Source organism: Crocuta crocuta, unplaced genomic scaffold (genome assembly GCF_008692635.1).
Source record: "Crocuta crocuta isolate KB4526 unplaced genomic scaffold, BGI_CrCroc_1.0 scaffold78, whole genome shotgun sequence".
Taxonomy (NCBI): Eukaryota; Metazoa; Chordata; class Mammalia; order Carnivora; family Hyaenidae; genus Crocuta; species Crocuta crocuta.
The window spans coordinates 3,662,811-3,797,898 of record NW_027532617.1 but is presented as its reverse complement, the minus strand read 5'-3'; the positions used below and the strand labels follow the sequence as shown (position 1 = coordinate 3,797,898).

The following is a 135,088-nucleotide window of genomic DNA, read 5'->3' as shown; positions in this document are numbered from 1 at the left end:
AAATCTATTATTAATATATAATAGGTTAATATATAAATGTATATTTATCAAATCTCTCTATGTTTATTTATAATATATTCACTGGTCACTACTAGTCTCTGAGTTGAGGTTGCTTGGCATTCTTGTCAGGTGAAGCTTATTTTCTAGTAGGGTTGGCAGAAATCATTTATGAAGATGATATTCTCTGACCTCTTATGTGTTTAAAATAGCTTCTTCTATAGACCTGGAACTTGAAGGAGGGCTTGAGTAGAAATAAAATCCTTAGTTCATACTAAGAGTTCAGAATTACTTTGTTCATCCCAAGTTCAGATTTTACATACAATTACTGAACTAAATTTACTTTTTTGTGCCAAAGCCTATGTGGAATCAAGTGTAAAAAAAAAAAAATGAAAGAGGAAAACCTCATTGTGGCAGTACATGTTTTTCTTTTTACTTCCCTGCATCAGTCAAACTTTTAGCAATGTCCTAAACTAATTTTACTGCCCCATAAATCTACATAAATGTCCTATAACAGTATTGCACATTTTGTAAATATCCTTCCAAACTTTGGTTATGTTTTTTTCAAATTAAATGGAATACCTTTAGCTGTCAAGTTAATAAATTTGGATTGCCAAAACCCCTTCAGCTTTTGAAGCCCTTAGACAATTGCAATTAAAGAAAAACAAAGATTACAAATAAGAATTACATTGGGGCACCTGGGTGGCTCAGTCAGTTGGGTGTCAGACTTCAGCTCAGGTCATGGTCTCACGGTTTGTGGGTTCGAGCCCTGCAATGAGCTCTATGCTGACAGCCAGCTCAGAGCCTGGAGCCTGTTTCAGATTCTGTGTCTCCCTCTCTCTCTGACTCTCCCCTGCTCACACTGTTCTCTCTCTCTTTCAGAAATAAATAAAACATTAAAAAAATTTAAAAAACCCAAAAAACCCAAATAATAATTACATTGAAATTTATCCCTACAAAGCAAAAGAGGATATATAAATAAATAATAAAGATTAGAGATGATTATTTTGTATATTAAAAATCATACATGGGGCACCTGGGCGTCTCAGTTGGTTGAGGATCCAACTCTTGATTTCAGCTCAGTCTATGATCCCAGGATCATGGGATACATCCCTGCGTCGGGATCCGTGCTGAGTGTGGAGCTTGCTTAAGATTCTTTTTCTCTCCCTCTGCCCCTTCCCCCACTTGCACATGCTCTCTCTTTCTCTCTCTCTCTCCCTCTCTCTAAAAATAAAAAATGAAACAAGCAAACATACATGATGTTTATACTCTAGAATGCATTGCACACAGTTATTTGAAGAGTGCAACTTTCCTAATGTTACCCCATATTTGAATTGCACTATAGGCAGCAATCCCAACAGAAGTAATTGTGAAGCAGGTTATCTTATAATTTCTCATTTAATTATATTTTAACCTTTTAATTCACATCTAAGGTAATGTCCTTATTAGCTTTAATAGCCTAACAAAATGGGAGGTGAGATTCATATTTTGTGCTCCACCTCACAATCTTGTGGCCCACCATTTTCCTCCAGTCATTGTGGATGTAACCTGACATCTCATCTATCTGCATCACGTACCTTTCTCTGTCTAGTCCCATGCTTCTCTGGTGCCAATATTTGAAATGCCTATTAGCCATTCTCATGCATACCGAACTTGGAAATGGGAGGAATAAACATGCAATGGTGCAATCCTTGAGCAGTTCTTAGATGGGGACTGGTAGATAAATCTTCCTGATTGTGTCTCAGGTAGACAGTTACAAAGTATATTCTACAAGACTTCTTAGAGGAATTGACCCCCAGCTACTCACTGCAGTAATAATATTGCTCAATAATTTATCCCAGGTGTTAATTTTATTCCTTCCCTTGGTTTCCCAGTTTCTTATTCCTCTTCTTTGGAATAATTTCCTAAAATTATCTGTTGTAAAACTATCTGTTTAGAAGCTTTTGTCTCTAGCGCTGTTGAAAAGACCTAGGCTGAAAGAAATTAAAAGATGTGTGTCTTTACTCAATATCTTTTTAAAAATTAAACCTTCAAAAATGAAATTTATCGTATCTCAGAATTGTATAGACTGAATGCTTTCTATTAGTAGCAAAAGAAGAGACAACTTTACAGATAGGAAGTTTGAAGCTAGTGTTGATTAAGAATTGATTTCCTTGTACAGTAGTTGCTGGCATTTCCATAATGTTACATTTCCTACATTTCTATTACATTTCTACAATGCTGGCTTTTCCAAAGAGTTTCAATTTTCATTAAACTTTGGCTCTTTAGATGGTGACTATGAGTGCTATATGACTTGTTCAGATTTGAATAACCAAAATATAAAAATTTGTTGCTGACTCATTTGTTACCCACTTTTCTATAATCTTATTAATACAGAAACAATTACTAGGACTTCCAGTTTCTACAAATTTTATATGCATGGCCCTGATTTTGGAGTATTACACATATTTTTTTTTTCTAAAGAGAAAGCCTATGTTAGTGAGAAATCATATGTCTTCTTTCCTTTCAGACTATGAGCTTATGAGTTTGTCAAAGTGGATAACAAAGATTGTTTTTAAAGAACATTAAGACATATAAATACACTTTAGATAGCCAACTAAAATGTAAGATCCTTGAAAGCAGGGATTTTTGTGTCTTTATTCACTATTATATCCTGAACACTTAGAACAGTGACTGACATAAGATAGGCACTCAATAAATATTTGTTGAATAAATTGAATGAATGAACTTATATTTGCTTATTAGGAAAAGAACTAAAAGACAAAAAATCCAAATTTAAAAGATGGTCAATTACAACTGAATATTTTCTTTAGCCTGTAGAATTTGGAGCAAAATTGAACAAAAATTTAAATACAGAAATTCATTTAGAGATATTTATATTACAATTATCAAAACAAGGGGTTCCTAGGTGGTGTCTGACTTTAGCTCAGGTAATGATCTCACCATTTGTAAGTTCCAGCCCCACGTGAGCTCTGTGCTGATGGCTTGGAGCCTGGAGCCTGCCTCGAATTCTGTGTCTCCCTCTCTGTTCCTCCCCCACTTGCACTCTCTCTCAAAAATAAATAAAAGATTAAAAAAACAATTAAAACAATATTAGACTCCAACAAGATACAAAGTCCATGTCGACTGAAAAGTAAGTTTGCATGAAAGCAGCAGAAGGAATACTTTTAGGTTGATATCTATTTCTAAAAAACAACTATGGATATGGACTCTAGGTCTTGCAAAACTTAGGCATTGTTATAAAATGCAAATATTTTTCCACAAGATGGCAGCAAAGATTTACTTTAGAATCACTGGACAGACTCCGTAGTTATCCCAAATGATGTATATCTTTAAAAGCTACAATGTTTAAGGAAGTGGGGGATACTTTTTTTATTATTCCTTGGAAGTACCACTTCATTAGGTTTTATCATTGATACCTAGGGTTTCTGTGACTCTTTACGCATGCTCTGCTCTTTCATACTCTCCACTGCCATTTTTTTTTACATACTTCCAGATTAATCTTAAATTACAAATCTAAATGTATCACTTCTTAAGTTAAAAAAAGGCTTCAATAATTTCCTAAGCCATATGAAATAAAGAATAATATTTCTAGTTTATGTAAAGATACAGCTGCAACAAAGTGCTTACCTGGGGAAAAGTTTAATTTGGGGACTGGTGAGGCACAAAAGAGAGATGAAAGTGAGAGATGTGTTTGTCCATGGGGCATCGAATTCAGGGAAAAATTCTGGGCTTGAGAGAGCAGTTTGAGAATCAACATGCAAGTATAATTGAAGGGCATAGAAATATAACTGGTGAATTTTTTATTGACTCCCCAATTTAAAAATGTATTCATCATAATTATAAAACACATTTTTAAAACTGTAGAAATGAATAATGTTAAATCCACTAGAAAATATATATATATTCAGACTTACACATAAACACAACTTATGCGGTGCTTGGGTGGCTTAGTCAGTTAAGCATCTGACTCTTGATTTCTGCTCCGGTCATGGTCTCACAGTTTCATGAGTTTGACATGGGTCAGTCTCTGTGCTGACAGTGTGGAGCCTGCTTGGGATTCTGTCTCTTTCCCTCTCTCTCTGCCCCTCCCTTGTTTGTGCACTCTCTCTCTCAAAAATAAGTAAACAGATTTTAAAAAATGTAAACACAACTTACATGCTCATTCTCTGAATATTTGTCTATGTATCTATAACAGATCATAATAAGGACATAACACACAACCTGTTCTTGTAACTGCAATTCACTGAATAAGTTGAGATGGGGAAGCTGGAGGGTGTGACAGATGAGACTGAAAAAGACTGGCTGTATAAAAGGAAAGGAAAGCTGTCTAAGAATCCAGAGAACAGTGACATGTATGACAAGAACTGAATGACTTTTAGGAATGGAATAATTTAGTGTCAAGTTCTACAGAAATGATTAACTGAGAAGAGAACTAAGAACAATCAATTGGATGTGGCAATTAGTATCTGGATGGTGACCTCTGCCAGAACAGCTTTAGCCTGACTGCTATGTGACAATGAGGGATGAGAAGAAAGGAAGGGGTGGCAGTTGTTGTGAACTTTTCCTGTGAGAAGATTCACTTGAAATGGAAGAGAGTAAAGCATGAATATAATTGGTGAAGAAATAATCTGGTGGGCAAAGAGAGGTCTAAAGTATAAAAAAACAGAGAATAACTCATAAAACAAGATTCTGGAAATGGTCAGATGTGATAAAAATAACCAAACCAAACCAGACCAAACCAAAACAAAACCCAGGTGAAGTATTTGTTTATACATGAAAAGAATTTTGTTTTGTTTTGCTTTTTCCTAGTATGGTTAAGTTTTTAGGTGTAGGAGTGAGAGTTCCATTCAAGGATCTCAACACTATGATCTCAATCTTTTATGAATACACTTCAGGTGGCTTATACATGAATGAAACTGAATTATTTCCTCTTGCTCTGGTATAGCTATCTAACGATTTCCTTATTGGTTTCTTTACTTCATTCTCTCTTCTCCAATCTCTTCATGTTAAAAGGTTATACATTCTTTAAGTTCCATAACAAATTATTCTTCCTACTGGAGCTATCCTCACCACATGATCTAGTTCAAGTGTGACTTTTCACTATCTGAAACTTACAAGTTAGTCAATGTTATCTCCAAGAACACCACCAATATAGATAGAATACTGGAGGAAAGCAAGGCAAATATAAATGGCGGCGGTAATTCAAGAAGAACCTTCCCCGTGCATGATCTTTCCTGATCTGAAAACAAGAGAATCTTACAGGTAGTGAAAGGGGTTCTTTGCTTTTGAATCTGGCTCAGCAGTTTTAGAAATTATATTCCATTCTCTTAAGGTTTAGTTCAATCCACTGACGTTTTAAAGCACAAACTTCACTCCTAATATTAAACGTAAAATATAAATTAAATTTGATTTGTCAATGAGGAAATGTTTAATTTTTGCTTTCAGTTTCCAAAAGGTGGTTTGAAAATTTTATTAAACTGTTTTCATAACATACACCTTATTAAGTTTTTAACATTTGATCCATTGATTGTTTTTTGCCTATATAAAATATTATTGTTTATAAGATATGCTACTTGAATTCTCTTTGGTGACCATTATTTCTACCAAATCCAATGTGTTTGCATCAAATTAAATATATCCCAATGTTACACCTAGAGTTTTATCTATTTACAAATGTATTTGTCTTGCTTATTTGTACCAGTCATATTCATCAGAATCTTAAATACTGAAAGTTTATATTCATTTGTTGGCTAATCTTAGAAAAAAATATATAGAACAATTGCTTTCAGATAGTTTAAGATTAAGCCAATGTCAAGGGCTGGTTTGTTGTAGGAATAAGCCAATTCTCTTATTTTTTTTCAATCATTTTGTGTCTTAGCAATGTTTCTATTTGATTTTTATTTTTATTTATTTATTTAAAAATTTTTTTAAAAAGTTTATTTTTGAGACAGAGAGAGAGAGAGAGAGAGAGCGAGCGAGCAGGAGCTGGGGAGGGGCAGAGAGAAAGGAAGACACAGAATCTGAAACAGGCTCCAAGCTCTGAGCTGTCAGCACAGAACCTGATGCCGGGCTCGAACCCATGGACCACGAGATCATGACCTGAGCCGAAGTTGGACGCTTAACCAACTGAGCCACCCAGGCACCCCTCTATTTGATTTTTAAACTATATAGTGTACTTTTTCTTTTCTTAGAGTGTGCAAAATAAGCCAGCTTCAGAGATATCATTTAAGTAGATATTTAGAAGTCATATATTTGGTCAATTATCTGTGGTCCTGAATGCTCAGGCTTTTTTCCATTTCCTAGAATAACTCAGGGAATATAATAATTTTGTGGGAAATACTATCTCATGAGTTGGTCATGAGATAATTGAATGAGAAATTCATAAAAATCAAAGCAGAATATGTTTGAGAACTGAAGAGAAATATATTATAATACAAGAATAGAAATTTTAAATAAATATAGTTTCAGGAAAAATGTTCTAATACTAAAATCATGCTATGAAATATCCTCCCATGGGAAATGTGAACACTTCAGTTATTCAAAACCAGCCTGGAAACAGCATTAAAAAAATGTACCCTTGGGAGTAATTTTATATAGTGGTTGAGCTGACTAGGATCCTAATAGGCCTTTACCATATCTACTTGGTATGACTTAAATAAAACAGCAACTTTTACAGTATTTGCCATTGGAAAGTAGAAATTTAAAAATAATGTGACCAGTGCAGGTAACATGATTCTTTTAATAAAATGCGGTCACATTTTACTAACCCATCAAATATTAGGAGTAATGATGATTTTCAAAGGAGTTTGGAAATAAAAAATGTTATGAAGTGTTGTCAGGCTCTATTACACATTTTTATTCACACATATTACTTCTCTGGAAAAATAATTCTATAAGCTGAAAAGTGGAAAAGCAAGGGGGCTAATATAAGAAAAAGAAAAAAAATAATGGGGAAAGCAGAAAACATCTGCTAAGAACTCTGACGGACAACAGACTTTAATGGGACCAGTTCCAGCATATGTAAGCATATATTTTTATTCATTGGCAGCATTGCCATTTTCAAGATGTAGTATAAAGAGTATTTCATTGGTTAAACTTATGAGTATATGTTCCATAATATTTCAGTTCATTTTTCATCTTTGAAAATAGGTAAATAGGCCTGAAAAGAACTACTTAAGCTACAAGTCTAGAAGTTTAAAGTAGTTCTATCAACATGTATTTCCATAACAGAGCATTCCCTATTTATTAAAAACTGAAAGTCCAAGGCTCTTTAAAAATATCAAAAGTCATCAAAATAACGTCTAAATATATGCTTGCTTAAACTTCAGTTGAGCTAAATATGATTTCATAATTTTTAATAACAGCTGTGAACACGGGGTCATTCTGTTTTCTTTTTTAATTCATTACTAAATATGACAAGAACACTTCAGCGCTTATCCTGACTCAGGCTCTTTCCATTAAATAATTCCCACAAAAACTGAGATGGGTACTTTATTATTCCAAGTTTTCAGATTATGCAAATGAGGCATAAAGGAGTTCATTAACTCACCTAAGTTATCACAGCTGGCAGGTTGCAAAGATCTAATTCTAACCTAATCATTCTAAATCCAGAGCTCATGTTCCGGGGGTCTGTCTAAAGTGTTTAAAATGAGCTTATTTAATAGTATCTGGGCATTATAGAATTAACACAACAGAATACTAATATATTTTGTAGCAGTCTTGTAATTAATTGTTATTTCTTCGTAGTAAGTGTTCTTTTGTAGCTGCAGTTAAGTCTTATTTTCACTCCTATGTGCCTAATACAATGTCATTATATAATTCTGTGGATACCTAATGCATATTCATTGAATAAATTATGTCTTAAAATTTCACACAGAAAGTTGCTCAGATAAAAAGCAGGGGAGAAATATTTGAAAGCTACTTTTATTTTATGAAGTTTAAAAAATTTTTAAAATTAAATTCTGGAGTATCTCGGTGCCTCAGTCAGTTAAGTGTCCAACTCTTGATTTTGGTTCAGGTCCTGATCTCTTAGTTCAGGGGTTCAAGCCCTGCATCAGGTTCTGCGCTGAGAGCACAGAGCTTGCTTTGGATTCTCTCTCTCCCTTTCTCTCTGCACACAACCCCACTCCACCGCTCAGGTTCTCTCATTTAAAAAAATGAATTAAAATTTTATTTTGTGATGATTGAAGATTCACATGCAACCTTAAAGAATAATACTGAGGGATCCCATGTATCTTTTACATGGTTTCTCTTCACATGGCAATATTTTATAAAACTTATAGTATAGATACTATGCTTAGGAAATTGTGATACAACCAATTCATGTTCTTCAATTTTCCCAGGTTTACAAGTATTCATTCCATGTGTGTGTACGTGCATGCGTGTGTGTGTGTGTGTGTGTATTTAGTTATATGCAATTTTGTCACATGTATCAGTTCAGGTAGCTAACTGCCATCCCAATCAAGATACAAAACAGTTACATCACTACCAGAGTACCTGTTATACCCTTTAAACGCTCTCCGGCTCCTCTGCCTTCCCTAATCCTTAACAACCACTAGTTTAGTCCCTATCTTTATACTTTCACCATTCTAGAATGTTGTATGAGTGGAATTTTATAGTATAAAATCTTTTAGGATTATTTTTTTTTCCACTCAGCATAATTCCCTGGAGACTTATCCTAGTAATTGCATGTATCAATACTTCATTGCTTTTTATTGCTGGGTAGTATTCCACAGTATGTATGTGCCACGATTTGTTTGACCTTTCATCCACTGAAGTACATCTGAGTTGTTTTCAGTGTTTACCTACTACAGGTAAAGCTGCTATGAACATCTGTCTATAGGTTTTTTCATGAACGTAACTATTCATTTCTCTGGGATAAATGTCCATGAGGGCAACTGCTGAGGCATCTAGTAGGTGTATGTTTAGCTTTATAAGAAAACTGCCAAACTGTTCCACAGTGGCTGTGCTAATTCACATTCCCACCAGAGATATATGAGTGATCAGTGTCTCTGTATGCTAGCCAGCATTTGGTACTGTCACTATTTTTAATTTTAGCCATCTGATAGGTGTGTAATAAGAGCTCATTACACTTTTAATTTTCACTATCCTCATGGCAAATCATGAACATTTTTTTACATGCCATCAGTTTATCTTCTCTGGTGGTGTATAGATGGCCAATTGTATTTTATCCTTTGGTGACACATCCATTAGTCTTTGTCTATTTTCTCATCGGATTATTCTTTACAGTTGAGTTTTGCGAGTCCTTTAATCATCCAGATACTTATTCTTTGTCATTTTTATATTCTAAATACTAGTCCTTTCTGTGGTTTGCAAGTATTTTCTCCCAGACTGTAGTTCATCTTAAAAATCTCCTAACAGGGTCTTCTGTAGAACAAAAGTTTTTAATTTTGATGAGGTTCAATTTATCCATTTTTCTTTTATGGATTACCTTTTGTTTCTACTTACATTTCCCAAAGTCAATTCTAAAATTTTATTAATTGTTAACATAGTATGTGAGTTTTTATCAATATAAAGAACAATAAAATTAAGAAGTATAATAAAAAGCAGTTGAATACTAATATAATAATCATAAATGTAAATTGGGTATTGAATTTATAAAGCAGTTATTAGGTTTCAGATGGTCTTCAAATGATATAGAATATGCTTTATTAAATATCTTAACATACAAATTAAATATTAATGTTAAAAAATCTTATAGACAATAACCCCATAAATATGGGCACAAAACATCCACTTAGGAAATGCTGATCTGAGATGTTTCTATTTAAAAGCTGGCAGCATAGTCTTGTGAAAATAACATCTGCCTAAACATATCTGTAGACTTTTTGAAAAAACCGGTATATATATCTACAGTAATGCTTTAGTACAATTATTTTATTCTGAATGATTCACATAGAATCCTTGTGATCTAGAATCTGATTTCTCATTAGTAGTATAATGTCCTTCAAAATACAATGTACTTTGTATTATTTTTTCAACAGGTATTCACTGAATACCTGCTGCATGCTAGGATTGGAAGTGAAAATAAAATTAATGCTTGGTCCCTGCCCTGGAGCAATCTATTAACCAGGTTAGGAAACAAAACATTCACATTAAATTTGTATTATCAGTAGCTAGCATTTATCGAAAGCTTACTATTTTCCAGGTTCTTTACTTGTATTTTTTCTATTCCAGATTCTTTACTTGTATTCCATCATTTGCTCATACAAATAACCTTATAAGGTAGGGACTATTATTTTTCCTCTTTTACAGAGGTAACTAAAGGGCAGACAGTTTGAATAACCTGCCCAAGATCCCACAGCTAATAAAGGCAAAGTTACCATTGAAGTTAGGTAATCTGACTCAACAGTCTGTGCCTTTAATCTTCTCTTAATATTGTTTCCTTAGAAGGGAAATAATATCATGAGGATGACTGACCAGGGCCAACCTTTAGGTCAACTGATTCTATAGTTTACATTTTACCATCTTATACCCCTTTGCTAATTCAATCAGTAGATTAACACAACCATTTTTGGAAATTATATATTTGGGGAAATTATTTGTTCACTATAATGGCCAAATTGGATTACATATTTGGGAAAACTCCTGCTATGTAAACACTTTCAACTTTTTTTGAGGAGTCTCTTTCAGAACCACTCCCTCTGTTTTGGACTGCCGTTGGTTGGACTGGTAAAAGCATTGCATTCACATGGAGGTTTTATTTCCTGACTGGCCATGTTGAAACATAAAAGGAATCAGGACAACAAGGTATTATGTGATCAAATAAGCCTACTAGAGTTAAAAGTTATTTGGTTTATACTGATATATTTAAAAAATTTTTTAATGTTTTATTTATTTCTGAGAGAGAGAGAGAGAGAGAGTGAGAGAGCAGGGTTATACAGACCCCAAAACAGGCTCCAGGCTCTGAGCTAGCTGTCGGCACAGAGCCCAATGCGGGGCTTGAACCCACGAACCATGAGATCATGACCTGAGCCGAAGTCAGACGCTTAACCAACTGAGCCACCCAGGCGCCCCTATAGTGACATATTTTAAAGGTTATTTCTGTACTTAAGTAAAATTTGATTGTTGACACTTTAAACATTCATGAGACTAGTCCAGTCAGGAGTAAAAGTAGTTTTTTGTTAGTAACTTCAGCAATAATTATTAACAGGACTTGATGAAATATTTTTCAATAAGTATACTTTTACTCTAAACATTCCAAATATAAAATTTAGTTAACCCTTTTTCAGGGATGACACAGTAATTTGGGCTTTTCCTTCCTCTAAGTCATTTAACTTATAGCACATCACTATAACTTATAGCACTATAATATTATAACATGGTTCATGGTTTAGTTGTCCCCATAACAACTAAACCATGAAAACCAAAGTGTATACTAATTCTTTGCTATTTCATGAGTTAATATAATCAGCAAATTTTAGTGAGGGTTGTTTTTATTTGATTCAGAGTTGCATCCTCTCCACATCTTAACATTTTGAAATTGAGATACATTGTATAATCCATGTTGAAAAAATTTTAAAGTAACATCACTTATTATGGGCTTGTGATATTGCCATTTTCATTACACTATTGGTTTTTCTTTTTAAATATAATTGACACACAGTGTTACATTAGTCCAGGTGTACAACTTAGTGATTTGACAAGTTTACACATTTTGCAAGTATAGCTACCATTTGTCCTATTACATTGCTATTACAATATCATTGACTATACTCAGAAATACTCCATGATTTATTACCATGATACACTCTTTCGATAACTGGAGGCATCTCTCCTTCACCCATTTTGCCCAACCCTACACTTCTCCCCTCTCTCAACCATCAGTTTTTCTCTGTATTTATAGTTCTGAATTTTCTTTTTGTTTATTAATTTTTTAAGATTCCATTTACGGATAGAATCATATGGTATTTGTTTTTATTGGTCTGACTCATTTTACCCAGCATAATACCCTCTAGTTCCATCCATAATGTCTCAAATGATATAGCCTCATTCTTTTTTATAGTGGTGTAATATTCCATTGTGTATATATATCCCATTTTCCTTATCCATTCATCTGTTGATGGACACTTAGATTGCTTCCATGCCTTGGCTACTGTAAATAATGCTACAATAAACATAGAGGTGTATGTATCTTTTCAAGTTAGTGTTTTTTCATTTTCTCTGGGTAAATACCCATCAATGGAATTATTGGATCCTATGGTATTTCTACTTTAAATTTCTTTTTTTTTCAAAGCAAGAATGAATTTATTAAGATAGCCTTTATCGGTAAATTTTTCATTATGTGGATTTGAATTCCATTGTAAGTTTGGCACCAGACTGAACACTGGTCATAGCCAAAATTTTCTCCTTAGTGTTTAGAAGCCTGAACAGGTTTTCTTTCAGATTAAAAGAAGGGGGTTAGGGGGTGAGAAGAAGAAACTCTATAACAAAACCCTATTACCTTGACATTGGGTATGCTGAATGCAACCTGGCCTAAGTCACTACTATATCCTATAGAATTTCAGATAATGAAAGTAAATTTGCCTATGGCAAAAAATTGTAACCTAGGTGAGATGCAAATTTGCAAAAATTTCATCTCTTTGGTGTGACAAAGCAACATTCCCTCCAGGTAGGTTCTGCTTCACTCATCAATGTTGACTGAAAGGCAGAGAGAGACCAATTTGCAGGTCTCTGCTAAGATAGATTATTTGATTTTACTTCCTTAAAATATCAAGCTAACAAGATTTTATTATATCAAATGTTTGTACAATTTCCAATGTGAAAAATTCTTAAGATACATTTATTAAAGTCTCATTATAATCTGTGAAGATAGATCACAGACAAAAGAGACATAAGACAGTGCTCCCAACAAAATTAGCCTTTTGGATTTTTGATTCCTAGTGTACTTTGCGGAAAGGAGTAAATGGAACAAGTTTCTCCCCTGAAGAGAATTTCTCAGATATAGCCATAACCCATATCAAGTGAGTTTAGACCAGCTAAGTGAGCAAAGAATTCACGAGCAAGTTACTTCCAAATCTAAACCTCAGGATGGGCTGGGTCAGGCCCCAGTAACCTGCATTCAGTGGCCATCATCAGACTTCTTGGGCGTTTGGTTATATTCAACGTGAAATAAAAAACACCTTAAGTCTTATACCAAAATATAGGCTTTAACTGGGAGTATGCTTTTAGTTTAAAAAAAAAAAAACATTTTGGGGGGAAAATCAAGTTTGAGACACAGTAACACTTACTTTGGCAAGATGGCAACCAAAATCTAAAAAGCATAAGCTACTAAGTATCCATATGTAAAGGCATTAAACAAACCATATTGTCAGGAGAAAATCCACAATGAACAAAAAATACAGTCTGCTTAAACATTTGAAAAGTGTAATTAAACCCTAAAAATGAGAGTTGAAAAATTATGCTCAGTTTTTGCTACAGATTAAGTGCACCTTTTCCTCTGCCCCTAAATAAAGTCAGAGCTTACTATATAATCACACCTTAGTTTCAGAATTTTCTCAGTATAAAGCAACAGCTACATCCACATAAAATGCTTATTTGTTAATGTAATAATTCCCCTGGCTCATTCAATGTGCAATGCACATAACTCCAAAGACTACAATTTGGGGTAAATATACATGAACTGAAAAAACACAATTCAAGTTTCAAAACCTGCTCTTAAAATTATTTATAGAACACTGAGGTCATTTTTACTTCTCAGTAAGAGAAAGATGTCATGCTGCCATTTGATTATCAGTCCACCTTGGCATGGGAAGAATGTACATTACCAGATGCCAATTTGAGGGACTGAACACTCAAAAAGTACTTAATGGCTGATGAAGATAATTATAAGTAAGCTTATGTTTACATTCTGCTGAAGATATCTTTACAGTCTCAGCATCTAACAATATCTCACAGGCTCCAAAAATCCTATCAGGTTTATGATGGTGCAGTATTTTAAGGAGGAGCCATTTCAGCTTAAGTCATTCAGAACCAAAATCCTAAGAATGACCAAAATCAAATCTTCACTCAGCTGTATAAATGTGATCCAAATGTGTCCACCATTAATTTTTCAAAACAAAAGATGCTATAAATAAGCAAACTATATCTGCTCCCTGATATGTGTATGGACTCCCTAGATGTCTTATTGGGCTTAATTACAGACCACTCAGAGCAGCACATTTTTAGTAGAAAGTGTAGCATGATGTTAAGCCATTTTAGCTTTTGCACATACATGTTGCACTTCTGGCTGATGATGCATTAAGATTTGCAGCATTACGCTTTTAAGCTGGGTTGCACCCACGCCTTTAATTGGCATCAATATCAATGTCATCATCCTTGTTGTCAGACTTCACAGCTTTAGGTACACTGGCAGTCTGCATACACTATGTCAATATTCTCATCTTCATCATCATCTTCACCACCTCTGCTTCCTTCAACCATTTTATAAATGTTTCTGCTTTAACACGAATCTCTTTGGCAAGGTCTTTTGAAACATATTTCTTAGAGGCCTTTTCTGACCAACTGATGATGACTTCTTCTTCCAACAGATCTGCCTCATACATCTCCCTCAGGATATGGGGAATCTTGGAAATGAGCTGAGCTTGATGCATTGCTACCACACACTCCAGACCATGAAGAAGGTACTGCTGAGCTTTTTTGTTGTTGTGACAAAATTATAGGAAATGGCACCTGTATTTCTTAATTTGTTTTCTAATCTTCTCATTAAAAAGAACTTCAGTCAAAACAAGAGGACCCATGGCTTTTACATCCAATCTTTCTGCTTCAGCAACAATTTCTTTGTCCAGTGAGTCAATATACCTTCTTCTTTCTTTTTCTTAACAAAATCAAACAGGATATTGACCCGCTTTTCAACAGTCCTTTCCAAATCATCACTGAGTATCAGAACTTTCACATGGTCACTTATTTCATCCATTCTGCATCTCTGAGCTTCCTGAGTTGTATCCTCCCCCCAGTCATCCTCCTCCTCTTCCACAGCCTGTGGAGGAGGACTGATCTCATTTGGTGGTGTTGGTGGTGGGGTCTCACTGCTGGACATGGAACCATTTTCCTTGTTTTTGCCCTTCCTGTTTTTCTTTTTCTTTTCTTTCCTCCCTGTACCACTGTCACAATTCTCAGGTGAGTTTCTGAGAATGAACATGCAGAGTTTATGATGTGTGTCAAGCATGCCATGATAGTCACAGGCTTTACAAGAGTTACCTATTGTTTGCTTCTTTGGGTTGACATGCAGATCTGTTTCAGGATTCTCACACTCAGGACAGAGAACAAATTTTTTAATGAATCCATCCAACATATCTTGCAGCTTATTCGCCTCATAAGATCCATTGACAATGTAACAGTCATTCTTAACATCAAACTGGGTCTGTGGTCCCAGCTCACAACCAAAATATTTGGTGGGATACACTGGAGGCCTATTAAATGCCTTTGCAATGTCAACCATGTTCTCGATAACTGTCTTGATACCATTTCCTTTGCCCTCAACCTTGGCAATCAGACAGGGCATCTTGTAGCGATAGAACTGGTCTGGCCTACTGCAGTTGACATGACAGACATTTTGGCTTATTAGTGGCTTTATCAGTAAGGTGAAGAGATCTTTGATTGCAACTTTTTGGTATCTTCTGTCTGGAGAAGAAGGGGTGACATAAACGACTGCAAGAGTTCTTGGTCTCTGACATGAAAAAATTTTCGTCACTGAGGCTGTAAGCTTCTTGCCTATTCGCTATGTTTCCCCAATACAGGTACCAGTGGCTGCTCAACAGCTCGTTTTCATCAAATAAAGACATAAACCCAACACTGCTCGCCTGGGACTGGGATGATGTGAGGCGCGCGGGTGAACGGGAGTCCGAGAAAGGGCGGCGGAGGCGACGGTGGAGCAGCGCAGCGACGCCCTGGGTCCACACACTTCAGTGCCAGGGGCCTGGCGACCTCTGGAATACTCTCGCTACCTCTGGAATATTCACGCTCTGACTCTATTTTAAATTTCTTATGGAACTTCCGTACTGTTTTCCACTATGGCCACACCAATTTACATTCCCACAAATAGCACACAAGGGTTCCTTGTTCTCCACAACTTGTTCTTGCCAACTTGTTTCTTGTCTTTTGATTTTAGCCATTCTAACAGGTTTGAGGTGATATTTCATGGCTTTGATTTGTATTTCCCCGATGACAAGTGATGTTGAGCATGTTTCACGTGTCTCTTGGCCATCTGCATGTTTTCTTTGGAAAAATGTCTAACTGGTTTCTCTTCCCAGTTTTTAAACATAATCCATGTTGCATCCCAAAACTTTTGTAAAGCAGTAAGTTGTCACGCGGTCCTCCCTGCCTGTGAACTTAACTATGTGTAGGTGAATATTTATCTAATTATAAATTTAGCTAGGTTACTTGCAAATTGATAACCAAACAGAAGATTGAATTTTAATTTAATTTGGAACCATAATTGCAGGCCAAAATTCAGAAAAATTGTTACATTGGGATGCAGCACTGAGGTGAAAAGTATTGGGTTCAGAAGAGCAGAACACAGATCTGCAAGATGAGAATTTATAAATTGAGCAAATATTTGTTGCTGGAGCATTATCTTCATATTTTTAAAGCATCAACCAAGTGACTTCTAGTACCTAATTAGAGAAAAATACACAAGAATATAAAGATGAGTTTCATTTTCTCATTGAGACATTTGAAAAAGGATTTCTGGTCATACTCCAGACAATGCAATTAAAGACAGGAGAAATTGCCAAATCCCCTGGAACAGATCGCAGAATTTTCAAAGCTAGGAAAGGTTGGTGTGATGATTCATACATCAGGAAAATCTATGTCGCAGATACTGAGCATGTAACTTTCAAAGGCTTCCAGCTGACTTCCAAGAGAGGCTGTTAACTTCCAGAGATACTTAAGTATTATAGGGAGAAATGGAAACCTTCAATTTAACTAAATAGGAAATGCGGATGGAATCTTGATATTCTTTGATATGCCAAAAATTATAAAGTCAATCCTAAATGTGCTAAAGCACTCAGGATCATGAGCATAGAATATAAAAAGCAGTATTTTCTGTTATGTAACTGCATATGCCTGGAAGCAATTCAGGAAAAGATTTGGATCCTGAATTATTAAGAACATTTGTATATTCTCCAGGGGCAGGAAGTCTTATTAGACAGCTGATGTCTAGAGGCCTCTAGCCTATAAATATTGGACATCTCACTTGTCTCCTAAATTCGAACAACAAGAGCAAGTACTAGCTAAATGACAAGTAAGAAGGGGATGCTAAGAGGAGAGAAGTGAATAAATGGCCTCTAATATTTGAGAGTCTGACAGAAGAGACAGCAAAAAAGAAGCTGACATAAGGTAAGCCAAGAGAAGGGTGGGGGAGGGGGGCACCAATGGAATGTGCTATGAAGGAGGGCAGGAAAAATTTGTCTTTCTAGAAGGAGGGAGTAACCAACCGTTAAATGCTGCTGAGATATCGAGTAGGGTGAAAGCTGAACCATGTCCCTTGAATTTAGTAACAGGCAGCTAATGGAAACTGAAGGAAAGTGGTTTTCATGAAATAGCAGGGCAGAAGACAGGTTAGATCGGTCTGAGAAGTTAACGGGACAAATAGTAGAGACTGAAATTAAATAACTTTTCTTGTAAGTCTAAGTGTGTAGAAGACATGAGCTGAAGGAGCCTTTGGGGATAAAACCTTTTTAAAACATTTTGGATGAAAGAATTTAAAGTTATTGGGAACAGGGTAATTCACTGTGGCTCAAATCAACTTATGACTCATTAGTGTGTTGTAAAAGTAATTTAGTGAATGGGGACCAGCATTAAAGAAAAAAAAAGGGGGGGGGAAGAAGACAAAATATTAGTGTATCATTCATAATAAGGTACTCTTATCTTAAGAAATTTTGTTTTGGGGGCACCTGGGTGGTTCAGTCAGTTAAGCCTCCGACTTCAGCTCAGGTCATGATCTCCTGGTTTGAGTTTGAGCCCTGTATCAGGCTCAGAGCCTGGAGTCTGCTTCGGATTCTGTGTCTTCCTCTCTCTCCCTGCTTCTCCCCCACTCACACTCTGTTTCTCTCTCTCTCTCTCAAAAATAAATAAACATCAAGAAAAAGAAATTTTGCTTTGCTTATTTGTATAAATTGTCCACTGCAATCCATAGTAAGAAATATTTTGTATATTTATACATGATACTTATATCTAGTGTATATATTATATGACACTTAAATATAGTATATATGTATAATAAGTATATATTGGGCTGCAATATAATATATATTTCTTATTGTGGGTCACAGACACTCTGAAAGCTAAAGTCTTAAATGTTGGCACACCTTCTGGAGAATGTGAGAGGGAGAGGACACAGATTACAGGTAGAGGAACTGGCCTTCAAGAGGAGAAGAAACTGGTACTTTTTTTTTTGTATTAGGAAAGCAGGAGGAGATGATTGGTATAAATGCAGGTTAATGATACTTGACAGCAGAATGTTGGAAGGAATTCCTTTTTGATGTATCCAATCATTTTAGTTAAATATAATGGAATAATCTACTGAGAGTAAAGAGTAGAGAAAAAGTATCCTGGTTTGTAAATAATGGATGAAATACGAAATGTTTGTTACAGAAAGTAGATTGAGATGATTAGAGAATGATATTAAGATTATGTATTTATTGAATTCATAGGAGTGCCCATCCATTTAGGAGTGTTCAGGTATCTGAATGTAGATACAGACACAGGTAATAAAGATTGTTGAGTTCAGGGTTAGGATTCTTCTCACTGGAGGCTTTGAAAGAATGATTGGACAAGGGAGGTTAGTGTATTGGTACCAAAATAACTGAAATGAAAGATTGTAGAATCAATAAAAAATATAAGGAGTTTGATATTTTGGAATAAAAGTGAAAAGGTCAGTGGAGCTGAAGGCTCAAAGACACTGAAGAACAGAAAGGGTTAAGGCTCCTGAGCAGGTGCATGGGCTTTTCACCAGAGAGTAAAACGTCTGTGATTTTGGAAGTGGAAATTATTTCAGTGGTAAGTTTTCAGTGGAGATGGCATGAAATACACCATTAGTGATAAGGAAGTCATGGGGCCTTTAAAATATGATGTTGGGTAAATTGTCCACATGGATATTGAATTTTCTGAGATGATGGCAGGAATCAAGGAGAAAAGGGCTACTCTGAGCTAGGTACCAAGATCTTTAGTGAACGAGATGAATTGGCCAAGAGGTTGGTAGATGAAAACAACAAGGAATGGGAGTTCTTAAAGGTGTATGGAAGAGCTTTTGTGGATCAAGGCAACAATGAGAACTTGAGCTCCATTTCTAACCTGTGAACTATCAAGAAGATAGTATTGCCCAAGACATCAGTTCTGGATTCAGACTGCCTGGATTCCCTTGATGGTTTCATCTCTCCATATCCTTTTGTGACCTTGAGAAAGTAATTTAATTATCTCTCCCTCAGTTTCATACCTCTAAAATACGGATAAAATTACCTACCTTGTAGGAGTGTTGTAATAATTAAGTGAAATAAATTTATGAAATTTATTCATGAAATAAATTCATGTGCAGTATAGGTCAGTGCTTGTACATAGGAAATGCACAATAAATCTTTCTGTTATTATTGGCTATTATTTTCTAGAATGTTTGAACAACTTCTGTTTGGGAGAGCTACAAAATGTTTCTCAATAGTCACCTAATTTTTTAAATTAAAGTAATATTTGGGGAAGCTGCTAATGTTATAAGGATTTACTGGTTTTATAGGAAGAGTTCCAGAAAGCCCAGTAGAATTATTTTGGAGGCAAAGAAACTATGAGTAGGATGCTAGGTGAGGGGACAGATATACTAAGAATCATAGACATGAGAACAGAACTAGGGACAGTTTAAAGAACTTAGGTTCACAGGGACATGGCCACAGTGACACACAGTTCACACTGATTCCTCACAGAGGCCAGGATAGAGGAATGGATATGAGGCATTAAGTGCATTTAGTACCAATAGTTTTTTGAGTAAGGAGGGATATTTTGGCCTTGCAGAATTCACGCATATGTGATCTGGAAAAAAGATCTTATAGGTGTGGAAAAGGTGCGATATCTCCTTTCCTTCTAGTGTCATCAACTACAAAGAGAGCAACTGTTCCTAGCAAAATGGGTAAATGAGCACAAGCCACATGGTCTCACATGGAAGTAAGAGAAGATGCACATTGGCTATAATTCCCCAACGACCCAAGTGGTATAATTACCCCTCATCCAATCACTGTTGTTTCTCTATTTTCATAAAGGTCATTATCATAATCTTAAACTAGTACATTCTTCTGTACTTATTTGTTTTATTTACTTGAATTTGAAGTCCATGAGAGCAATGATTCTATCTCTCATATTTAGTATGGCATCTACATGTAGTCACTGTTTTTGTCAAATGGAGACTACCTCTTCTTTCAGTCCAGGAAGCTTATAGACACTAATACATGGAGTTACTTTGCCTTATAAAATATTATATTGCTGTGCAGTACCTACTATTTGATGTAATTTGCCATTTGGAATTTCTTTCTTATGATCCCCCCCCAAAAAAAACCAAAAAACAAAAAAACACCAAACCGGAATCATTATGAGTCACTAAGCACCAACTAATGGTTTTGTTGTATAATCGTGTAAATAATTATATTCTGTCTAAATTTAGAATTACTTCTGTGAAACTTCACACATTTTTCCTTTCCATTAAGTCTTCAGCAAGACAGAACATTTGGTTCATCCAAAGTGCTGTCCTTGAAAAGAGTCAGGAAGTTTGAAAACTTACCAATGCACTCCTCACTAAACTGGCCTCTGCAGCCCTCTTTGACTTTCTTTCACAGCCCTCAAGATGCAGTGAAATTTGTTGCAGGATTAGAAAGGTTCAGTAGATTCTTGAAGAATTCAGAATCTTTGGCATTTTTCTGGGAACAAATGGTCAATTGGAAAACCTTTCTCAGTAGAAATGAACAGACATTTTTGAAAGCACAATTTTCTAAATAGCAATAAAGTGGTAACTTCATATAGACGTTTGCTTTAATAGTCCTAAGGGATGGCAGGTGTTCTTTGACAGCAAAGACCATAGTCAATAGTTTGAAATTAAGCATCTACTAAGATTCTTCTTCATGATTCATAGTTTGTTAAAGGATTATAATGAATGTGGACATTTCTATCTTTTGTTTTATCCTCTGCTCCTTTTCAGTTTACTCTGTTGGAATTTCTTAAGGCTTAACCTGGGCCCTGCAAAATTATCTTTATTCACTCCTTACCTGTTCCAATTTCAACCTGTATATACAGTTCATATACTCTCCTAAGATTCAGATTCATGTATCCAATTGTCATCCTGACATATCCACTCAAAAGGGCTGACATTCTCTCAAATTAAACAAGTGCAAAGAGATTTATTCACCAAGCCTAGTTCCTTTATCTTTTCCTCACTCTATTCAGTACCACCATCCACTTACCCTGTCTCATAAAGTAAAAATTGAAGTATTTTTCTTCATTATTTCTATTTCATCAGGAAACCCAGTCAAATCTACCTCAAAGATATGTTTGCCGTATGCCCACTCCTCTCTATCTCCTTTCACCCATCTAAATCAAGTCACCTACTATCCCTTTCTAGTTACTTTAATTGTCTCCTAACTGTGTTGGTTCCAGGTTTAGAAAAGCTCTCGTTCCCGGAGAAATATCACTTCTCTTTTCCAATTTTTTGCTTTCATAAAAGATTAAGGTAGGGCTCTCACGAGCCTGGCCTGGGTCCTATGAGCATCCCAGAACCAGGTGCTGGATTAGGCAGAGAAACACTGCTCTAATTCGTCGAGAGCAACTATGTGGAATTCTGGTTCAAGTAGGGTCAGCCATACCCAATCCACAGGGACAGAGAGATGGGAAAGATAATTCCCTAGAGGAACATCAGGGCATTATTTCCAAGAGATGAGGAAATGGATGTGGGGAAGGCAGAAACAATGTAGGTGTACCACTTTCACTGTTGCCTTCCTACAATGTATTCTCCATATATCAAATCAAATGCTTATTTTTAAAACTCAGGTTCTATCATTTCACTACCTTGTAAACTCTGTTCATGGTTACTCTTGCATTTAAAACACATTTCTAACCCCTTGTAACGGCTGCAAGCCCAGGCAGTATCTGGAACCAGCCTACTGTTCAATCTTATTTCGTGCCACTTTCTCATTCATCCCCCACACTCTTCCATGAAAGTTATTTTTATAGCAAAATTCTTTTCCCACATCAGGGCATTTGCACTTACTGTACACTTTACCTGAAGATATCTTTTGCCTCGTCTTGCTCTCCTGTTACTTCTTATCCTTCATGTCTCCATTCAAATGTCACTTACCCAGAGAGGCTTTCTCTGCCTATTAACTCCTACACTCTTAGTTTTCTACCATGGAGCCTCTTTCTTGGATATGCTTCTCACAAACTTTAAACATTAGTTGCTATTGTCTATCTTCCCAAATGGCATAAAAGCTCCAGAGGAGAAGGGTTATATTACCTTTTTTTCATCATAGACTCAAAACTTAACACAATCACTCTAGTCAATATAGTCTGAATCATTAAATCCTTAGGGCTATTTATGCCATTGTTCATTTTGTATATTTATTTACACATCCCTGGATACCCACAGCACTGTATCAGCTACTATAATATCGATGTTTTTGCCACTAATCCTCTGTAATGCTTCTTCTATATCAGCATCAACAAAGTTCTTTGGTCAATTACTTAAATATCTTCCTATCATTAAAAAATAGCTTTATTTATAAATATATATTAGTCTTATCTCTCTTCCTGTAACATTACATTACATTCCTTCTCTGCAAGGGAACAGATCTAATTTTATCCATTTTTAAATCAATATATCCTCCAGTTACTGTGTCACATAAGCTTTATTTTTCTGGTTTCTTTACATTTTTGATCCTTGTAAGGTCTGAATAGGCTATATTTACAGTTTAGGCCATAATTCATGAAAATGTAAGATAAAGTGATAGCATAGTTTTTAAAAATACCAAATGTAGAAGGAACAGAACACAAATGTTTCCATTTGTACCTTGGAATAAAGTGAACTAAGAAGCACATCAACTAGCAATATTCAATGTACAGACAATATTTATCTACAAATATGTCAGGAAGAGGAGGCTAGTGATATTTTTTACTAGACTTAACAGTATAATTACAAAATTATAATCATGTAAGGCTATGGCCATTCCATTTTTCAGGCTTAAAACTTTATCACATACTTCTGGCATATAGAGCATATACTTTTTATTATGTGGTGATACAATTATTAGTAAAAATTGAATAATCAAATGTTTTAAAATGAGGATTAAATACATTGCCTAGTATTAAAAATGTTTAATGATAAATCAGAGTATTAATTATTTTTCAGAAGTGGATTATGGATTAACTTACAGTCTTTTTTGACTTAAAATATAATGTGAAAGCTACCACTATAATGTAAAATTGAATGTTATCATTAACATTTGTATTATGTACATTCTTCAGCTAGAAATCAAATTGTTGTCAGGGGCTTTGCAACAAACATGTGGAATCAAGTCCAGTGTGGCATGATTCTGTGGAAGGATCAATAATCAGTAGTCTCAACCATGTACCAAGAATTGTTAGAAGCATGGAGTTAGGCACAGAAATTAAAGGACAGACAGGTATTGTGGAGGAGAAAAAAAGGTGATTAGCTTCACTGATATTGAAAATGTCTTTTATATGGTACGTTTTGGCACACATTTTGTGTTTTAAGTACCTTTCCACTCCTTTCAAAAGCAGTCATAAAATTATTAGGAGGCAAATCACCTGTCTGTGGTCATTACCTGAATTCTTTCATGGATCCTTACTTCCTTTTATAGAACTGTGGTTAGGGTTTTTCAGATCTTGTCAATGACAGTACTATAGGGCCAACAATTGGTGATTTTAAGGGATCTTCAAGAGAAAATTTTAAAAATTATGCAGACTAATTTTTAGAGCAATTTTAGAACTATAGGAAAACTTAGTGGTAGGTATAGAGACCTCTCATACACCTCCTCTCCTCTTGCAGAACTTCTCCTATTATTTTTCATTATTTTTAATGTTTCCTTAATTGTTGTACTAGAGAATTGGCAGAATTCAAATGGGACCTCCATAAATAAAATTTACTCTAAACATCTCTACAGCTACAAACTTTAGTGTAGAGATTAAAAGTATGGTCTTCAGTATCAAATAGTTGCATTTGTGCTCAAATCTTATTTCTGTTGCTTCTTAACTTTGGAAACCTGAACGAGTTTCTTAACTATTTTGATCCTTAATTCTACTATCTGTAATGAAGGAGTAACAATATCCACCTCATGGGGTTGATGTGAGGATTAAATTAGATTATGTAAATATAGCATTGATACAATATTATTGTAGTAAAGAGTAGGTACTATTATTTTTATTACAAACGAACAAATGTCATTGTTTTACAGCAATGGTGTGGAATTTGAGAAATATTTAAAGAAAAGTTTAGGGGCGCCTGGGTGGCTTAGTCGGTTAAGCGTCCGACTTTCGCTTAGGTCATGATCTCGCGTTTCGGGGGTTCGAGCCCCGCGTCGGGCTCTGTGCTGACTGCCAGCTCAGAGCCTGGAGCCTGTTTCAGTCTGTGACTCCCTCTCTCTCTGACCTTCCCTGCTCAGGCTGTCTCTCTCTCTCTCCTGGAAATAAATAAAACATTAAAAAATTTAAAAAAAAAAAGAAAAGTTTAAGGATACTTAATTCATGGCAAAAAGATAAAGTAAAAGGTAAAGGAGAGCTCTGGGCTTTGGAGTGAAATTGTTCAAATCTCAGTATTACTACCTATAACTGGGTGATTCTGAACAAGTAGTTTAAATTACGTGATCCTCTATTTCTTCAGCTTAAAAATGGAAATATTGTCACTTATATTTTGTCTTGAGAATTAAATGAGATAATACATCTCCCAAATTGTGTGTAACATCAATGGCCAAACTACATAATTATACTTCTATAAGGAATATGCATATGTACAGTAACCTTTCTGATTGTGTGCGGTGATAAAATAGAAATATGAGAAGTGTAAGCTATTTTATATCATTCATTTGGGTGTTCAACAAAGCTTTTGACAAATTTCTGTACCAAAAGTTACTTACATATGAAACTCCTAATGGATTTCTAATTATGATTTTGTCATAACTGACTTTACTAAGATATTGTAGGTAAAAAGAAATAGCCACATCTCTGCGCAGACAGTCGTCCTGCCTTATACCCTCTCTCTTTCACTCTATCTATATTCAAAGCGCTCCACGGTTCTCAGCAGTGCGATCTTGGGTTAGTTAGCGATCTTTCTATGTTTTCACAATTCAGCTATAAAATGTTTATTATGGCAGCACACTTAATAATGTGATTACATATAAAAGATGCGCGCGCACGCGTGCATGTGTGTGTGTGGTGTGTTTGTGTGTATGGACATACATACAAAGCTCTTGCATGGCATCTGAAAGGTGAACAAGCTAACAACCAAACAAAGTATAGAATTTAGTTGGGAGGAGAGATCAGAGTTCTCTTCTCCCTGACGGTGGAAGGTTTTTCTTCTAGCTTTTGTGCTGGATTGTTAAAGCCAAGTGCGTGCTCTGCTTGGAAAGCTCTCTGTTTAGAAAAGGTCAAACAGATCTATGGCGGGGCCAAGAGTAAAGGAGATACGGAAAAAATGTGTAGAGTTGATCTGTCTAGGATTTAAGAATGAGAGTTGAAAAGGTTATTGCTTTGCAAAAGAGAGTAAATAGGGCTTGTAGAGGCTTAGCAAGGAATTAAGAATGTGCACCCGGGTGGCATCTTTGACATCATATTTCTTGTCTTGAGAGAGCCGGAGAAATATTTGAGGGAATCAAATTTCTGGCTAATGATTACCAATGGGGTTGTAGGTTTTGTTCCCCAAGGGATCCAAACTAATTTAACACTTTTAATGACAATACTTGATAACATATGTTGGTTTTTGCTCTGCTTTGTTTTACAAACAGCACTAAATTATGAAGCAGGGTAAAATCTAAGTTCTGAGAGATTTAGAGGCAGATGAAGAGGCTGACTTTTCTGTAGGTTAATGTCCTGCTCCAATTCTTACCAAGCTTAGTGACAGAGCTTGGGTGAGTCCATGGTTTTCCCTGCCGACTGATCTTCTCAGGGCACCATGTTGAAAAGCAGTAGATGGAGTTCTATGCTGTGAAATGCAGAAATACATCCAAACAATAGTTACAAAACAGTAAACATTAAGATTTAAGTAAGAATTACATTTTCAAAGAGAATCTTTTACAAGTGCTGGTAACATTTGAGGAGTGGCCAGCCACAAGTGCTTTCTGATTGATCTGCCTTTGCAGGACTTGGAAGCAGGTGATGGGGAGACTTCTACACAAATGGGGTTAATGAGTGGACTGAGTCCTCTGCCTGTCTTTTCAGCATGCTAAAAGTTTCTCCTTTTCTGTCTGGAAGCTACACATTAAAATATATAGCTCTAAGTCATTCTAATAAGATCATCTTTTTCTATTTTCCAATTGGTTGAATTGTTTGATAGCATTTAAAAATATATACACCTATTTAGTGAGCCGTGCAATTTCTTCCATATTGAACATTTTTGGGACTATATGACAACAATATGAACTTAAAGGCACTTACATATTTAAAGTATATACAGCATGTATTTACAAAAATCTAATACTTGTTTAGATATGCAGAAATAGATAAATACATGAGGAAAGGGAGTGAACCATAAACTCTGACAAATCATGAAAAATGACGGTTTCACATCAGTGCATTCTTGCCCAGAATATGATTTTTTATTTCTTAAAGCACAGCAATATATAAATATAAAGAGAAACAGTAAAAGAAAAGGCAAAGTATTGAATGCTCTGTAAATGAGATTTTCATAATCTACAATGACAAATACGAGAATAGTTGCTGAGGGTGGATGATTGGCATTCCTTTAAGTGCTTAGAGAGCGTCTTATTTTACAGGGAAATAAGCTTCCAGTATGTTATTGGATTTATTATTATGCTGGCTTATTTCCCACCTAGTATGTTTACATGGCGCTTGAATTTCAGTTTGCGTTTAGTAATGGGTTTAAGACATTCTCATTTATTATCATTCTGATTTTTCTGGGTATAGCATTTGTTGATAAAAGCAGAGGAAATGGCATATCAACAACCTGCAACTTTGTCAGGGTCAGACAAAATTAGTCCTCAAATGTTCTTGCTCACACTGAACAAAACAGCATTTTTTTGTGACCCAGGTGATTGATGTCTCTAGTCACCTGACAGCATCTTTTATGTAGAAAAGATTATGTCCTCCAGTGCCTCCCTACTCAGTCTTGACCACACCACCAACTTTTAACTAGTCTGTTTTTGGAATCTTTAATTTCCCGATTCTTTGTTCTTCACATCTTATCTAATCTTCCAATGTCCAACCTAAGGTATATCATAAATGTGTACATTTTAAATGTCTATTCCCAATCTTCCAAGCATTTGGATAAGATATGGCCATAAGTTGGCCGGATTAACACTGAATCATCCAGTTTTATCTCCATTGTTAAGTATGGTCGGTTCTAAAGAAATCAAGAAGGAATGGGCACTTGAATGGCTCAGTTGGTTAAGCATCCAACTTTGGCTCAGGTCATGATCTCATGGTTTGTGGGTTTGTGCATTAGGATCAGTGCTGACAGCTCAAAGTCTGGCACCCATTTTGGATTCTGTGTCTCCCTTTCTTTCTGCTCCTCCCCTGCTCATGCTCTGTTTCTCTTCCTCCTTCAAAAATAAATATTAAAAAAAATTTAAAAAAATCAAAAGAAATCAAAAGGGAACTACAATGTATTGGCTTTCTACCACGTGATTGAGTTGATACTTAACATATATTTTTAACCAATTCTACCTGCATTACACCCATGAGATTCACCTCCTTCTCTTTTCTTCCACTGCTTCTACTCAAATTAAGTATTTCAATTATTCTTGGATTACTGGCTTATTGAAAAAAAAAACCCTTAATAAATTGTCTTATTTCCAGTATATCTACCTGAATTCATTGTAGATGTTGCTCTCATGTGGCTCTTTCTAAGCTATAGTTCTTATCGTATTATTAGATTATCATATTATGCTCTTGTTCAAAAATTTGGAGTGGCTTGTACATTGTCCCATGGTAGATTGCAAAGAGGGGTGAGCATATTTAAGAAAACACAAGATGATGCATTATGATATGGGAGGAGCAATATTAAAACTTTACTTGTATTATTATAGTAATAAGGAATATATACTTAATAAATAAGTGAATAAATTTAAAAGTGTGGGGTGAGATATTTTTCTAATAAAAGTGCATGATTATTAATATTGGAAACCACTACTGTATAGAATGATATCAGGCATTCATTTTCTCTAGAACCTTTACCTCAAATATCTCTTTGCATCGTATTATTGTTCACTCTTTATTAGAGTCAAACTGAGATGCATTTTACCACAGAAAATCCCTACTTTCCTTCTGCCTAGAAAGTTTCCTTTCATCTGCAGGCTCTCATCTTAACCATTTTTCAATTTCCAGCTCAGAGGCTAATTCCTTTGTAAATATTTTAGTAGTTAGAACAGTTTGATTATAAATAACAGAGAACCACTCAAATTGGTATGATTAATAAAGGAAATAAAGGCTTGTGCCACTGAAAAATTAAGATAAAGGGAAGGCTTCAAGTGCATTCTTCAGGGCCCAAAGCCATTTATCCATGATAACCTGGGCTCTCCATTCCTGCACATGATCATTCTCCTCAGGATGATTTCCTTAATGGTTACACAATGTTGCAGGAATTCTAAGCCTTACATTTGCATTCCACATCATGTAGAGAAAGAGAGAACTGCCTCCTTCCCCCCCACCCCAATTCAATAAAAGTCCTTGGCTTTACACTGAAGTAACTTAGGTCATCTGCTCACTCATGTGGCCAGAGAAATGATGATTAGTTTAGGTCAGTCAGGGCCTATTTTTGAGTTCAGCTAGTCAAGGTCTACCCCTGGAACTGGCAGGTCATTAATTTCATGGCTGCTTCATAATGGAGATAAAAACAATGTATTCTGAGTAGGTAGACAACAATGTCCACCATAAGCCTTAAGTCATTTACCAGCTAAAAGTAGACTCTTCATCTCCTGAATTACAATGACATTTTATTTATGTACTGTCTTTTACTCTCATTTTTTCCTTGTATTATTGTAACTTTCTTTCATATTTACCAGGCTTTAAGATGCTTGAGGGGCAAGTACCTATATCCGATTCATCTTTTTATCTGACTTCCTCCTGTCTAGCATCTAGCAGAGTGCTTTGTTAATTTATTATTATGTAGAACAAACGAATACATAAATGAAAAATAAGCACATGATTGAATTATTATATGTTTCCTTTCATTAGAGCATTTCCAAGCAGGAGCTTGGAATATATGTTTCCTTTCATTAGAACATTTCCAAGCAGGAGTGCCTGGGTGGCTCAGTCGGTTAAGCATCTGACTTCAGCTCAGGTCATGATCTCACAGTTCATGGGTTTGAGCCCCAAGTCGGGCTCTGTGCTGACAGCTTGGAGCATGGAGTCACCTTCAGATTCTGTGTCTCCTTTTCTCTCTCTGCTCCTCCCCCACTCATGCTCTGTCTCTGTTTCTCAAAAATGAATAAATGTTAAAAAATTTGGAAGATTTCCAAGCAAAGTGTGATTCAATATATTCAGATATGGAAAGGATTTATTCATTAGAGAAAACCTGGATATAATCATCACTGAGAAAACTTCCATTTCAACAGCTTATTTATTCAAAATTTGATCTTTGGAGAGAAGGAGGTGTCTTTTAAATGGCTTCTTCTCAACTACATATGTTTCGTAACCCACAGTTAGTCAGTCCATGAAAAAATGTGACTTGTACAGAAAAAAACAAAGGAGTACAAAGTGATTGGGAAGGATGGCATGTTAGCCTGCCAAATATTATGCCTTTCCGTACAGTAAGAAACTTGACCTTGGACATTTCTTGCTTGCATTTAAGTGAATAATAATCACTTAACACTAGTATAGACAAATTAGTTGACCTTCTTTTGAAAATATAATTTCTTCTCATCAGAATTTTAATTAAATGAATAAAGTGTTTTTAAGGTTTTTAGTTTTTGAGCTTCTAGATTCATGTTGGATGAAGATTTTATTTCACTTAATATAGAAGCTATAGTTAATGAAAATTCTTTTTATATAACTTCATTTATCAGAAATCACCTCCTACCCCAATGCTTCATTCAAGCACTAAATATTAAATCCAAATTGATCTCAAGAGCCACAGACACCATGGTCTACCTTAATGAATACTTCATGCTGATGACTTACCATCAAAACCTGGACCCATGATTTGCCCCCATTAAAGCAGCTTCTCTTCTCTTAGCTGTCTTGGTAAGTGACTTTTTCATCCATTGAGTTGTTCTTTTCAGAAACCGGGGAGCCACCTTTGCCACTCCCTCGGTAGAGGGATCACATCCAATTCATTATCAAATCTTGTCAATTCTGGGGCACCTGGGTGGCTCAGTAGATTAAGTGTCCAACTCTTGATTTTGGCTTATGTCATGATCTCGTGGTTCATGAGATTGAGTCCTGCATAGTTGGGCCCTGNGCCTCCCACCCTCCTTATGTGCTGTCTGTCTATCTGTCTTTCTCTCTTTTTCAAAATAAATAAACTTAAAAAAATCTTGTTGATTCTACTTCCCATATTTACAAAACGTGTCTTGAATGTGTTCACTTCTCTCAACCTCTATTGCTACTACTCCAGGCCACCATTTTCAATTGCCTGAACTTAGAAAAATAGTCTTCTAACTGGTTTTCCTGTCTCTAATCTTGTCTTTATTCATTCCAGTACCCATGCTTTCACCAGAATATTAAAAAACCCCACTAAAGCATTTAGTAGCTTTCTGTTACTCTATATGTAAACTTATAAATTCTGTGAAATTTAGACAATATAGTTCAAACCTGTTTATCCATCCTCATCTTTGACTATCTCTCTCTCTTTTCTTTACTTTACTCCATCCACACCAACCTCTTGGTTCCTGAAATACACAAAATTCCTTTGACTTTGTAGCCATTGTACATCCTGTCTCCTGCATGTGAGACATTCCCTTCACCTATCCCCTTTCTCCCCTTCTCTCTCCTTCCATCTTTCTCTCTCTGTCTCTGTCTCTCTCTGTTTCTCTGTCTCTCTGTCTCTCTGTCTCTCTCTCTCTCTCTCTGTCTCTCTCTCTCTCTCACACACACACACACACACACACACACACACACACACACACACACAATTTTTTCCTAGCCTAGCTAACTCCAACCATCCTTCAAGTCTCAGATTGTATGGCATTCTCATTTGTTAGGGAATCTTTCTCAGAACCTTTTACCAGTTTAGGCTAACTCCTCCTGCTATAAACTCTAATAGCCTTCTGTACGTTTATGTAATAGCATGTATAATAATCACATTAAATTATTTTGTGCAATTATTTGTTAAATATATGCTTTCTCCTTCATACTATAACTATTATGATGGCAGGCACTGTGTCTTTTCTGTTCATCATTGTATCCCTATTACCTAACACAGTGCCTAACCTTTAGTATGAACTCAATAAATACATATTAAATGAATGCATAATAAAAGAATGTATAATGGAAGAAAAAGATTTATTGAATGATTCTATTTGTCAAAGCACAGCTCAAAACAAAGAAGGATAAGATGTGGCCACCAAGGAAAGGAAAATGTGATGCAATAAGTCACAGCAAAAGTGTTGTCCAGTTGAGTTTTAAAAAATGATTTCTATAACATGGTGATTTTTCTCTGCTTTTTACCTTCCAGGCACTGATCTTGACTTTGCTCCGTGTACAAAAGTTCATAAACCAGCATTTTTTTCTAGCCTTAGCCTCTCTCCAAATTAATCTCTATGTTACTCACAAATTTGTACTGATTTTTTCTTTGTAATATCACTACATTTAAAAAAAATCCCATTGGCACTACCATGTTGCAGAGCACAATTATCTTTAGTCTTCTGCAAAAGTCTCCTAAAACATCTTCCTACCCTTGATCCACATAGCACTGTGATGCCAGATTAATCTTTGTAAACCAATTCTCTGTTCATGTTACTCACAGGTCAGAAGTCTCTTTTGCTCTTTGTCATTCTATAAAATAAATAGAGGCACTGTACTTTGGCATTCATGACCTTAATTCAAAACTTTCTGTTTGCTATGAACACTCCATATATTTTCCATATAGTCTCACCTCCACAATTGTGTTCATTCCTTTTTTTCCCTACTTTATTTGCTTTTTACCCCAAAATATTTCCTGACTACTCCTGTTGACAACAATCCCCCCTTTATCTCAAATTTGTTCTCATCTACATTCTGGGATAATCACTTGATACCATATCATAGTTTATATCACTTATTTTCATTTTAACATAACCCCAACTAAATTGTTAATCATTGAGACTTTTATTGTAGCCTCATCATCTTGGATGGTACCTAGTAACATAATTGCAGTCTCTTATAACTCACTGTAGTGCCAACATTTACAACAGAATTTAGTACATAATATAGCTTAATGAATATTTATTGCTGCTGCTGCTGCATATTACTTAGAGAAGGAGAGGTGGGCAGGATGAACAGAAGGTCTTGTGAAATGCCAAACATGCAGAGTATTACTAGTAGAGAAGCTAATTGAATTCATCAGCCTTGAGATTCCTAACAGTTTGTTGGTATCAGCATTAGCTGAATTGTTCCCTGACGCAAGAGAGCATGAGGCAAGGGTATTTTAACAGAAAGAATGGCATGACCAAAGGCTCAGGGGAGGATGGAGGGGTGGAGATAAGTACAAGAGATTGACTCACTTGATAAGAAGGAGAGATTGCTCACTCTATGGAGACCATTATCTTGTAGGGAAAAAACAAAGCTGTGTGTATGTGAAAAAAGTATCTTGAAAATCTGAATAAAAAGAATTTTTCTTCTTATACCAACCTATCTTTTTTTATTTTTTAAATGTTTATTTATTTTTGAGAGAGAGAGAGAGAAAGAGAGAAAGAAAGAAAGGGGAAGCACAAGTGGGAGAGGGGCAGAGAGAGATGGAGACACAGAATCTGAAGCGGGCTCTTATATTTTTGAGAAACTGAGAGAAATTTGGTCATGAGAATAATAGAATTGGAGTATTTATAGATTTTAGCAAAATAGGTAAGAAAAACTATACGAACTGAAGAAAACCTGAGCCCAATCTCATATTTTTCCATCCATATATCAATATATCTGTCATTTGTTGACAGATAAGTGAACTAATTTTTAATATTGCCATATTATAAATACTGTTGCTTTATTACTTGTATAATTTGGATTTTTTTCTTTTGTGGTGAGATGATGGTATTGATCAATATTAAACTAGAAAGGAGTAAAGAAGTTAAAATCCATGGTACTCAATACTTACCATAAAAATATCTTTTATATTGTTAACTTTGGGGATAAGAGAGTATGTATAAATATAATAATTATGAAAGGTTATTTCTTGGTTAATAGATGTTTAGCACATCTAAATTATATATATTGGCTTCTTAATGATAAACCAATATCTTGTCCCGATATTCAGAAGAACATCTAAAAATTTGATATACTCTGTTCCTTGGTCCTTAATATAATTTAATTTACATATTTACATACTTTTTAGTTGTTACGATGTTAATCTGAGTTAATCTTGAATATTAAACTATGCACTCTGTAAATAATGTGGTTATGTTTTAAGATTGCTTTCTCAGTGTTTTTTTTTAAAGTTTGTTTTTCATTGGTCCTAGGCCTTTGCTGCAGGACGTACTAAGTGATGAAGAAGCTGGTTATGGAAAGTATGCAAATGGGTTGTTTCCATTTTGTTTTGGTTTTGCTTAAAGTGTGAGCTTGGGGGCTTCCAAGGCATTCAAGTTACCATGCTGGCTGCTTTTGCACAGACATAAAGTATCTAAGATAGTTACAGAAGCATTCACATCATCTTAATAGGTCCCCATCTTCCCCTGTAGTGACCAATGTTACTTGTGATGACAAACTTATATTTGGTATCAGTAGCCTAATTATACATACACTCGTCACTTTCAAGAATATAACCAGGAAGGGCAAAGTAGGGGAGTAAGGTACATGTGCCCATAATAGTCCCTTCCCCAAATTCAGCTTTTTTCTTTGTGATCTGATGACCTCTCAATCACTTTTATTATTTTATTTTTATTTATTTATCTATTTATTATTTATTTCTTTATTGAGAAAAAGAAAACAGGCACAGGGGAGGGGGAGAGAGAGTGAGAGAGAGAGAGAATCCCAAGCAGGCTCCACAATATGGAGCTGGGTGTGGAGCTCAAACTTTAGAGCCCTGAGAATCATGACCTGAGTCAAAATCAAGAGTCAGATGCTTAACTGACTGACCACAGAGGTACCCCCACTTTGGGTCAGGAAATAGACAGTATAACATCATTTGTGTAGGTGGTAATACTATGTATCTGGGATGTGGTCATATGAAGTTGACAAGTCCCTTCCTCAAAGGTGGGATGGTAACAAAGTGAGGCAACCTTGGAAATATCAGAGACTTCTCTGAAAGATGAATGAAGTCTTCTATGGCCTCCTGCTTCCTTGTATGTGTACCAAAAATGTAGAAAAAGTGTCACAAACACTCATTGCTAGTTGAGTAAAATATTTTTTTTGATTGATTTTAAGAACTTGGGAAAGAACTGGAAATGTACATTGCATTGCATATGTAGGGGTCTAGTTGGGAGTATGAGTATTACAGTCTGGAAGGTTGAATGCATTGAATGCCTGTTTAAAAGGACTTAATGGCCCTAGAAAGATGGATCACTGTTTCTGGTTGAAATTACATTTTAATAGAATTCTGACAAAAACAATATGCATTTTAACAAGTTTCATGAAACAACATTTTTAACATACAAAATAAATAGCAAGAATGATAGTAGTGCTTGAATCAGCACATGTAACTGGAAAGTTCTAGAATATTGTGAGACGCTACAGGATGTATACATCAGATCCTGGCTTTATGTTTACAGTAGTAAAGCAGGTTTTGAGATTTATAATCAAGGTCTCAGAAATATAAGATACATACTATTAAAACTGGTTATCTGAACTGTGGGGTTAGGTTACATAGGGGAGAATATAGTGAACAGATCACGTAGTGGGAGAGAGATGAATTGCATGTGGATTATCATGGAACACAGAGTTGTGGTCTAAGAGTAATGCTTTAGATATTCTACTTTTCCTGCTGTATCTCCAATATCTCTACATATGTCTATATCAGGAGTTGGCAAACATTTTCTCTGAAGGATAGATGGTAAATATTCTAGGCTTCCTAGGGTATATGGTCTCTGTTGGAAATCCTGCCACTGTAGCCACAGACTATGTATGATAAAATGGGAGTGGCTGTGTTTCCACATGACTTTATTTACAAAAATAGGAGACAAGCGCATTGACTCTTGTTTGCTGACACTTTGTCCAGATTCTTACTTACCAAGTCAGATCTTGTCTGGATCATAACATTAGCCTCCTTCTTATCTCTGAAAAAAGTCCTTATTCATTTGCTCGAGAAATTCTATAGAACAGGTAATACATACCAGACACTGTATCGTACAATGCAGATACAGTTGTGAAAAAGACAGATGATTTTCTTTTCTCTAGGAATCTAAGAAACACTAGTAAATAAACAAAGAAGCAAGTACACAAGCCAATGAAAACTTATTTTAAGAATTATAAAAGAACCAAATGCCGTGATATGAAAGAAATTAATTGGAGGTAGGAGCTCTACTTTAAATAATGGCCAAGGAACACTTTCTGAAGAAGGTGACATTAAAGCTGAAACCTGAATGACAGGAAAAAAAAACAACAACAACCCAGCCATATCATAAGGTTGGGGAAAGAGCATTCCAGGAAAGAGAATAAAAAGTATAAAGGCACTGGGGTAGAACGATGCTTGATACATTCTGAGAATAGAAAGGAAGCCTAAGTGCCTAGAATGGAGGAAAAAAGAGGTATAAAATGAGGTTGGAGATGAAGACGGCATCCAGATCAAGAACGGCCTTGAAGGTCATGGTCATGTGTGTGGAATGTATTCTAATTGCAATGGGAAGCTGCTGAAAATTCATTATCAGTGAGGTAACATGATCTTAGGTATACTTTACAAGAATATTCTGGTTGCTGGATAATCAATGAAAGGGGAAGTTTCTGCAATGGCTCAGATGAGATTCTGAGAGTGGTTGTAGTGTAGAGAGTGTTTAGTGGCTGGATTTGAAATGCATTTGAAATAGAAAAATAGGAATTGCTAATGTATTGGATATGGCAGTTAGGAGAAGAGAAGAGTCAAGGAGAACTCCTGATTTTTGGACTGAACATCCAGGGGGCTGCTGGTGAGAAGTACTGAGATTGGGAAGAGGGGAGAGAAATGGATAGGAGGGGAGTGAATCATGAGTTCTGCCTTGGCTAAGCTGGGTTTTTGAATGTCAATAAGCATTTAAGGAAAAATATAAAATAGGATATAGGATATGCTTGTAGTTCAAGGGAGAGTTCTGGACTAAAATTTCAATTTTAGTGGTGTTAGCACATGGATGGTATTTAAAACTTTGGACCAGGCATCTGCTTCTGGCCACACAAAGTAAAAACCTGGATATACACATACACCTAAACAAACAAACAAAAAATAAGAGAAAATGTTTTAAAAAGTGGTTTTCAGACATTGAACAACAAGCATCTGAGAGAAGGAAAACAAATGAAGTCAATCCTACTATTGATCTAACTTACTGCCTTAAGAGAATTTCTAGGACTCAGTACAGGGAGAGGGAACCCAAACAGAGCCTCACGGTTTCTCTGAGTTGAGAAAACAGAGTTGAAAATGCAGAAAGAAATTTATAGGGGAAATGTGCAGGGGAGCAGCGGGCAGGACAAAGCTCTAAAAGTTGAAAAGGATTCCCCTCAAGTCTTCAGTGTACTGAGTACTGATCAGCACTTGAGGTGAGTAAACACCCAGGCCTGGAGAAATAGTAACAAAGTCTTTGATACTTCTTTCTCCTTCTAGAAGGTAGAACTTACAGTGGAGAAACCTGGCAGATACTTCTCACGTGATTAAAATTAACACTGTCATAATAAGACATACTGATATCATAGACCCTTGATCAAATGTGATGAAAAGCACACCTCTCCTTTGTGGTATTATTTCCAAAAATCTATAATGCCAGTGCAATTATGAGAAAACATCAGACAAACACAAAGTGAGGAGCATTCTACAAAGCTTATGACCAGTGTTCTTCAGAAGTGTCAAGGTCATGAAAAATAAGGAAAACTGAGGAACTGTCACAGACTAGAGGGGTCTAGAGATACAATAACTAACTCCATTTTGGTACCTTGGAACAAAAATAAACCGACCATCGTGGGAAAGCTGGGGAAATTCAAAGTACATTTGCAGTTAATAGTACTATAATGATGTTAAATTCTCACTTTTAATAATTATCCCTTGGTTATATATGATAGTAACATTAAAGAGAAGCTGAATGAAGGGCATGAAAGAACTCTCTCTACCATCTTTGTAACTCTCCTGTAAGTCAAAACTTATTTCACTATAATTTTTCTAAAAGAGCAAAATTAAGTAAGACTCTGGAAACAATAGAGCAGAAGAGAACTGACACATCACTGGTTGCAGCCTCTCTAATTATCCACACACAGAAACCTCAATGGTATTCACTCAGTCCTTTAATATAAGTATATTGGGGAATATAACAGGCCAAGCACTATGCTATGATTGGTGTATAGAAGTAAATGGAAGGTATGTGTTATTTTAGTTGCCAAAGAGAATTATGAGTGTTATAATTATGGGTATTATAAATACAGGTAGATTGAAGAAGTTTGAATTTGCAATGATGATGAAACTGAGTTGGGGGCTCATCCATAAGTGCCACTAAATCATCTGCAGAACTTGATTGTCTTCAAAGTTGATGTGTAATGGGAAAACCAAGGTTTCAGATAAATAACAAAACTACAAATGAATAGTTATATAGTTGTATACAACTAAAATGCTTCTAATTTCTAATGTTTGTACAATAATCCTTTTTTTTATTGGACTTTTATGATCCTATGCATTGTGGGGTTTTTCCTTGCCTGAGTGAGTTTTGGTTTGATCGGAGTCAGAAGCATAGAGAAAGCTTGCCAAATCTTCCCAGGTATAGACTGAACGTTCTTGATGTATTGATCAGTATTCATGTTGTGAAATCAATATCTGTGTTTTTTTCTGTAGCACTTCCATTATTCTTATTCTGTGCCTCCGATTAAGGAACACACTCAACACATTACTTTTCTATTTTTCTTCATTCCTTTGTGAAAGGTAATATTTAGAGAGATTATTAAATATATTAAAATAAGTACACCGAATTTTGAAAGAGTGAAGAAAAGGTATTTACAAGATCTGTATGACTCTGGAGTCCTCCTGGGATTTTTTGCTGGCAGCATAGCCTGTAAATATTTAATATTTTCCAGAAATTATCCTCAGAGGCTCAATCCATTAACTCAAGCGCATGGTACAAAAACAGATTTGTATACAATCGACAGCGCATGAACAGAGGAGGGAAAGAAAATGAAATGGTTTTTCTATCAAGTGCCAGGATTTAGAAATCTCTGTGTTCTATGGATTCTGCTCAGTGCTTGGTAATACTGCAAGTTCTAAATTAAATTTGTTGAAATTAGCGGATGAATGAATATCAACCAGAGTTTCATTTAAAGAGCTTAAAGCATTGCAGCCTTTTCTTCGTCTCTGGCAATGTCCTTGGTAAAACTATTACAATACCTGGTGCTGTTTAACTATTTCAGAAATGTTTCCTATATACCAGTAGATGGCAGTCCCTCTTCATTTCTCATTTCTTTATTGAGGAAAAAAAGAAAGCAAGGGATTGAAAAAGAAAGGGATGGAAATAGAAGCAGATAAAGATAGACATTTAAATTCAGCACATTGCGTTTAAATTTTATGAATGGATTTTTAAAAGTGAATTGTTAAGAAGTAGGGAAAATTAAAAAATGTTTTAGGTTAATTGGAAATAAGAGATCAAACACAGTTGACTTTGTGCTAGCTCATCAAATTTCATACCGATGTGTTACATTTTGATTAAATGACAACTGTATTTCTTTCTGAAAATAAGCTCATCAATAGCCATGTGGAATATGTGGTTTTCCATGTAAATGTCAGCCAGTTTCTTGTCATGCTGAGTACTCAGGTGAGGCAGGCTTCAATTATTAAGGTTTTGGGGCTGCATTTTGTTTTCAGCCTGCTACTTTAGGAAGTGCTTAGGGAGAGCCTCAAACTATTTTTATCTCCAAAATGCTTAAAATTTGTTGAGCGGCTCAGGATGCTACAGACATCCGGACAAATGCATGCCCTGGCGCCGAAGCATAATATGGAAAACTGTCCCAACAGGAGCTCATTAGACATTTCCACAGAGATTACCAATATGTGAAACACATTGATGCATTCAAATTGCATTTCTGCTACAGTAGTTGCTAGGGAGCAAACTGAGATCACCATTTTCACTTCCTTTAGAAGGTATCTGTATTTGAAACCTAAATCATGGGTTCTAGAATAATTTGCTCAACCTCTTCCCCTCATTACATTCATCATTCCTCCGTCTCCTCCAGCCCTCTCACTCTGACCTTCCTCCAATGGGAAAAAAAATGACTAATGCCTGGGGAACAGAATTTCAACTACTGGGTCCAGTTTCTACTCGTTTTTTTTTTTTTCTTTTCTTTGTATCCTCCTATTTAGTCCATTCCACAATTTGTCAACAGGTAAAACCACCATAACCTTAAATGAGTTCTAATTCATATAACCTTTGTTAACTAGAAAATACAGGTCATGGTAAAAATACACTTGTCTTGAAAAGGTGTATCTTCTAACATATTTCTTATAAAATTCATTCCTCTCAAAATATAAATTGCTATATGGATAGTTTGACTAATTTTATATTGTAAAATTATGCCCAGCTTTATGTCTGTATTTAGTTGCTATATTTAGGAGATATATAAAACCAACTATCTAGATACAGAGAATTAGGAGATGACAAGAATGATATAAGCAAATTGCAAAAGACACAGGAAAACATTTCCTTTTCACAATGAATATATGTTTTCCCTTGACCTATCTGGAGATAATAGTCAGAAGGCAAACAAGTCAACCACTGCAGATGCATACTCTATTATAATTTTTGAAGACTGAGTATGTTTCCCCATTAGACGTTGAAATGGTTGAGGGAAAGAAACGTTTACATTAATTTATTCATGTAATCATGCTTTTGTCAATCACTTATTGCATACTTAATATATGACACGTTGGGAATAAAATGACAAAAAGCTGTAAGTGCTGCCATTAAGAAGCTTACAGTAAAAAAAAAAAAAAAAGCTTAAAGTATGTAAAGGTAAAACAAACACTTAAAAAAATAAGGCTAGTAGTCAGAGGTGCCATGATGAAAGCATGTATTGACTCCAGTGGAATTACAAAAGATAGTGCCTTTCCATTTGCTGGGATGTAACACAGAGTGATGGAAAACTTCACTTGAGAGGAACTCGAACTATGTGGAAAGATGTGTAGTTCATCAGATTGCCAGACTGCTATGTAAAATATTCTATACAGTTGGACCAGTGTGGAAAAGGGTATAGGGTTGTTTATTTGAAAATTGGAAATTTGTGTGAGGCAGTACAAAAGATAGGGCTGTACTTGTAGGTAAGGATATGGTCAGGAAAGCTTTTAATATCACATGATGGAATTTGGACTTTATAATGTGGGTACTTGGAGTCAGGAATGAGTTTTATGCAGGGAAGTGACAAATACTATGTACAATTATTTTTTTCTGGGAGGCCAACGCCAAGAAAACAGCAGGCTAGTGCCTCAAGACTGCTTCCCAAATAGCAGAACTATTAGGTTTATATAAGGAAAATGTGAGACAAAGGTTGCTGGGTATGTACAGGTAGGCAGCTTTATTCTGACAAAGGCTTAGTGGAGAGACTCAGGGATGTGAATTTGGCAACAAGAAGGTAAGTTGGGACACTTTGCAATATTTCAGTCAGAATGCAGAAGATGAAATAATTCCAGGAAGATAGGTAACAAGGCCAGTTTTAGATAGATTTAGATTGGGGTGCATGGTGGGTTTCCAAGAAGAGACAAATAGCATTTGGAATCAAGGGAAAGCTCTAGATTAGGACTGTGGCTTTGGGAATCTATCAGTATGTAACTGATAGCCATGTATATGGAGTTACTGAAGTTATATATATAGATGAGATCATCTAGAGACAGAAGAAAGAAGGGAAGAAGGATACAACATTGGGAAATGTAACATTTAAGGTGTAGCTTGATAAAAAAGAAACTCTAACATGAAAAATATAAAAAGGCAGGAATGGCAGATAGAATAGATTTATAGAAGTGAAGGTAAAACAAGCAGTCAATATGACAAATGCAGCAGAGGCAAAATTGGGTAAAAATTGACAGAAGTCTATTGAATTTGGCAATTAGAAAGTAATGAGGGTCCTTTACAGAGTGGTTTACATGGAGCAGCAGAGTATAAGCCTGGTGCTTGAAGGTTGGAGAAGGAATGGAAGGTGAGGAGAAGGAGATAAATATGTAGATTTTCCTTTTAAAGAACTTCTCTATAAAGAGAAGAAAGAGATATAACCAGAATCTTTCATAGGACCTGGCACTGAGTGGGTGTTAATGTATGTCTTTGGAATTGAACTTACCAAGTATACTTTGTCTACACTACGATCTTATTTGCAGACATAGTGAGTCATGTGATATCCAGAAACATTCATGTTCAGTAATTGGAGGTCATTCTTTTAGGACACACACCTGTATAATCAGGTGGAACGACCAAAGTGTAGTTTGGTCAAAGATAAAAAGCTCACATCCTTTATGGGGACACAGAGTTGAATTTATAGTCCTACCTTAAAGAATTATTTGAGTTCGCCACATGGATGGGGTTTTTCCTTGCCCAGTATAGTTTGGTACTATAGGCTGGGGGCAGGTTTCTATGGACTATCTAAATAAAACATGAATGAGAGTGTAACAAGTAGATGGAAGTGAAGAGGGCTATTATATTAACTCATAAACTGTGAGAGCTGGACGAATCCTCAGAGATCATCTGATCACAGGTTTTTCAAAACTTTATGTTTTATTAACAGAATCTCATTTTACCAGATAAGTTCACATGCATAATTCTAAGACACAACACTGATAAAAGTGGGATTTAATTACTATAAATTTATCTTATAAATTTAGATTTAAAATAGCTGTATTTTGGAATTTAGTAAGACAATAGGCTGTTTTGATGAACACAAATGTCTAAAAATCTGAACGTGGTAGTTGCAATTATATTAGTCACAATGTCCAATTTTATTTCTATATTTTGCTTTGATTGTACTGCTCAGGGAAAATCCTGGATCACATAGATAAGTTGTTGTAAATGTTAACTATTTTTTAAAACAGATCATTTGGAACCTTAGGACACTCATCAAATAATCTATCTAGAAGGTCAGGGAACCTTAACATTTGTCTATTCATGTGTGGATAATAATTAAGACCATTATGAAGCACTTTCTCAGTGTATTATAATGTATGAAGTCCTTTGAGGCTTAAATTTAACTTAATAATGGCTGACTCTCTCATAAATCTTTTACTGAATGATTATTGTACAATGGGCTACAGACATAGAGATGAATAAAGACACAGCCTTTGCCCTTAAGAAATTTACAGTGAGGTGGGAAAATTAGATTCATGAAAATAAAGCATCAAACCATCAAAGATGGACTAAAAGAAGCATGCAGCAATGTATAGACTACAGTGGAGAAACCAAAGAATGACAGAGCAGCTCTGAGAGGTTATGGAAGTGAGTTCTAGGAAGCTTCCTGGAGGAGGTGACATTTGTACTGTTGTGAAAGATGGGTAGTATTTCAACAGGTCAGCAGACGTAGGGAGAAAACTAGTAGCTGATAATTTTGACTAAATGATTGAAAAGATCTTCCACCATTCTGTAACAATTGCTGGTAGGGTAAAACCTTGATTTGTGAGCATAATTCATTCCAGAAACATCCCTGTAATCCAAAGTACTGCCTATCAAAGCAAATTTCTCCACAATAAATAATGGAAACTCAGATGATTTGTTCCACACCCAAAAATATTCATAAAAAAATGATTACAGTACTGTAATACAAAATAAAGAAAATACAAAATATACAGAACAATAAACAAATTACCCTGCACTTACCTTTGAAAACCTTGGTGGCTGGTGTGAGGGAGACAAGGGAGAGGAGGGCTATTGTGTAGGACAACTTTCACTATCACTAATGGAATCACTGCTATCTATTGGCTCTGTGGAATCTTTTTCTGCATGGGGGCCACTGTATATGCTTGCATGATGTTGACTATAGTACAGTATTAGTAAACTCTTATCATATACTGTATTTAATGTAACTGGCAATAAGGCAGCAGAGGAAAGGGTCTATATCTGCAAGTAGCCTGACCTAGAACGAACTAAAGCATTCCTTAGCTTACTCTTCTGGAGAAAAGCAAATGACTGTCTATAGGTGCTTTGAAGTGACAAAAAATACACTAGTTCCAGTCGTGGGCACCTTCCAACATTCTGAAAAATCACTGATTTCTGTCAAACACTGTAGCCTGAGACCAAGCATCTGAACATGGGAGATGATCATCCCCAATCCTGGAGCATGCGCACGCAAGAGAAACAGAGAGAGACAGACAGACAGACAAAGAGAGAGACAGAGAGAAGAACCATTGGCTCACCTGTGATCATGTGACATTTGGCCTCATGTACCACTTGTATTGCGAGACATCGCTTGTTTATCAGGTTAAAATTTATTAGAAATATTTGTTCGTCTTGCGAAACAGTCACAGAATAAGTTACTCGCAACCCAAGGTTTTACTGTATTTTGTCAGAGATACAAATGTGAATTAAGAAACGGTTCTTTTACACTAATAAAGTCAGAGCATGATATTACTATGACATGATATAATATGCATTTGTTGTACAAGTTACTACACCATGAAGAAAGTATGGACCAAGCAGAAAAGTCCTAGCATTGAGTGATACTTAATTGTTCATGTTGTCTGAGTGCTTTAGCATGTATTCTCTGTATGTGAGCAGACTTGTGCAGGCTGGATTTGAAAGAAAAGGCCAATCATACAGCATAAGCTTTATAGCTAATGACCTATTTATAAAAATTCAGATACATGTAAACACAGAAGGAAACCAAACATCATTTTCAAAGCTTATACAAAGACACATGAATATACTGGAGATCAGCAATAGGTAAAACTTTGGCTTATAGTTCATTTTAATGTTCACTTACTCATTTCTAGTTGAAGTATCTTAACAAATTGAAATATTTGAATATTTAAATATTTGAAGAGATATTTGTACACTCATGTCTATAACAGTGTTGTTAATCATGATAGTTAGTAGGTGGAATCAACCCAAATGTCCATGAACAGATGAATGGATAAACAAAATGTAGTATATACATACTATGGAATATTGTTCACCCTGAAAAGGAAGGAAATTCTGACACATGCCACAACATGGTTTATGAACCTTGAGGTCATTATTCTAAGTGAAATAAGCCAGTCACAAAAGGATAAATTCTGTATGGTTCCACTTATCTGAGGTGGCTAGAGTAGTGATACTTATAGAAACAGAAAGTAGATTGGCGGTTATCAGGGTCTGGGGGAGGGGAAAATGGGGAGTTTGTTTAATGGGTGTAGAATCTGGACATTGCAAGATGAAAGGTTCTGGAGATTGATTACACAGCAATGTGAATGTACTTAGTACTAGAGCACTGTGCACTTAAAATAGCTAAGATGGTAAATTTTATGTTATGTGTATTTTACCACAATTATATATACACATAACTAGAATACAATATTTATGGAATCCCTGCAGCCACTCTGGAATGCAGTGTAAAAGCCATGGATTTATCAGCTTTGAGATGGAACTCTAATTCAGAGCACCTGACCACTTTGCCCACATGTGCCTAGAGTGTTGGGGGTGGAGCAGGTCTAGGGCTTTTTCCTCCTGACTCTAAGTCAGAGTTCTTTACACAATAAAATACTTTCTTTTTATCCTATTTCTATAGGATGAAATAGCCTATTTCTATTACTAGCACTCATACACATAAAGGAGATTAGTACCTAATATGTCTGTGTTGACCTTTGCTTTGTTCTAGTAGATGGAAAAAATACCATGTTTGATTGTGCATTTTGAAAAGAAAGCCAGTAAGATACAGATCCCAAAGAGATATTTAGACTTAAAAGGTGCATTAACTTCCTCCCATACAAATAATTGAGACAAACAGGAGTTTCTTTTAAACTTGGATGTCTTAAATATTATATGATTTCACTCGTAGTGTAATTTTAAAGAAACACAACAGATGACCATAGGGGAAGGGAAAGGAAAATAAGATAAAAACAGAGAGGGAGGCAAATCATAAGAGACTCTTAAACACAGAGAACAAACTGAGGGTTGCTGGAGGGATGTTGGGTGGGGGGATGGGCTGATGGGTGATGGGCATTAAGGAGGTCACTGGTTGGGATGAGCACTGGGTGTTAAAAGTAAGGAATAAATCACTAAATTCTACTCCTGAAACCATTACTACACCGTATGTTAACTACCTTGGATTTAAATTAAAAAATAAACTTTGATGTCTTGATTTTTTTGTCTTATTATAGGTTGGGCACTAATATATTTGTTTGATTTCTCTCAGGTTAAACTGTGGACATAAACTTCTATTACAAAAGGAATGAACAAAAATATGGATTTTATATAAAGCCTGACTTAATTATCGTTCAAGAGGTTTTATGGCATTTTAGAAATGAGTGGCACCACTTTCTACAATACTGTGTCTTGTAAAACTAAATGGCAGAAAATTAAAAACAGATTGAGAACATGTTTAAACTTTAAAAAAACCCTTATACTCCAACACATTTAACCAAATATAGATTAACTCTGGGAAAACCTATAACCACTGCAATTTGCTTAAGTTGTGTTCACATGCCAACATATAACCAGAACAAAGCCTGCAATTATGCAAGTAGTAAATGTAACAGCATTCCTTAAAAATCAATTGTACATGTCACGGTATAATAGTATGTACTTAATTCATTTCATAGTTATATCCGCAACTATATTTTGATTTGGAAAGAAACGTAAGGTTTCTTTTTTATATAGTAATTAAGTACCTGCTAAGTGTATTAAAATGCATGAAGTGCTTTGAGGCTTAAAGCTAACCTAATAAAGGCTCCTCCTCAAATGGTTAGTGGAAAGATGAGGCATCATTAGCAAATATTCTGTGGTAGCTTAGTGAACAATTCTGTCAGTGCCTCTCCTTCCCTCAGTTTATCTTCTACATTTTTGTTTGTTTGTTTCTTCTCCTGTTCTTCCACTTGCTGTATTTTACCCGTCTATCCTTTCATTTGATACTCATGTACTAACTATATAATTGGTTTACAAATGTTCTCATTGTTCTCAGTGAATGAGTGTATGAGACAATGAAGTATGTGGAGAAGCTAAGGGCAGGAAGAGTGACAAATGGTAGATTAATTTTGCAACATGGCTGAGAAGATTGAGGCTTTTGATTTCAGTTGTGGTTTAAATATTGGGAATTGAACAGAACACTGGGAATAGATGTTGAAGAAATGAATTTGAAAAGGGGCATTGAAAAACAGATATTTATTTTAGCCTGGAAAATGTAATGAAGAAATAAGAAAGCAATACTTTACCAAATGTAAAGAGAAAGACTCAATTCATGGTTTTCTAGAAAAATTAATTTCAACAAGAAACAGATTTGAGAAATATATATTTCAAAACATCTGATTCTAAGATTATTGTATATAACCTATGCTTCCTCAAAATCAAACATCTATTTATTTTTAGAACGTGAGTTTCCTGACACTCTGATAAATCTGCAGTTCCCATGGGGTGGTTTAGGCTAAGGTATTTTGGTTAATAGAAAGTCTGTATTAACTGAGGCTTGCCAAATAGCTCATATTTTTCAGTGGATCCTAATGTTTTGAAACTCGTAACAAATAATTAAAATTTATTAAGTGTCTCCAGTAATTACTGATCTCTTAGCAAGCCTTCAAAACTGAAAATTTAGAATTAGGATTCTTCAGGCCTTGTTTGGTATTCCATCATTCCTTAAAAGTATATCAAATTTAATTAGAGAATCATCAATATATTTTTAAAGAGGGCTGCTTTATTAGTAATTATAAAATGGCTTTGTAACACACTCCTTATTTTAATAATGGAGTATCTTTGTAAAACACTGCATACATTCAGCTCTGAACATCTTAAATGCAGTCTTAGCTCATTCCTTTTGAAATCTTCAGCATGCTTCTTTGCATATAGTCAACTATTTTCAAAAACACTGAATTTGTGACTTTAGGCTTTTCTTTTCAACAGAGGAAAGAGTTTAAATTCCCAAAAGGCTACCTGCTAATGATATTTTCTCAATATGATACTGTGTCCAAACAGGATCAAGAAATATCTGGTCTTGGGGTGCTTGGATGGCTCAGTCAGTTAAGCATCCCACTCTTTCATTTCAGCTCAAGTCATGATCTTGCAATCTTGAAATGGAGCCCTTCGTCAGGCTCCATGTGTGGAGCCTGTTTAAGATTGTCTCTCTTTTTCTCTCTTCCCCCATCTGTACCTTTCCCTCACTCTCTCTCTTTCTCTAACTCAAAAAAAGAAAGGAAGGAAGGAAGGAAGGAAGGGAGGGAAGAAGGAAATAAAGAAATATTTGCTCTTATGTAGAAAGATACTGAAAACGAAACAAAAGAGCCCTTATCCTACATTGCTCTAAGCTGCTGAAATCGCTACATTTGAAGTTTCTAGTTCTCAGCCTCAGACATACTATAACACAGCTGAGGACAATTTGGATAAAGTAGAGGCAGCTTTTATTAGTAGAGATCAGAAACTGTAAGCTTTAATTTGACCTTAGTTATAAAAAGAATCTTATATCTTGAATTGGATAACAGACCTAGTGAAGAAAATAATGTTGACTTTATTGTCTTCTCAGGTACTTAAGTGACATGTGAAATTGTCCTTCTAAGCAACATAAAAGAAAGAGAACAAGAAAATATTTATTTTCCTTAATTATATTAGTTCTACAATTAAGAGTTGCATTGGAATGTAGCCAAGTAGGAATCAGTTACTTAAGTAAAAATCTATACATACTCCATTTCTTATCATGATTATATGAGCTTCTCTCTTTTGTTTTCTGAAAAGGAGAGAACAGTCTAAGATATTCAACTATTTATGAACTTTTTGGTTAATCTCCCAGAAATATAATATTTATATATGAAGTTTGTGATGATCAGTAACCTTATAAAATGTTTGTTATAGGTTATTGTATTTGCTTACTTGCCAATATTTCTTTTTACAGAAAATTGAATTTAGTTATTTATGCAGTAAATGAATTTATTAGCCTTGGGAAAATTAACTTACTGCTCTATAAATGAACTCCACCATCATGTAATAATTCAATACCATGTGTGGGTTCTCTGATTTAAAAGAATGTTTTGAACAGCTTTACTCTGTATCTACCAAAAATTAGTGTTGCCTTTGACCGATTTAATTCAAATACAGTCATAAAGCCTGGAGACTTGTGTGACAATAGCTTAAAATATAAGACTTTCAGTTAGAAAATATAAAATCTGAGAGTACTAATCACCTAACAGTAAAAAAAAAAAATATGAAGACAATGGATAATGTTAAGATTGACTTATTTACTTGAATAACTCAAACTTGAAAGAATAAACTCAAGACAAATGAAAGTACATAACTAAATTCTAAGAGATGTTAAAGGCTTAAACATGAATTAGGTTAAAAAGATTTTAGTTAAATTGATGAAGGATAAAGTCAAGATCAAGGTAGGGAAATATCACTAAACTTTTGAGTTTGTATTAAGGGAAATTACTCTGCTTCTTTACCAAAACATCTTTAGATGTTACCATCAGAGAAGCATTATCTACAATTTGTCAACAGGTATAATTGTAGATGAATTATTCTGCCTAGTATTAGAAATCTGTACATGTAAGTAATTTACTAAATGTTTGCAATTAGATGATGACATTTACAACATTTAAAAAAAATTCTAACTTCTACCATCAAACACGCTGTTACAGCATGTCCCTTTCCTGTTTCATTTAATCCCATAACTTTCTGGTCACTTTTGGGTAAAAAAACAAAGTCCAAAAAAAAATACAGTACAATTTAAATCAGCTGAACATTTTAAGCTCCTGTTCTTCCCTTTGCATAATAATGGCTAACCCTCAGTCTGAGGGTCTTGGTGTGAAGAAGAACATAATCAGCATTTTCATTCCTCTCCTGCCTTTTTCTAGGATCAGGGGTGAGGAAATGAGCAGAAGTCATTTTACTTAATTAGTGCTCTTGTAATCCTCTTGGCTTTCAATGAGATGGGTATGGCTGGCATCTAAATGGTGACTTCTTCCTGTGGAACATGTATAAGATCACTGGGGGTTTTGGAGAAGGTTTTCCCATTGAACAGTTTCATAATGAGGAACCTGATCTTTTCGGACCTTCCTTCTCTATCCTCAGAGACTTATGATTATACTATGATAAAAAAGAATACATTCTGTTTGTGTGAATATCATTGTAACTAGTATTTATTTAATGGTTGAAAGAATTATATTGTTCATCTCTTTTTCTCATAGACATATAAGGGCCAATAGAGTGTATGGGCACCTATGGCAAAAAGAGATGAAAGTCATACATAGTTCATGTCTAAAACAATTTTTGTTACTATATATATTGTGTAGTGCTCAGCACGAAAATAACTTTCCCCTTCCCTCAAAAAGAGCCTACTGCTAAGGGGACTTAGAATGTGTTTTCCACTTAAAGACAAATACTTTACTTTGAAAAATAAAATATGATAGCTTATTAAAAATTCAGTTTGTTAAATCTGATTGAAGATTCAGTCCAAAGCCAGTTTGAAAGACGCACATTTTAATTTTCATGCCATAGCTTTTTTATTATGTATTTATTTTATGCAGCTGTCTTTCAGTGTTCTGACATAATTAAGCAATTGTTGATAGGTGTGTTGAATTTAGTAAGACTGCCTTCCTTACTGAAATGATCTATTTCCGTTGAGATGCCAGTTAAAGATGATCTCACCCTTACTGACACATTATTAGTGATGGGCTGTTAAGGGAAAGTTGATATTTCCTTATACTGTTTATTTTGCTTCTTTATATATCATTCTGACCTTATTTACTTTGCTCTTTGCACACCTTTTGTTTTCTTTGAAAAGGACATAGAATGTTCATAAAATCAGATATGAACTATGGGGAGAAATCCAAATATGAGTTAGCTGTTTTATAACTAACAGACTTTCTCTTCTAAAAATATAAAAATTAAAATTAGAAAGCCCCCCTTTAAGGTGAAGATTTTCTCTTATTCATGGCAACTGTTTATTTTGTCTTTGAGCTACTATATACTTATAAAATGCTGTTAAAAATTTCTAATGCATTATTGTTATAACAATTATTATAACACAGCATCTAACTGAAAATATTTTTCAAGTTTTTAATCTACTTAGTGACCTCTTTAAATAATTTAATTCATTCATTCATCCTTCTATTCTATATTTTTTTTCTAAACACCTGTCATATGCCAGCATTGAGCCAGATCCTGGAGATGTGCTGATAGCTTTGAGTCTGACTGTGGAAATAGAAAAAGAAAAAAAATGTAAGTATAAACTAGAAAATTAGACATTGTGATGAGTGTCTGAAAAAAATAAGCACAAGGCTCTTATAGCACTTAGCACCTTATAAGTTTGTATGACAAACTCACCAATCATTTGATGTCAAGTATACAATACATGTATACATTCTCACTCCCTTGGCAAATCACTATAGTTTACTTAAACTTTTAAAAACATTCAGTCAAATACAGCTTTTCAATTTTGACATCTGTATCATTTAAAATTACCCAGAGGCATCAGTGTCACCTGGGTCTTGTTAGAAATACACATTTTCAAGTCCCACCCCAGACCTATGGACTCAGACATTCTGGGGTGCTGCTCAGAAGTCTGTATTTTAACAAGTCCTCCAGTTGACTCTGATGAGCATGCATGCTAACATTTGAGAACTACTGATATAAACTTTTTCTGGAAACCCTCCCTAAATGCTCCACAACAGCGTTTAAGTATATAGGCTTCCCATGTATACTTGCAACACAGGGTCAGCAAGCTACAGCCCTCAGACCAAAATCAGCTTGCAGTTTGTATTCTCTCATAAAAGTTATTGGAGAGACGCCTGGTGGGTTGGTCAGTTCAGCATCTGACTTAGGCCCAGGTCATGATCTCATGGTTTCTGGGTTTGATCCCTGCATAGTGCTCTGCACTGATGGCCTGAACCCACTTGGATTCTCTGTGCCTCCCTCTCTCTCTTTTCCCCTCCCCCACTTGTTCTGTCTCTCTCTCTCTCTCAAAAATAAATAAACTTAAGAAAAGCTATTGAGGAAGGCACTTGTTGGGATGAGCACTGGGTGTTGTATGTAAGGGATGAATCATGGGAATCCACCCCTAAAACCAAGAGCACACTGTATACACTATATGTTAGCCAACTTGACAATAAATAATATTAAAATTTTTTTTTAATGTTTTATTTATTTCTAGGAGAGAGAGAGAGAGACAGCGTGAGCAGGGGAGGGTCAGAGAGAGAGGGAGACACAGACTGAAACAGGCTCCAGGCTCTGAGCTGGCAGTCAGCACAGAGCCCGACGCGGGGCTCGAACCCACGAACCGCGAGATCATGACCTAAGTGAAAGTCGGACGCTTAACCGACTAAGCCACCCAGGCGCCCCAATAAATAATATTTTTAAAAAGTTGTTGGAATACAATAACTTCTGTTTGTTTATATACTGTCTATGGCTCTTTTAAGCTACTGGCAGAATGCTAATGAGCCTCCAAATCCTAAAATATTTCCTATCTGCTTCTTTTCAGAAGAGAAAAAAAAAAAAGACTGCTTCTTGCTCTAGTACTGTAGCATAGCACTTATCACACTAAATTACCATCGGCTGTTTACTTACTATTCTTCTATTGCCAGGACTTTTCTGAATTCTAGGATATACTCCCAAAAAAACAAAGTTTCTGCCCTCACAGAGTTTACATTCTGGGGTGGATGCGATAGATTGAACAAATAAATGTAATTTCCTTTAATCAACACCAAGCTTGGACTTGTGTATTGTTCACTATGGTGCCTAGCGCAGTGTCTGGTCCACACTGGACATTCAATAACTGTCTATTAAATAAATGAATTACCAATGAATAAGTGAAATTATGCCGCAAAGTGGCAGGAAAGGCAGTTCTGCACGTACATGAGAGTCAAGAATGTAACTGAGCTGTCTTGGAATTACTTTACTTTTCCTTATTCATAACTGATACCCTGAGAGTCTGCATTTAGTGAGCCTCAAACCTCATTTGGTGTTTCAGATTGCACAAAAATTGTTACAGAATTTAGACAATATTTTAAAAGAGTAACTCAACTCTAAAATTTAAATATATCCTTTCAGGCGCGCAAGCAGGGGTTCACAAATGTGACAAGTACAATGAGTCATGACCATTTCTGCAGCTCCAAGAGTTGAGAATCATCACAATCATCACATTGAGAATCATCTTTTGTAAGATACATGCTATAGATATGATATGAAAGAATAATTTGGGTGTTGGTTGAGTAGTTCATTATACAAAGCAACATGATAGCATATGCAAAAAATGTTTATCTATACTGGGTGTGTAGCAATTTTACTTTATGTTGTTTATATCAAGAAGAAATTAATTTCAAATCACTATCAGTTACATATCAGTTATCCTGACGGTAAAATTCTGATCTAATATGTTACTTTGTTCATAGGCAAATTCCATCTAATATGGTCAAATAAGGAATTTTATGTTACTTCATCTGTATAAGGGACAGTGAAAACTGCTACAAAAGTAAATCAGGGGCTTGAAGTGGTTAGTGACTTTCAAATGGAAATATGAAAATTATGGCCAGCTGAAGCTTCCTCTGTATTTGGAACCAATTACTAACTCTACCTGTGACAATGATATTTAGCTAGTGAAGTTGCCACATTATTCATGCCTACTTTTATTTGGTTTACTATTAAATAAAATTGAGATGTTCAATGCGTTTTCTAAGTGACCATTTCTAATTATGTGACTAGATAATCAGTCTATTCTGAAAAAGCCTCCAGCAGCAATATATAGACCCTGGTGGGAGGGGGCTGGGGAGATTGTGTGACTCGGTCCCTAATCAAGCACATGGTATTCAGCACAAAGTCAAATATATTAAGTACATATAAAGTGCTTAACATGCATACAGTAAACACTAAATAAATGATTGTCATTATTATTACCCACAATCTGAAGAGTTACTTTAGAGAGGGACATGTCCTCTGATTCACAGGTAAGAGATGTCACATCTAGAAGGTCATCTCTTCCTCCAGCAAGAAAAGATTTATGGAAATGATATCATTTGAGGTAAGTCATAAATAATAGTTAATATTTGAGAGGTAGAAACAGGAGAGAGTTCAGAGACAGAGGCAGGCTAAGTGCATGTTTTTGCTGCCCTCTGCCTTCTCTTACAATTACTCATCCTGAGTAGAGCACCTGCTCTGAACCTAGGAAAGGAGACAAGTTCAGACAACTGAACCTGAGACAGGAGAACCAGGCTTTGGCTTTGTTGAGGTCTTGGCAGCAGGCATATCTGCAGAATTTTACTCTTCTCTGAGCCTGCCTATATCTTGCAACCTCGACAGAAAATATCGTAGAGCTCTGTGCTTCCTGAAAAGGGGTTGGTCCACTGAGATCTGTGGAGCACTGAGAAGAAAGCTAGTATCTTTCCATCCACATTTGTGGTCTTGTAACAACCTACTGGTCCCTCAAGTTGCTCCCAAAAAGCCAAGGGGTTTGGGAGGGGTCTCTTTATCTCTTCAACTAGAAAGATATTAACCTTTATAACTGATGAGAGTAGAGGGTTTTTCTAGTGAGGACTTTTTCTACTGATGACCAAAAGTCTGAAGCTGGTAGATGTCCTGCTCAGAGGGCCAGAGACGGCATGTTTCCCATCAGTCATGGCATTGGCATCACTTGGGGCCTAAAGCAAAGGGAAAGGAATTCACTGGAGAAACAGAGTGCCCATGGAAAGCGGGCACTAACCATCAGTAGAATAGAAAACTTCAGTAGAACTTCTAAACCGACAAGAAAAAAAGCTAACAGTAATTGGATCAAATAAGTAGAAAAAAGTTTGAAAAATATAAAATGAAAGATATAAAAAATATAATAGACAAATATAAAAACAACAACGTATAATAAATAGAGGCATTATTGAATGAATTGTGCTATATCTGCGCTTTAGAAGTTTACATAAAATTGAAGAAAATTAATACAAGCTATATAAGTTGAACTGGAGGTATTTCTATGAGGTATTAATGAGTAAAAGAAGCAAATTGTGGAGAATTAAAAAAATGTGGAGAATTATATATAATATCACTTTTATAAAACAAGCAATGGAAAATCTAGATAATTATAAGTTGGTATGTATGAATATATTTGATTGGCTTGTGTATGATTATATGAGCATGAAGAAAAATGTAGACTAGTAAATACTAGATTCCTAAAGTGAATTATGGGGTAGGAGGTAGGGCGGGCTTATATTGACAAGAGATAATGTGGATAAACATGCAAGAAAGGGGGGGGGGATGAGGGAACCAAGTAACATAGGAAAAGAATAATCAATAATAATTTGATGAAACAAGTAAACAAAACAAGCTATAGTAAAAACTGCACAAAAAATGGGAAAAATGCTTATGCAATTAAAATAATAATAAGTATGCTTATTAGTACACAGATGTTTTTAAAGAGAAAAGTGGAATGGGCAGAGGTGCACCAGAAAAACTAAAAAGAAAGAAAAGAAAAGCTGATGTTAGAGAAGTTAGGAATTTTGGGTTAAATGTGATAAAAAGAACACTGTAAAATAATAAACAATAAATGATAATTAAATGCAATTCCTCATAAAGAAATAAGAATATAAACTTATATTGTCAAACAACATAGCAGTTGATTACATAAAGGAAATTTGTTACAAACACAAGGGGAGTTTAAGGAGATTAAAAATTAACACAAGATTGAGGCACCTGGGTGGCTCAGTCAGTTAAGTGTCCAACTTTGGTCAGGTCATGATCTCAGCATTCCCAGTTCAAGCCCCACATCGAGCTCTATGCTGACAACTCAGAGCCTGGAGCCTGTTTCAGATTCTTTGTCTTCCTCTCTCTCTGCCCTTCCCCTGCTCATGCTCTGTCACTCTCTCTCACTCCGTGTCTCAAAAATAAACATTGAAAAAAATTAACTATAGATTAACCTAGATTAGAACAAGTCAGGATGAGAAGAAATTTAATAATATAATCACACTTGAGTGAGTGTGTGTGTGTGTGTGTGTGTGTGTGTGTGTGTAGGCAGAGGAAAAAAGTGGAGAGAGAATACAGAGACCTTTGCACAAAGAGGTGGCAATTTACTTTTTTATGTCCATGGAATATTTTTAAAATCAGTCTTCTGCTTGCTGACAAAGAATAAATGCAAACATTTTATTTTTAAAAATTATTTATTTATTTATTTTACATCCAAATTACTTAGCATATAGTGCAATAATGATTACAGGAGTGATTTATCCCCTACATATAACACCCAGCACTCAACCAAATGAGTGTCCTCCTTAAAGCCCCTTGCCTGTTTAGCCCATCCCCCACCAAGAGCCTTTTCGGCAATCCATAGCTTGTTCTCTGTATTTAAGAGTCTCTTATGGTTTGTCCCTCTTCCTGTTTTTATATTCTTTTTGCTTCCCTTCCCTTATGTTCATCTGTTTCGTATCTTAAATTCCTCATAAGAGTGAAATCATGTGATATTTTTCTTTCTCTGACTGCCTAATTTCGCTGAGCGTAATACCTTCTAGATCAATCCACTTAGTTGCAATTTTGGCAAGATTTCAATCTTTTTGATTGCCGAGTAATACTCCACTGTATATATATATATATATATATATACCAATCTTCTTTTCCCCTTCATTTGTCAATGGACATTCAGGCTCTTTCCATACTTTGGCTATTGTCGATAGGGCTGCTATAAACATTTGGGTGCATGTGCCCCTTCTAAACAGCACACCTGTATTCCCTGGATATATACCTAGTAGTGCAAGTTGCTGGGTTGTAGGGTAGTTCTATGTTTAGTATTTTGAAGGAGCTCCATACTGTTTTTTCAGAGTGGCTGTGCCAGTTTGCATTCACACCAACANCTGTTTTTATATTCTTTTTGCTTCCCTTCCCTTATGTTCATCTGTTTCGTATCTTAAATTCCTCATAAGAGTGAAATCATGTGATATTTTTCTTTCTCTGACTGCCTAATTTCGCTGAGCGTAATACCTTCTAGATCAATCCACTTAGTTGCAATTTTGGCAAGATTTCAATCTTTTTGATTGCCGAGTAATACTCCACTGTATATATATATATATATATATATACCAATCTTCTTTTCCCCTTCATTTGTCAATGGACATTCAGGCTCTTTCCATACTTTGGCTATTGTCGATAGGGCTGCTATAAACATTTGGGTGCATGTGCCCCTTCTAAACAGCACACCTGTATTCCCTGGATATATACCTAGTAGTGCAAGTTGCTGGGTTGTAGGGCAGTTCTATGTTTAGTATTTTGAAGGAGCTCCATACTGTTTTTTCAGAGTGGCTGTGCCAGTTTGCATTCACACCAACAGTGCAAAAGAGATCCTCTTTCTCCACATCCTTGACAACATCTGTTGTTGCCAGAGTTGTTAATTTCAGTCATTCTGTCTGGTGTGGGGTGGTATCTCATTGTAATTTTCATTTGTATTTTCCTAATGGTGAGTGATGTTGAGATTTTTTTCATGTGTCTGTTAGCCATCTGGATGTCTTCTTTGGAAAAGTGTCTATTCATGTATTTTGTCCATTTCTTCCCTGGATTATTTGTTTTTGGGGGTATTGAGTTTGATAAGTTCTTTACAGATTTTGGATACTACCCCTTTATCTGATATGTCATTTGCAAATATCTTCTGCCATTCTGTTGGTTGCCTCTTACTTTTGCTGATATTTCCTTAGTATGCAGAATCTTTTTATGCTGATGAGGTCCCAATAGTTCATTTTTGCTTTTGTTTCCCATGCCTCTAGAGACGTGTTGAGTAAGAAGTAGCTGCAGCTAATGGGGTGCCTGGATGGATCAATTGGTTGAGCAACCAATTTCAGCTTAGGTCATGACCTTGTGGTTCATGGTTTCTAGCCCCACATTGGATTTTGTGCTGACAGCTCAGAGCCTGGAGCCTGCCTCATATTCTGTGTCTCCCTCTCCCTCTGTCCCTCCCTCACTCACACTCTGTGGAGTAAGAAGTTGCTGTGGCTGAGGTCAAAGAGGCTTTTGCCTACTTTCTCCTCTAGCATTTTGATGGCTTCCTGTCTTACATTTAGGTCTTTCATCCATTTTGAATTTATTTTTGTGTATGGTGTAAGGAAGTGGTCTAGCTTTATTTTTCTGCATGCTGTCCAGTATCCCAACCACCATTTGCTGAAGAGACTGTCTTTATTCCATTGAATATTCTTTCCTGCTTTGTCAAAGATTAGTTGGCCGTATATTTGTGGTTACATTTCTGGGTTCCCTATTCTGTTCCATTGATCTAAGTGTCTGTTTTTGTGCCAATACCATACTGTCTTGATGATAACAGCTTTGTCATATATCTTGAAGTCCAGGATTGTGATGCCTCCAGCTTTGGTTTTCTTTTTCAGGATTGCTTTGGGTATTTGGGGTCTTATTCTGGTTCCACACAAATTATAGGATTGTTTGTTCTAGCTCTGTAAAGAATGCTGGTGTTATTTTGATAGGGATTGCATGAATATGTAGATTGCTTTAGGCAGTATCAACATTTTAACAATATTTTTTCTTCTAATCCAGAAGCATGGAATATTTTTCTATTTTTTGTATCTTCTTCAATTTTTCATAAGCTTTCCATAGTTTTCAGTGTGTAGGTTTTTCTCATCTTTGCTTAGGTTTATTCCTAGATATTTTATGGTTTTTGGTGCAATTATAAATGGTATTGATTCCTCGATTTCTCTTTCTGCCGTTTTATTATTAGTGTATAGAAAGGCAACTGATTTCTGTGCATTGATTTTATATCCTGCAGCTTTGCTGAACTCATGGATCAATTCTAGCAGTTTTTTGGTGGAATATTTTGGGTTTTCCATATACAGTATCATGTCGTCCGTGAAGAGTTAAAGTTTGACTTCCTCCTTGCCTAGTTGGAGGTCTCTTTTATTCCTTTGTGTTGTCTGATTGGTGACACTGAGACTTCCAATACTGTGCTGAATAATAGTGGTGAGAGTGGACCAAAGCAGTAAAGACTGGAAAGGACCGGAGTACACCACCAGAAACTCCAACTCTATAGACAACACAATGGCAATAGATTCATCTTTCAGTACTCACTGTAAATGTCAATGGTCTAATAGCTCCAAAATAAAGACAGAGGGTAACAGAATGGATAAGAAAACAAGACCCATCTATGTGCTGTTTACAAGAGACCCATTTTACACCTAAAGCCACCTTCAGATTGAATGTAAGGGGATAGAGAACCATCTATAATGCTACTGGTTGCCAAAAGAAAGCTGCAATAGTCATGCTTATACAGATAATCTAGATTTTAAAATAAAGACTGTACCAAGAGATGAAGAAGGGCATTATCATAATTATGGTGTCTATCCACACACAAGATCTAACAATTGTAAACATTTATGCTCCAAGTGTGAAAGCACCCAAACATATAAATCAATTAGTCAGAAACATATAGAAACTCACTAACAATAATACCATAATAATAGGGGACTTCAACACCCTACTTACAGCAATGGACAGACCATCTAAGCAGAAAATCAACAAGGACATAATGGCTTTGAATGACACACTAGACCAGATGGACTTAACAGATAGATATGTTCAGAACATTTCATTCTAAAGGAGCAGAATACACATTCTTCTCCAGTACACATGGAACATTCTCCAGAATAGATCACATACTGGGACACAAATCAGCCCTCACCAGTACAAAAAGATCAAGATCATACCGTGCATATTTTAAACCACAACACTGTGGAACTCAAAATCAACTGTAGGAAAACATTTGGAAAGACAACAAATACTTGGAGACAAAGAACATCCTACTAAAGAATGAATGGGCTAACCAAGAAGTTTTTTTTTCTATTATAGTTTATTGTCAAGTTGGTTTCCATATAACACCCAGTGCTCATCCCCACAAGTGTCCTCCTCTATGCCCATTACCCCTCTTCCCCTCTCCCTCACCCCCATCAGCCTTCAGTTTGTTTTCTATTCAAGAGTCTCTCATGGTTTGCCTCCTTCCCTCTCCCCAACTATTTTTTGCCCTTCCCCTCCCCCATGGTCCTCTGTTAAGTTTCTCCTGTTCCACTTATAAGTGAAAACATATGGTATCTGTCTTTCTCTGCCTGACTTATTTCACTTAGCAATGGCCAGATTTCATTCTTTCTCATTGCCATGTAGTATTCCATTGTATAGATAAACCAGATCTTCTTGATCCATTCATCAGTTGATGGACATTTAGGCTCTTTCCATGATTTGGCTATTGTTGAAAGTGCTGCTATGAACATTGGGGCACATGTGTCCCTACGCATCAGCACTCCTGTATCTCTTGGGTAAATTCCTAGTGTGTTATTGCTGGGTTATAGAGGAATTCTATTGTTAATTTTCTGAGGAACCTCCACAATGTTTTCCAGAGCAGCTGCAACAGTATAGGTTCCCACCAACAGCTAACCAAAAAGTTAAAGAGAAATTAAAAAGTACAAGGAAGACAATGAAAATGATAACACCACAGGCCAAAACTTCTGGGATGCAGCAAAGGCAGATAAGAGGGAAGTATATGGCAATCCACGCCTTCCTAAAGAAGGAAGAAAGATCTCAGATACCTTAAAGAGCTGGAAAAAGAACAGCAAATAAAACCCCAAACCATCAGAAGATGGGAAATAATAAAGATGAGAGCAGAAATCAATGCTATCAGTAGAAGATATCAATGAAACCAGGAACTGGTTCTTTGAAAGAATAACCAAACTGATAAACCTGTAGGCACTCTGATATAAAAAAAAAAAAAAGGGAGAGGACTCAAATAAATAAAATCAAGAGTAAAGGAGGAGAGATCACAACCAACACCACAGAAATACAAACAATAATAAGAGAATATTATGACCCAATAAATTATGTGCCAATAAATTGGGCAATCTGGAAGAAATGGACAAATTCCTAGAAACATATAAACTTCCAAAACTAAAACAAGAGGAAATATGACAATGAGAAAGAATGAAATCCTGCCATTTGCAGCAATGTGGATGGAACTGGAAGATATTATGCTAAGTGAAATATGTCAGTCAGAGAAAGACAGGTACCATATGTTTTCACTCATATGTGGATCTTGGGAAACTTAACAGAAGACCATGGGGGAAAGGAAGGAGGAAAAATAGTTATAAACAGTGAGTGAGGGAGGCAAACTTTAAATACAGAGAACAAACTGAGGGTTGATAGGAGGTGGGGGTGGGGTGGGGAAAGTGGGTGATAGGCATGGAGGAGGGCACTTGTTGGGATGAGCACTGGGTGTTGTATGGAAGTCAATTTGACAATAAATTATATTAAAAAAAAAAGGAACAAGAAGAAATAGAAAATTTGAACAGACCCATAACTAGTATTAAAGAAATTGCATTAATAATCAAAAAACTCCCAAAAAACAAGAGGCCAGGGCCAGATGGCTTTCCAGGGGAATTCTAGCAAACATTTAAAGAAGAGTTAACACCTATTCTCTTGAAGCTGTTCAAATGAAAGGAAATGAAAGGAAAACTTCCAAACTCATTCTATGAAGTCAGCATTACCTTGATTCCAAAACTAGACAAAGACCCCACTAAAAAGCAGAACTGCAGACCAATTTCCCTGATGAACATGGATGCAAAAATCCTCAATAAGATACTAGCCAACCGATCCAATGATACATTAAAAGATTATTCACCATGACCAAGGGTAGGAACCAGTTGCAGGCTGGTTTAATCTGCAAAACAATCAATGTGATACGTCACATCAGCACAAGAAGGGACAAGAACCACATGATCCTCTGAGTAGATGCAGAGAAAGCACTTGACAAAATAACAGCTTTTTTTTTGAAAGGAAAAAAAAAACCCAAGAAAGTAGGGATAGAAGGATCATACCTCAAGATCATAAAAGCCACATATGAAAGACCTACTGCTAATATCCTCTTCAATGGTGAAAAACTGAGAGCTTTCCCCCTAAGGTCAGGAAATACAAACATTTTAAAGTAGATATTTTACAGATCACATTCTTGGATAGTTAATCTAATAATCCAGAAGTTTTGAAAAATTAGCTACTTGGAATTTAAGAAACAGTCTCTGTAACATGAATTCAAAAGTGAAATGAGAAACTAGAAAGTTATAAAAAGAAAATTCCATACACTAAAACCCATGAGACACAGTTAAAACTATTCTAGAAAATTTTACATCTTTAAATGGCTTTGTTATTAAAGAAGAAAGACAAAAAATACAGGAACTTAGTATTTATCTTGATAAATCAGGTGGAACAAACAAAATATGCTAAAACAAAGTAGTGGAAACAATATATAAAACTATTATCTGAGAAAATAAAATTGAAAAAACTGTAAATAAATCTGAAAAGATTCTTTAAAAGATTATTAATATAAATTGTGAGCTCAGTTAAGGTAAAAGGGAAGTAAAAATACACATGGTGAAAATGAACATATAATGCAAATACAAATGAGACTTAAAGAGTTATAAGAATACCCTAATTTGAAAACTTAGATTATGTAGATGTTTTCTCAGCAAAAAGATAAATTGTCAACACTGACTCATGAATAAGCAGAAAACTTGAGAAATCAATTATTGTAAAATAGATTAGAAAGGAAATCTTAGAATGTATCTCTAAATGAGGAACCATGAACAGAGTTTCAAAGATGTGTTTTACCTAAATTTCAGAGGATAGTTTTAATTTAAATTACATTAAGAAAATGAGGGAATTGCTAAATCTATTACCATTAGTGGTACCACTAATACCAATAGTAGTATTAAAAGTGTGTCTCCTTCTGGAAGACAAGAGAGTTTGATCTTCTCTCTATTCTTTTTCTTTTCTTTTTCCTTCTTTGGGAGAGAGAGCATGTAACTGGGGGTGGGGGTGGGGAGAGTAGGGGTGAGAGAGAGAGAGAGAGAGAGAGAGAGAGAGAATCTTAAGCAGGCCCCAAGGTTAGCACAGAGCCTGTCATGACCTGAGATGAAACCAAGAATTGGTTGGTTGAGCCGAGAGCCACCCAAGGTGCTCTGTTCCCCATATTCTTATGCACAAACACACACACACACACACACACACAGAAACAAATAATCAGTAGGTAAAACACAAGAAAACAAAATTCTTAGGAAAAATGTAGAATATTTATATAATCTGTAAGTTTGAAGTCTCTTAAAATAAGATGGTATATTCAGAACCCACGGATGAGAAGTACATATATACATTTGATAGAGAAAAATTAGAAAGAATTTCAACAAAGATACCATGAGTGAAGTCACATACATGGTTGATTAGAAGAAAACTTCAGTGTACATAAAACATAAAGCATTAAAATTTGCAGTATATAATCAACTCTTACATTTGCTAGCATAAAGACAAATGACAATGAAAATAGGTAAGGGGTTGATTAAATACATAAGCCACAGAAGAGCAATTCAAATGGCCAATAGCCATATGAAAAGATTTTCAGACTCACTAATAGAAAAATGCAAATGAAAACGATACTGAAATATCCCTTTTCACAAACCATACTGGCAAACAAATCACCTACAGACTGGACCGCAGCTGAGTTCTTCTTCAGATGAGGCCCCAGAATTTTCTCTATCCACTAACCAGGCCAAAGGAACCATTTTGTTGTCATAGGTGCAGAGAATGCACTTGGAAAATTGTATTTCCTGGAAATTGCTAGCAACTTGCTGCACAAAACTGAGTATCTAGAAATAATTAGGTAGCTGAATTCAAGTGCCTTTATTGTTCATTATCTATGAACAATAGATATATTGTATTTATATACAGTCTTCACAGTTCTTATGGGAGTGAATATATTAATCTGCAGACATAAATAATCTTGTCAGTTAACTTAGTATACACCAACAAATCATCATTTGGAATTTTTTTAATGTAAGTTTCTTTGGGTTGAATTGGTATAAATCAGTCTACTGTGCCCAATCTTTATAATCTAACTTTTAAAACCCTACACGATCTATACTCCTGCCAACCCATCTCTGGTTCCTCTCTGATTTCATCTATTGTCGCTTCACTCTTCCTCCACCTTGCACCACCTAGAGTGTCTTCTTTGTTTACTAAGAAAGCATGGAATGTGCTCTCACTCCCAGACATTTGCACTATCAAAAGGTTCTGGAAATGATCACCTAGTAGCTCTAAATTTATATTTCTATGGCATGTATGTAGCAGTTTAAACAACTTGTTATTTGGAGAAATATGAAATGATGTTGGACTGAAGTATGTTCATGTATTCATTCAGTCTTCAATCATTGAATATATGTTTATTGTGTTTCTATTTTGTGCAACAGAAGCATAAAATGTCAAAACCTCGAGGAGAACTGACCTCAACTTACAAAAATACTGAAACTGAGGCCCAGAGAAGTTCAGTTGCTTGCCTAGTGCAAAATTTCCCAAATGAAAAGCAAGGGCAAGTTCTCCTTGTTCCCATTCTGACTACAATGCTTGTACTAATGCTACATTCTTGAGAATTTACCAGAAATTTAGGAAATTAATAAATCAAAAAATAATTTTACTGCTGTCACTTTAGGACTAATTTATATGTTTGCATGGTCAACATTTGTATCATTCAAGACTCACTATGGGGCGCCTGGGTGGCTCAGTTGGTAAAGCGCCCGACTTCGGCTCATGTCACCTTCTCACGACTCCTGGGTTGGAGCCCCGCGTCGGGCTCTTTGCTGACAGCTAGCTCACAGCCTGGAGCCTGCTTCAGATTCTGTGTCTCCCTCTCTCTCTGACCCTCCCCTGCTCATGCTGTCTCTCTTTCTCTCAGAAATAAATAAAAACATTAAAAAAAAAAAGACCCTCTAGCTTTGAGGAGGTAAGGGGCTAAAGGGAATTCACTGACAACAGTCAAACTTGTCTTTTCATATTCAAAAAGAAAAGCATTCAAACCTTATCACATGCCCCTCCAAATTTGCTTACAATGTAATTTCATCCTTGTTAGCTCTAAATATTATTGAAGGGGATTGAAACTGACAAGCCTTCTTGGTAATAGTTTAATAAATTAGATGAAACATTTATTGATTAGCAAACCAAACTTTATGAAGCATTTCAAAGTAAATCATTCAAAAGTCTTACAACTAATGTAGCACAGAATGTAAATCTTCCAATTCATGCATTTTACACTTTAACATGTGAGGAGATAAAAGTCTGATGTACTCCACAAACAACAAAACCTGTTAAAGATCAGGCTCTTGTCAGTTTCCATATCCATACATTCCCACTGAGCTGACGGGAGAGGGGGGGAGGAGGACTATTCAATGTTAATCAGGCATCTGTGCAGCAACTGTAAGACAGGGGTAAACATATATATCTTTAAAAATATTTATTTTTGAGAGGGGGGAGGTGCAGAGAGAGAGGAAGGAGGACAGAGGATCTGAAGTGGGCTCTGTGCTGACAGCAGAGAGCCCCATGCAAGGCTCCAACTCACTAAGCCCAAGATCATGATCTGAGCTGAAGTGGGACACTTAACTGACTGAGCCACCCAGGTGCCTGACATAGTACACATATTAATAGATTTTTTTTGTTTTTCATCTTAAGTATATTTAAAGCAAATTACAAATGACATGTATTTAAGTATTGTATTCGCAGTAACTGAATTAACTCCAAGGTATATTTCAGATATGGAAGACGATGGGTAAATTTTTTAAAAGAGTAATTCAAAGCTTTTGTAATCTATCTTATTTTTAAAAACTTGTTCTGATTTCAGATGGCCAATCCCTTTTACTAAGGAATAAGGAAAATACTGATAAATACAAATAAAAAAATATGTGCCATTGACAATACCCCTTCCCTCACTTTGGCAAGACTATAGCTTTTTAAAACTTTTAATTATCATTCTTGAGCGAATCACACCTAGAAATTACATAGTTATCAAAATTGGTGTCAGGCTTCTAATATATATTCAATGTGAAAAGATCTTACTATGGAAGTCAGTTATTTAGGAGGTAGTGGTTAAAAATATTAAGTTTATATATACTTGTGCATTCATTTATTTAGTAAATATCAATGAAATATCCATAAAAATGCCAGGATTCAACCAGGTATTGAGGATACAAAGATTAAAAAAATGACTCATTTCCTGCTCTAATGAAGTTTAAAATATCAGATTGGTAAATTGGCAAATATAATATAGTAAGAATTGATTAGTCCTCAGCTAACCAAACAAGATGAATCTTGTGGTCTTTACTGTTGAGTCCATTAAAAAAAATGTTATATGCCTATTTTGTAGATGTCATTTTTAAAACCTTATTATATGAATGGGGAAACCCCATTTGTGGTAGATTTTATTTTCCAAAAATGTTCAAAGCAATATTTCTAGTCTTCATACTCTTCTAATGCTTGCTATATCACCATCAAGACTAGTATCTATTTTCTTTCCCTTTCAACTTGGAAGGGGTTGTATATGTTTTGACCAAAAAGTATAGTAGATATGGTATCATGCAACTTTGAAGGCTAGATCTAAAAATTATATCATTTCTTCCTGCATCTCTCTTAGGATCAACCACCATGTTATGAGAAGGCCTGGTTAAGCAGAGGGTCATGTGTTCATTTTTTGGTTGACAGCCCCTCTGAGAGTCTCAGTTGGTAGCCAGTATCAACTAGGAGATGTTTGAGCAATCAAGCTTTCAGATGCATATAGGCCTCTGAAGATGCTGAATGGAGCAGATGGTAGCTCTCTCTTTCCTAGCTCTACCCAAAACTGCACATTTGTGAGTAAAATAAATGCTTGATGTTAAGCCATAAAGTTTGAAAATTTTTCAGTACAGAAATAGATAGCTGGCTTAAAGGGTCTCCATATCTAAACTTTGATTCATTTCAGTAAAATAATTCTTAGAGTACTGTATAGTACAAGCACAATGCTCCTTGGAAATTGACCTCTATTACTTGCCTACATTTATCTATTTCTCCAAAATTGCCTCTTATTATTCATATATACTGTCTGTATCTAGCCAAATATAACTTCTTTTAACTTTTATTAACTCATTGCATATATATATATATATATATATGTTAATAAATAAATGTTTGTTTTTGGAGGAGAGAGAGTGATCGAGATTATGAGTGGGGGAGGGACAGAGAGAGAGAGAATCCCAAGAAGGCTCCACACTGTCAGAGCAGAGCCTGACACAGGGCTCATTCTCATAAACTGTGTGCTTAGCCTACTAAGCCACCCACACACCCCTCATTCCAGAGATATTTAGTGAACACCAACTACGTGCACCGCATTTTGCTAGACACTCATTTCCCCTGAACACACTACGTCTCTTCATAACTTCATCTCTTTGTACATACTGTTCTATCAGAAAACAGGACCTCTCTGACATAATTCATCCTACTTCAACAACCATCTCAGATGTCACCTCTATGGTGAAGACTTCCCTTACTCTAGTAGTAGTATATTTCTATTTTTCTTGTATTCAGAGTACTATGCACATGTCTGTCATTGCTCTTACACACAACTGTGATTCTCACTTTTAGTCTAATTTCTTTATTAGACTTTGAGCCTCTGGAGATCAAGAACAAATATCTTTAGGAATCTTCTGCTCTCTGAAATTTAGTGTCAGGAACATATTAGTTTCATAATACATAATGGTTGAATATTGTTTTCTTTAACTTATTTTTGAGAGAGTAGAGAGAATGTGTGTGTGTGTGTGTGTGTGTGTGTGAATGTGTGTGCATGCATGTGTGCGCACTAGCAGGGGAGGGGAAGAGAGAGAGGGGAAGAGAGAGAATCCCCAGTAGACTCTGCAATGTCAGCCCAGAGCCCAATGAATGTGGCTTGATCCCATGAACCATTAGATCATGACATGAGCCGAAATCAAGGGTAGGATGCTTAACCCATTGAGCCACCCACTAAAAGTGGTTTTAGTATTTTATGGAAGTACTGTTGCACACATGATAATACCAATTATGTCATTAGCTATTGGATATACTGAGCTAATTAACAAATTTCATATATATCACCACGAATCTATCAAGTAGTAATAGTTTTTTGTCCACAACTAGCCTTAGCTGATTTTACCAACTTGACAGAGATTATTTCTAAACTACAAATACTTTTTTAGCTATTTGATCACTCAAACATGATCCCATAAAAATTGTTTTCATTAACTTAACTGCAGCAATGACAAAAAAAAGTCTCCTTTATGCACAACTAAGACGCATTTTTCAAGAAGAAGCATTCAGAACATTTTCTGCTTAATAGGATGTTTCATCCAAATAAATTGGTATGATTGTTAATGGTACTTTTCTTTCTAATCATAAGAATCTTCTGTACTAGGAAGTGAACTGTTACCATTTACTGAGCTACAGTTCACTGGAAACAAGAAGGATATGGAAGACCTTTTCTTTGATCTGTCCTATTTCAAAGCTCAAATGGGGAAAACTTACGTAATTTTTAGTCACTTACTTTCTAAAAGGGTTCATTAAGAAATAATGCCATAAAATCAATGATGTTAGTTTCAGCCTTGTGAACATGACCATTACCAGATATATAGGGAACCTAAGGGCTCTTTAGGAAAAGTTTCCTAAATTGTAAGTGCTATTTGGATGAGAGCCTCTGGGGAAGAGAAAGTACATAAAATAACTAATTAGGACTCTGCAAAATAGCCTAATAATGTGGACTGAATCAAATGGTGCCATTAACAGTCTGAAAAAAAATATTTTTTTCAATGTTCAATCTTTGTAGCTGTATTATTTGAACAGAACCTTAAGTGGTCCACTGGGCAAAATATTTTGATTGCTCTTCCATATTGTTGTTTGGCTTCAAATGTCTTAATATCTATCCCAGAGATACTTTGGGAATATATTATAAATAAACACAGAGATATCTCACTGAGATGATAGCCCTAAGAAATGAGGCATTTTTCATAAGTAAAATTTTTATGCAGACTTAATTTGTTCCCAAGTAGAAGAGATGCCTATGTATTATGATTTTAAGGAACTCTAAAAATGAGTCTTACTTTTTCCCATGTTTGCATGCCCTTATTTAATATTCTCTGGTGGCTGAAATTTTTTTATGAGAAAGATTTTTCCTTCCCTTCCGTTCCCTTCCCTTCCGTTCCTTTCCCTTCTGCCTCGCCTTTCTTTTTGACATTAAGATTGAGAATGTGAGAGGCGCCTAGGTGGCTCAGTTGGTTAAGCATCTGACNTCCAAAAAAAAAAAAAAAAAAAAGGAAGAAAGAAACTGATAGTGACTGTGGGTCTTTTTAAGTTTTAAGTGGCTAATAACATCTTTTTTCTAGAAACAGTTTGTGGCAGAGTAGACTGTGGAGCATGGAGAAGAAAAAGAGGGCACTTATAGGACCAGCCCCATTCCTAAATAACTGAAACATCCATTTAAACAGTAAGCTATAGTTTATTTCCCATAGAAATACATCTCAAATGTATTATGCATTCTCTTGATTTATTAAAGAGTATACTGCATAATATATAAACTTTCTTCATGACCTAGAGTCATTATTTTGTTTTCCCCTAAATTATCCTAGACTGAGATATTTTGTCATAATTCTGTTGCCCTACTTCTTAATGGCAGCTGTCCCAGCTCAGTCTAACCCTCATTACCTCTCATATACTCAGTAGTTCTATATGTTTAGAGTCACAACATCCTATGCCTCAGTCCTGAGTGCAATATGTATTCGCTGTTTCTTGACCTCTTTAAGTCTTGTTTAGGTGGCTGATGATAGTACTTCCTAAAGGGATGATGCTGAGAACAATTAAAACTGCACAGGGGCGCCTGGGTGGCTCAGTTGGTTAAGCGTCCAACTTCGGCTCAGGTCATGATCTCATGGTTCGTGGGTTCGAGCCCCGCGTCAGGCTCTGTGCTGACAGCCAGCTCAGGGCCTGAAGCCTCTTTCAGATTCTGTGACTCCCTCTCTCTCCGACCCTCCCCTGCTCACACCGTCTCTCTCTCTCTCTCTCTCTCTCAGAAATAAGTAAAACATTTAAAAAAGTAAAAAAAAAAAAACAAAACTGCACATGAAGCATAGAGCTTTTAAGCTGTAACTCATTCAGGTATCTGTGCTAGATTAGAAAGAGTAACAGATGCCAGATGAAACAAAGTGTCCAGTACATTAAGCAAGTAACTTGAATTTTGAAGTTATAAAAATCTTTCCAGAGGGTATATTGATTACATTTCTGTCATAGGATGTTCTTAGGAGGTTAGAGGTCCTTTTCACTAATATTTAAGTGTAAATGATGTTTAGGAGAGAGAGAGAATTAGGATGCCGGCCAGAAGAGTGGGCAGAATTGTAGTTTTCCATACAAAAATCAAAGAATAAAGTATAAGATTTCAATCAATGTTTAACTAATTCACGAGGTGTATTTTTTTGGTCTACCTACACAGTAGCCCTTTGGCGGTACTGCCTGTGTTTTGTTATTGCATTGGTGTAATGGACTCCACTTTCTACAACGATGGGTGCACAACTAGCAGTGAGTAATTTTAAGATCAAGCGGAACAAAAGTGCGAAATGGAAGTTCTCTTGCCTTAGATACAATGGGATTGCCCCTCCACTGGAGTCCTGGGAGGTGTCCCTGGGATTTGCATTCCAGAGCTTCATTTCCTAGTTGAAGGACTTTGGAAACCTAAAGGGAATTTTTGAAAGGTCAGTTTTTAGTTGCTTGTGGCCTACCTCTCCTTTCTCAGACAGTTACTGCTGACATTCAGCATAGTCATGGAGAATATCCAATTAAGAATCCTGCTTGGCAAGTCACCTTTAAATTCCTATATTTTATTTGTCCCCTAGCATCTATTTGGAGTGCTACCATATCGGAACCTTGAAGGTATATGATCTTTATTATAATGGCCACTCTCCAAGGAAATATATGTTCTAAAATAAAAGGCAGGCCACTGTGACAAAGAGTATCAGGACTTCCATTCTCCCATCAGATCACTACACATAATCTTCAAGGCTTGTCTTTTCCTGGCCTTTATTTTCTGACTAAAAAACATTAGCGGAGAACAACAGCACATTTATAATCCAATTACTTGAGGGTCTTTCAGCCTGAACATTCTCACACCAAATAATTTGGGGGGCTTATAAATAGTCAAATAGACTTTGAGGGGAGGAGTTGATATTGAGTGAATCAAAGTTTATCTAATATTCCTTAGGAGCAAACTAGAGAGTGAGCCTGACACTCACCTAAGGACAACTTAGTTCTAGGATCAGATCTTCTCATCTGAAAAGTTCTCAGGTAGTTTGGAGGGGAGTATTGTCACAGTGCGACTGGCTTTTGAGGGTTATGGTTGACAAAACTGAAGTAACTAAGGATCACTGGCATTTTGTTAAAAAGTATTCAAGGGAACCAAAGAACTAAGCTGATGAGAAAACAATGCTTGCTTGTTTTGAATCCTAATAAGATGGTCTCTTTGTTGTAATGCTTTCCACAGAAACCTCTTGGAAAAGTATACGATTCCATTCCTGACACTGGCATTCTTCTGAAGAGATCAGAAAGTTTAAACTACGGTCTTCTTATCTTGAAAAAATAAACACTAGATTCTGCTTTTTTTAAAAAAAATTTTTAATGTTTTATTTATTTCTGAGAGAGAGAGAGAGAGAGAGAGAGAGAGAGAGAGAGCAGGGGAGGGTCAGAGAAAGAGGGAAACACAGAATCCGAAACAGGTTCCAGGCTCTGAGCTGGCTGTCAGCACAGAGCCCAACGCAGGGCTTCAACCCACGAACTGTGAGATCATGACCTGAGCTGAAGTCGGACGCTTAACCGACTGAGCCACCCAGGTGCCCTTAGATTCTGCTTTTAAGAGAAAATAAAATAGTGGGTGTGTTAAATACTGACAGCTTCTGGGCATATTCAGATGTAATTTTTAAAGGCATTTGGTTTGAAACTCTATCCTCAAGTCTGATGGTATTTGATTTGATAAGATATTGACCAAAATGACCCCTGATTCATCATCATTGACGAGGAGTAGTCCATTGAAATAGTCTAAGCTCATTTTCTCTGAAGTCAGTCATTGTCCTCTCCCTTCTTTTTCAGAGCTGATAATTATCAAGAGTCCAAATCTTAGAACTACTCAACAAGTAGGATGATCTTGACACAAATACTGCCAAGCAGCTAAGGGCCTGTTTTAAACCTTCAGACACTTAGGTTGATATTTTAATACCAAACATCATTACAGAGAAGACTCACAAAATAATAAGAATTATTATGGATTGAGTTCACTGAAGAAATTGGAAGTCAGGTCAATATCCTATATATATCTTAGCAAAAACATCTTCTGGCCAACTTTTTTAGAGATTAAGAGAAATCAGCAGATTATGTGCAAAGGCGAGCCACAGTGGAGATACCAAAGAAATATTGTTTGAAAGACAGATTTGGGAGACAAGACACATAATCATGCAAAGAGGACTTGTAATAAGTAATTGTACAAAAGGAATGATATAACTCATATGTTATAGTTTTTGAGGAGTTAGCAAAAGGAATGAACACCATGAGCAGGGTTGGTCAAGAATGGCATTAAAGAAGTGGGGCTTCACTGGGTAGAGTTAGTGAACAAGGGAGAAATAAATGACATTCTAGACAGTGAAATCACTCTATGGGGAAGGACGGAGGCAGGGATATTCAAGGAATCCACTGCAGATGAAATGTGCATTTTATGCTAGGATTGAAGTGGAAAATAGGGTTGACAAAATAAGAGGACTGGATAGTGAAAGGCCTGTATTCGTTTGTGAGGGCTGCCGTAACAAAGTTCCACAGACTGGGTGACCTACATAATGGAAATTAATTTTGTCACATTTCTGAAGGCTATAAGCCCAAGAACAAGGTGTTAACAGACTTGGTTTCTTCTGAAGCCTTTTTCCTTGACTTGCAGATGGCCATGTCTTCACATGATCCTCCCTCTTTGTGCATCCATCCCTGGTTCCTCTTTTTTTTTGTTCAAGTTTCCTCTCCTTATGAGGACACCTGTCAGGATGCACTAGCATTCACTCTAACAACCTCATGTTAACTTAATCACATCTTTAAAGGCCCTATCTCCAAATATACTCACATTCTGAGGTATGAGGGGTTAGGGATTCAACATATGAATTCTGGAGGGCCACAATTCAGTCCATAGGAGACTTGCATGCCAAGTTTAGGGGAAGGTTCCAGAGAGACAGCATTAGTGACCTGGGATCTAGTTCTAATTGGGTCAGTCCCTGTCTGTGTGGCCTTGAGTACCCATTCTAGTCCTACATGTAAATGGAGCTGAACTAGAAAATCTCCAAGGTTTTCCTAACCAAAATTCTATATTTTGGGGAAATTCCTAAAAAATACAAAAATAGATCACATATGTAAGTCAATTGACATCATGAATCAGCTTATTTACAGTCAATGAGACCAAGCATAGCCTCTAAAGCAGCACTTAGCAAACTCTCTTTAGGACCAGTAGTGTCTGATATGACACTAATAGATACTGATCAAAAAGTATCCTGAGGTCATAAAAATTCAGAAAATTTACAAAATTATTTTGATGAGAGGACTCCATTAAGCTCTTAGATAAGCCAAGACTTTTGTGGAAGCTACAAAACTCTGGTGGAGGTGCATTCTCCTTTTTTTCCTATTGGAACATTAGTATCTTCTGCTTTTATCTCCCAATTTGTACAAGATTTTTAAGGAATAAAATCAAAGTTGTTTTATTGGACTAGTTAAGCCTATTATCTGAAGCCTTGTTGTTTTTACTCTTTTATAAAAAATCATTTTCTGAGAAAGTTTTAAATAATTTGGGAAGTAGTCATCATGAATACATTTTAAAAATATTTCAGATGAAAGTTAAAGTAATTAAACAAGAGTCAAAAAAGAGGAGAGAATAAAATACTCAAGCTGCCTTAATTCTCGTGATTTTGTAAACAGTATGACTTCTCTTGATGTCATACAATAGCCCGGAAGAATATAGAGAAGGCTCATGGGGCTGCAACGGCTCCCACATCATCTTTCCTTGTCACTTGCTCACTGCCAAGATTTGGAGGCGGTGTGTGTGTGTGTGTGTGTGTGTGTGTGTGTGTTCTGGAGTGAGACAAACCAGTTTAAAACAATTCAAGCCTAAAAATTTGAATCATGCTTGTTCCTACCACACCATGCCCCTTAGTAATTTGAAATTTGGAAAGCCTAGTGTTTAAGAATTAAGTTATTTATTCACAGTTGGTTTTGGGGCTAGTCAATGAGAACCAGGCTTAAATAGGGCAGCCCAACTCCTTCTCAGTGAGTTCAGGGAAAACTATACTCAACCATCTCTCTTTTTTTAAAATAATAATAATTTCAGGAATAGAGAATTTAGCAATTCATCACTTCCATATAACACTCAGTTCTCATCACAAGTGTCCTCCTTAATGCCCATCACTCCTTTAGCCCATGCCCCCCTGACACCCCGCCAGCAACCCACCATTTGTTCTCTACTTTGAGTCTCTTATGGTTTGTCTCCCTTTCTGTTTTTACCTTATTTTTGCTTCCCTTGCCTTATGTTCATCTGTTTTGTATCTTAAATTCCTCATATGAGTGAAATCATGTGATATTTGTCTTTTCCTGACTGTCTAATTTCACTGAGCATAATACCCTCTAGTTCAATCCACTTAGTTGCAAATGGCAACATTTCATTCTTTTTGATTGCTGAGTAATAGTGATTGTATATATACCACCTCTTCTTTATCTATTCATCTGTTGATGGACTTTTGGGCTCTTTCCATATGTTGGCAATTGTCGATAGGGCTGCTATAAACATTGGGGTCCATGTGCTCCTTTGAAACAGCACATCCATATCCCTTGGATAAATACCTAGCAGTGCAATTGCTGGGTCATAGGGTAGTTCTATTTTTAACTTTTTGAGGAACATCCATACTATTTTCCAGAGTGGCTGTTCCAGTTTACATTCCCACCAACAGTGCAAGAGATGTTTTTTCTCCACATCCTTGCCAACATCTGTTGTTGCCAGAGTTGTTATTTTTAGTCATTATGACAGGTGTGAGGTGGTATCTCCTTGTGGTTTTCATTTGTATTTCCCTGATGATGAGTGATGTTGAGCATTTTTTCATGTGTCTGTTAGCCATCTGGATGTCTTTTTTTTGAAAAGTGTCTATTCATGTATTTTGTCCATTTCTTCCCTGGATTATTTGTTTTTGGGGTGTTGAGTTTGATAAGTTCTTTACAGATTTTGGATACTACCCTTTTATCTGATATGTCATTTGCAAATATCTTCTCCCATTCTGTTGGTAGCCTTTTATTCGGCTGATATTTCCTTAGCTGTGCAGAAGCTTTTTATGCTGATGAGGTCCCAATAGTTCATTTTTACTTTTGTTTCCCTTGCCTCCAGAGTTGTGTTGAGTGAGAAGTTGCTGCAGTTGATGGGGTACCTGGATGGCTCAGTCGGTCAAGCAGCCCATTTTGGCTTAGGTCATGGTCTCACAGTTCATGGGCTCTATCCCCGTGTTGGGCTTTGTGCTGACAGTTCAGAGCCCAGAGCCTGCTTCATATTCTGTGTCTCCCTCTCTCTCTGCCCCTCTCTGACTCACACTCACTCTCTCTCAAAAATAAATAAACATTAAAAAAAAAAAAAGAAGTGGCTGGGGCTGAGGTCAAAGAGGTTTTTGCCTACTTTCTCCTATAGGATTTTGATGGCTTCCTGTTGAACATTTGGGGACTTTCATCAATTTTGAGTTTACTTTTGTGTATGGTGTAAGAAAGTGGCCCAGGTTCATTTTTATATGTGTCACTGTCCAGTTTTTCCTACACCATTTGCTGAAGAGACTATTTTTATTCCATTAGATATTCTTTCCTGCTTTGTCAAAGATTAGTTGGCCATATGTTTGTGGATACATTCCTGGGTTCTCTTTTCTGTTCCATTGATCTAACTGTCTTTTTTTCTGCCAGTACCATACTGTCTTGATTACAGCTTTGTCATACATCTTGAAGTCTGGGATTATGATGTCTCCAGCTTTGGTTTTCTTTTTCAGGATTGTTTTGGGTATTTGGGGTCTTATTCTGGTTCCATACAAATTATAGGATTGTTCAAGTTTTGGGAAGAATGCTGGTGTTATATTGATAGGGATTGCATTGAATATGTAGATTGCTTTAGGTAGTATCAACATTTTAACAATATTTTTTCTTCTAATCCAGAAGCATGGAATATTTTTCCATTTTTTGTGTCTTCTTCAATTTCTTTCATAAGCTTTCTATAGTTTTCAGTGTGTAGGTTTTTCACCTCTTTGGTTAGGTTTATTTCTAGGTATTTTATGGTTTTTGGTGCAATTATAAATGGTATCAATTCCTTGATTTCTCTTTCTGCTCTTTCATTATTGGCATGTAGAAATGCAACTGATTCCTGTGCATTGATTTTATATCCTGCAACTATGCTGAATTCATGGATCAATTCTAGCAGTTTTTTTGGTGGAGTCTTTTGGGTTCTCGATATAGGGTATCATGTCATTTTGAAAAGAGTGAAAGTTTTACTTCCTCCTTCCCAATTTGGATGCCTTTTATTTCTTTGTGTTGCCTGACTGCTGAGACTAGGACTTCCAATACTGTGTTGAATAACAGTGGTGAATGTGGACATCCCTGTTGTGTTCCTGACTTTAGGGGGAAAGTTCTCAGTTTTCCCCATTGAAGATGTTATTATTGGTGGGTTTTTCATATATAGCTTTTATGATCTTGAGGTATGATCTTTCTATCCCTGCTTTCTTTAGGATTTTTAATAAGAATGGATGCTGTATTTTGTCAAATGCTTTTTCAGCATCTATTGAGAGGATCATGTGATTCTTATCTTTTCTTTTATTGATGTGATGTATCACATTGATTGTTTTGTGGATATTAAACCAGCCCTGAATCCCAGGTATAAATCCCACTTGGTTGTGGTGAATAATTCTTTTAATGTATTGTTGGATCCAGTTTGCTAATATCTTGTTGAGAAGTTTTGTATCCATGTTCATCAGGGAAATTGGTCTCAGTTCTCCTTTTTAGTGGGGTCTTTGTCTGGTTTTGGAATCAAGGTAATGCTGGCCTCGTAGAATGAGTTTGGAAGTTTTCCTTCCATTTCTATTTTTTGGAACATCTTCAAAAGAATAGGTGTTAATTCTTTAAATGTTTGCTAGAACTCCCCTGGAAAACCTTCTGGCCTTGTACTCTTTTTTGTTGGGAGGATTTGGATTAGTGATTCAATTTCTTTAATACTGGTTATGGGTGTATTCAAATTTTCTATTTCTTCTTGTTTTGGTTTTGGTAGTCTATACGTTTCTAGGAATTTGTCCATTTCCTTGAGATTGCCCAATTTGTTGGCATGTAATTGTTCATAATAGTCTTTTATTATTTTTTGTATTTCAGCAATTGGTTGTGATCTATTTCTTTCATTCATGATTTTAATTTTTTAGATCCTTTCCTTTTCTTTTAGATCAGTCTGGAGGTTTATCAATTTTGTTAATTCTTTCACAGGACCAGCTCCTGTTTTCATCGACTTATTATATATTTCTTTTATTTGATAGCATTGATTTCTACTCTAGTCTTTATTATTTTCCCTCTCCTGTTGGGTTTGGGCTTTATTTGCTGTTATTTTTCAAGCTCTTTTAGGTATATGGTTAGGTTGTGTATTTGAGACTTTTCTTTCTCTTTTAGGAAGGCCTGGATTGCTATAAACTTCCCTCTTATGACTGCCTTTGCTGAATTCCAGAAGTTTTGGACTGTTGTATTTTTATTTCCATTGGCTTCCATGTACTTTTTAAATTTATCTTTAATTTCTTCATTAACCCATTCATTCCTTAATAGGATGTTCTTTAATTTCCAAGTATTCATGGTTTTTCCAAATTTTTTTCTGGTTTATCTCTAGTTTCATTGTGCTGTATTCTGAAAATATGTAAGATGTAAACTTGATATTTTTTATATTTGTTGAGGGCTGGTTTGTGACCCAGTATGTGGTCATTTATCAAGAATGTTCCATGTGGACTCGAGAAGAATGTGTATTGTGCTGTTTTACGATGAAATGTTCTGAAAACATCTATGAAGTCCATCCGGTCCAATGTGTCACTCAAAGCCATTGTTTCCCTGTTGATTTTCTGTTTAGATGATCTGTCCATTCCTGTAAGTGGGGTGTTGAAGTCCCCTACTATTATGGTATTATTTTCAATGAGTTTCTACATGTTTCTGATTAATTGATTTATATATTTGGGTGCTTTCACATTGGGACCATAAATATTCAGAATTGTTAGATATTCTTGGTGCATAGACTGCTTCATTATGATATAATGCTCTTCTTTATTTCTTGTTACAGTAGCTATTTTAAAATATAGTATGTCTATTATAAGTATGACTACTCTGGCTTTCTTTTGATGATCATTAGCATGATAGATAGTTATCCATCCCTTTACTTTCAATCTGAAGGAGTATTTAGCTCTAAAATGAGTCTCTTATAAGCAACATATAGATGGGTCTTGTTTTTTTATCCATTCTGATACCCTGTCTTTTGATTGGAGCATTTAGTCTATTGACAGAGTGAGCACTTAAACATGAAGTTAGTGCCATTGTGTTGCCTGTAGAGTTGGTGTTTCTGGTGATGTTTTCTGGTCCTTTCTGGTCTTTGTTGCTTTTTGTCTTTTTTGTTTTGTTTTGTCTTTTCTCCATTCTATGGCTCCCCTTAAAATTTCTTGCAGGGCTGGTTTAGTGGTCATGGACTCCTTTAGTTTTTGTCAGAGAAACTCTTTATCTCTCCTATTTTGAATGACAGCCTTGCTGGATAAAGAATTCTTGTCTGCATATTTTTCTAATTCAGCACATTGTATATATCCTGCCACTCCTTTCTGGCCTGCCAAATTTCTGTGGATAGGTCTCTTGCAAACCTGATCTGTCTTTTCTTATAGTTTAAGGACTTTTTTCCCTTGATGCTTTCATCATTCTTTCTTTGTCTGTGTATTTTGTGAATTTGACTATGATACATCTTGGTAATGGTCAGTTTTTATTGAATTTAATGGGAGTTCTCTGTGCTTCTTGGATTATGATGTCTATGTCCTCCCCCAGATTAGGAAAGTTTTCCACTATAATTTGTTCACATAAATCTTCTGTCCCCTTTTCTCTCTTTTCATTTTCTGGGACTCCTATGATTTGGATGTTATTCCTTTTTAATAAGTTACTGAGTCACTGACTCTTGTACCGTGCTTTTTTGCCTCGTTTCCCTCTTTTTTTCTCCTTAATTTTTCTTCATAATTTTATCTCCTGTATTGCTGATTCACATCTTTGGTTCATCCATGCTTGCCATCCCGGCAGCTATTTGAGACTGCATCTCAGTTTATAGCATTTTTAATTTCATTCTGACTAGGTTTTACTTCTTTTATCTCCACAGAGAGGGATCTATGCTTTTTACAATCCCAGCTAGTATTATTATTATGTTTCTAAATTCTGGTTCAGACATCTTACTTACATATGTGTTGATTAAGCCCCTGGCTGTCATTTCTTCCTGTTCTTTCTTTTGGAGTGAATTCACTTTGTAATTTTGGAAGACGAAAAAATATTAATAAAATAAAAAATAAAAATTCAAAAATGGAAAACAAAACAAAAAATCAAATAAAGGAAGCTAGATCCTAGGTGTAATTTGGTCTGCTTATTGAAAGAAGCTTGATATAATAGAGAAAAAGGGGAAAGAAAGAAAAAAAAAGAGAAAATTTAAAAATTATATAATAGTATAGAATGAAATAAAGAATAGAAATTGAATAAAAAATTTAAAAATTGGGGCGGCTGGGTGGCTCAGTCGGTTAAGCGTCTGACTTTGGCTCAGGTCATGATCTCACAGTTTGTGGGTTCGAGCCTCGCGTTGGGCTCTGTGCTGACAGCTAGCTCAGAGCCTGGAGGCTGTTTCAGATTCTGTATCTCCCTCTGTCTCTCTGACCCTCCCCTGCTCTCTCTCTCTCTGCTCTCTCTCTCTCTCTCTCTCTCTCTCTCTCTCTCTCACACACACACACACATACACTCTCTCTCTCAGAAATAAATAAAAGATTAAAATTTAAAAAAAGAACTTTTAAATTAAAATAACATAGAAAAAGAAAAATGAATTTTCTCTTTCTGTATCTGAGAAAGAGGAAGAAAGGAAAGGAAAAAGAAAACAATTTAAGTAAAAAACAGAAGCAGATAAAATGAAGAAATAAATGAACCAGCAAACAGAAGGAAACCTGAATGAAGTTACATCCACTTTCCCCTAGAACTGAAATTATGAAGCCCTCTATAGTCTGTACACAGATTGAGTGACTTGTGCTGGTCTTCTAAAGAATGTGCTTAGAGGGCACAGTTGGGTGTTTGTGGTGTAACAGCTCCATTCTCCACTAGGTGGCACTGCTTTGGTTACTGGGGTGGATCAGTGTAGCATATGTGCATATCTGAGCATGCCTATGCGAGGGAGAGGTAGAAATGGGTTCACCCAGTTTCCTAGTCTCTGGCACAGGGACTCTGCACTCTCACTGACTCACAATCAAGCATCACTCCTTTGTCTCTGGCCTCTGTACACTGTCTGCCTCTACTCTATCCATGTCCAAGCTGTCTGCCTGCCAGGCAGCATCTCCCTCCATAGTTTTATCTCAGATGTGGCTGTGTTTCAAAACCTCACACGTCAGAGACACCTGTGGTCTGGACCTGTGCTAACTCTCTGGGGGAGGGTCTCACTAAGCAATGGCCAGGTGCTGGCTTTCCCCAGAAAATGTTTGAGTGATCACACACTGGCAGAGGTTCAGAGATTATGGCAAACCACAACACACAGCCTGCACAAAGTTTTGTCATGCTCTGGGTGTCTCTGTCCCAATACCAGCAAATGTAGCTGCTCTGTGTGGTTTGCTGGGACCTTTGCCTGCCAGAAGGCCATATGGCCTCTACCAAATGTACTCCAGGCAGGGGAACCACTTCTTCCTGTGTGGCAAACGGACCTCTCAGATCCCACTGCCTGCTCCTCAGGATTCTCCCTATTTCCTCACCAGAGCACCTCCAGGCACTGATCTCTGAAACTTCAGACTCTGTGCTCCACTGTTTATAGAATCCTGATGGTATTGAAACCATCTCCTTTCTTCCCATCAATGGTTTTAGAGAACAGATTTCTTGTTCAGTCCCCTGAGAGGGTTTTCACTGTTTCTCTCTCTTTCTCTCCAGCTACTTTCAGGGGAGTGCTTTTCTTGCATGATCCTGGCACACCACACTCTCCCCATTTCCCTTTCTCTGTCCTTCTTCGCAAAGGCAGCTCCCTATCCTCTTTAGGTTTTCTCTTCCAGTTCACCTCTCTGCACTGTGTTCCTCCTGAGTTCTGTGGCTCAAATTATGCAGATTGTTGTGCTAATCCTCATATCAATTTCCTAGGTGTTCAAAACGGTTTGGGGCTGATTGGGCTGCATTTCAGGGATGAGACAACCCAGCGTCTCCATGCTGCTCTGTCATCTTAACTCCTCCTTATACTCAACCATCTTTAACAGACAGATGCAGCAACTTCCAAATTTCTTGGACAATGTTCTTCTCTATGTGTGCTTGGTTTGCATATAAGACAGAGTCAGGGAGACAAGGAGACAAAGAGAAAATTCTCTCTTCTTTTTAATAGACTATTTTTCAGAGAAGTTTTAGGTTTACAGTGCAGGAGAGCAGAAGAGTATAGAGAGCCCTCAGAGACTGCTTGTCCCCATACATAGTTTCTCCACTATCAACATCTCCTCCAGAGTGGTATATTTGTTACAATCAGGAATCTATATTGACACATCATCACTACCCATAGTCCAAAGTTTATGTTAGGGTTCACGGATGGTAGTGTACATGGATTTTTAGCAAATGTATAATGACATGTATCCACCATTATAGCATCATATAGAATGGTTTCACTGCCCTAATAAACCTCTGTGCTCTGAGGGTCCTCTTTTTACTAGTGTTTGCTGGTATGGCAGTGGACACATTATGAGAGATGCTCCTCTAAAACAACGGAGGCTTGTATGACTGAATAGGTAAAAAGTCTTGTTTCTGCTTTATTGAAACCAGCAAGAGGAACTGATACAAAACATATGCTACTTTACTGTCTACTACAACTCCTTGACAGGGGACCATGTGTCTCACTTTATACTTTGCTAGTACAAATAAACTATTTAGGTGTTTTGGGAGCCTACACACCTAATTTATTGCTCACTTACATTCAGTAAGTATTTTAAGGGAAGGTTTACTTACATTCTCTCCCAGGAATGTAGGAGTATTCAGTAGGGAGCCACATAAGAGTTTGTATGTTCTCTTTTTAATTGAATATCATGAGAGCTTTAGTTTAAGAACACAGGTGTTTCACCTGAGGCCAGGTAATTTATGAGGGATGAGCACTATTTCTGGAGTGTGAGGCATGTGTTGTGATCATGGAACATGCTGAAAGGAAATAAAGGCATGAATTTTCACCTTCAAACCTGAGGTCATAGAATTTCAGAGTCTAATTCTGACAAATATATTAACACGTGTATGGGCATTTTTGTTTTTATTGGAGTATCAAACAGCACCACAGAAAGATAACAGCCTTCCTGAAATATACTAAAGATCTTTGCAGTAGCTATGGAATGTCTTAAATAAATTTCAATTCCAAAGAATGTTAATGGAATATATTTTGTCAGTATTGTTCAATCTTAGTTTGCAAAAGGTTCAGAGAAGTAAAAAGATAAGAGCACCAAACGTGGACACGGGAACGTGAGTACTTTCCCTAGCTACCTGATGCTGAGCAAATTCTAACTCCTTTTCAGTTCTTTGTTTATAAAAGGAGGAGATTGGATCAAGTTATCTTTATGTATTTCTTTTCTATTTTTTTTTTTAGTATTTATTTATTTTTGAGAGAGAGAGAGAGAGGGAGGAGGAAAGAGAGAGAAAGGTGAGGGAGAGGGAGAAGGAAAGGGACAGAGAGGAGAGGGAGGGAAGGAGGGAGACACAAATCCAAACTAGACTCCAGGCTCCGAGCTTTCAGCATAGAGCCCAACATGGGGCTCGAACTTATGGACCACGAGATCATGACCTGAGCTGAAGTCAGATGCTTAACACTTGCTTATAATTCTATATAATACATTAGACAGTAATAATAGGACTTGTATATCTGGTCTATTACAATTCTTCTTTCTCTCTTCCTTCCTTCTATCTTTTTATTCTTCCATCTTTTTCACAAATATTTATGACTCTTGTCTGCCACTTTTTGGCCCCATGTTGGGTGATGTCGGTATCATGATACACAAGACAAGGTCCTTGACTTTAAAGAGCTTTTAATTTAGTGAGAGAGGCAGACAAGTGAATAGGAAATTATAATACAGTGTGACAAGAGATGTGAGGTGATAAATACCATGGGAGAACAGAAGGGTTACCTAAGCTCATGGAATTATAAAAGGCAGATGTTAAGCTAGTTTACAACAGAATGGCAGACTATTTAATAAAAGAGTGAAATAACTCTCTACAGTTTGGTAGATAGCCTCTCCCTGTGCCCCCAAGTATTTTTCCTGACACTGTGGCCATTCAGGCTTCTCTCTAAAGATCTCCCTCCTACACTTTTTCATGACCCTGACAGTAAGGGTTAATCTTTGAACACTGTCAGCCTTCCATGTTTCTGTTCTAGCACTGTAGCCTATGTCCATTATGAATGCTCACCAGTGCCCAAGCCACACTTGGTAAATGTTTTGACTATCACCCTTGGTTCATTCACTGCCTCTTGAACTGATATATGAAATATATAAAAAGGGTGAGAGTAGGTAAAACAGTGTTCCAGATGGACATCAATATATAGACCAGTCCACTGGTGAGAAAGAGGCTGGTATATTTAAGAAATGGAAAGTAGTTGAGTAGAGCATTACTGGTGAGCACTAGAAGAGAAGTAGTGGGAAAAAACTAGAGACAGGTAAGATCCAGGTTATAAAATGCTTTATAAGTCAGGCTACATAGTTTATGCTTAATATAGAAGGATGTTATTTATATATTTCTGAAGATGGCACTACTATGTTTTGGTGGAGTTAGGAATGCCAAGAAAAATACTACAGAAAAGTCTAGATATCAGTGTTGTATAGGTGTCTACTACCTGTGATTTCTGTACCAAAACTGGTGTTGTAAGTAAGGCCTATTTGTTATCCTCACACTCACAGAACTCTTTCTAGGGCATGTGAGAAACATCACTGTTTACTTCAATAGCAGAGAAGTAGCAATATGCAATCACAGGGCTTTTCTTCCCTTTCTATTAATCATTCTAGAGAGAAAGGGAGCTGGCATCTCAGAAGTACCACAAAATACCTTTATATTTTAGTCGCTTTGAAAATTATATTTATACTGTTTTGGGGAGTGACCTACAAGGGCTTTTTAGACGGATCTTTTTAACAGCCTAGATATCAGCAGTGTGTAATAAATGTTTAATGGATGCATGAATGGATGAATAAATGAATGAAAGGTGATAATTCTAAGGTATAAGCTGGAATTATTTCTTTCTTTTTCCAAATGTCACTTTACCTTTGGAGGAAACCCCATGAGCCTGATCCTCCTCACTTCTTTTTTCAACTTTCCTACTCTTTGGGAGGAGGAGTGGCTTAGCATTACTGGTGAGTTTTGGAGAAGTAACTAGGCATGTGTTGCTTAACCAGTCTTTACTAAGGCTCTTGGATTCAGTTAGCACTAGAAAGTATGTTTTCTGTCCTATTTCTTGGGCAGGCTTTTTGCTCTGGGGGGCAGAGTGTGGTGGGAGTGACTTTCCTTGTTCTAGTGCTTCCATGTCTTGGTGACATGGGATTTGTTATTAGATTTGTTATTAGAAAGCCTGCTTGCCAGCATATATTCGTCAGGCTTTCCAGTCTCAGCTCTATCAGTCATAAAAGCGGTAGTTTGAACTCCATTTTCTGGCTCTTATGTCTTATATTTCTATTGGTTCAGAGATCAGGTAGAAAATGAGAGGACTATTTATTAGGCTTCTTTCAAATGCAATGATGAGTTCTTCTCACTCAAGCCATAGGAAGCATTTTCCTGCTAAATTTAGGAAGAAAACTTGCTGACATCTTAATATGAAAACACATTTACTTTTCATTTCATGTAGTTGTATATCTGCCTTATAAATTCTTAACATTCCTTACGTTATGTTATTATTTATTCTGGTATCTACTTCTGATGTTTTCTTTAGTATTTTCTTCCTCCACTAAATTTCAGTGAAGTTTTTCTTATTTTTCTAGTTCCTTGTGCTGTGATGTTGTTTATGTGAACTTTTTATTCTTAATACAAGCATTTATAGATGAAACCCACAGGTTTCTGAATATTGTGCTTTCTTTTTCTTTTGTTTTGAGACATATTTTGGTTTGCCGCTTGATTTCTTTTTTTAAAGGTTTTATTGATTTATTTGAGAGCGAGAGAAAGAGAACAGAGGATGGGCAGAGATGGGGACAGAGGATCTGAAGTGGACTCTGTGATGACAGCAGAGAGCCTGATGCAGGGCTTGAATCCACAAATTATGAGGTCATGACCTAAGCCAAAGTCAGACACTTAACCAACTGAGCCACTCAGGCAGCCTGCCATTTGATTTCTTATTTGGCCCATTGCTTGTGCAGTAGTGTATTGTTTAATATTTGCATATTAAATATTTAATATTTACATTGTAGATTTTCCAGCTTCATTTTATTGTTGACAGTTTTATACCCTTGTGGTTAGAAAATATACTTGGTATGGTTTCAATCTTTTTAAATTTGATACTTGCTATGTCTCTTTTTATGTGATTTAATCAGGAGATTCTTCTGTGTGTGCTTGAAGAAAATGTGTATTCTATTTTTCCTGGATGCTATGTTTTATATATACTCTTTAGAACTATGTATTCTGAAGTATGCTCCAAGTAAAAAAATGTTCTGTTGGAAAAAATAATTTTAGCTGAGGGTACTCATTTAAAATAAAGAAAGCATATCAGAGGTGGGTGGGGAGATAGATGCAATAGATGATAGGGAGTAAGAGTACACTTACTATGATGAGCACTGACTAATGCGGTATAGAATTATCGAATCACTATGTTGTACACCTGAAACTAATATAACACTCTATGTTAACTATACTGAAATTAAAATAAAAAACTTAAAAAAAAGAATGGTAGCTTTGAATATTGAATCTGGAAAGAGCCATGTTTTCAAACCTCTGCTCTACTATTTATAAGCCCTGTGACCTTAGAAATAATTGTTTTCTGTGGATTTCAATTTCCTCAAGTATAAAACAGCATACTCTTAGAGCCTGTCTCATTAGGTTGGTCTAACATTATATATGCAAATCACGTATAGTAGCATCTGGCACATAGTAAATACTACATGTGTTTGCTCTTGTTATTGGTCAAGAAGATGAACCTAAGTTCGGAAAGATAGTCTAACTCTCCCTAAGGACTTTCCAGTTTTTTTAATGACCCATTAATAACATTCAACCATGGTAGTAGTTAATAATCTAAAACAAATTCAGTTTTCTGACTTGGTCAGGATGGTCATTTGGAATATGACTTTATTAATCTTTTCAAGATAAATATAAATATTGATGTTATATGAGTGGGCAGGGTCTTATAAGGGATTTTTGCTTTTCTTTGTAATAAACTTAGTTAAGATATAAAATGAGAAAGTGTTACTCAGTTATCCATCATAAAATCATATTGTAACTATATGACCAGTGAAATTTTAGAGTTTAATTATTTCATTAGCACACTATTATTAATTTTTCAGTGTATCTTTCTGTCCTTTGTCATAATGATGTTGCTAGTGATGCTTTTTATGTTACTGAAACATGAAAAAATCCTTTTGCAATATCTCATATTTTCTATGTATTTTATAACCTTGATCTTCTTTATGATTTGCTCTTTTTCTGGCAATGTTTCACCATTTCTGTGCATAAGGGTCTTGTTGCCCTGCCAGTGTGATTATTAAATAAAAGCAAAATAACATACAAAAAATTCCTGTTGAATCATTAATGGCTTAATGGCTTTCTGTAGTTGTATATTTTCTAATTCAAAGATTCCAAATATATTTTCCAGAAAAAATTAGCAACCAAGGCCAAATATTACTCTCTCTCTAAAAATTCTGAAATAGTAGCACTTGAACAAATTTGTCTGTGCTTTTCAGTTTGCAATCAGATCAGAGAGGCTTATACTGATATTTATTAATTATAATGTTTCAGTATACTCCCAGAATATAAATATAAATAAATACAGAAGTTATGCAAAGTGTCATTAGAGAATATTACTTGAAACTATGGAAAATTTCAAGAACCTTAGGAAATAAATTGTGTTTTAGCCAAATATAAATAAAATCAAGTCAGGAAAGGTAGAAAATTTTATAGGCCAACTGTCAAAAAGGGGGAAAAAAAAAAAGAAAAACATTGAAATGGTGATTAAGGAAATATAAAAAATGGAAGCTATATAACCAGCAAGTAAATGATGATTTCTAAGTTATTGTAGTTCAGAGGAAATGTACAATTTCTCAATTTTATGAAGCCATTACAACTTTAATATTAAAACCTATAAAGAGAGTAAAACCTCATTTATTGTTATAAAACAAATTTTCTAAAAAGAATACTCAAACACATTGCCAAATAAAGCTATCATTGTTCCCAAGGATTATACTAGTATAATTCATTTCTTCAACAAACTAGAAAAAATTATATACATTTTTGTCATTAAAATACTGAAAAAATATTTTAAAAAGAAATTCAGAAGACTTGCCTAATTAGAACTCTGAATAAATGAAAATATAAGGAAATTATTTAAATATGATGAAGATTATCATAATCCAAAAGCAAACACATATAGTAAAATATTAATAAATACCACTTTAATTATAATTAGAAACCTGAAGGGAATACCTGTTAGCACTGTGAATACTCACTATTGTACTGAAGGATGTAAAATATATAGTGAAAGAAAAAAAATCAAATAATACTTATAAATTTTGGAAGAAGAAGAATTATTTTTTTGTTGAATGGTTGATTATATAGCTGGCAAGCCTAAAATATTCTAGAACAAATATTATTCAACAGATAAAGAAGATTGGGAAACTTATTGTATAACATAAACAGACAAATAGTAACCATTCTAGCAATAAATACTTGAAGAGTTAGAAAAAATCTCACTAAAAATATAAACAAAATCTATAAAGTATTTAATAAAGAATATGGGGAACGAAGTAAAGGAAATTACAAAAACAAATCATTGTAGCAAACAAATTATATGGAAAATGATATGATATTCCTGGATGGAAAATTTAACATCACAAAAAAGTGACAATTTTCCAAGTCATTAGAAATTTAATGCAACTACAATTTGAATCCTAATATGAGTTTTGAAAAAAAAATTGGATAACTTATTATGAAGCTTATATGTAATACCAAATATAAGAGAATTTAAGAAAAGTATGAAAATCAAAAAGAATGATCAGAATGAGTTATAATGCTACAGTAATAAATGCATGTGATATTGCCATGGAAAGAGAAAAAAGATCAGACAAAAAGAGAATAATCCAGAGAATCCTGAAATAAATTCTATTTTATAGAAATAATTTTTTAATAGAAAAATACAGGCAAAGAATGAAATGGCCAGCTAACAAATGAGTAATTTTATTTGGCTCCAAGAACTAGAAAAGATGCTCAAGTATAGTATCAGAGAAACAAATGGCAGACCAAAAATGAAATAGTGCTTTATTCTACCAAGCTCCTGGAATTAAAATATACTCTAAAACCAATGGCTAGCAAAAACATGTGGACCAATTCTATCATTTATCACTGATGAAAGGCTTTTCTCATTTTATTGCCTTACTGAGAAATAATCTGGTACCATATATATTTTTTAAATTATATTTTTCTATAAAGCAACCCCTTCCTAGGAATCTATTAAAAATAAAAACATAATGTATAAGAGTGTTTCCATGGAGTTTTCTAGAATCATTCCTCTTGGGAACAAAAGACTGGAAATAAAACCAATCAACATCAATAAAGGAATAGTTGAATAAATTACACGGACAGAGTTTCCCTATATTTATTTGGTGGAATATTCTCAAAATATTATGGGAAGAGATATGAAAAATTCCAAGAAGACTATAATATGATGACTTTTTCTTTTTTCTTTTTTTTTTTTTTTTACAAAAGAAAACAATGACATCAGCAGGATGGTGGACATGAAAGCCAGAATCCACAAAGGAGTGTTTAACAACTCATCTGCCAAATCAGCTAGCCCTGAATACAGATGGCATTACAGCATTTGGCCTTCGCTGATGGTTGATGACAAGCAAGAGGGATGGGTGTGGGAAGGATCTTTCCTAAATCTCAACCCTTGAACACTATACCCTACAAGCAAGAATGCTGCTGGGATGAACTTTGAAGCCTCTGGCACAGACCTGGGTTGAGCCTCACATGTGAAGATCTAAGTGGTAATGGCAAATATTCAAACCAGCACTTTGAGGGCTAATGTGAAATAGGTTCCCTGTGAACAGCAGGGGGTCAATTGGTCCAGAAAGATTGGAGAATGCCATTCTAAAGGCAGGGTGATGGCCTCTGTTGCCTTCAGCTGACAGAAAGTATTCAGACATAGATCCCAAAATCAAGAATTGGGGAGTGCTGCCAGTCCAACTTGAGGCCATTTGATTATTTAGAGCATTCCTGTTTAATTTTCAACTATTTGGGGACTGATACCTCTCTGTTACTGATTTCTAGTTCAATTCCATTGTGGTCTAAGAGCATAATTTATACCATTTTTATTTTTAAAAAATTTGTTAAGGTGTGGGGTGCCTGGGTGGTTTAGTTGGTTAAGAACCTGACTTCAGCTCAGGTCATGATCTCGCGGTTTGTGAGTTCAAGGCCCGTGTAGAGCTCTGTGCTGACAGCTGTGAGTCTGAAGCCTGCTTGGGATTCTGTGTCTCCCTCTCTCTGCTCCTGTCCACCTTGTGTTCTGTCTCTCAAAAAAAATTTTTTTTTAATTTGTTAAGGTGTATTAAAGTATGGCCCAGAATGTGATCTATTTTGGTTGAATGTTCCATGAGAGCTTGAAACAAATTTATGTTCTGCTGTTGTTGAATGGAATATTTTATAAATGTCAATTAAATCAAGTTGATAGTGATAGTTCTGTTCATGTCATTTACATCTTTATTGATTTTCTGCCTGCTTAATTCATCAGTTACTGAAAGAGGGATGTATATTAAAGTCTCAAACTGTAATAGTAGATTTCTCTGTTTCTCATTTTAGTTCAATGTATTTTTGCCTCATATTTTTATGCTCTGCTGTCAGTGCATGCAGGTTTGAGATAATATCTTCTTGGAGAATGAGCTCTTTATCTGTGAGAATGTTCCATGTTCTGAATTATTTTTTAACTGAAATTAATATAGCTATTTTAGCTGTCTTTTGGTTAGTGTTAGCATGGTATATCTTTTTCCATCTTTTTACTTTTAACCTGAGTCTTTATATTTAAAATGGGTTTCTTGTAGATAACATTTGGTTGAGTCTTATTTTTTTCCCATTCTAATAGTCTTTGTCTTGTAATTAATGTATTTTGGCCATTAACATATAAAGCGATTATATATGGCTGGATTAGTATGTGTCATCTTTGTGACTTTACTATTCATTGAATTTGCTATTTGTTTCTTCTCCCCTCCCCTTTTCCTATTTTCTTTGGTATTTCTTTTTTTCTTTCAAGTTTTAATTTAAATACCAGTAAGTTAACATACAATGTAATATTAGATTCAGATGTAGGATTTAGTGAGTTTTCACTTACATACAACACCCAATGTTCATCACAAGTACCCTTCTTAATACCCATCACCTATTTAGCCCACCCCCACCCACCTCCTTCCACCAACCCTCAGTTTATCATTGTTTGATGGTTTGCTCTCCCCCCACCCCCCAGTGTTTATCTGTTTTGTTTCTTAAATTCCACATATGAGTGAAATCTTATAATATTTGTCTTTCTCTGACTGATTTGTTTTGGATAATATGCTCTAGTTCCATCCACATCATTGTAAATGGCAAGATTTCATTCTTTTTATGGCTGAGTAATATTCCAGTGTGTGTGTGTGTGTGTGTGTGTACACATCTTCTTTATCCCTTTATCAGTCAATGGACATTTGGGCTCTTTCCATAATTTGGCTATTGTTGATAATGCTTCTATAAACATTGGGGTGCATGCGTCCCTTTGAATCAGTATTTTTGTATCCTTGGGCAAATACCTAGTAGTACAACTGCTAGATCATAGGATAGTTCTATGTTTAACTTTTTGTGGACGTTCCATACTGTTTTCCAGAGTGGCTGCACCAGTTTGTATTCCCATCAACAGTGTAAGAAGGTTCTTCTTTTTCTACAACCTTGCCAACATCTGTTGTTTCCTGAGTTGTTAATTTTAACCATTCTGACAGGTGTGAGGTGATATCTCATTGTAGTTTTGGTTTATATTTCCCTGATGATGAGTGATGTTGAACATCTTTTCATGTGTCTGTTAGCCACCTGTATGTCTGTTCATGTCTTCTGTCCATTTCTTCACAGGATTATTTGCTTTTTAGGTGTGGAGTTTGATAAGTTCTTTGTAGATGGATACTAAACCTTTATTAGACATCATTTGCAAATATCTTCTCCCTGTCCGTTTGTTGTCTTTTAGTTTTATTGATTGTTTCTTTTGCTGTGGAGAAGGTTTTTATTTTGATGAGGTCCCAGTACATTTTTGCTCTTGTTTCTCCTGCATCAAGAGACATATCTAGTAAGAAGTTGCTACAGCTGATGTGAAAGAGATTACTGCCTGTGTTCTCCTTTAGGTTTTAATGGTTTCCTGTCTCACGTTTTGGCTTTCATCCATTTTGAATTTATTTTGGTGTATGGTGTAAGAAAGTGGTTCAGTTTCATTCTTTTGCATGTTGATGTCCAGTTTTCCCAACACCATTTGTTAAAGAGACTGTCTTTTTTCCATAGGATATTCTGTCCTGTTTCATCAAAGATCAGTTGACCATATAGTTGTGGGTCCATTTCTGGGTTTTCTATTCTGCTCCACTGATCTATGTGTTTTGTGCCAGTATCATACTGTTTTGATCACTACAGCTTTATAGCACAACTTGAAGTCGAGAATTGTGATGCCTCCAGCCCTGCTTTTCTTTTTCAAGATTGTTTTGGTTATTTGGGGTCTTTTGTGGTTCCATGCAAATTTTACGTATGTTTGTTCTAGCTCTGTGAAAAATGCTGGTGGTTATTTTCATAGAGATTGCTCTAAATGTGTAGATTGCTTTGGGTAGTATAGATATTTTAATGTGTTCTTCCAATTCATGAGTAGGGATATTTTTCCATTTCTTTGTGTCCTCTTCAGTCTCTTTCATAAGTGTTCTACATTTTTCAGAATATAGATCTTTTGCCTCTTTGGTTAGGTTTATTCCTAAGTATCATTGTTTTTGGTGCGATTGTAAATGGGATCTATTCCTTGATTTCTCTGCTCCTTCATTACTGATGTATTTAAATGCATCAGATTTATGTATGTTGATTTTTGTATCTTGCAACTTTACTGAATTCGTATATCTGTTCTAGCAAGTTTTGGGTGGAGTTTTTTGATTTTCTTATACAGAGTATGATGTCTTCTGCAAACAGGGAAAGTTTGGATTGTTCCTTGCCAATTTGGATACGTTTTATTTTTTTTGTGTCTGATTGCTGAAACTTGGACTTCCAGTAATATGTTAAATAACAATTTAACAGAGTCAGAGTGGACATCCCTGTCTTAGAGGAAGAGCTCTCAGTTTTTTCCCATTGAGGATGATATTAACTGTGGGTTTTTCATATATTGCCTTTATGATGCTGAGGTATGTTTCCTCTGACCCTACTTTGCTAAGGGTATTTATCAAGAATGGATGCTGTACTTTGTCAAATGCTTTTTCTGCATCTATTGAGAAGATCATATGGTTTTTATCCTTTTATTAATGTGGTGTATCATGTTGATTTGTGAGCACAGTAAAACTGTGGATTGTAACTTGTTTTGTGAGTGTTCTGCAAGACAAGCAAACGTTTCTAATAAATTTTAGCTTGGTAAACGAGTGATGTTTTGCAATATGAGTAGTATGTGTTGCCAAACATCACATGATCACAAATGAACTAATGGTTCCTCTCTTTCTCTCACTCGCTTGCTGTGGGATCATGGGTGATCATCTCCCATACTCAGATGCTCAGTCTCAGGCTGCAGTGTTTGGAAGAAATCAGTGACTTTTCAGAACACTGGAAGGTGCTCACAACTGGCACGAGTGTATTTTTGGTCACTTCAAAGCACCTATGGACAGTCCTTTGCTTTTCTAAAGCTTAGGAATGCTTTTTTTCATTCTAGGTCAGACTATCTACAGATATAGACACTTTCTTCGGCTGCTTTATTGCCTATTACATTAAATAGAGTATATGACAAGAGTTTATTAATACTGTCCTGTAGTCAACATCTGTGGGGGCCCCACGCAGAAGAACACTGAAAAGAAAGGTGGTAAGAAAAAGGCGATGATTATGGTGGAAGTTAAGAAGGAAATCAAGAAGTATGAATGAGGTATGCGAGCGGCCAAAATTGCAAGATTTTATGAGAAGTCTAACACCTGCATCTCATTTGCAGAGGAGAAGGAGGAAAAGGCAATCTTTTTTCAATGTAAATGCAAGCTTTTGAGAGGATTTTCCTCAGACCTTATCCTGAGAACCTAGTGAGTTTCCTGAGAGAAGGCCCATGCAATTGTTATGAGCACCCCTAAGACTCAGGCCCCGGAAGTTAGTTTCTCACTCCCAAACTAGTCCACTCAGCCTCTAGCATTACATCAAAATTACCATTTTAATATTTTTACCACTTAATGGCTCCAGCAACTTTTGTTCCAGGGAAAGCAGATCACAGCTGCTATGTCTCTATGTATGTGCCTGTCTCTTCAGTTTCTGGAGTGGCAATTTGCCCTAAAATCTCAGTTCTCTGATGGGTTCAAGAAAAACTATTAACTATAAATTTTTCTGTAATTGCAAATACTGAATTATTGACTTCCAGGCTCTTTGTATATGAAAACTTTCATGGATATTTCAGAAAGTAAAAAATGTAAGCTCCAGTACTTTTATACAAAAACATTTATCTTAGAATAAAGAGGACAACCATTTCAGAGAAACAAAACCCCTCTGTGTTTGGATATGTGCCTGTACATCTTTCTCTGAGCAAGATCAGTGTGATACGATGCTCACAGTCATTAATGCTGGCCATTGCATGTGGCCATTGCATTTGTATTGTGTTAGTTCCCTTATTCCAAAAAAGTGTATCCCTTCTTCAGATTATTATTTTTAAAAAGTTGTGCACTTTGCCAGAAGCATTTATCATTTGTATTCATGAATAATGATGATAAACCTTTAAAAGTAGGAGGGTTCTAAATGCCAGGCGAATAAGTATGACCTTTATTTGAGAGGCAAAGGGGTGCTCCTGATGAATTTTGAGCAGGGAAATGATATGATTTGAGTTCTACTTTAAGAAAACTTATTTAGCTCCTGTGTGTTCAGTGGGCTAGAATATTGAGGAATTCATTTAGGGGGCAATACAAATTATGTTAATAATGATATTTTCTATCTGTACACTGCTTTGGAATTTATTGAGCACTATCATTTATATTAACTTATTTTTTTCTCAAAAATGAAGTGTAAGTCAGGCAGATTAGAGCATTTTACCTTCCATTTGGAAATATGGAGAATTGTTCTATGTAAATTAAACAACATGCCTTGTCCTCTGAGTTAGTATGTTTCACATCTGGGGTACAAAGCCAGAAATTTTGTGCTCTATTTTGTCATATATCTTCTGGACAAAACCAAACAAAAATAACCCTGTATTTTAATAAAGCTTAAGAGATTATAAAGTGCTTTTATGGGATAGTCTTAATGAAGTGGCAATAATATAACTGAAAACAAACAATCCATACCCCAAACCAGCACACAAACAAAAAGGATGCTTGACAATATGCCTGATAATGAGTTCAAAGCAATGATCATAAAGATCCTCAGTGGGCTGGAGAGAAGAGTATATGCATTCAGTAAGAACTTCAAAAAATAGACAGAAAATGTAAAAAAGAACCAATTAGGGTTGAAGAAAATGATAACAGAAATGCAAAATACACCAGAGGGAATCAACAGAAGATGCATGGATGTAGAATGGATCAGTGGCCTGGAAGCCAGGTTAATGGAAAGCACCCAAGCTGAACTATGAAAAGAAAAAAAAAGAAAAAAAAAAGAGTTTTAAAAAATTAGGATAGGTCAAAGGATCTCTTGGATAACAGTAAGAAAAAAGTCCACGTTATACAAATGCCAGAAGAAGACAGAAAGAAGCAGAATATTCATTTGAAGAAATAATAGCAAAAAGAATGCTTGAGAAAAGTGAATAAATGATTACTTTTCGGCCTTTTGGCTAAGATCAAGTGTAGAAAAGTGAATAAATGAAGGAAAGTAGGAAAACAAACATTGTGCTGCACGAACTTTTATTACACCATTACTTTTTTTTAATGGTGGCTAGTAAATCTATATTTTGTAGATGAGGAAATTGAATCATAAGGATGTTGAATGACTTGCTCAAAGTCACAAAACTTCTCAAAAGTCACTTCTAAGATATAAACCCAGAATTGTCTGATTCCTAGGGTAGAGGAAATCATAGCTATAAGGATAATGGTATTGATGGCTATTGCATTTTTGATGTGATACAAAAAGATAATAAAAGCTGAGCTTACTACATGCTATTGAAAAAAAGGTCTCTTTGGTTATTTACAATTAAGTTTTCATATTCTTTAGCAATGGAGTGGAGAAAGTGAAGAATCAAGCCTAGGACTTAAAAAAAAAGAATGGAACTAAAAGTCAATTAAATGCCTAACAAAGACAGGTTTCTTATACTGAGATGAGTGATGTGGTTGGGAAAACCCAGGACCCTGATACATGGTATGGGGTTTTTATGAGGATGCTTTGAAATATTTTGATACCTAATATTCTCTGAATCCTCTGAGCCTGCAGACAAAGTTCATCTTCCTAATTAAGAACCAACATACTATGAGGAGTTCAGTTGTAGCACCTAGAAAGGGAATGGACATCTTGTTTTATCTTTAACTTTTATTACATTATTACTACACCATATAGTAGATATTAAATCTGTATTTTGTGGATGAGAAAATCCTATATGTGATTTTTTTAGGCCGGATCTAAGGCAATTACAAAGCTTTAAGCTTTGCCTGGCAGGGCTCATGGGGAAAGCTGCCCACCCCATTTCAGACTTGGTACACAGCCAGTACATTGCAGTTTTCTGGCAGTCATTGTAGTCAAGGACTCAAGCACTCTGGGCCAGCCTGTTCATATATATATCTATATTTGAGCCAAAGAGCCTCCACCAAGACCTACTTATTAGGGGACCTTGGCTGAGGCACTTTTTTCCACTTCAACTGAATACCCATTCACTGCTAATCCTTCCTCCTTTCCCTACCCCTGGTCCATGGACTCATAAAGAGGTAGTAGTCTTCTACTAGTCTCTTGACAATGAGATGATTCCCCCTGTCTGCACTGAATTCACTTAACACACTCCCAATGCCATTTTGTGGGGACAGATTCAACCCTGGGGAGCTAACGCCTCTTTTTTGCCTCTTGTGTCGACTGTTGCAATAAGTAAATAAAGGCTTAATTTTTACTTTCAATTTGTCTCAGTGTCCTAAGTGACCACCACTAAACCTGATTGCATGACAAAATTGTCACAGAGAGGAGAAATGTCAATTCCACAAAATGTGATTCTGAAATAGCAAGAGTAAAAGCCTAAGAGTCCCACTGGGCATCACTGAACATGCCAACGGACCTTTCTTGAGGAGTGATAGAAGATTGTTTATGGAAATTTTTCATTTCTAAGGAAGATCACTGATCCTTCTCTTTAGCCCCTGACTCTCTAACTGAGATTACCCAGTGGTTCAAATTAGAAATCTAAGCAAGTGTCTCCAAGAGAATTAGGGAAGCATTTCCCCAGCTATTGCTCATGGTCTTCTTACATGGGACCAAAAAATGTCAGGTAACTCTCTTGCTGAATTATGTCTAATGACTATTGTTATCTGTGCAGATCCCTGGTGTTGATGGATTTACTGTGACATAGTAAGTTATTGAGAATTGTGTGTCCTGTGACAAATCATATAGAGCCCTTTGGAATTACTTTGCCTAGCAGCCCAAAGAAACCTTAGAGATGTAGTTAGTTTGTCTCTACGATGAAGGAGATCATTTGTTAAACTCAGTGCCCTAAGAGAGAAGAGGGAGTAGTGAGAAAGGAAGAGCAAAATACACAAGATCCTCTCTTTCCTCAGCTAGTACTATTTTGAGATCAAAAATTAGAGTTCCCTGCCACTGAAAAACATGTTTGGGTTATCCTCACAGAGGCTATCATGGCTGATGGCTTCTTGGGTCTACAGTGAAACAGTGAATGATGAGACCATTTACCAGACTCAGATGGCTAGGTTTGTTCATGCTGCTTCTGCTGGTTAGCCAGCCTAGTTAAATCTCCTCATGAGGTCAGGTCAATCAGTCCATGGCACAATTTGAGTCTTGATTGGCAAATTCCCAGCATGGAAAAATTGGTAATGCCAAAATAGCAAGTATTGGCCACCAGAAAGAATAGCATAAGAGTAATAAATAGACATAGTTCACTAGATGTTGTAGGCAAGGGCCTTCCCAAAACTATATTTGGGTTTGGTCTCTTGAGAAAGGGGTTTTAAAGAAGGAGATTGATGGGCTCCCTATAAAGAAACTTGCAGCTGGGTATCCAGCACAGAGGTGCCTAATAGGTGCCTTGCTCAGTTCTGCATGGTAATGACTGATGCAGATGCTATCTTCTAATGAAACCTCTTCTGGTGAATCTAGAGATGAATTGGAGAGCCCCATCAAGATTTGCCTGGACTTCTCAGCTTTTAAAAATATGACTAAAGGTTAGGTTAAGGTCTTCTGTCTCCGGGGATGATTAGGGGTCTTATGCAAAAATTATTTAGGGTTCAATGAGAAGGTGGGGGAGATAGTCCCATCTATCCTGTATGTATGAACTCTAGTACTTGAAACTCATTTTTGACTATGCGTAACTCAGTGCCATAGTACCACACCTTTGGCACGTGCATTACCAGACAATGTTACTATTACCCCAGCTGAGGGAACTTGACATGTGGCAACTGATATCATAAATGCTTTTTTCTCTCTTTTCCAGTATACCTCTCTATCACAACTTTGATCAATTTAACCTTATGTGAAATGAGTTGCAATATAATTTTAATGTCCTTTCACAAGTCTACACACATTTTTTGGCTATCTGCCATCAATGGGTAGACTGTGCTCTAGAAAAATGTTCCTCTTCCAGAGGAATTACTACACTTATTGATGACATTCTCCTTGTGGACCCAGACAAAAACACTACCCAACAAGGACTGGAAGCCATGTTGATCCACGTGCAGCCACACAGTTGGGGCATTAACAAAGGTGAGATACAAGGCCCTAGTACCCAAGTGAAGTTCCTAGATGTTAGGAGCATGTTTTCTCATTTCAGAAATGACTGCTAGAGTTTTGATTACCTTTGTACCGACAAATAAAAAACAGGCCCAGAAGTTAGTATGTTTATTTAGCCATTGACACTCTCATAAACACTGCAGGTATATCTTGATGACATCTATCTACTAGATTAGCAGAAAGGCTGCTACCTTTGTGTTGATAGCTGACCAACAGTATGCACTGGAGGCCCTCCAATAGGCCACCTAGGTCACTCTCTCATTCTCATTGATCCACATTTACCATTTGAGTTATGGGTTTTAGCAACCTCTTAGTTCACCAATTGGGAGTTATTGTAGAGGGATATCACTATGGGCCAGCAATGCTATTGTGAGTTTGGACCCTTAAACTCTTGGAACCAGCTAAAAGCTATACACCCTTTTTGAGAAGCAGTCATTGGCTCCTTATTACACCTTGGGGGTACTGAACACATGACCCATGTCCATGAAGTAGTCTCACAATCAGAAATCCCAGCCATGCTGTGGGTCTGAACAGGGGCCTAAAATTGTGAAATGGTGGCTTTGGGATTCTCAGAAAATGGTACACACAGGAGTGGGAAAAGCCTGGCCCATCTGGGGTCTTGCAACCATGAAAAGACCTAGGACACCATGGAGAGATCTCAGGAATGATCCTCTACCCCTTAGGAATATAGTTCAAGGAGCTCTGCCTCTAGCGGCCCAGTGGAGACTCAAAAATAGAGACTTTCGGGAAAATATATGGGCTTGGTTCACTGATTGCTCCTCCTGATTAACTTTTACTGAATGGAATGACATACAGCTGCCATCCAACTTGATAGAGACCTGTTTTTATGGAGCATGGTGAATGATGCTTAGGATAATTGGCAGAGCTGGAGTGTATGAGAGGCTCAGTCAGTTGGGCATCTGACTTCAGGTCAGGTCATGATCTCACAGTTCATGAATTTGAGCCCTGCATAAGGCTTTGTGCTGACAGCTTGGAGCTAGAGCCCGCTTCAGATTCTGTGTCTCCCTTTCTCTCTGCCTATCCCCAGCTCATGTTCTCTCTCTCTCTCTCTCAAAAATAAATGAACATTTAAAAAAGGGTAAATGGCAGAGCTTCATGCAGTATGGAGGCTTTCCAGGCCACCTTAGTAAATGAGCTGTGCTATATTTTCATTGACTCATAGGCTGTGATTAATGTCCTGGCTGTTGGGTTAGGCCACTGGAAAGTCCTGGACTGGCATATAAAACAAGCTCCTCTTTGGGGATAAGACATTTGGATCAAAATGTGTTTTGTTCCAAATAAGCTTTTTGTTATTCATGTCACTAAAAAGACTACTGTATTGATGAAGGGAAACATAATCAATGAGCAGACTCCTGTTGTGAACTAAATGTGAAGAATGAAGAATGAGTTGTTTTCTGCCCCCGAGCCAGAAGATGTGCAACCAGTTGCTTCCTGAATCCATGAGAAATGGAAATTCAGTCACCATCTTAGATAGGGCCTACAGGCATGAACTGCCACTATTCATCAGAAGATCCTGAAATAGTGTGGAAAAGCTGGCCTTCCATCTATATCCTAAGTAAGTCTAAAAATACTGCCTAGGGACTGTTCTCTTGAACAAACAGGCCAGAGTCTTCTTTGTAGATAGATCACTGTGGGCCTCTCATCCCATGCCGAAAGTTCTGCTGCATCCTGTGTTTACTCTTTCTCTGGATTTGGCCTAGCCATCCTCCTTCATTCTACTGACTCAGGCCAGATTATCTAGGCCCTACAAGGCCACTTTTCTTTTGCTTGGCTTCCCTGAGCATATAGTCTCTGATAATGATAATGGATTTCTAGCTTAAGGTGCAAACAATGGGATACCTTGGTCTCCATGGGGGACTTCCATCCCGCCGACCTTTTCCTGAAGACTCAAATTGGTGGAAGATCAAGATGGCTATTAAACAGCAAGGGTGTTTCTCTATTTACCCCCTGGGGACTGAGCATGGGTTTTTTTGTCTACAAAGATCTTGAAGATAATGACCATTAATTTAAGGTCTCTAGTTCAACATTTTCCTTAAGATGACTTTGTCACTTGGCCCTGAGTAGCCCTGCAGAATGGATATGACAGTAAGACCTTGGATTGCAAGTAACTTGTGTGAATGTTCTGCAAGACAAGCAAATATTTCTAGTAAATTTTAACCTGATGAACAAGTGGATGCCTTGTAACATGAGTAGTATGTGCTGCCGAATGTCATATGATCACAACTGAGCCAATAATTCTCTCTCTCCCTCTTACTGCAGGATTGTGGGTGATCATCTCCCATGCTCAGATGCTTGGTTTCAGGTCACAGTGTTTGGAAGAAATCAGTGATTTTTCAAAATGTTGGAAAGTGCCCACAAGTGGCACTAATGTATTTTTGTCACTTCAAAGCACCTATGGACAGTTATTTGCTTTTCCATATAAGTGTAAGGTTAGGAATGTTTTCCTTCATTCTAGGTCAGGCTGCCTGCAGATATAGACCCTTTTCCCTGCTACTTTATTGCCAGTTACATTAAATACAGTATATGACAAGAGTTTACTAATACTGTACTGTAGTCAATATCTGTGCAAGCATATACAATGGTCCCCATGCAGAAATAGATTCTATTGAGCCAGTGATTCCATTAGTGATAGTGAAAGCTGTCCTACACAATAACCCTCCTCTCTGTTGTCTCCCTCACACCAGCCATAAAGGTTTTCAAAGGTAAGTGGAGGAAAATTTGTTTATTGTTCTTTATATTTTTCATTTTATTATTTTGTATTATATTATAGTATGGTAATCACTTTTTTATGAATATTTTTGGGTTGTAAAATGAATCATCTGAGTTTCCATCATTTCTTATGGGGAAATTCACTTTGATATACAAGCGCTTTGGATTACAAGCATGTTTCTGGAAGAAATTATGCTCACAAACCACGGTTTTACTGTATATAAATAAACATTATACTAAACCACAAAAGAGATCCAAGCCAAAAGATTTACACAAAGGTTTCCTTATCCACAATAGGAAAGAGCTACCCAAGTTGCAGTTGATAGGGAATAATTTTCCCAACTGATAGGATATGAATATTTTCTATCTGGGAGCTCCGATTTGGGGGAAGGAGAATTAGGTATCTAACTTCCACTCTCTTTGTTCCACAGGGTAGCTTGTGTTGACTCCCATGTCACCAAACTCATTGGTGTATCTGTACAGGCAGTTGCCAGCACCATGAATTTGATGAGCTATCAGATATGTCACCCCCTGCCTAATCCTACAGATAAACATCTGATTGCTGTACTCCTGAATATCACAAATGGACATTTCTCTAATCACGTACCTTTCTGGTATCTTGGGGACCAGAGCCTTATTAGCTGGATTCGATGCATTGCTGCATTTGAACTCTGATACTGCAGAACAAAATGCTTCCCACTTCTGTCAAATATTCTGGCAACTGAAATATCTGGAGGAGGGGGGATGGGATCCATCACTGGGGCCATTTTATTTACAGTGGTGCTACTGCTATGCATAGATGTAGTTATTCTCTCACTGCTTAGGTCATCCAACTAGAAAAGTTGTATGAAGCCTGTCCTTGACCCTGACTGAGGTCATTAGTTGTACTACCTCAGCTTTGGAGGAGCCTATGTGCCTTGGCCTTGGTAGTGCTGGACAATTGCACAGGCCTCTACTTCCTGTTGGCCAGCCAGGGAGGAGTGTCACTGATAAAATCTTGTGTTGCCCTTGAATCAAGGAAACTGGCAAAGTATAACAGTATCTTATGAGACTTTGAGAGGCTTCCTGGATCTCTAGAGTACACCCGACTGGGCAATAGGCATCTTTTTCTGATTTGGAAATGTTGGGGGCCCATCACTGTATTCACTACTACTGGTAGCCTTGATCATCCTTCTTGGGGTAACTGTGACTATGGCTCTGGTCTGCTGTTGCCTCAGCTAGATTAACACGTTATAGTCACAGCCCCTCGGTGATCAAATCATTTGAATCCATGACAAGGTAGCTGATGCTACTCTCTCAGGTCCTGATGGATCAAGAGATAAAGTTGAGGAGTTCAGCTCCAGGCCAAATTTCTAGGTATGATTTTTTTGGCCTAACCCCAGGCAATTTTAAGGTTTTTCTTGGCAGTCTCATGGGGAGACACTGCTCTCCCCACATCAGATCTGGTGCACAACCAGTACATTATAATTTTCTGGAGAGAGCTGCAGCTGAGAATTTATGCACTTCTGGATTATCCATGTTCATATGCATACCTGTATTCCTAGTAGAGGTGCCGCTACTGAGACTTCCTTATTAGGGGTCTTGGCTGAAGTACTTTTCTCCTTTTGACTGAGTACCTTTCCCTTCCTAGCCAGTCCATGGGTCTTTAAAAAGGCTGGTGGAACCTTTTGTTCAGGACTCCTTGGCAGTAATATGATTGCCACCATCTGCTTGTATCTGACTTTATCTAGTGCTGACTTGTGGGGGAAAAAGAGAACACTGGAGAGCTGGCACTCCTTTTTGCCTCCTGCTTGCACTGTTATGGTAAATGAATAATGGTTTGATTAACACTTTCAGTATGGATAATTGCCCTAATTGAATACCTCAACAACTGCCTGCATAACTTCCTCTATCCTCCCTTTAGAATGACAATGTTTCCTTCCCTCACAAGGCAACATATGCCCTCTTCAAGATATATCCCATATTCTCTCCTGACTATGTCCTACGGCTAGGGTTAAGTTGCAGCATCACCCAGCTGGGGAGGTGATGGTCCTGATGAGGGGACAGAGGGACTGTATGTACCAGGGTATCTGTGAGAACTAGCCAGCATGTACCAGCAGGAGCTGGAGGAATACGTGTGGGACTGGATTTGAAGTTGCTAGATCAAAGTGGCTGAAAGATGAATTTGGATAGAAAATAATTTATTGCCTTGAAAGCATTCTCCTGACATACATAATGCAACACTCTGGCAAGAGCCCCAGATCATGTAAATTTGCTACTGGCACAGCTTCTAGAGCATGCAATAAGCAAAGACCAACATTTGGAAAGTTGTAAAGTCATAGAGGAAAGCAGAGGAAGGGATTGGCATGGAGGAAAGTGGAGGAAGGAGTTTAAGGCCTTGGGGAAGTGAATGTGTTGGGATAGACACTGTGTGTGGCCAGAAGACCTTCCAGATTATTACATTTCAATAGAAGGCTAAGAAGACATAGAATTTACCAAGACTGTGTAAAGAATTGGCTGATGAAAGAGGCACAAGTCTCACTACACTTGGGCAGTGGTGGCTCTCTTCTTTAGATATGGGCTGGTGGAAGTACGGGCTCTGACCTGGACTTGGATCACTGAGAGAATGTAAAGGACAGGCCTCTGTCACAGTAGAAACCAAGTATTGGGACTTAACTGCCAAAAGTCAGGGGTCTGTAAGAATTGCAATGAGCATTGGGGTTAAAGTGGCAGCTGAGGGGCTGATATTCAAAAAGTTATGAAAATGGCTAACAGAATGTAACTTTCCTACAGCAGACTAGATGGGAAGTTGTAAGGGTCTTACTTAGCTTGTATTAGCAGAAGAAATCAAGGATAGATTGCTTGGAGGTTGAGGATTGTCGCCCAAATAGAAAATCAAACTGCCAAGGCCAATATCCAACCCTGGGTCAGCTTTCATTGACTGAAGATGTCTTGTCCCTAGGGGAAACGACTCTGCAGTGCCATGGCAACCATACACAGTGATGTCTTTCCCAGTGTTCCTCAAAGGAACCTATGGCATTTTATCAGCTAATAGATCTCTGGGGAAAGGGAATATCTAAACATTTTAAGGATTGTAGTAAACAGGGTCTGACTTAATATTTGATATTTGAAGAGCTGAAGCAACATCCTGACCTTCTTGTTAGAGTGAAGGCATATAAAATATAGGTGATGAATAAACTTCAGAAAGTTAAGGCTTATAGTGGATCCAATAGGTCTATTCACATACCAAGGTTATAACTCCTTCTATCTCCAAGTGTATAATCTCCTACTTGTTATCTCCTCTGTCCCCAAATGCATAATTAGGGGACATACATACTTTGCAGCACAACCCTTCCATTGGGTCCTGAGTCTCTAAAATTCTCTTCTTACACAAGCACAGATAATAAATAAAAAATGATACTGCACTCAGGAGTGGGGATGGGGTAGGGAGTGGGAATAGTAGGTGGGAGTAGCTCCTGGGGGGGCTACTTTTGAGGAGCTAAAGCATTTAATGATGACTGTCCCCAAGATATCCAGACTGTCCCCTACAGAAGCAGAATAGACCTTGGAAAGTAAGTGCAGACTACCACCAAGCTCAACTATATAATAGCCACATATTTCAGTGACTGTGCCACATATGGAATCTTTGCCAGAGCAGATAAAGATGACTTCAAACTCCACGTCAGCATCTGCTTGTAGGGAAGCCAAACTGGCACAGGGAGGGATTTCAGAATATGGTGATTTTTATTCTCACTTCAAAGGGAAAATCAAAGTGGGTACAGTTGAGAGAAAGGAAGGAAGGAAGGAAGGAAGGAAGGAAGGAAGAAAGAAAGAGAAAGGAAGGAAGAAAAGTAAGTATGTTTCTCAATCTTTTTCTCTGGCCATCATGTCATTTTGTTTTTAGATATTAGAAAAAATCCACTCTCAAACATATACACATACATACAGGTAAACCAACAGACTTTCTATTACAAGTATTCATGTCCAGCCCTAGCTTCTGGGCATCATTATTTATGAGATGCAGTATGCATGATGTATCAATACTAACCTGTGAGAAAAACATGAATCCTAAACAATTTCTAGAATACTGAGTGAATCCTACTTTCTTTCAACATTTTTTCTTAGACTTAACTACATGTGTATCACATTATCATCTGAATATATTTTCTTTATAATGTTAAGGAAAAAAGTTAAGGTGCTCTCTGTGGTCAAGGTGCCAAAGAAAAACTGAACATTTAGAGGCTTTTGGTGGGGACCAGAAGGGCATATATGTGTTAATCATAAAGGATTCTGACATCTGTCACTTATTCTATGAAAGAACATTTGGGCTATAAGCATAGTGGGCAACTTGTATTTCTTCATCCAGAAGCACCCTGCCACCACATTCTTTATCTAAAAAACTATGAAATTATTTCACCTTTGTAGAATGATTGGATTTTTACAAGTATGTGTCTGTTTCACTATTGATAACTTTAATTTGGTATGTTTTAGATAATGCTTTATTGAACTCTTTGTTTTCTTCTCTGCCAGTGACAGTAATCAGGGCGGTGGCACAGGTTTTTGTCAGGTGGTTCCCTGAACAAAGGTCCCTGAAGAAGGAGCATTTGGGGGTTGAAATCTCTCCATGAATCCTGACTTGATGTTGAATCAGTTTGAGGAAAGGGGTGCTCTTCTATGATTTATCTACTCACAGATGAAAACTTTTCCTAATTCCTACAAAGGGATTTTATACACTATTAGTGCTTTGCTCCTAATGTTGTTTCACATGTCAAATTGTTAATTGATATTTCTTTAAGAATAAAATATAAATTAGGGTTTGACAATTTCTACTCTACAATTTGAATACTTTTACATCAATGGGTGAAAGCGTATCAATTTGAAAAGGCATATTTTCTTAATCTTTTCTTCTTTGCAATATTTATATTTTATAAACTTACTTTTAAGTGAAATACTAGCTCTTAATTTCATAATTTCTTCCTTGGGAAATTTCCAGATTATTCTAGCTTTAGTCTTGGTAATAACAAAGTTTTACAAGTAATTTGCTCTTTTTTCTTGTGAATTAAGCTAAATATACACCCATTTTTGAAAACTTATGTGTTCTGAGCTTGAGGGAAGATAGTATCCACGTGCTTTTGACAAAAGGAAAAAGAAATATTTGTATATTAATAATAAAAGAACCTGACATTTGTCACTTTTTTGCTTCCCAAAGCCCTTAAACACCAAACCCACTATATAACTAGAATGTAAAGCTGCTTGAAAGCAAAGATTTTTACTTGTTAGTCCATAAAAGAGTGCTAGAACATAGTAGGTGATAAATAAATATTTACCATACAAATGAATAACATCATGCCTCAAACCTGAAAACAATTCTAACTTTTAGAAATCATGTTTTCATGACCATTTCTGGTTTTTCATATAAAGACAACCACAAGGGGCTCCTGGGTGGCTCAGTTGGTTAAGCAGCCTACTTTGGCTCAGGTCATGATTTTGAGGTCTGTGGGTTCAAGTACTGTGTTGGGCTCTGTGCTGACGGCTCAGAGCCTGAAGCCTGATTCAAATTCTGTGTCTCTCTCTCTCTCTGCCTCCCCCTTCATCCCCCCACCCCTGCTCACTCTCTCTCTCTCTCAAAATAATAAACATTAAAAAATAACAGACTCAATGAAGCTTTCCCTACCTATCAAGGGGTCTAGGCAGTGCACAACAGCATCCATCCACAGGAATGCTATGAAGAGAAAATTTAATTATATGTAATAATGTGTGTTCCAGGTGCTATATACAGTAGTACCTATAATAATGTATGGGCCATTATAAGTTTTTTTTTAATGTTTATTTATTTTTGAGAGACAGAGACAGAGCATGAGCAGGGGAGGGGCAGAGAGAGAGGGAGACACAGAATTCGAAACAGGCTCCAGGCTCTGGGCTGTCAGCACAGAGCCCAACGCGGGGCTGGAACCCACGAACTGTGAGATCATGACCTGAGCCAAAGTCAGATGCTCAACTGACTGAGCCACTCAGGCGCTCCTATAAGTTTTTAATATATATTAAAATATGTACAGTAAAGTAATAATTTCTATTTCATGTAACATAATTAAACTTATACCTCATTTCCTCTTCCCTTTTTTATTGTAATAACTGTTCATATCCATTTAAGTATCATTAAACAAAATGAGCAAATATTTTTTTCTATATCTTATGTCATACTTTTTCCATATTACCCATTGTTTTGGATGCTTTTCAGCATTTATTCATCAAACAAGTCAGAAGAGTAGAATGGATTACAGATAGTCTCTGACTTATGATGGTTCAGATTATGCTTTTTTGATTTTTCATGGTATGAAAGTATATGCATTGGGTAGAAATTGTACATTGAATTTTGATATTTTCCTCGACTAGCAATATATGGTCTAACACTCTCTCCTGATGCGGGGCAGTGGCAGCAAGCTGCAGCTCTCAGTCAGTCGGGGAAACAATTGATATGGTTAAAACCATTCTGTTCTTCACTTCCTGTAAGTATTCAGTAACTTATGTAAGAAATTCAATGTTTCATTGTAAAATAGGCTTTGATGGTTTTGCCCAACTGTCGGCTAATGTAAGAGTTCTGAGCACATTTAAGATAAGTTAGGCTAAGCTACAGTGTTCAGTAGGCTAAGTGTCTTAAATGCCTTTTATACCTATAATATTTTCAACTGGTGATGGGTTTATTGGAGTGTAAGTCTATCATAAGTTAAGGAAGATCTATACTTTTTTAAAAAATTTATTTATTTATTTTGAAGGAGAGAGAGAGCGAGCGAGCATGACCTGGGGAGGGACAGAGAAAAAGGGAGAGATAGAATCACAAGCAGACTCTGAGCCATCAGTGTAGAGCCCAATGTGGGGGTCAAACTCATGAAATGTGAGATCATGACCTGGGCTGAGATCAAGAACGCTTGAACGCTTAACCTACAGAGCCACCTGGGTGCCCCAAGATATATACTTTTAATCATCTCTTAATGGAAACAGATTTATAAATTGGTACATTTGAAACAAATTCCTTTGCTATTTTTTTGTTAGAAAATTACATGCTATGATTCCTTTACATTATTTCCAGTTAGCATTACTTAGATTCAAACCTCAACACTATAAAAATAACCAATCAATAACTGTATTAATGACGAATAATTGAGTTAGATGACCTACCTTCAGGAGTTCAAACTAGTGTTGAAGTCAGAAACATTATGTATAATCATGAGACTGTCCAATTTTTACATGGGGGGATCGCTTCTCGGCCTTTTGGCTAAGATCAAGTGCAATTTTTACATGGGGGAATATGGATGGTGTACTGGCTATATATTCTGGCTATTATCAGCATATATACAGATTTCTATAAATCTGTGTGTCAACATCATGTTAAATATCAAAACATATTTAATGAATTTTAGTGACTTCTGTCACATTAATATTAATAATCGATCATGTTTAAATCTTGACAGTAAAGGATTGCTTAAGATATTGACACCCAAATTAAATGGTGACGGTTTTATCTTGTCCAGAAATAGAAACTGATTTGAAAATGTATTGCAGACTGGACACTTCTTCCTCCTTGATCTGTTATGAAAAGGAGGTACTACAGCACCAGAAATTGAAGCCCATTAAGAAAAGGAACAAGATTCAGTCTCTCAAATGAAGTAACAACTAAACAGAAGCAGATTTGGATGTTTAAAAGAACATGAATATATACAAAGGGAAAATTATGCCCCAACTCTAGAAAATATTATTTTCTAAACCAGTCCAGTCTTCTGCTATGACCTAATATGAAAAAGGCATGTATGTATTTCAATAAGCTGCTTTGACTGTGCATGTTGCTTTCAATGAAATCCCAATTTCAATCTTACGGCACTGTTCTGTTTTTAAGATTGAGATCTATAATAACATTTGTCTTTCTTTTTCTTATGAAAAAAACCATTCAATGGTTTAATTTACAGGAATATTCTTTTCCCAAAACTTAATGAAAACTCTCATTCATGGCTGTTGGGTAATACAAACTAGTACAGCTACTTTGGAAGTTTGGAAAGCTATGGTTTGTCAGTTTCTTAAAAAAGCTAAACATATCATACATACAGTCCAATAGTCATGCTCGTAGCTATTTAGTCAACTGATTTGAAAACTTATACAAATAGCTTGCACAAAAAGGCTTATAGAACCTATATTCATAATCACCAAAACATGAATGCAACCAAGATGCCTTCAATAAGTGAGTGGATAAATAAATGTGATATAGCCAAACAATATGGTAAAATATAAAGAAATAAACTATCAACTTGTGCAAAAACATGGATGAATCTTAAAGGCATATTTCTAAGTGAAAGAAGTCAATCAACAGAAGTTATATACCTGTATGCCATTTGGGAAGTGACAAAACTATAGAGATGATATATAGATCAGTAGTTGCCAGGTGTTTTGGAAGAATGAAAGTTGAATAGGTAAAGCACGGAGAACATTTTTAAAAAAAATGCTTTTCCATGTAGTATTCCATTGTATAGATAAACCACATTTTCTTGATCCATCAGTTGATGGAATACGACATGAGAAAGAATGAAATCTGGCCATGAGTAGCAACATGGATGGAACTTGAGGGTGTTATGCTGAGTGAAATAAGTTAGGCAGAGGACAGATACCATATGTTGGCATGTATAGGTGGATTAGGAGGAACTTAATGGATGACCATGGGGGAGGAGAAGGGGAAAAATAGTGGGGGAAAGGGAGGGAGGCAAACCATGAGAGACTCTTGAATGCTGAGAACAAACTGAGGGGTGATGAGGATGGGGGATAGGGGAAGGGGGGTGATGGGCATAGAGGAGGGCACTTGTTGGGATGAGCACTGGGTGTTATATGGAAACCAACTTGACAATAAACTATTCAAAAAAAGTAAAAAAAATAAAAGAATGCTTTAAATAGCCTGTATGATTCTGTATTGTGAATAAATGTCTTACATGACACTATGCATTTGTCAAAGCCCATAGACTTTTATAGCACAAAGAGCAAATCTTAATGTAAGCAAGTAATCATGTAGCAATACATCTATATCTGTAATATAGAGATTGACTATAAGGGATTGGCTCACATGATTATAGAGGCTGAGAAGTCACAAGATCTATAGTTCATAAGCTGGAGACTTGGAGACCCAAAAGAGTTGATGTGTAGTTCTGGCAGTTTTGAGATCCAAGAAGAGCCATGTTTCAGTTTGAGTCCACAAGGCTGCAAAATACCAATATTTCAGTTCAGGCACGAAGGCAGGAGGAATTCTACCTTAGTCTTTTTGTTCTATTCATGTCTTCAGTTGATTGGATGAGGACCACTGACACTGGGAAGGGCAATATGCTTCCCTCAGTAGATCAATTCAAATGTTAATCTCATATAGAAATGTTCTCACAGACACATTCAGAGTAATATTTGGCTAATTGTCTAGACATTCTGTGGTCCAGACAAGTTGACATGTAAAATAACCATCACATAGACACAACAAAAGAATCTAATTACATTACAAATGTATGAAATAACTTCGTTAAGTGAGTAGAGGCAAAATTTGCTGATCTAAGTAGCTTTGGAAATGAGTAGAGACTATAAGACTATGGGAAAAAGAGCTGAACATAAGCACCATGCTCTGGCTAATAAGATTTTTTTTTCCCATGGAGGTACAAGTTATTAATTCTAAAACTACTGACATACCTATTGGACTTGAATACCTATGTGTTGCAGATAGAGGATGGTGGGTATGTATTTTGTTCAGTGTTGCCATTCAACTTATTACAGGTAGGTTCCAGAAATAGCCCCATTTTACAAAGAAAGGAAGTCAATCCATTTGAAAATTGTAGTAAGATTGCCCGGATCCAGGTTAAATATTTGTAGTCACACTTTTCCTGGCTGAGTAGTATTTAGCTGTGCAGATGCATTCAGTGAAAAAGCAGATGAATTCATTACAATTTGGGTTGAGATCTAGATGAGTGGCACAGAAAGACAGATGAGCAGAAAAGGAAAATAATGAGCTACAAAATAATTTTAAAGTATTTTTTATATTTTAGTTGAAAATCAGTATATCTCCCTTCTGATTTATACATGTCTTTGAAATGTCCTTCCATTCCATGTGTTTTGATTGTAGGGAAATCACAGAGCAAATTGAAATTTTACTTTTTTAAAAATTAGATTCTAGTTGGCACTGTTTGATAATTGAGAGATCATTTTTAAATTTTGGTTAATTTTTACTTTTTTTAAAAATGAAAACTATACTTCAGCTGTACCTATTTGAAATAAAAATGAATATATTAAAGTATTGCTCTGCCTGGCTAATAATAAACTTTAAGCCTTTGAATATTATTTGTAAGGTCTGTGATTGCAAAACTTTTTACCTTTGGCTTGAATGTATTTTAGTATTTTTAATTTAACTATCCTACTTTGAATTGATTTGAATAAAACTGTATAAAATATCATGACAGCAATTTACATGAAAATAAAGAATATTAAAATACAGTTAAAACAGAGGTAAAATATTATGGCCTATGCAGTAACTCAGGGAATACTTAATTTTAAACCCCATATAATGTGTACATATATTGCTAGATATAACAAGAGTTGAAATTTTGCTCTTGTCAGTGAACCAGATGGTGGGCCATTTTTCTTTCATGAGGCAAAGTTAAGAAGCAAAGCTGTCACAAAATGTTTCATCAGCCCATCAAACCATAGACTCAAGAGTGAAAATTTTCATTATGCATAATGCAAGACACCTAACCATTCTTATTTCATTGAATTTCAATAGATATCCAATTCAGAGAGAAATAATTCAGAATATTATGTGATTTTCCTATGGCTCTCGAGGATGCCAATATCAATTCAAGGCAATAATCATATTATGAGTTGGTAATATATTGTGCATGTTTATATGAAAGATTTTCATTGCAGAATGCACCCATAAAGTAGGTTTTCAACAAATCTGTCTTAAAAAATTTCCTCTATGACTATTAAATGAAATGTTCTTAAAAATTCTGCAAGCTATCATGTACTAATACTTCTGACCCTTTTAAAGATCAATCATATTTTCTACCTCCTTTAAAAACCAACCATATTGTCAACTATATTTTGTATGTATTGATATGTTATAGTTAATTGCTGAGCAAAGATGAGAGCTATTTGTGGCCAGTGTACATTTCAAGTAAGAGGAACACAATGTTTGTTGTGATGAAGGAAAAATTAAAAAGGTAGGAAAATATTTATGAGATAAGCTGAAAAACCTTCTAAAGTTATTGGTTGGAATTCATGCTTAATGTGGATAGGAAACTTGGCTATCTTTCTCACCATTGGGTCCTTAAGCTTTCGCCAAAGTTGGGCATATACAATGGTCTTTAAGCCACTTATGGATTAAAAATATAGCTAAGTTGAACATCAAAGAGTTATTATAAAAATCTTAGTTATTTAAAAATTTGGAAAAATGAATATTAAAAGCATATATCTGAATATTCATAACCTAGACCCTTAATTAATAAGTTTATTTATTGTCTCTATCCATGGTTAAGTATGATCTAATTCCAAACTTTCTTCCCTACATACATTACATACTCATTGCTTAATATGTCTAATATTTTTCAATTATAGATGTTACTTGCTTTCAAGTCATTATTATTTTTTCCACTAAGGTTTTGTAAATTCTCTTTAGAGGATTGTAAGTGTACACTGTAGACAGAACATAGGCCATTCAACATTTTTCCAGCTGTCATAAAGGATTATTACCGCATCCCATTTACTTTTAAACATTAGTGTGCCTTCATTACCATGGTTTACATTATTTCATCTATCTCAATAACTCATAGAATTACACCTTATAATTTTACAAAGTATGCAATTTGAGAGGCTAGTTTGTGCCAGACATTGTCTTAGGCACTTTGTATACATTGTCTTTAATTCCTACAGATTAAGTGCAATAATCCTTACAAATACAAAAATAATTATTTCTGCATATATATTACTTTGCATATAAAGTAATATGCACTTTTTTTTGGCTGAAATACTGCTCATATTTATTAAAAAGGTAGGACATAATGCATCTGTAGGGATCCAGTTCCACAGTTCTCAAAACACTAGCTATAAATCACCCTTAGACTTGTCATTCCCTTGGGTGGAAGCAAAAGTGCTTTAATGAAATGACCCCAGAAAGAATAAACCATTGTACCATACTATAAAGAATATAGCTAATCAAGGAACAATCAATGAAGCAAAAGCTGCCCTTCCATCCAGAGCCATTGTCTATTGGCTCATAGACAATAAGGATGCTTCCTCAGACCCCCTAACTAGTAAGTGATGGAACCAGAACCTGTGTTTGTTGCCTGAGATGGGAGTCTTTTAACAACTACTGTGTTCCACTTTTGCTCCAGGTGGTGATTTTGGCTACTTCTTATAAGCCTTAAGTTGAATATCTCTGAAAGCTGTACCCATTTTAGGAACATCTCTGAAGTAGAAGACTGGCTGGTCATCCTCCATCTGGGTTTGGGTATCTTCTAAAGCAAGAACTTTCGGCACAGTCTGTTCTTTCTACAGGGGAATTACTCCTACTAGGGATTTGCCAATGGTCATTTGGCTTTCTTAGCTTTCTAACATGCTTGCTGCCTTTCTCCTTGTGGCAGGCCGGATCTGTGAACCACAAGTAGCTCCATGATAGTCCTTAATGTATAAATATTGTAATTAGTTTGGGTTTTAATTATATGGTGGCTAAGACCAGAAACAGGAGGAACGGAGAGAGGGAGAGACAGATCGATTGATAGATATAATGAGGCAAGGCACGTTGAATATAAAAAATACTTCATCTATCAAATCTTTTTTTTTTTTTAGGCTTATTTATTTTTGAGAGAAAGAGCAAGTGTGCACATGTGAGCGGGAGAGGGGCAGAGAGCGAGAGAGAGGGAAAATCCCAAGCAGACACCACAGTCTGCGCAGAGCACAAAGTGGGGCTCAAACCTACGATTGGTGAGATTATGATCTGAGTGGAAATCAGAAGTCAGACACTTAACTGAGCCATCTGGTGCCCATCAAAACTTTTTATTCCCAAAGACGTTATAAGAGACACAAAATTTTTTTTGTACATTTATTTTGATTTTCAGTAATCTGAAATATTACACACGCTTGTGGTAATTAATAAAAAATAGAACCATAAAGGTAACAGGAACATTTAAGTAGTAGCTTCCAAGTGGCCCCTAATGCCAAGCTAGATCTCAGAGTCTGCTTATACCTCATGATTCAAGAAAGGCCATCATCAGATGGAGAAAAGCAATTGATAACAAATGGTTTGCATAGTTGTAGTCAGCTCCTTGGAGACTTAAAAAAGTGTGTATGTGAGTACAATATACAATTCCACTGAAATTTCTCTGACCTTTATGCTAATTTTATATGTAATTATTCTCTACTTTTGTTAAGGACACTTGTTTGCAGAGAGCTCCAAAGTAAATCTTGGGTAGTACCAAAAAGGTTCAGAAAAGTGATTATCAGTAATGATGTTTCCCTTGGTTTTCTCACTTTTTATGTTCTCTGAAAGGTAAAATGTAGGAAGCAATTATTTATTTATGGTTTTGACTTGCTGGTGGACACTTTAATCCCACCAGACTGAAGTTGGAGTTAGAAGGAAAAACAAAGATTCTACTTACTACCTGTGGGGCATTTGATCTTGCAATACAACAGTTTCCTCATGTGTAAAATGGGGACAGAAATATTGATGTTTCCTTCACAGGTAGTGTAGGCAGCATAATATGATGGTCAAGCATAGACTTTTCAGCTGAACAGATCAAAAAAAGTCGTCATTCTTTCTAGATGTGTGAACTTAAAATTAATCCATTTGAGATCCAATTACCTTATCTAAGGAAATGGAGTTAATATAAACTTTCCTATATCAGTATTGGGAGGGTTAAATATGATGTTTGTAGAGTGCCCGGCCAACTGCCTTGCTATAAAATATCAACTAAATAAGCAGTAGTTGTTAAAACTCATGTTAATAATGTATGTCTTTATGAAGAGTAACATTTTATACAAGTATATAATATCTTAATCATATTTTTCATAATTAAAATTGCATAATTTGATTTATTAAAATGTTAAGGACTTCTAACTTGTATACAAACAAGGAGCTATAAAATTGGTTAGATATTTTGCAATGATGGTCCACTATGTAATTGATATACTGGTATTTCTGGATGAAGGAAAACTTCCAGATTTGTAGTCAAAACAAGAAAAAGGTTTTTTCTTGAAAATTTGGAAAAGTACAAAGAGGGGTCATAGGTAAAGACTGTCATACTACATTTTGATTTTAATAGTATGTCTTCTCAGGAATAATAACTTCAAAAGTTGTTGTGCAGATTTAATGAGATAACATATGTAAATGTCCACCATTTTCTTGCCATGTAATAACTACTTAATAGATGTATGTTGATTTCCCCTACAGTGTAAATTGCTTGATGGAAGGGATTATGACTTTTGTGTCTGCTTCTCACAACTAGTGCCTAGATAGAGTACATGCTTAATATGAGTTTCCCAAAAGTTACAGTTCATTCATTACTAAGTGGATTATAGTTGTTCGGGCAGGATCATTTATTTATTTTTTAAAAATTTATTCAGTCACTAGTATCTACTGTGTGACAGGCACTATGCTAAATGCTGGAGACTTTAAAATAAGCACAACAAAAAGAGTTCCCACTTTTAAGGAAAACATGGCCTAGTGGGTAAGCACATCTACACAAACAACTGCAATACATTTTAAGTAGTTAGGTATGCTTTAACATAATATCAATGTGGATAGAGAGAATAATATTAGGAACAGAAAAATAAAAATAACACTGTTTTCCAAAATATTAGATATTTTTAGGAATGGGAAGTTTACTTATTCCAATTAACTTATACTTTGTTAATATCATAATGTGAAATATTCAGATTACTTAAATATATTTTTGGGCAAAAAGAAGTCTTTTAGTTACTTCTATCGGCAGCATCAATGATGGTGAGTAAAAGAAATCCACAGAGATCTCTGTGTCCTAAACTGAACACTCCATGTTGTAGAGGACTCTTATGGGGCTAAAATAATTTGTTTTACTGTTGTTTCTTTTCAGTTCTTTGGCTTTAGCAGAATAGAAAATGTTAGTTGGTTTTATCTTTTTCATGCACAAATTCTGTTTTTTCCAAAGACATTTTCCATATTCTTCTTAAATAATTCAGATATATTGATTATACTTTCAAGAAGATGTTTCTTTTTCTGACTTGTCCTGAAGACAATGTCATAGTCCTTTTTTTGAAATATTTTCTTGCTAGATCTTTCAAGACAAATGAGTATTTTCTTAAGTGAGATAGCTTTCTTTATTCATAATTTCTAATTTTAAAAATTTATTATTTACTCATAAATTTAATATTTTAACTTAAGATATTAATGCTGTAGAAGTTTTTTTAAAATCAAAGTTCTGAAAATTTAATAATGAAAAACAACTGTCACCTGCTCAAACTTTCTATTTCTCAAAACCTGCTCCTAAAGGAAATTCCGTTAACTCTTTTATTGGTTTCTTCCAGCAATTTCCTTTTTATCTTTAAATAAAATGCTTATCTTGCTCTTTCTTGACTTAACAGTTTTGATTATCTTCTGACTTCCACCTGCAATCACTGAAGATTAAACTGTTCTGCACCACTTGCACATTTTGTGGTAAATTTATTGTTTTGCTGGACCCAATTTTTACACCTTGCTATGTTCCCACTCCTTGGAAGTTTCTTTTCATACCTACTCTGAGCTTGCTATGCAAGCTTTTACTCTGGGACTTTAACAACAGTGATACAAAAAGAGGCTTTAAAACACACTGGGACATGTGTACTTCCATTGTTGGATCCCTGCCAATGTCAGGAGAATGAGTCCTGTTCTGTCTGCTTCAGGATGAGAGACTTTGTACATCAAAATCAAGTGGTCACACCTTCAACCATTCTTGATCTTCCAGCCCTCAGCTGACTCAAAGACTGAAGACATGACAGCAAAACTCAATCTATATCAGCAGAATCATTCAACGAACCTGTGGACTCATATTTTTTTTAACTGTTAATGTTTAAGATAAAATGCATTCTATCCTTTCACTTTCAGAATAAAATTTTAACAGATTAGTCTGTCTAGCTTCTTTTCTCCAGATCATTTGTTTTGAGCCCTCTTATCTCAGGCTTTAAGTTGAAATTGTTGTTTTTGAGATGTGATTCACTCCAGGACTTCTAGTTGCCAGTCTTCTGGACTGAATATTCTTCCATTTTCTGCCTTTTATCCTTTTTGGTTAATTTCCTTGTTTCAGAGATCATATTCTCCAATTCCACCCCAGAAAGTATGTATGTGATGTATATATTCTGAGCACTTATAAATCTGAAATTGTCTTTATTCTATATTCGACTGATATTTTTCCCAAAAGATTTCAGAGTACTTATTTATGTCTTTTAGCATATATACTGCTATTTAGGAGTCCAAGTATTATTCTTAGTCTCATTCCTTTGTATAAAATTTCTTCTTCAAGACTTTAGAAGCATTTAGGATCTTTTACTCTGGATTTCTTCATTGCCATACAAAATAATAAAGTGAGCACCAAAATAATAAAGTGACTTTGTTTAGGTTGATATTTGGGAAACTATATCTATCCATCAAGAAAAGTAGAACTGGATTGATATTAATAGATCAAGAAAGAATCTAGGTTAATGGAAGATACAAATGAAATATATAATGAAACACAATGAAACATAATGAAAATATAAAATTAATAAATGAAAAATAGGAACATCCTTTTGGGATTTATGAGTTGGCAGCAACTTAAAATTTCAGCAGCATAAGCTTTTAGATAAATACATTGATTGAATTTGATAACACAAAATATGTGTTAAAATGCTCATTGAAAAAAATACCATAGGCAAAGTTAAGAGAGGATATATATGGATAAGAGATTTGCAATGTTTAGGATGAAATCAGAAAGCCAGATATCTAAGAAATCATGCACTTCATAACAAAAATCAGTAATCTCATTAGGAGAAGGGGCAAATGATATGGAACAGATAAGTTAATGAGAAAACTGAAGATCTAAGAAGCAGATTAAAGAGATGTTCAAAATGTTATTAGTAATCAGGGAAACTAAATTTTTAAACTGCAACATGATATCACTTACAGCTCTGATATTAGCCTAGTAAAGTTAAAAAGCTGACTAGTGCCAAATGCTGGTAGAGTTGTGGGGATACCGGAACTGTCACACTGTGGTGGTGGCAGTTTAGACTGGTGTAGCCATTCCAGAAGCAGTCAAGATAAGCACACCAATACTATTCGCTCCAGGAATGGTAGTCCTTAATGGCAGCATCTAACATACTGGTAAAAGAGCACCAATACACATGCTTGTGGAAAGACAATTTGTATTGGTAGAGAAAGAGAGGCAATGTGGATGCTCATAGGTAAAATACAGTAATCAGACAACATGGACTATTATGCAGAAGTTAGGAGCAACAGATTAAATGTACACGTAACAATTCAGAATTAAGTATGTAACAAAATAACATTTTATAAATCTATCATCAATAACTCATCTATTTACCATCAATCATTTATCTACCAACATCTATTTGATCTTCATCTTTTTGCATATAGCTTGTGCCTTAGCATTTGTTCAAGGAAACTGGTGCCTGCAGTTACCAAAACCCTTAGATGTAGTACATGACATAACGTGCTTTGAATTGTTTCTCTTTTCTCATGTACTTTATATGGATACTTAGTAAATTTTTAAAAGGCACACAAACACAATTTTACTTTTTGCATGCTTCATAAAAATTCTATTTTTTATTTGAGCTTATAATATACCATAACCCAAGACCATAACATTTTAATAAATATTTAATGAGCATTCTCCATATACTAAGCACTGTGACAAACTCTGAGACTATAACAATGAATAAGACACATTAACCTTGGCTTCCTGAAGGTTAAATAATAAATTAATGTATGTGTGGGTTGGGTGTCATTCAACAAGCATATTTTTTCAGCTTTACTGAGGTATAATTGACAAATAAAATTATGAGATGTTTAAAACATACAAAGTGATGATTTAATATAAGTATACGTTGTAAAAGGATTCTTCCCATCTAGTTAATTAACACACCCATCACCTCATATATTTAATTTTATTTTTATTGGTGAGAAAATTTATGTTCTAATCTCTTAGCAGTTTTCAATTATACAGATTACACAGTAATGCATTATTAACTACAGTCACATTATATATTAGATCCGATTGCAATCACTCTTTAAACCTGATTTTATGAATTCCACATTTTTTTAAGATTTCACATATCAGTAACATTAGTATTTGCTTTTCTTTGTCTGGATCATTTCACTTAACATAATGCTCTCCAAGCTCATCTATGTTGTCACAAATGACAGTATTTTCTTTTTTAAAGCCTAAATAATATTCCATTGAATCTGCATACCACATTCTCTAGATACATTCACACATTGATGGGCACTTCATTTGTTTTTGTAGCTTGGCTACTGTGAATAATGTTGCAATGCACATGAGAGTAAAGATATCCTTTGAGATAATAATATCCCTTTTTGGGGGTGCCTAGGTGGCTCAGTCATTTAAGCATCCAACTTTGGCTTAGGTCATAATCTCACAGGTTGCGGGTTTGGGCCCTGCGTATGGCTCTGTGCTGACAGCTCAGAGCCTGGACCCTGCTTTGGATTCTGTGTCTCCCTCTCTCTCTGCCCCTCCCTTGCTCATGCTCTTTCTCTAAAAAAAACAACAACAACAACAAAAAAACACCACATTAAAAAAACATTTTCCTTTTTTTGTTGATATACACTAAGAAGTGGGATTTCTGGATTTAAGGTAATTCTATTTTTAATTTCTAGAGAAAACTGTAGTGTTTTCTATAGTGGTCATACCAGTTTACATTACTTCTAATAGGTTACAAGAGTTTCCTTTGGTTCATAATCTGACCAACATTTGTCATCTCTTGTTTTTTTATTTTTTTTTGTTTTTGTTTTTTTTGATAATAGACCTTTTAACAGGTGTGAAGGGACAGCTCTTTGTGGTTTTGATTAGCATTTCACCAATGATTAGTGATGTTGAGTACCTTTTCATGTAACTGTGGTCATGTCTTCTTTGGAAAAAAGTCTATTTAGGTCCTTTGCACATGTTTTTAATTGAGTTGATATTTTGGTATTGAGTTGTATGAATGCCTTGTATATTTGTAGATTAACCCCTAATTGGCTCTGTGATTTGCAAATGTGTTCTCCCATTCCATATGTTGCCTTTTCATTTTGCTGATGATTAACTTTGATGCATGGAAGCTTTTTAGCTTGATGTGGTCTCACCTATTTATTTTTACTTCTGTTACTTTTGCTTTTGGGGTCAAAGCCCCCAATTTGTTTTTCTAAGACCGATGTCAAAGAGATTACCACTTATGTTTTCCTCTAGGAGTTTTATGGATTCAGGTTAAGTTCAAGTCTATAATCCATTTTGAGTTGATTTTTGTATATAATGTAAGATAGGTGTCCAGTTTCATTTTTTTAAAATTTATTTCAACAATTTCATTCTTTTGCATGTGGCCATCCAGCCCGCATAGGAGATGAACCTTGTCTGTCGATCAGCCTGGCCTGAGCTCCTGGTTGTATCTCATGGCTTTGTGATTGCCCAGGCCATCTTCTTTGTTCTTAGTGGCTCTCACTGGTTGAGGGTGTGCCAAGGCCAGACAGTATCTCAAATCAGGGATTACATTCAGTGCCTCGCTTGATAAAGGCTGATTGGAAGCCAGAACTTCAGGCAGCAGCTAGGGACTTATGTACTTACTCCTCTTCCAGTGAGAAACAAGAAAATAGGCATTTTTGCCTGCACTGGGCCCTGATGTATATCCACAGTTGCTGCTGTGCCTGTTAAGAAGTGCTTCTTTGAAAGAGCCTAAGTTTCCATCAATGGACGAATGGATCAAGAAGATGTGGTTTATCTGTATGATGGAATACTCCATGGCAATGAGAAAGGATGAAATCTGGCCATGTGTAGCAACATGGATGGACCTTGAGGGTGTGATGCTGAGTGAAATAAGTCAGGCAGAGAAGGACAGCTACCATATATTTGCACGTATAGGAGGATTTGGAAGAACTTAACGGAGGACCGTGGGGGAGAAGAAAGGGGGAAACAGTGGGGGAGAGGGAGGGAGGCAAACCATGAGAGACTCTTGAATGCTGAGAACTGAGAACTGATGGGTGTGTGTGTGGGGGTGATGGGCATGGAGGAGGGCACTTGTTGGGATGAGCACTGGGTGTTGTTGGAAACCAAGTTGACAATAAACTATTTTTTAAAAAAAGGAGTGCTTCTTTGATTGCTGTGGTCCTGTAGGAGTTGTGAATAGGAGTCAAGTGGTCCAGGGACCTCTTAGGCAGCATCTGCTCAGACGTGTGCACAAGCTCCTTCCAAGGAGATACTGGCAACTTGCAGCAAGCTGCAGGAGACAGCATGGCAGGTATATACATGGGTTCCTAGTCCCCAGGGAGTGTCACGGCCTGACCCTAGATATGTACCAATTTAGAAGCCTGACTCTCAGGCAGCAGTTTTCAAAGTATGCAGATGGACCTCTTTCAAGGAAAGACTGGGAAAATCAGGATTTTGCCTGTCCTATCTGTACCGTGTCCTGGGGTATAGCCACCAGTGACTGTATGCCTGTTAACAATTGCCTCTTTGTTTGCTATAGTCTTCTGAATCTCCAGGAAGCAACCCTCCCTGGTGTTTAAAGCCAGGTGTTTTAGGGGTCCATTCCTCAGGTGGAGTCTTAAAAGTTGAAATAAATCCTTTATTTCTAGAGGAAGCTGGGAGTTGGGAGTTCCCTCCAGATTGTAGTTTGCTGCTCTGGGAGTGAGACTTAACTGTGAGAGTGTTTCAGCCTTTTCTACCTGTATTGATATAGCCATTTTCTCACTCACCTGAAATGTAAGTTATTCAGCTGGTTTCTGAATTTCTTTTAGAGGTAACTGCTCCATAGGTGTATGTCTGTGGGAGGAGGGGAATTCAGGAACCTGATATGTCACCATCTTTGTCAACCTCTTGACGCTTTTATCCTTAGAATGAAAAAAAAAAAAACAAATCAGGAATAGTGATAATTTTCATTATTTACTACATATATCAGTCAGTTTGACACTACTTCCATTGTACTTGAGTGATGCATTTTATGAAGAACACAAAGAATAATAGTGCTATGTAATAAAGCAAAACAAGAGAAAAGTGCAATTTTATCCTTCTTTTGTTATGCAATTAGCATAATGTAGCTGGGATTAATTTGGGTAAATTTATTCTTATACATACATGTACCTACAAACACAAGTTATGAGATCTCCTCAAAGAACAAAACTTCTACTTGGCTTCTTCAATAGTAGTCTTACAATCAATTTAATTTCATTTAATGAAGTTGAAATTTTCATTTTTATGTTCTCAATGCTTATCTTATATTTTAAGATGAATCATTAGAAATAATTTCTTTTTTTAACTTAAAAATTTTTTTAAATGTTTTGTATTTATTTCTGAGGGAGAGAGAGAAAGACAGCGCAAGAAGGGCAGGGTCAGAGAGAGAGAGAGAGATACAGAATCTGAAACAGGCTCCAGGCTCTGAGCTGGCTGTCCGCACAGAGCCTGATGCGGGGCTGGAACCCACGTACCGTGAGATCATGACCTGAGCCGAAGTTGGACGCTTAACTGACTGAGCCACCCAGGTGCCCCAGAAATAATTTCTAAGAAACAGGAAAATTAGATAAAGAAGGGAGAACAGAATAGTCATTTTCCTACCACCCAGATACAAGCAGAGATAACATTTAGGTGTATTTTGCTCCAATATCTTTCTCACTTCACAATGAAATAACTCCCTCGTAACTTATTTCTATATTGTTCCCATGAGCCTTTGAGTAAAACTGGTTTCCTTAGGGCTTCTTTAACCTCAAGGATGTCTCAACAGTATAAAAATAGAGAATGTGACTTGGTGAGTCAGATTTCTTTTATCTGATTCTATTTTGAAATGAAATCTCACTTCCATGTAATATCTCATGTATTAGACTGTTTAGAAAGCTTTTCCTAATATTCATGGTAGAAATTTTGATGGTTAGTCCTTATTTCAGGCCTTTTCAGAAAATGATAATGAAGTAGGGTAATTTGTAGCAGTTAAGAACAAGAGGGAATACAACAAAGAATGAACTTAGGTCTTTAAATGACTGGCAGTAAGTTACATAAAATTTGATAAAAATACTTGTTGAGTGTTGGAAGAAATTCTGTAATGAAGGAGGAGAAAGCATCTATCAAGGTACTGTGCCTGATGATGGTGTTGTACTTCAGTAACCAGGCAAAGTGCATTGGGTTCATCAGCTAATTGCCTTTAGTGCCAGAAAAAGGGACCTCATGGAATACGCGTCTCCAGAAGGCTGTGCTCACAAACAGTGACAGGATTTTCATTATGCCCCTTGAAACACTGACCTGGAATTTAACAGCTATCCTTATCACCTAAAAATAACTTTGGAGAACTCACCCTAAGATACACGTAATGTTTCAAACTAGTTTCATGGGTGGCTGATCTCAAATGAGTCATACTCCTAAACTTATCATCAGGACGGGCTTCTTGGGGGCATGACCTGTGCAGTTGCACAGGGCCCATTGGTGAAGGGCTGCACATTTGATTTAATGTTCAGCTATCTTCTATTCTAAAATTCTTAATAATTTTTAATAAGGGCTCCAGATTTTTATTTTTCACTGCCTCCTGTAAATTATGTAGCTTGTCCTATAAACCATTTTGTTTTATACAGTATCTTCCCAGATGGAAATAAATATCTGTGTACTTTCTTGAATTGCTAAGAATCATTTAAAAAAGATTAACATTTTGTAAGATTGGTAGCATATTGATGGTGATACCTCTTTGCTTCTTCTCACTCTGGGTTAGTATCAAAGATATGTAATGACATTATGATCTCATGTTCTTTTTCAAAGAGGGTACTCTCCTCTTTTCTCTCTTTCTCTCCTTTATCACCTCAGCAATTCTCATCTTTATTTTTCTATTCCATCTGCTTTTCTTAAAGCACATAACATCCTATTTCATTGCATGGTATAAAATGTTTATCATATGAAAGATACTGTATTATTATCAAATGTTGGAAAATAAAAAGTACCATGCTTGTTGAGAATTAAATAGCCCAAATGCATTTTCTTTTTAATTCCCTAACAAAATGACAGATTTTTAAGTTTGTAGTATTTGCATCAATTTTATAACATTCCTGGGCTCTCTGCAGGCCCATTACCATTCTCTTATAGCCTTTCTCATTTACACTGCCTTCGTATATTATGAAACAATGATATTAGGAAACAATTACAGCAACAGTAATTACACCTAATTTCTAATCTTGATTTACTAGAACATACAGATCATATACTCTTACCGAACAATTTTCACAGAACACATATTTATACCGTATCATAAATTGACTTTTTTAGCAGGCCTGATAAAGCTCCAATTTCTGCCCTTACAAGTCATGACAATTATGCTCATGTGTTTACAACTGAAGTTTAATGCAATACTACCTTCTCTCTTAGGGTAACTCTAAAGTATGTGGAAACAGTTCTTCTCACTAGCACACCTCTCCCCTGGTCCCATCCTGCTCTGCCCCACAAAATCACTAATCTTGACACTGACTCTCAGAGTAGAGCCAGTCTTCCTAGTTAACCATTTCTAGTTCTACTTATTCTCCCTTTGTTTTCTCCTTACTGGCAATACTAGGATCTTCCTTTATCCAGCTTAAATATTAGACTTCAAAGTGTATTTTGGGGTGAGACAATTCAGCCCAAAGCAAGATGAAACCTCAGAAGATTAGTAGCTAAAGGTCTAAATACTTGAATTCCATAAAAATGAAGGTTGGGCTAATTGATTTATAGGATTCTCCAATAGTGAAAATCATATTAGTGCATAATAGGTGAACATGTTTTAAGTCTTTTGTCTTGAAATTGCCAAAAATTTGGGGCCATCAAAATCAGTGGGTACTAGAAAATGACAAAACAAGGGACATGTCTGATCTTTGTGAATTTTCCTTAGTTAAGTCCTTACTTACTAAATACATCAGGCAGTCCCAAAACCTGATATTCCTAAATGAGTCCATTTAACGAATGAAAACACTAGAGATGTGTGAAATTTTAAAGGTATTATGTCTATTCTCATTTACTTTAACAAGGTTAGACAGATGTTTATTCTGTGACACTGGGTTATTGTGTAGTCTACATGGCCTGATGCTTTCCTAGACTTTTATCAACCAGGGAATAGAACACAGACCCACTGACGTTACCCAGCTTCATCTTCCCCTTTGCCTGCCTTCTTGAGCAGTTCTTCCTCCTCACTCCAAATCCCACCATGCAATATCAGCCTTCCTGATTCCTCCCGTTCCAAAGAGAAACATAGGAGCAAAGGGCTGAAGTAGGCAATTTTACTTCACATCCACCTTTTAAAGTCCTGTCTGTCCTTACAGTTTTTATTCATCTGACTTTTTATCTATGATAAAATATAAAACTCCATAGAAGTTTTATATTCCTTTTCAATTCTCTAATTTTACTTTGTTCCTCCAAAATATCTCCATATTAGTTAGGGTGCCCAACTGCAAGCAAAATGACCAATTTTGCATTTTTCATATGAGAAGAAAATAAATTCATTAGTATGGTATCATGGAGATCACACAAATGTTAAGAAATAACCAAGAATTGCTGAATCATGCAATAAGAGTGATTCACCTAGAACACAGTGACCAGCTCTGATATCAGTGAACAGATACTATCAAAGGGTATCTTACTTCATGCAATTGGACTCAACTCTACTGCAACTACTGTGAAAAATTCTAATTGACTAAAATTTTGTAACACTTTGCCAAGATTCAAATTCCTGGGTGGGAGCATCCACCTGGCTGTGATTAGGTGACATACCCATTCTCTGTCTAAGTTGTGATACCCAACACTGCAGCTGCTAAAGGTATATGGCTATTAAGCACTTGACATGTGACTAGTCTAAATTAAAATGGGCTATAACTGCAAAATACATATCAGATTTTGAAAACTTAGCTCCTTCCCCCAAATCAAATATCTCATTAGTAATTTTTTGTGTGGATTACATAATACATATTATAAATATATTGGGTTACTACTGTAATATTATGTTATTTTTTATATTGTTAGAAAATAACTTTAAGATTACTTTTATCTTTCCCTTTTTAAAATGTGGCTTCGGGGTGCCTGGGTGGCAGTGAGTTGGGCATCCAGTTTCAGCTTGGGTCATGTTCTCATGGTCCATGAGTTTGAGCCTTGTGTTGGGCTCTGTGCTGGCAGCTCAGACCCTAGAGCCTGCTTCAGATTCTGTGTCTCCCTCTCTCTCTGTCCCCCTGCTCATACTCACTCTCCATCTCTCTCTCTCTCTCCCAAAAATAAACATTAAAAAAGTAATAAAATAAAATGTGATTTATGGAAAATTTAAAATTACACACGTGACCCACATTTGTGGCTGGACTTCTTTTTCTATCAGACAATGCTGCCTTGGAGCCTTCACGTTAATGGGAGATAATATCAACCCCCTTAGAGATTTTACCAAAAAGGAGGATTCACATCCATCCAGAGTCACCTAAGCAAGTTTGTCTCATATTCTGGTTGTTTCTTTCTTTCTCCCTGGAACATGATGAAACTTTGATACACTGACTTTCTCATTTATGTGAATTCTTTAGTATATATTCTTGCATGGGAACCTAATAAATTCTCACTGAATATCTGCAGAATTTGCTACCTGTACATCTGTGGTTTTACAGAGTTACTGAAGTGTTATTGGTATCCATAATTATAGTGAGGTTAATGTAAATACTACATTAAAATAATCAGTTTAAATTTGAGAAGTAAAACTGTCCTGAGAACACAAAGGACCACTTGCTACCATTATTTCTACTTCTATAATAGAAGGTTGAGGAAAGACTGCTTGGTTTGCACTAGGCAGTTTCACTTATAATATCACTTATTATTCTTGACAGCCTGGTCAGACCCATTTTACAAACCAGCTAATGAAATTAGAATAAGTTTGCTAACTTAAGGTACCCAACCCCTCAAACGGTATCACTGAGATTTGAACCCAATTTTGCCAGACCTCCCAGCTTAGTTTAGGCCTTTTCCACTAAACTATGTATCCATAAGAATGGGATTTAAATTTCTAACGTTCATTTTTTACATTTTTTAATGGTTAAAATAAGTTACTTTTGAAAAAAATCCATCTCCTATCAAAAGCTACATGACTATCATGTAAAAATTTTGCTAAGCAACATTCTTCAGTAAATTAAATATACAGAGCAAGAAAATGCTATGTCTTCAGTTCTCTTGTAAATAGGTTTTAGATGAGGCACAAAAGACACAGGAAAATATAATTTGAGTGTTATTGAGCCCCTAATACCTGAATATATCTTAAGATCCCTTGAAACTCTGAAACACAGCTGGGCAATGTATCTTAGCATAATTTATTTTTTTAAAGCCACTCACACCTGGTTGTATTTTCAACATATTGGGTTTTGTGAATTTACTCTTTTGCAAAAAGCACTTATGCCTAGTCAAAATTAATTCTACTCTAATGAAGAAATCCCTAAGGTTCCCAAAGAATATGGCATCATAGCGATGGGTAATTCTATGATTAAAGCAAATTATTTTTATATGGCATCCATTTAAACAGTATAATATACATTTCGTGCTCTGGAAGTAATTTTTAGTGAGTATTTTGCCATTTCCATTAATGATGAAGTAATGGAGGACACTGATGGAGCCTTAAAAATGTCTGGATTCAAATTTCTCATTAATAATAGCATTTTAAAGACAAATAGCACTATGCCTGTCTCTGGCAAGGGAGGATTTCTTACTTTGGATATGAGATCACCTTTCTGTGCTTATACAGAAACTTAGACATCACATATTTAAAATCGGCATTTCCAAAAGTAAATTCCTTGATTTGTTAGTTTATTTGTTCATTCATTCATTCATTAATAATAATAAAAAAAAACCTAACCACAAAATCCTAAGTGGCTTATTGTTGGTTTGGATTCTTTATTTGCAAGTGCCAAAACTAACTCGAAGTATTGTAACCAGGAAAGGAAGAGATCAACAGGTTTAAAACCCTCGGTTCACTTGTTTTTTCTGTCTCTCTGGTTTTTGTTTCTCTCTGTCACATAGTGACTACAGTGAGCTCTAAATTGCTATTCTTGGTGTTTGCAACCAGCAAAAGGCTGGTTTGCAAGCATAAAAGTTCCTCACCAGCTTGAGACAGAAGATACTACTGAAGGATTTGAATGGCCCAGCTTGAGTCATAGGCCCCTTCCTAAACCAGTCCTTATGCCATAGAACATTTTGGGGGAGATACCTGTTACCAGAAGTAAGATCTGGGAAAATAGTGCTAGACAAAAGCGTAACAGGAGTGAAAAACATCTGAACAGATTTCTGAGCTGTAAGCCATCTCAGAGTCTTTAATATTCTAATATGAACAACGAATCAGTGGACAAGGAGGGTATATTACATAATGTTTTCTGAATATATTTAAATGTGGAAATTTCTTTTTAAAAGGACATCATGTTAGATGAATGTGGTATACAGTTGGAGATCTACTCACACAATAATTAGCTTCTTCAGTTTCTGTTATCAGTTGAATTGTCTTCATGAGCTCTTACACTGCTGAATGGATGGTTTGACCAAAGTGTTGTGTTTATAGAATGAGGGAGTATATGAGTGTGGGTAACTTTAACTGTCAATCAAAAATATCTCAGAATTTTCAGGTTTAAACAGTCTCTTTGGTAAGTTTGTCTCTCTGGGTGAAAGGCCTAAGAATTTGTATTATCTCCCTCACCTTCTCAAATTGGACAGTTGGCTACAATGGTAATAATGGACTTGCTTATGTTACCTCTTGGCAATGGGATCTGTGTTCTTTCTTCTGGACTCTTGCCAGTCTCTGTTATGGGATGACTGGCCTGGTCCATTGGTTCTTTGCACTAGGGTTTGCTATAATATGGCTGGTGAGCTTAGAATTTATTATTTGGGCAAAGTGGGGCTTTTGGGCCTTCATTTCCTACTTGACTCCATGTAAGCTCTTGCTAGTGCCACCTACTTGTTTTTATTGAAATGTCTTGTTTTCAGTTCCTGGCCAAGGCTGTCTTTTCCATAATGGAATATTCTCCTACTATGTCATTTTTGTCATGTCATTCTATGAAAGATTACCAGTTCTTTACGTAGCTACTTTCCCACATATCCCCTACTGTACCCACCTTGGGGCATATGGGGAATTCTAGAGCCTTTTCAAACTAACTCAGAGTTGAAGGTAGTTGAGGAGTGTAAACTTAGGACTTATTGTGCCTAGCTACACTTATTGCTATTGTTCATCCTGAAGTTTCATCCCCATGTTGGCACATCAGGGAAGCTTTTGACTCTCCTTCAAGCTATCTAACAAAGCCTGAGATCTATCCCCACTCCCCAACTATGTGGATGCCTTGACATGTGTCCCTTGTCTTGCTTCCCGTATTTGAATCCCTCCCACTTTGTTCCCTCTACCAGCCATAAGGGACTTTCTTATTGATGTTTTTACATGTAAAATTAGCTCAGAATTTTAGGAATCCTTTTTCTCTTGTGAGAAATCTTTATTCTCTCCAGTTGTCTAGAGACAGACTTAGAAAAACAAATGAAGTCAACTGTGATTCAAACCTAAAAAAGGACCACTTAGTTCTAGGTAGAGTTTGCATTCACCCTGAGGGGACCAATGACATTGACTCAGTGGGTTGGATGGTACGCAGTGCAGATTTATAGGTTATGAAAGCACATATGAAAATATTTCTAAAGAATATCATCATCAGTATAAATTTTTCATAGCACAAGCTTTGGGGTATGCTGACCTAGTCCAAACTCTTAATTAACTAATGAGAAGAGACAGCCAGAGAGATTCTGCAATGTCAAACAAGTCTTTAGTGTCAGGGCTAAAACCCAAATCTATTGCCAGATCATCTTGGCCTCCAGTTAACCTTTTCAATTCATCTTTTGGAGAGAGTCGTTCATGAAATTTTGAATTAGCAGCACCACACAGATATTGCCATCCTCGACCTTTCATAAGATTCCAACTGGAAAGAGTTGGAGAAAACACAAAAGCGGTAAGTCTTTTTCTCTAGGTAATAATAGCTAATGATTTTAAAGTACTTGTGTGCATATCCATTTCATGCTCTACTTGTATTAATACAACCATTTCTCACAACAGTACAATAAAATAAGAATTATTACCCACTTTATAGATAAGGAAACTGAGTTACAGAGAAATGAAACAACTTACCTCTGTCACATAACAGGAGGTGTTAAAGCTGAGAACTGAACATAGTCCTCTGGATTCTGTGTTTTGCTCCCTACATATACTGCCTCTCACAAACCTTTGGAGGAGCCATCTCAGACTTCCTCTGATTGCATTTTCTATTTTTCAGGGATCTTCTGGTCCAAAAGAAAAATGGCTATAATTAATTCCTGGATTCAATTCTGGAAGTGTTTTCAACAGCTCAGGTAAGAAAACAGAGTTCTAGGTTCAGTATCATAGCAATTTTCAGTTACCCCATGCCTTATGATTCAAACCAATTCAAATAAAACTACATTTGGGAAATTGGAGATAATATTAAAAGGGAAGCTTAAACCTTAAAAATAAATTGTCTCTCTTACTATTAGTTTGTGACATTGTCTTTGAACATTCAGTTATCATGGGTTGAGAAATCCTTTTCATTCCTCTTAGCCCCAGTCCCTGAGATTTCTTAATTCAGTATTTCTACATGGGTAATATGCAATGCCATGCAGGGAATAAAGGCAGCTGATATTCTTCATGTGCGTATTGTTAATAGCTTGTTAATTGCTCCTGACAACAACCTCCAAGCAAGTTCCTGTTTGCAAATTTTCTGAATTCTGAATTTCAATTGCGGTCAGGTGTGAAGATCTAAAATAGCAAGTCAATTATGGGTACATAACATTTGGGGGTAAGTATAATCAATCCCTTCCCAAGGCATGAGCTCATCACCAAGAGGCTAATGTACAGCTCAACTTTATTCCAGCTGTCCAATCCTTTTACTTTTTACAACTGTCTATTTTGCAAGAGCCTTCCAACAATGGAGATAGATACCATTTGATAATAGATTATGAAATGGCTTATAAGAAAAACTTGTGTGGTAGTGTAAAGAGCTCTGACCTTGGATTTGGGCAGACCTAGCACAAATCCTAGTACAACTTCTTATTTCCTTTGTAATGATGCTGTATCTCATGCTCATGATGTATAAAATGGAAATAATATCTATTTCCCTAAGTTCTTCCTGAGAATTAAAGGCAACAGGATTAGAAAAAATGTCTACTATACATTAATTTTATTTTTAATATAAAATTTACCTTTATTTATTACCTTTATAAGGGGTTTCTTTTGTTAAATCTGGAGTTACTTTTCTCCCAGTTTTATTTTGATATAGCTGACATACAACACTGTATTAGTTAGGGTGTACAATATGATTTGATATATTGTATATATTGCAAAATGGTTGCCACAGTAAGTGTAGTTAACATCCTTCATCTCACAGTTATAATTTTTTCTTGTGATAAGAACCATAAGATCTTCTATTAGTAGCCTAAAACATTGGAGTCTTAACGCAGACTTTTATACAATGAAGAAAACTACAGATATTGTCACTGAATTAATCTGATTAACTCTCAACGAGGTAGCCCAGGTTTGTAGACCTGTGTTTACTATATTCCAAAATCCTTCAAATGGTATATATGTTCTCAAGGCTTATTGTTTTTTCGTCCTTCCTCCAACCTCCCAATATCAATGGTAGGCAGCAAATGTATTTTGTTTCTGTCAATGTTAAAATTTGTGAGATATCTTAAGAGTAGTGGTTTAATGGACAAACTGTATAAACGTTCTATGAAATAGTGTTTCAGAAAATCTGGAGAGATAATTGCCTCTATTATAAGTCTAGCATAGCTGTAAGCCTCTCAAATTACTTACTATACCTAAATTAATAAATCCTAAATCTTTTCTTCTTCATGAATGTCTTCCTATCTTATTACATAATGTCTATATCCTAAAATAACTATTTAGTACTTTTTTTCGACTGAATTACTCTATCTTATATTTTATAGTGTCTCAAAAGTTTTAGGACCTGGAGATAAGATATGATATCTTCAGAAACCTATCTCATCTTTGGCTCTTCTCTCTCTCTCTCATTCCCACTATCTACTCACAAAACTAGTTTACATGGCTCTTTCTATATCCATCCTTTCCTGTGTAACTGCACCATTTTTTTTTCCACCCAGGACAAATTTTTTTCAGTAGATATTTATTGAGTGCCCATTATAACTCATAGTTATATATTCTGTCACAAATATGAATAAAAATGGTCAACACCTTTGAGAAAATTATAGTATGATGAGGGAGATAAATGAATAAACAGCTAATCAAAATACAGTATGAATGAATAAGATGTCTTTTTTTCTTTTCCTTTTTCTTTTACTGCTATGGTATCTATTTCACCTGATCAGCACAAATCTATTAAATTTACAATGTATCCACTCCTGGAATGGGGACATCAGTGAAAGAAAGAAATAGAATTCCTGCCCTTTATAATTTTCTTGTCTAGTGACAAAAGCAGAAGTTAAGCAAATAATTACAAATACTTAATAAATATTTACAAGATGCTCTTAGTCCCATAAAATGGAAGAACATAGCAGATATTAAGTAGTTATTTAACTTTAATTTAATTAAATTTTGACTGATAGTTCACAAATAGTTGTTTTATATAATGTTAATTCTGACTGAGCTTTAGCCACAGTTAACACATGTAGGCCAAAAACAAACTTTCTCCTATTAGAAGCATTACTTTTTAATTAATGTTGATTACTCCATGGGTATAAACTTGTAGACTCTTTCTTTTTAAAGTTCTGATTAAATTTTTCATCTCTTTTTCTTGGCACAGGAACAATTTCATTGGGTCTATAAATGCCATCATAAATTTTCTTTCACACAGCATTAGCTCTTTAAAAGTGCTCTGGTATTATGTGATTTGTGAACTTTCTGATACATCATAAAAGAAAAATACTATGTATTTTAAGTTCCTGAGCACGATGATTGGTGTGTAGCTGGTCTTCAGTTACTGTTGAAAATTACATCCATTCTATTTTGATCATTTCTTATTTTACTTTTATGGAATATTGGATTTAGGTTCCAAATTGACAATGGAGTACTGATTCTGTTACTTACCAGGTATGTGACTTCAGGAAAGTCAAATTTCAGGGCTTCAATTTCATCATTAATAATATAGGCATGGTCAAACCTGCTTCACCTGAATTCATTGTTTTCATATTCGAAGACTTGATTATCTATAAAGTCAGGCACATAGTAGGTGGTTAGTTTCTTTTTTATGATCACATTTGCTACCATACGATAAGAATCTAATAACTGGCACCAACTTAGAGGAAAGATACAGAATGGCATTCCTTTATGTGCTACAGAGAGTACATTTTAATTGATTTTTTTACTTGGTATACATTTTTTTCCAAAACTGATAAGAATTCTGTAGAGATTATAAACAAGTTGTCTCAAAATAATTATTTCTGGGTCATAATCACTTCTTAGAAAACATAAAATTTGAATGAATGTTGAACTTCCTTTTTTTTCTTTCCTTCTTTCCCTCCTTGTTTCTCTCCCTTCTTCCTCTCCCTCCTCTTCCTCTTCCTCCTCCTTTTTCTTTGAGAAAGAAAACTATTCTCTGTATAAGCATTCATGACTTACCAAAGCAAATGTTTTAGCTATATTTCCAAGAGAAAGCATTCGTTAGAAAGACTCCTTTCTAACTACTAGCTCATAACCTCTTATTAATCTTAAGAATATAAAGTAATGTATAAAGGAAGCAACTATCAAAACTATGTCTTTGAATTGAAAAAATACATATATAATGTTTTTACAAAACTTGAAGAGACAAGGAAAAAATAATCATTCTTATTCCACTACCCTAAACAATTTTTATAAATTTTATGCATTTCTTTCTAGTATATATATATTTTAAGCATAAATATTCATATCTTAATTTTAACTTAGCTTATGTGCTACATAGTTTTGCAATTATTATTATTTTTAGTGGCTGCTCATTATTTCCTTGAGTTTATACCAAGATATATTTTGGTACAAACTGATGCCATTTTGTTAGATATTAAAGTAACTTCTGTTGAGTTATTATAACAAAAGTATATTGAACATTTTTACCTATATCTTTATTATCACAAATTCTCAAAATTTAATTTTTCACTCTATAATAAATAACATTATATATATATACCAGGTTATCCTTCAAAATGTTTAATACTGTTTTCTTCCACTATATACACCAACTTAATCTTCTACCTTTTCAAAGTATTTGTTTTCTTTCTTTTCTTTTGTATTGTTAACTTTTCTCTCTCCCTTCCTTTCCTTCCTTCCTTCTTTCTTTTTCTTCCTTTCTTTTCTTTCTCTCCCTTCCTTCATCCCTCCCTCCCTCTCTCCTTCCTTTCTTCCTTCTTTCCTTCCTTTCCTCTTTTGTTTCACAGAGAGACGGCAGCAGTTCAATCATGAGAAAAATTTACCATTCCAGATTAACTGAAATTTTTGGAATGAGAGAATTAAAAATAAGGACTCCAGACTCAGGCAACCTATTATTACTACATTTAGTTGTCTTACCTAGACAAAGCTATTTAACTGCCCCATGGTTCATTTTCCTTTTCTGCTATGTTTTAATAATAGTAATTCAATTTATTGGGTTATTATGAAGATAACAAATTCTGAGGACATGTTTGCATATATAAGCACCTAGTAAATGTTGACAGCAGATATTATTACTTTTATTATCTATTCACACTCTCCGGAGTATAAACTCTATGAGGGCAAGAACATTATCAACCTTGGTCTCTGCTATGTTCCAAGCACCCAGAGGCAGAACCAGTACATCGTAGATGTCCCACAAATATTTGTTGAATAAATGAAAAAATTAATGTTTATCTCAGAGATCAGCATTACCATCTACTGACTTCAGACAGAATTGACTGGATTGTTTGTGAAGTCAGGTTCTTTGATGCATCTGAACTGATTATTTACTCTGTGTTGATTTATAACTGACCCTCTGTTACCAAGACTAGGCCTGCAGTTTGACTTATAGTGTGTTTTTTCACTGGCTACCTCAGTTCTTGGAGTTTGAGTACTGGCTCCACAGCATATAAGTTGAATATTGTCAAGTCACTGAACTCAGTTTTTCCAATGTACAATAATGGTAAAAATTTCTACATAAAAATTTATTGAGAAGACTGTCCTCATCACAGTGATTG

The 135,088-nt window shown here is 35.9% G+C and overlaps 1 pseudogene; it reads right to left on the bottom strand.

Annotated features, from left to right (window-relative positions):
• Positions 1-14,167: 14,167 nt before the first annotated feature.
• Positions 14,168-101,485, bottom strand: LOC144245169 (eukaryotic translation initiation factor 5 pseudogene; annotated as a pseudogene).
• Positions 101,486-135,088: the final 33,603 nt, after the last annotated feature.